We start from the raw sequence: 144,179 nt of genomic DNA, 5'->3' as shown, positions 1-144,179 counted from the left end.
AGGGAACCACATCCCACAAAGAGGCAAAGGAAACTTATCATATCTGAGGGAATTTAGAGAGGGGGACAAACATTGTGTGACTCATACTCTCATCAGAGTTGGCTCAAAGAGAAAATAATTGACATCTGTTTTAGAGAAAATTCTCTCTCACCTCATTAAAAAGGGGAGAGGAAAAGGAAAAGAAAGAGTAATAAGGGAAGGAAGGGGGAAAGACTCAAAGGGGGGGAGGGAGGGATTATAAAGAGGATAAGTATCGTGATACAAGAGGGGTACATAAGTTTAAAAGGGGGAAAGAGGGTTGGGGGAGGCAAGAATAAGTAAAGCACAATCTGGGTTATTAGGATGGCAGGAAATACAGATTTAGTAATTCTAACCGTAAATGTAAATGGGATGAACTCCCCATAAAGAGGAGGCAGATAGCAGACTGGATCAAAAGTCAGAACCCTACAATATGTTGTTTACAAGAAACACATTTAAAGCAGGGGGATGCATATAGAGTAAAAGTAAAAGGCTGGAGCAAAATCTATTATGCTTCAGGTGAAGTCAAAAAGCAGGGTAGGTCATCCTTATCTCAGATCAAGCAAAAGTAAAAATTGATCTAATTAAAAGAGATAAGGAAGGTAACTACATCCTGCTAAAGGGTAGCATAAACAACGAAGCAATATCAATATTAAACATATATGCACCAAGTGGTATGGCACTCAACTTCCTAAAGAGAAGTTAAGAGAGTTGCAAGAAGAAATAGACAACAAAAACTGTAATAGTAGGAGATCTCAACCTTGCACCTCAGAATTAGACAACCAAACCACAAAACAAATAAGAAAGAAATTAAAGAAGTAAATAGAATATTAGAAAAATTAGGTATGTTGATCTTGGAGAAAATTGAATGGAGATAGAAGGGAATATACTTTCTTCTCAGCAGTTCATGGAACCTATTCAAAATTGACCATATATTAGGACATAAAGACCTCAAATTAAATGCAAGAAAGCAGAAATAGTAAATGCTTTCTTTTCAGATCATGATGCAATAAAAACTACATTCAACAAAAAGTTAGGGAAATAGACCAAAAAGTAATTGGAAACTAAACAATCTCATCTTAAAGAATGATTGAGAAGCAGCAAATTATAGATACAATTAATAATTTCACTCAAGATAATGACAATGATGAGACATCATACCAAAATTTGTGGGATGCAGCCAAAGCGGTAATAAGAGGGAATTTTATATCCTTAGAGGCTTACTTGAATAAAAAGAGAAAGAAAAGATTAATGAATTGGGCTTGCAACTAAAAAACTAAAAAGACCAAATTAAAACCCCAATCAAATACTAAATTGAAATTCTAAAATTAAAAGGAGAAATTAAAAATATTGAAAGTAAAAAACTATTGAACTAATTAATAAAACTAAGAGTTGGTTCTATGAAAAAGCCAATAAAATAGATAAGCCTTTAAATCTGATTAGAAAAGAGGAGGAAAATGAAATTAGTAGTCTTAAAAATGAAAAGGAGAACTTTCCACCAATGAAGAGGAAATTAGAGAAATAATAAGGAGTTATTTTGCTCAACTTTATGCCAATAAATTTGATAACCAATGAAATGGATGACTACTCCAAAATACAGACTTCCCAGACTAACAGAGGAAGAAGTAATTGCTTGAATAGTCCCATTTCAGAAAAAAAAAGAACAGGAATTAAACAACTCCCTAAGAAAAACCCCAGGACCAGATGGATTTATCATGTGAATTTTACCAAACATTTAAAAACAATTGGCCCTAATGCTATATAAATTATTTGATAAAATAGGGAATGAAGGATCCACCAAATTCCTTCTATGACACAGACATGTATGATACCTAAACCAGGTAGGCTGAAAACAGAGAAAGAAAATTTAGACCAATCTCCCTATCGAATATTGATGCTAAAATCTTAAATAAGATATTAGCAAAGACTACAGAAAATCATCTCCAAGATAATACACTATGATCAAGTAGGATTTATACCAGAATGCAGGGCTGGTTCAATATTAGGAAAACTATCAATATAATTGGCCATGTCAATAACCAAATTAACAAAACCATATGATCATCCTCAATAGATGCAGAAAAAGCATTTGATAAATCCAACATCCATTCCTATTAAAAACACTTGAGAGTATAGGAATAAATGGACTTTTCCTTAAAATAATCAGCAGCATCTATTTAAAACCATCAGTAAGCATCATATGTAATGGAGACAAACTGCAAACCATTCCTAATAAGATCTGATGAAACAAGGTTGCCCACTATCATCGTTATATTTAATATTATTCAGAAACGCTAGCTATAGCAATAAGAGCTGAGAAAGAGATTAAAGGAATAAGAATAGGCAATGAGGAAGCCAAATTATCACTCTTTGCTGATGACATGATGGTATACTTAGAGAACCCTAGAGATTCTGCTAAAAGTTATTAGAAATAATCCACAACTTTAGCAAAGTTGCTATTATAAAATAAACCACATAAGTCATCAGCATTCTTATATATCACTAACAAAATCCAACAGTCAGAGTTACAAAGAGAAATTCCATTTAAAGTAACTACTGATAATATAAAAATTTAGGAATCCATCTGCAAGGGAAAATCAGAAACTTTATGAGCAAAATTACAGACCACTTTTCACACAAATTAAGTCTGATCTAACCAATTGAAAATATTAAATGCTCTGGATAGGCGATAGAATATATAAAGATGATAATATTACCTAAACTAATCTATTTATTTAGCCTATACCAATCAGACTCCCAAAAACTATTTTAATGACCTAGAAAAATAACAACATAAAGTTCATATGGAAAACAAAAGGTCAAGAATTTCAAGGAATTAATGAAAAAAATCAAAATGATGGTGAGTTAGCTGTACTTAGATCTAAAACTATACTATAGAGCAGCAGTTACCAAAACTATATTGTCATTGGCTAAGGAATAGATTAGTTGATCAGTGGAATAGATTAGGTTCAAGGGATAAAACAGTCAGCAAATATAGCAACCTAGTCTTGATAAACCCAAAGATCCCAGCTTTGGGATAAGAACTTACTGTTTGATAAAATTGCTGGGAAAATTGGAAACTATATGGCAGAAACTAGGCATTGATCCATATTAAGCCATAGACACCAAGATATAAGTCAAAATGGGTTCATGACCTAGGATAAAGAATGAAATTATTAATAAATTAGAGGAACATAGGATAGTTTACCTCTCAGACCTGTGGAAGGGGAAGGTTTTTATGACCAAAGCAGAACTAGAGATCATTACTGATCAAAAATAGAAAATTTTGATTACCAAACTGAAAAGTTTTTGTACAAACAAAACTAATGCAGACAAGATTAGAAGGAAGCTAATAAACTGGGAAAATATTTTAGTCAAAGGTTCTGATAAAGGCCTCATTTCCAAAATAATAGAGAATTAACTCTAATTTATAAAAAATCAAGCTCATTCTCCAATTGAAAATGGTCAAAGGATATGAACAGACAATTTCAGATGAAGAAATTGAAACTATTTCTAGTGCATATGAAAAGATGCTCCAAGTCATTATTAATCAGAGAAATGCAAATTAAGACAACTCTAAGATACTACCTACACTACCTGTCATTGGATTGGCTAAGATGACAGGAAAAATAATGATGATTGTTGAGGGGATGTGGGAAAACTGGGACATTGATCTCATTGTTGGTGGAGTTGTGAACGAATCCAACCATTTTGGAGAAGAGTTTGGAACTATGCTCAAAAGTTATCAAACCTGTGATACCTTTGATCCAGCAGTGTTACATACTGGGATTATATCCCAAAGAAGATAATAAAGAAGGAAAGGGACCTGTATTGCACGAATGTTTGTGGCAGCTCTTTTGTAAGTGGCTTAGAAACTGAAACTGAATGATGTCCATCAGTTGAGAATGGCTGAATAAATTGTGGTATATGAAAAATTATGGAATATTACATTGTTCTGTAAGAAATGACCACAGGATGATTCTCAGAAAGGCTCTGAGAGACTTATAGAACTGATGCTGAGTGAAATGAGCAGGACCAGGAGATCATTATATACTTCAACAACAATACTAGATGATGACTAGTCCTGATGGATCAGGCCATCCTCAGCAACAAGATCAACCAAATCATTTCTAATGGAGCAGTAATGAACTGAACTAACTATACTCAGAAAAAGAACTCTGGGGATGATGACTAAAACCATTACATTGAAATTCTAGATCCCTATTTTTATGCACACCTGCATCTTTGATTTCCTTCACAAGCTAATTGTACAATAATTCAGAGTCTGATTCTTTTTAACAGCAAAATAATGTTTTGGTCATGTATACTTATTTGTATCTAAGTTATATTTAATATATTTAATATCATACTGGATCATACCTGCCATTTAGGAGAGAGGATGGGGGGTAAGAGTGAAAAATTGGAACAAGAGGTTTGGCAATTGTTAATGCTGTAAAGTTACCCATGTATATATCCTGTAAATTAAAGGCTATTAAATAAAAAAAAAAAAAAAAAAAAAAGAAACTTTGTGACTTATTCAAATTGACATGTATACTAAGTGGCAGAATCAGTGTCTGATTAAAAGTTCTCTGTCTTTAAGTTTTTTTTTTTCAATTTACCTTCAGATTCCTTCAAATTCTAAATCTGTATACTTATGAATTTTGATAAACTTCAGTCCAAGTCTTGTAATTAAAAACAAACAAACAAACAAAACATTCTGCTTGGTTTTCTCAATCTTGGAGAGTTTTTGTGATTTTTGTGGCTTAATGTGTATTTATGCAGGTAAATTGGGTTATAAAGAAGAAAATATAATCTAACTAGAAATAGGAGAGAATAGGATAGCTGTGGGACAGAATTGTTGGTAATGAGATCAATGATTGTCTAATTCTCATGCAGAGAAGGTCACCATTTTCTAGATCTAAGACAAGTTTTGTTCCAAATTTTCTGTGAATGACTGATGCACCCTTTCTCTACTATCTTGGTTAAGTGGATTGGCTAATTGGCAGCCTGAAAATAGCAAGACCCTGGGGGCATGATCTTTTTATCTTTTGGAAATGGTAGTAAGATTATTTAAGATTCGATTAAATCCTTTGATTTTGCCTATTTATTATTTAACATATTTACTCTGAATTCATAGGCTTATAGGATCCTGGATCCTTATAGGAAGGGCAATCCTCTCTTCATGCTTATCTGGTTTGATCTAGTAAAAGAAGCATTGATTAGAATATATATACAATATTTTACAAATCTTGAAATGCTATCTACATGCTAGTTATTGTCATTTGAATAAATAATTATTCCAAAAATATCATGTACCCAGATGTAATCGAGGGGTGGAGTACTGCCAGGAGCCTCCAGCTACTACATCAATAAATAAGATAACAGTGAACAGAGAGAGAAGTTAGAAGTTGAAAAAAATTAAGGAAGGAGAAAAATAAATTCAGGGCATGAAAAGGAAGCCAACAAAGGGTGAAATAAATAATAGTGATCTGAAAATAGATGAAACCACTGTGCAAGGTTTTATACTCAATTAGAAATGTCATAAAAGTCTCACATTGTACTCTTGCTATAGTGTGCTGTCTGTTCTGATGCCCTGATGCTTCTTCTACATTTCAAAGTTGCTTCTGGCAGTACAGCATACATTGACAAGCTAGTAAAATGTATAGAGGACCTGGCAACTTGTTGGGGATAAATAAACCTGAATTAGTAGAAAGTAAAATCCTACCTGAAAAATTTCCACCTTGGAAATGTGTTCTTGGCAAACCTTTAGCAGATATACCAATTCAGAAAGGGCTGAGTGAGTGACATAATAGTGGTTATACCAGAGTATATTGCTGGTTTTTCATAAAAGACCAAAAGTGGACATGGGGATGAGGCAGAGGATTAGAGTGGATAAAATGCTGCATTAAGAATCAACGAACATTGGTTTAAATCTATTTGACCCCTCTGTTGGTTTCCTTTTCATGCCCTGAATTTATTGTTCTCCATCCTTAATTTTTTCAACTTCTAACTTCTCCCCCAGCTCACTCTTACCTCCCTCTTGCTTTTGGCAAGTTACTCATATGGAAAAAGAGAAGCTTAGATTATGTGACCTCTAAAGCCTCTTCTAGTATTAAATCTATGTGTTATGAAACAGGCACTACAGAAGAGTTAACACATATAGCATTTATAGGGTGCAGTGGATAGAGTACCAGCCCTGAAGCCAGGAGGACCTGAATTCAAATCTGGCCTCAGACACTTAACACTTCCTAAACTGTGTGACCCTGGGCAAATCATTTAATTCCAATTGCCTCAGGGGAAAAACACATATAGCATTTATAAATATTATTTTTAGAAATGCATTTTACATTTGTAAATTTCACAACAGCCTTGTGAAGTAGGTGCTACCATTGTTCCTATGTAACAGATAGGGAAACTGAGGCTGGGAGAAGTCCACCTACCCATAGTTACATAGTTTTAAGTGTCTCATTTGACACTTTGATGTCAGGTCTTCTTGACTCTAGATCGAGTCCCCTATTCAATATGTCATTTAGTTGCCTCTGATTCTATTATCCAAGTCCAATACCTCCTGTGAAGTTTCTTTTGCACATTGATTACTCTGGGAAGTCTTCCCTCATATTTCAGTCTTTGTTGACTTCTTCACACTCCAAATTTCAAATGAACTGTCTGTATTGCTCTGACATTAATAGTCAGTTCCAGGATAGAGAAGCTGCTCAAAAATGTTGGTAGATAATGACAGTATATAGAAGTTCTACACAAAAATTGTATGGGGCTTTTTAATTGCTATACATCATGGTGGGGGTAGATAAAATGGATTGACAAATGACTTCTGAGTTCTAATGCTTGCAATCAGACAATCCACTCTTCCATATGTTTTTTCCCCACAAATTCTTTTTTTTATTTTTATTTATTTATTTATTTATTTTTGCTGAGGCAATTGGGGTTAAGTGACTTGCCCAGGATCACACAGCTAGGAAGTGTCAAGTGACTGAGACTAGATTTGAACTCAGGTCCTTCTGACTTCAGGGCTGGTGTTATATCCATTAGGCTACCTACAGCTCCTCCCAACAAAAGAGTTATAGTAGGGACAATGGCTATGAATTTGGTACTTTAAATTATGGATGTTCTTGGTATTTCTACATATCATTTCTACCCAGGTGACTTCCTGAACCTAGTGTGAGAAAATTTTGATGAGAAACTCAGTTTATTAGTATCTTCATTTTGGTTATAAGATGAAGGCACTGATAACTTTAGAGTAGTGAACCTATATGTTATTTTACCACAGCCTAGGCAGGCTGTGAAAGGCATGAAAGACTTTCTTAGCCAAGTGAGAAATAGAGAGTGAAGGAAGGAAATGAAGGAGAGAAATGTAAAACTGCAGGAGGAAAAGAGGATGAGAAAGGGTGGAGAGGATGACTATGTGAATTTGATCCCTATGTCAACCAGGTTCACAAAAGGCCATTCAGCTGCAGGATGGTGCATGCAAGGGGGAAAGGGTTGGGTTTTAGTTGTCACACAAAATACCTTGTTAGGCAGGGAAACGAGAAAGAGTCAGACCTTAGCAAGATGATCCTGAACTTGTTAGACTTGCTTCATTAGCTTGGTTAACTCTTCCTACTGCTTAAAGTTCATCTGGTATTGTTGAGTCATTCAGTCATGTCCAACTCTTCATGATCCCATAGACTTTTTTCCCATGGAGTTTTTTGGCAAGGATCATGGAATGGCCTTATGTTTCCCTTCCTTGTCAGAGCTCTTCACTATGACCTATCCATCTTGGATAATCCTGCATGGCAAGTGTCTCCAAGACCCTAAAATAACAAAATAATTAATACTCACCAAAAGCAGAAGACCAGGAAGGATACAAGCTCATCCAAGATATTCCTTCCAGAAGCTTATATAGCTTAGTCCTAACATAAAGTCTGAAGTTGAGAAGTGGATTAGAAAAATAAGCAAAGAGGAAAAACAATCCCACCATAAAGAACTAGTATGATCAGAAGGACACTTAAAACATAGTCCCAGAAAAAAAAATTAATTGATTCCAAAGCATCTACAAGTAAAATTTCAAAGAAAAACATATCTTGGCTATAGTTCAACTATAATTCCTGGAAGAAGTAAAACAAGAGTTACAATATCAAGTTCAAAATCAATAAAATGTGCAACCACCACAACTACCAACAACAAAGAACTTGGCCATAAAAAGTTACTGTGGTGGCAGAAAGACCAAGACATAAACTCAGAAGAAAACAGCAATCTGAAAAAACATTACTATCAAAATCTGAAAGAAAAATGTTAATTGTACACAAGCCCAATAAGAATTTCTGGATGAATTAAGAAAAGAGCTAAGAAAGGTAAATGAAGAGTGGGGGGTGGGGTGGGGGAGAGGGGAATGAGAGTGATACAAGAAAATACAAAAAGAGGTAAGAGGTAAAAAAAAAATAGTAAAGAAAATAACACCTTAAAAACTAGAATTGGCTTTATGGACAAAATCAAATGATTTTAAAAACTAAAACAAGAACATTCAAAGGAGAAAATGAGAAAAGAAATGAGTTATGAAATAATTCAAATGGAAAGAGAATCAAGAATTCAGAACAAGAGGTATAAAACTTTATACAAGATCTTATTTAAAAGCACTTTTATTCAAGTTGTATTTATAAGCAATGGTAGAGTGTTTGGAGTGTAAAGTATCTTATTCCACCCAAACTAAAAGCTTCAAAATGTATCTATTAATTTGCTAAAAAAAATTAGTGTGAGAATACAACAAAAGTTTAATTTTTATTCCAAGTGATGACATGAGCACAATTGCAAAGATTCTTTTTTGCTTGTAGTTCTGTGTCTTAGAAACCTCTTTATACCTTAGCCAAAGCTCAACAAAGCTAAACAGCTAACTAGTGAAATGAATAGTGTCAGGCCTGAAATCAAGAATACTCACCTTCCTGAATTTAAATCTGGTCTCAGATATTTACTGACTGTGTATCCCTGGACAAGTCACTTAACCTTGTTTGCCTCAGTTTCCTCATTTGTAGAGCGCACTGGAGACACTTTAGTGTCTCTGCCAAGAGAGTTGGATACAAATGAAAAATGACTGAACAACAAAATAATAATATCCAAAGTGAATGGAACTACAATGAAAACTGGGTATCAAGAACTCTATTATTGACTTAATAACATCAAATTGCCTCCACAACAAAATGGTACAAGATCCCTGAAAATTAAAAATATTATAAAATTAAAAGCTAATGACTCAACATGATGACAAGAAATATTAATAAGAAGCACTGCAAATATTTGTATACATATTTGTAATGTTTACATTATTTGTATAATGTATGCAATATATTTGTAACACAATACAGCACAAATGCACTAGGAAAAAAATACATTACTCCTATTCAATTCTGGGATAAAGTTATTCTTTACATTCAGTGCCTATTCCAGCTATATTTTTTAAAATGTTGATTCAATCAACTAGCCATTCCACTGCCTTTCATAATCTGAACAGTAGTCATTTTTCTACCATTTACCTTTCCCTCTGTAAATTATTGTGTTGATCTTTGTAGTTATCTTTGAATATATTTCTTGCCTATTTTTCTATAGTAGAATGTAAGCCTCCTCAAATCAGTGACTCCTTTATTTTTGTCTCTGTATTGACAGCAATGAACTGGTATGTGTGTGGCAAAATCTGTGATTACCATATAATTGTTAAATTAAGTGGAACCCTTTTTGACCTCTAATTAGGTAACTTACTTAGGAGGCTTTGCTTTGTTCTAGAGCTTAAGTTAATCAGCCCACTGTCTTCTTCATACAGGAGGATATGGAAGACTACTTTTCCCTTCTGAACTTTACAAAGACACTTTTCCATAAGAATAACAAACACCTTTGTGAAAGATACAACTGATTGTTGATTAGTCATTAATAATCTATGGGTTAGAGGCAGAAACAAGATATTGGATTAAAGGCAGCCACCTAGCCAAGTTCTCAGAGTATTTACATCCAAATAATTTTAGAATAATTCCTCAAATTTAATTTTGAGAGTGACAGAGGCAACAAAACCTTAGAGTGAAACATAAGAAGATCCATAAGGGAGGTCTGTGATGCTGTAGTGGGTATTGGCCCAAAACATGTGATGATAGCACCAGAAGAAGATTTTGGGGGTAGCTGTGATAGTGGGAACACCAACAGTGTAGCAGCCTTTGGATGCTTTCTACCCAGAGATGGTAAGGGGGTCAGTCACCACTACTCTTTCTTACAGTAGATTCATTTCTGGTATTGTATAGTTGATGCTGATTGGTAACTCTAATGCTCATTAAACAGTTCTGGATTGTAGTTCTAGGCTAAAGGAAAGTGTTTGTGGTTGGTCGCAAGAGAGCGAGGACTCTGGACACAGTTCTAAGGCAGAGAAGAACAATGTGACTAAAGGAGAATGGGGGACCTGGCCACAATTCCAGAAGAGGAGCTTGAGATTTTAGAAGAGCAGTGGCCCTTTCTGGGTAAAGACCAAAGCACAGACCAAGAGAGCAATGACTATACTTTCCCTGTATCATAACATCTTGGAAGCACTTAAATGTTGCAGACTTCCAGAACTTATTCTAAAAATGAAAGCATGAAATAGTCTGAAGCTCAAGACAGTGCTTTACCATCTCCACAGAATTCACTTTAACATTAAATTCAAAGTCAATAAAATGTGCAACCACCACCACAACCACCAACAACAAAGAACTTGGCCATAAAAAGCTACTTTGGTGGCAGAGAGACCAAGACAAAAATTCAGAAGAAGACAGCAATCTGAAAAACAAATTACAATCAAAATCTCAAAGAAAAATGTTAATTGTACACAAGCCCAATAAGAATTTCTGCATGAATTAAGAAAAGAGCCCAGAAAGGTAAAAGAAAAGTTGGGGGGGAAATGAGAGTGATACAAGAAAATATAAAAAGAAGCAAGAGGTAAAAAATTAGTAAAGAAAATAACACCTTAAAATTGGCTTTATGGGAAAAAGGGGTTCAAAAATTCACTGCAAAAAAACTCCTTAAAAAGCAGAACAGGTCAAATGGAAAGTGATCTAAAAATTCCCTGAAGAAAATAATCCCTTAAAAATAAAATTTTGGGCAAGTAGAAACAAATGACTCCATGAGACAACAAGAAATAATAAAACAAAGTCAAAATAATGAAAAAATAGAAGAAAACATGAAACATTTTAAAGGAAAAACAACTGATCCAGAAAACAGATCAAGGAGAAGTAATTTAATAACAGTTGAACTACATGAAATCCATGATTTTAATAAAGATCCTAGGCCTACATCATACCTCAAGAAATTATTTTAAAAAAACTGCCCCAATATCTTAGATCTAGTGAGTAAAATAGAAATTGAAAAAAATCTATCACTTCCCAAAAGAAATCCCCAAATGAAAACTCCCATAAATATTATATCCAATTTCCAGAACTTTTATATCAAAAAGAAAATATTGCAAGCAGCTAAAAAGAAGCAATTCAAATATTGTGGAATATAATATTCCAAAAGGGAAAGAAACTAAAATTACAACCAAGAATTACCCACCCAATAAAACTAATTTTAATTCTTTAAGGGAAAAAGGGATATTTAATGAAATCAAAGTCTTTCCAGCATCCCTGGTGAAAAGACTGAGCTGAATAGAAAATCTGACATTGAAGCTCAAGGATCAAGAAAAGCAAAAACATGAAAGAGAAAACAATAGACTCAAGGTTAATCTGCTTGCATTCCTTTATGGGAAGATAATACATGTAACTCTTAAGAACTTCGTCATTAGGCAGTTAGAAGCATGCTACATAGACAGTTTGGGAAAAGATCAATTTAATCCTTAAGAAAGCCAATGCCAAAGAATGTTCAAATTACCAAACAATTGCATTCATTTCACATGTCAGCAAGATTATACTTAAGATTCTGCCAGCTAGCCTTCAGCATAGCAAAAAGATCAGGCTGGTATTCAAAGAAGCAGAGAAACTAGATGCTAAATTGCTAGAATTTGCTGAATTATGGAGAAAGCAAGCAAAATTTCAGAAAAAAGGAAATGTCTACTTCTGCTTCACTTACTACATTAAAGCTTTCAATTGTGTGGATCATTACAAAATATGGCAAGTCCTCAAAGAGATGAGATTAATAGATCATTTTAGAAGTCTCCTAAAGAACCTGTATGAAGTTCAAGAAGCAATAGTTAGAATTGAACATAGACGGCTAATTGGGTTAAGATTGGAAAAGTACTACAAGGTTGTATATTGTCATATTATTTATTTAATATCAATTTCTGGCAAATAGAAGGGAAGAAATGGAAGCAGTGTCAGATTTTTATTGTTGGATTCAAAGATCCCTGCAGATGGTAATTTCAGTTATGAAATTTAAAGATGCTTCTTCCTTGGAAGGAGAGCTATGGCAAATGTGGACAGCATGCTGAAAATTAGAAACATCACCTTGCTAACAAAGAACTGTATGGCTGTCAGAGTTGGACTATAAAGAAAGCTAAGTCTCATTGAATTAATACTTTTGAATTGGAGATGCTGGAGCAGACTTTTGAGAGTCCCTTGGATATCAAGGAGATCAAATCAGTCAACAAACTAGTTAGGCCATTCATTGGAAGATTAAATATTGAAGATGGAGAATAAATACTTTGGTCCTATAGTAAGAATACAGAACTCATTGGAAAAGTCTATGATTTCGGAAAAGATTGAAGGAAAAGGGTTGACAGGGGACGAAGGAGATACATTATATCATGGAAACAATGAACATGAACTTGGGCAGACTTTTGAAAATATGTAGGATAGAAGGGAAAATAGACATGATTGAATGGCAGAACAATAAAAATAGAGGGCACAGATATGAGTTGATTATACTAGAATGATCTAAAAAACTGAAAGGGTAAGAAAGAGGTAGAATGGGGAAAACTTTCTCAGATCAAAGAGAATACAAAGATCTTTTACAGTGGAGGGGATAATGGGAGGAAGTGACAGGCAATATTTGAACCTGATTTTCATCAGAATCAAATTCAAAGAGGAAAATCTACTTTACCCAACAAAGAAAAAGAAGGGAAAGGAAATAAGAGGAAAATATGGATGATAAAAGTGAGACAGTTTAAAGAAGGCAGGGTTCAGAAGCAAAACAGAATTTTGAGGAGGGGTGGATAAAAAGAAAAAGAAGAATAAACAGAAGAAAATAGGATGAAAGGAAATTCATAGTTGATAATCATAAGTATGAATATGAATGGGATGAGCTCATCTACAAAATGGAAAAAGATGGCAGAATGGATTAGAAACCATTATCTAACAACATGATATTTAGAAGACACATACTTGAAACAGAAAGACACATATAGAAGTAAAATAAGGAGAATCTTATATGTTTCAGAATCTAATATGTTTCAGCTAAAATAGAAAAGGCAGGGATAGTATATATCATCTTAAGCAAAAGTAAAGTAAAAATAGACCCAATTAAAGAGATTATCAGGGAAATTGGTGCCAGGAGGCATACAGGAATTCTGATGGTACAGAGAAGGTCATACATCAGGCACCTAATTCCAAGGCTAAGCTAAATCTTTACTCTTCTCTATCCTTTTCTCTCCTCAGGGGATGCTTAAAGCAAAGAAGATGACAGCATGATATAGTAAAAAAAAAAAAGTCTTAGCCTGGGAATCAGATTATTTGCTTGACTCTTGGTTCTGCCTACTACTGTCTAATTTGGGACAAGAATAGAAAATGCATTAGACAAAATTCTGATCTAGGAATCAAAGAAAAAGTCATAGTTTTCAGTCTGAGTTTCCCCCTATATCGTCCCCAGATGGCAAGTAATCCAATATATGTTAAATGTGTGCAATTCTTCTAGACATATTTTCACAAATATCATATTGCACAAGAAAAATCAGATCAAAAAGGAAAAAGATAAGAAAGAAAACAAAATGCAAACAACAACAAAAAGAGTGAAAATGCTCTGTTGTGATCTACAGTTTCCACAATCCTTTGTCTGGTTATGGATGGCTTTTTCTATCACAAGACCATTGGAACTAGCCTGAAACATCTCATTGTTGAAGGAGCTATGTCAATCAGCACTGATCATCCTATAATCTTCATGTTGCCATGTAGAATGATCTCCTGCTTCTACTCACTTCACTAAGCATCAGTTCATGTAAGTCTCTCAAGGCCTCTCTGAAATCATCCTGCTGATCATAACTTATAGAATAATAATATTCCCTAACATTCATATACCACAATTTACTCAGTCATTCTCCAATTGATGGGCATCCATTCATTTTCCAGTTTCTAGCCACTACAAACAGGGCTGCCACAAACATTTTGGTACATACAGGTCCCTTTCCCTTCTTTAGTATCTCTTTGGGATATAAGCTCAGTAGAAACACTGCTGGATCAAAGATTATCTACAACTTGATAGCCCTTTGGAACCTGAATTCTTTTAAGATGACATTGTGAAAAATGCTTGATATATCAACATCTTGGCAATACATATGGGGACAGGTGTTTGGCTCTGTCCCACTCCAACTTGAAATAAGCTTATTCCCTTTTTGCTGGCACCCTAGCAGCTGGATAGATAAATTGGGCGCAAGTTTTGGGTCCCTGTTCCCTGATCTATGAGTTTTTTTCCTAGCTAGGGGATGCTTCCTTTGAGAATCTTATGTTTCCTCCTTCCCCAAGGAACACCATATGTGGAGATAATTGGCTTAAGGGAGAGTCTGGTCCTTCTGGGCTTATAATAGGACTGTTCCCTTCCCTACCATGGAACTCAATGCTAAACTGCCTTTTGCAAAATTGGAAAATTTGGCCTCCAGGACCTAAAAAAAGGCAAAATTATAATGGTTGGGGATTTAGCAGAGAAAATGGAATCTCTGACTTGCCAGATAGTCCAAGTGAAGGCAAGGAAGCATGTAAAAAGGAAGGTAATAAGACAAGAGATAGCATGGGAAGAATGGAATCCTCAACCCTAGGCTTCCAAGGAAAAGGAGGGTAATGGATAAGAGTCTTTGTCTTTTACTCTTTCTCCTCCTCCCACCTTCCCTGGTTTTAGCAGCCTATAGTGGAGTGGTTGGATAGGAGAAAGAGAAAAAGAAAATACACTCAGTGGAGTGAATATTATTTGAGATATCATAAAAGCAAGCAGAAGGTAGAAATATCAAAGCAGAATAGGAAAGAAACAAGATACAATAGTTTTAAAGAGGCTTTAATCAAACTCCACTAGAAGGATAGGTTTATAGAAAGGAAAGTAAGAAAGTTTAAGTATGTAGGAATGAGAGAAGCATGGGCAGAAAGTTGTAATCTGTTTTTATTGACAGGAGGATTTGAGAGTTTGAAACTTTTGGAAACAAACAAGCTTATTGTCACTTTAAAAATATGAAATTAATGCCATGCATTTGGATGATAATCAAGAGATAGGTTTGGGGGCTATATCAGTGAAATTTCCAAAGTGAAAAGTCCTACACTTTGGGACAGAACTGGCATTTATCTCTTTTCTGGCTCACAAAAAGAGAACATGTTAGTGTGAATTGGGAAACAACCAAAAAGTAATTGAGTTTGACTGGAACACTTAGAATTTAGGAAGTCTGAAAAACTAAAGTTAAAAGTACTAGTCAGTTTTTAAATAACTTTTTAAACTGGTGTATGTGTGTGTGTGTGTGTGTGTGTGTGTGTGTTAAAATTGGAAACTTGATTGTAAATTATGAGACTCCTTTCCATTTTTGACAGATTATATTCTAACTGAATTTTAAGAATTTTCTTCTTTCCTCCCTAAAAAAAGGTAATTTATTTAAAGGAACAGGCAGGGGAAGCCCAAGTCCTCCTAAGAATTCCCTAAGTTGCAATAGCTTGGAAAAAGGAATAAAAGTCCTCAGCTGGGTCCTCTACTGAGTGATGGGACTCAGTAAATACTGGATGAATTATGGGAAAAGGAGAAACAACCATTAATTGATTAGTGTATGTGAAAAGGAGAAGTTGAGGTAAAAATTTTACCTGGATTGCTTCTGCTTATTCCACTTTGTGCATCAAAATAGGGAGAGACAACCCACATCAGCTTTAAAAGTAGATGGCATGGAAGGATAGGGGCAAGAGTCTTAGACCCTTCTCTTGGGTCTCTGTTGACTCTCCTTGACTTTTAATTTACCAGGATTCTTGAAATCATCTGGATGAGTAAGGTCATCAGCCCTGGGAAATGAGATAGTTTGGGTTATGGAGTTTCCAAATAAGGAATGGCTTTGCTGAGAATCTACAAGTTTGTTTATTATATAGAAGTGATTTCTAGCGATTGATCTTTATACCAGGATAAGTTTAAATTCAAAAGAAGAAAACAAGTGAATCTTTTGCATGCATGAGTCTTGGTAAACTTTTATTGCTTATTGAAACTTTATAAGAGTAAAGATAACTGCATCTGGTCCTAGACTATGATTAGCAAAACTTGCTATTTGTGATAAAATCTCTTGGGACTGTAATCAATATTGTTTTGAGTTTTGAATTCAGGTATAATTTGGTGTCAGTAATCCACTATTTAAGAGAAATGCCACAAACTACTCAGAGGTACTGTGAACCTGAACAGTTTACATGTGGAAGTTTGTATGTGGGCAAAACCTTTGGCATAGCCCAACGTGAGATCCTTCCAGCTCAGTTTCCCTTTTGCATTACTTCAAACAGGAGTGTTTCCCTCTGATTATTCCTGATTTGAGTATGAGATGGAATTGTTATTGCATGTTTGGTTCTCAACTATGACTGTTACCTGAAGTCAAATGAGCTTAGAACACTTTATCTTGTCATTGATATGCCCTTGAGATTGAGCTTGAGGCCAATTTGATGTTGTTATAATTATGTCCCTACTTTTTTTCTCTTATAGCAAATTTATATAATCTGAGCAAGTGACCAGTAAGAGATATATAAAATTTTATTGTTCTCAATCTTAATGTGGAATCCTTAAGGGGTGAATATTTAACTTAGTCATCTGCCTGTTACTAGATGTATATGTCTGTATGAAAGAAGATACTTAAATGTTTCAAAATGATGTAAAATAATTGGACACCAATACAATTCTTTGTGGGGAATCTGGCTGTTATTCAATTAATTATTGAAATTGAATTGAAATCGAAATCAGAAACATCTTCGCTGTGGTCTGGAAAAGAGAATTTTAGTGTAGTTTTCTTAGAGAAATGTAACTTATAGTATATTTATTTATATCAGTGGAATAGTAAATTTTGAGGATTGTATCAACCTAACCTCATATCCCAATGAATTCCTTAAATGCCTGCTTGTCCTCACTTCCCCCAGTGCTTTACTCCCTACATCTGATACAGGAGATGTATCCTAAGAACACTTGGCTCCTCTGTTGAAATCTTTAATACATTTTTCCCAAATCATATTCACAATATCAAAGGATTCTCTGGGATCACACAGTCAGGGGGATTCAGAAGGCTGTAGGGGTCGTTATTCCTATGGTTGGCTACATAAAACATCTGGCAATTTTAACTAACCTGTGGCTATCCAAAAATTAGCCAATAACACCATCTTCTCACCCTGAAATTACAGGAGTCTCTAAACTCCTTTGAAATATTACTCTAGACAATTGGATCACTCTCAGCTAGCTTCTCACCTCTGAGGGTGGAGTCTGTACTCATACTGTGTTTATATCAATAACTCTAAGCAGGTCCAAACACGGCACTAATATCCCGAAAAAGGCCCAATGCATGAAGGAAGTCGACAGTCAGATGCTCTCCTGTGGATCATCACTCTGGGGATCATGGTTCCTTTTCCTGTCATCCCTATTGACATCTTTATTAATTGTCCTTCTATGGCTAATGTTTGACCCTTGCCTCTTAAACCCTTTAATCAAATCTGTGTCCTCCAGGATGGCCTCCATCAAACTTCATGTGGCCTTACAATCCTTCCCTGCTTTGAACACTCCCTCCTTTGGATGCTGCTTACACTCAGTTCTGGTCAGCTACTCTCTCCTCTGTGAGATGGGATAGCTCCACGCCGCTTGTTAGTAGCTTCAGAAGAGATCACCACCTCAGCTTCCAGATAAATCTGGATTTCTTCTCTTGAGGAGAGACAACAAATGTCCTTGGCTGTGTCCAAGGCTCCTCAGATAAGGACACAGTTAATCTATCACATTCCAGCCCCCAGCTAATAACAAACCCAAACCACAAAGGGATCTGTCTTATTTAGCACCTATGCAATACTAACTCTTCCTTACTTTTGAGTCACTTTAGAGCCAATTAGCATACAATTTGCATTGCCATTTGGTCTCCTTTCTTGGTAGGCAGTCCAAGTGCTTTCTGGGAAATTACCTGCACAACTCTTTTTTTGTCGCTTTCTGCCCTTGTAGCTTACCACCTTTAAAACAGCCAATCACAAAGCACTCTTTGTCCTGGCTGGGCTGCAACCTCCCTTAAGGAACAGAGCCCTCTGGGTGCATTACCCTAAATAAATGTCTTGGCTTGGCTTGAAGTCAGTCTGAGCCCGAATTCTTTCAAGAAGATCCCACAACATACTTCATACCTTTATATACCTGAGGGAACTATGGTCAGACCACTCATTTCTTGTTCATAACTCCAACAGATCCATAGATTATAACTTCATATATGTCTGATATGATTTGGTTTCTCTCTGTGTGTGATCTCATGCTCTATAACTTCCCTACTCTACTCTCAGACCATTTTTTTTTATTTAATAGACTTTTATTTACAGGATATATATATATATATATATACATGGGTAACTTTACAGCATTAACAATTGCCAAACCTCTTGTTCCAATTTTTCACCTCTTACCCCCCCCACCCCCTCCCCTAGATGGCAGGATGACTAGTAGATGTTAAATATATTAAAATATAACTTAGATACACAATAAGTATACATGACCAAAACATTATTTTGCTGTACAAAAAGAATCAGACTCTGAAATATTGTACAATTAGCTTGTGAAGGAGATCAAAAATGCAGGTGGGCATAAATATAGGGATTGGGAATTCAATGTAATGGTTTTTAGTCATCTCCCAGAGTTCTTTTTCTGGGCATAGCTAGTTCAGTTCATTACTGCTCCATTAGAAATGATTTGGTTGATCTCGTTGCTGAGGATGGCCTGGTCCATCAGAACTGGTCATCATATAGTATTGTTGTTGAAGTATATAATGATCTCCTGGTCCTGCTCATTTCACTCAGCATCAGTTCGTGTAAGTCTCTCCAGGCCTTTCTCTCAGACCATTTTGAATCATATCTTTGGTAAACCATTATTTGCATTATGACTGCAATATATAATCTACTGTGTGATCAACTGTGAAAGACTTAGCTACTCTAATTAATAATATAATTCATAACAATTTCAAAGGAACCATGAAGAAAAATGCTATCCACTTTGAGAAAAAGAAATGATTAATTTTGAATGCAGATTGAAACATATTCTTTTCACTTTAATTTTTTTTATTCTTTCCCTCCCTTTCTCTCTCCATTCCTTTGATATTCTCCTCCTTCCTTCCCCTCCCTCTGACTTTGGAGTCAGAAAATCCTGAAGACAAGTCTCATTTTTATAATAAAAATGCTATGTGACACTAGATAAATTATATAACTTCTCATGTTCAAGGAATTTCTCTAGAACTATAACTTATGGAAAAGCTATAGGAATTCCCTAAGCCAAAGAACCCCACAGATGTAGTGAATACAAACATACATAGTCACATACATATACAAATTATAAATGCAAATACATTCCTATATAGACCCAAATTAAGGGCATAATGATCAATAAATTTTTCATCTACTTCCCAACCTTGTCTGTGGGATTTAGAATTCTAAAATACTTTCTTTTTTTGTAACTAAAACTAGAATTATGAATAGAGAAGGTATTAATATATAATGGTAATGGATATTCCCTCACCTGGAAGTTCCCTATGTTAATGAAATTACAAGTTCATTTCTTTCACTTCTCTTTATTACAGAGTGTGGAAGAATGGATATATTTCTTAAAAATCTCAGTTCTTCATTTGGGAAAGCATAACCAATTGCCTAATAATGGGCTGATATTTTAAAAAGTTAAATTAAATGAAATTAAAATGTATATTATATAGAATGTAAGAACACAAATTCTGAACTTTGTTACTATGGACATAGGACTGATATAACATTTCATTTTGTTTTTAAGTACATGTGAAAAAGGTATTGAAGGCAGCTTTTCTTAAACAAAGAGAGAAAATGATCTTCTTTTTCTCAGTGTAATTCTAGCCCAAGAAAAAATGGCAATTTATAAAGTGTTTTTAAAAAACCATTATTATATATGCTGCTATTTTCAGGGAGCAAATTTTGAAAGTCAAATACTTGTGGGAGTTCTATGTTATGACTGGGTCTAGATTATATAAATAATTTGTGATTTCATCAGCTTCTTCCACTGAAGCAAGTCAAAACAACCCATTTATAATTTAGTACACTGATACTAGGAAAAGTTGAGTACAAGTCTTCTTGGCTCCAAATCCAGCATTCTATTCAGCATGTTGTTATTCTCTCTCCATGCTTAGATATCTTTACCTGATCTCAGAATTGGAAGGGACCTTGGTGGTCTTCTAGTCCAATTTATACGTATCTTGACTTTTTAAAATTCCCAAAGAAGTGATAAAAAATATGAGAAAAAACAGCCATTTTCTTCTAAAAGAAAAGGGCTGTCTACTTCCTGCTACTCTTTGGATTAGTTGGCTCTTATTGATGTATCACTAAACTTGATGATTCACTGCAAATATTAAAACACTCAAGCTTTCTTTACTCCCCCATGAAACTTATCCACAGCATCTGGAGTAAATTTCTATTTTTTATAGTCATAATTGATATTGAGTCCTGGCCTAATGACTTACAATCTAAATGATCACAGACACCAATAAGGAAATTTGAGCCTTAAACCCTTGGATAGAAAGCCTGAAAGAAATGAGACAGTGGATTTCCAGATGTGGAATGCTAATAAGGATTAACAGCAATTGTCAGGGTGGCATTGAATGCATTCAGACAATACTGCTAGTTTCCAAATTATGCTTCAATTCAATAAATATATTGGATTATGAATAGGAAGCCAGATTGCAAGGGGATTAAATAGTGAATACAGAGAAATAAGGAGAAAGGAATGAAAGCAATTTTTTAAAAAATTTGGTTGTGAAAGGGAAGAGTGACATAGGATGATTGATAGATTAAGGGGTTTTTAAGCAAGTTTTTAAAGCATGAATGAGACCTGGGTATGTTTGTAGGCAAGTCAGTAGAAAAGGAAATTTCATATGAGGGGAAGGCAATTATTGTATCACCAATCTAAAAAAGAAATAGGAGAGGAAAGGGCCAAGAGGAGTTTTTGACCTTGGTAAAAAAGAACTAGAAGAGTCTCTGGAAGATGAGAGAAAAGAAAAGAATGGAACATGATACAAGGAGTTTAAAACTATAGATATGAGAAATAGGGAAGTATATAGTTCATGGTGAAGGGCCTTCATTTTATAGTAAAACACAAAATGAGGGCTTCTAGTCAGAGGTTTGGGAAGTCTGAGACAGCAGAGATTTAGAACATCTACTGAGTTTCCACTCATATGTGGATATAGGGTCATGTGATAAAGGGTCAACTAAGGAAAAGAAAAAAAACTTGTAGAAATGAGGTCACAGCTGAATGTGAACACCATAAATTTGTAATAGATCCAATTAGCACAATTATATGTCTTTCTCCAGTCTGTTCAGTACTATGTTAGTACAATAAGAGTCAAACCAGATGATGGGGATAATAGACAATGGGGATTTAATAAGGCAGAAATGAAGATGGGTAAAAAAAAATGAGGAATTTGAATGTATAAGACAGTGCAAAGTTGAATTAAATAACTATTGGGTTATTATTGGAATGAGAGAAAAAGAAAGTCCATGTTGATGGGAGGCTTCCTGGTAGAAAAGATTACCATGCCTTCATTTTGCTTTTTTCCTAGGCCTTCCTTTTGTCCTTTCTGATCCCATCCATCCATACTAAGATGGACAAGTAGGAAGATACAACATAGCTATCCATGGGAGAGCTAGAGTTACCAATTAAATCAGTCTTTTGGTAAAATACTAGTTTGGCAAATTATTAGTTTTTAATCATCTGCCTTGCCTTTGCAGTCTAGATTCCTCTAGACTTTAACCTACTCCTTTGTCTCTGTGCCCTTTAGAACCTGGTGCTAGCAGCAGCCTTGAAGCTGTTAATATATCACTTAAAGAGTTAACAAAATGTATCCCAAATGTAGGAGGAAACGAAACAAGGATACAGTTATACTTGATTTTTATAGATATTGCCCATCTCCCTTGTCTCTCTACAAAAACAAGTCTGTTCAGAAGGGCAGAGTGTGTTGATCTGCATGGTCTTCAGATAATGTCCCATCTCCCAAGTTGGAGGAAGCCTGACTTCATGTAGGAGTCCCTTTGTGATTAAGGGAAGCAGGAGCCAATCAGCTCTGGGGGACAGCTTTAAGGAGAAGTAATCCCTGTTTTGGGGAATAAGAACCTAGGTATATGATGGTTTTATTACACTGTGGGTACCATCACCTGATCTCCTGAAGCATCCCATAGACTGTTGGAGCTCTTCAACTGAATTCATTAATATATGTTGACTCTTCTAATTAAAGCATTTTTTCAATTTGTTTTTGTAGCACTTAGCTGTTGTACTGAGTGCTTTTCTTATTTAAAAAATTATTCTTGTTAGGTTGGTCTTTTTAGAATGGGCAAGGGGGAGTGATACAAGGAGAGGATATGTGAAAACAAAAGGCATTGACATGAAGTTTTTAAAAATTATCCAAACAGAATGTACTGCTATAACAATATTTTTTCAAATGATCCAGCCTCCCAAGACTTCAAGGAAAAAAAAAGGTATAGCATCTTCTTATCTTTTGCCCAGAACTAAGACTGGTCATTATAATTACAGTGATTTCATTCATTTCTTGCTCTCTTTGTTTACATTTTGTAGTCTTTGTGCATACTGTTTTCCCCTACTTCCTTTTGCTTACTTCACTGGGTAATAGATCATAATAAAGCTTCCCAAGGTATTATACCATTCCATTATATCCATTGACTGTAATTTTGCCATTCCCCAAGTAATGGGCACTCACATTGAGCAGGAGGGAGATCTCTGGGTCAAAAAATATGAACAAATATGTCCCTTTTCTTACAAAATTATGACCCCTTTTCTAGTGATGGGTCAAGCCATTGAAATTTGTGGGAATACTGTTCTCTGAGACCATAACATCTCCAGAAGATACCTAGATTACCAGAACCCTAAAACTATAGATAAGTTACCTGCAAATCTGATTTATGACTATCTTTGTGTGTTTTCTTATTCCCTAAAATAGCCTGAAGATATATAGAGCATCTTTCCCCTGTGAACTTTGGTATGTTTATCTTCTGAAAAATACTTTGCACAGAGTGAGTATTTAGTAAATATTTTTGATTGCCTGATGAGTACAATCTGTACTTTTCCTGGAGTATGGGAACACAGCTGCTGCCATTGATAGAACTCCAGCACTATATCTCAACTTCAGGATGTCCCTTTGTCATAAAAAATAAATCATTGTTTTTATGTCTTTATATCCTCCCTCACCTCTCACATTCTCATGCCATATCTCATCCTTGGCAGTCCTGGAAGCTTACCTTGCAGAATGACATCATGAGAAATTTACCCAACTTAATAGAAACAATTTGATGCTGATGTAATCATGCCCTCTAGGAAGAGATAGAGGTAGTCTAATGGGCACAATCCTTTTTTCCTGAATTTCTGACAAAGTATTTGAATTATGATCAAAGTATTTGATTATAGATCAAAAATGGAATAAGCAAAAACAATATAGCATTACTATCTAGTCCAAGGCTACCTGATTGATATTTTGTAGAAGGCACTGATGAACATTTTGAACAATGCTCTCCATTTGCCTACCTCCCACTCACCTCAAATTTAGTCTAATTTGGACTAAAACTGTTTAGTCCAAAGATACTTTCTCTACAATAACATTCAATATATCCAAAGATCTTTTCTCTGAATTCTTTCTTTTGACCTTTCTGAAACTTCTGACATTGTTGAACTCTGGCTTTCTCCTTGGCAGTCTCTTAATTAAGGACATTTCCTTGTTTCTGTCATATCACTCTCAGTTGGTTCACTCCCTATTGGTATGGTACCTTTGTGAAACTATAATTCTTTTTAAAATCTGAGCATCTTAAATGTGTGCTGGAATCAGGTCAAACCCTCTCCAATTTTTATATTTTCAGGATGAGCATTTATACCTTGGAATTTGGTAAATGCTATAAATCAGGGCTTGTTTATTTTGTTGATTTTCTAGATTTAAGAAAGAGATGGAGAAAATCAATAATGCAGATTTAATAATTATAAAGCAGATTAATACAGGTGTCATTTCCTTTTCCTTTCCTTATACCTACAGTTAGTAGCTCTCTCTTTTTTTAAATTACTTTTTATGTGCTTTACATTTACTTGTGTACCTGTTACATGTCCCTTCTTCTGACCCTTCCAAAAAGGAACGGGAGCTCTTTGAGGATACTGATTATTCTGTTTTTGTCTTTGTATCCTTAACAAAAAGTTTTAAACTTTTTTGTGTTTTTAAAAATATTCAAAATTCAAAATATTGAAAAATATTCAAAATGTACTCAATAAAGATTGAGTACATAATATTACAAAGAAAAATGAAATAGAGTTATCAAAATATATTTTTTAAAAAGTTCACAGACCTGAGGTTAAGAACCTCAACCTGAAAGTCCACTATAGGACTTCACACATAGTAGGCATCAGTGACTTGAATTAATTCTAATCTAGGATTTTGAGGGCTCCTTTCAGCTCTAAAATTTGTTACATCAAGATCAAAGATCCTTGCTTTTTAGCAAGGAAAACTGAGGTCCATAAAGATTATGTACCTTGTTCACTTGGGATCATATCTTATTTGCACCATTTATTTTCTGATTAATGGTGGATGGATCAATTCTTGACCTTCCTAGCTTCAAATTCTTCATTTGTAAAATGGAGGTGGATTTAATTTTGAAAGGTATGCAATACTTGTATAACATACCTCACAAGATTATCGGGATGCTCAAAAGAGGAGGCATCTAAGAAAGTGCATTGACAAGAAGTCCTTGGCCAATCAGATTTTCTTATTCAGCCGGATATAAAATCTACAATTGCCCCATGTTGATACATTTGACTTGTAGACGAGGAAGGCTGCTTTAGAGTTGCCTTGGAAGCTCCAACCAGACCTGTTCCCTGAGGGGAGTTTTTGATTGCTAATTGCAGGGTATTTTAGTGGTTCTCATGAATTGTCATTAAGGCAGAAGCTAGGGCAGCCACAGGCACCAGAGTCTCAGACAAGTGCCACCCACTCTTTCCAGCTGTCACCCACTCTTTCCAGCTGTCTCTCAAATTGATCCTTCAGCTGTTCCCAAACTCAGCCATCATGAGGCAGCTTGGCTGGATGGTTGTGGATGATCTGAGATTTATCCAATTGATTTTTGTTGAAGTTTCTTTCTATCCTGACTCCATCCCCTGATGCAGTAATTTTAGAAAGCTGCCCCTTCCTAAACCATAAAAGACAGCCAAAGGCCTCAAGAAGCTGCATAATTTTAGTGGGCACTATGTTGGACTTTGGGGGCAGAAAAGAACTAGGTTTAAATATCCTCTGAAGACACTAAAGAAATCTCACCATCCTCTTCAACTCCTCATTCTTGCTTATCCCAGTGGTTGTCAAATTTTCTACCTTCACAGCATGTAGGACATACATGCTTTTTTTCTCTCTAATCTCTACATGTGCTGGCACTCTAATTCAGGCACTCATTACCTCTCTTAAACTACTGCAAAAGCCCAACATGTCTCTGTGTTGTAATATGGGAACCACCTGCCAGTGATTGCTGAAGATCTAACTCAAATGGATCTCTTCATGTGAGAGGATGATGATGATGATGATGATGATGATGATCATACAAGGAGACTGAGAGGCAGTTGCATTGTCTGACCTCTCTCCTCTTCCCTCTGCCTCCAATTTATTTCATTCCCCAACCACAAGGAACATATCTGTGTTAGCAAAGGTGTCTTGCAACTCCTTCAGATGTTATGATTCACAGCTTTGAAGGCTCTAGGAGAATTAACCTGCCCTTTCACCTAAACATGGTCCTTAACATCTCTCCTTTAAACTTCTCCTCGAGTTGGTACATCCTCTATATACCTGTGAAAGTAGTGTTTCTAAAGTGTAATTGTGATTAGTTATTGTTAGGATTCTTACAATGTGATAAGTTGATTGTCTAATTTAGCATGGTACTTAACAAGTTCTCTAGCTCACTAATGTATTTAGCATTCATTGGAGTTCTACAAGATTCACAAGTCTAGGAGATTCACAAGTCCAGGAGATTCACAAGTTCAGTGGAGGAGATTCACAAGTCACAGCTCCCACAATCCCACTCTAGGAGGAGGAGTCAACCTTTGAGTTCACACTTCACAAGCACTAGAGACTTCGGGGAGATGGAGAGACCAGGATTCAGTTGGGCAGAACAAAGGATTTGGAAGAAGAGAGACTGAAGCTGGAAGAGGCAAAAGACTAACGGCAAGAACTCTTGGAGCCAAGGAGAGAGATAGGCTTCTAATAAAACTAACCAGGCTATTTTAGAAGAGACAATAAAGGACTGGATTTTAACTCCTGGCTGAATTTGAGGTGATTATTACTCGGAACTGAAACTAAGGCTACCTCCAGAAAACCTCCCCAAGAAACCTGCTCCCAGAGAATGATTATATATTAGAAAAGAAGAGCACTACAAGCCATAATCTCCCAACACACACACACACACACACACACTCGCATACACACACACGCACACTCAATAAACTCTAGTAGTTTCCTGGTACTTTAAGGATTAAATATAAAATCTTCTGTGGGTCATATGAAGCTCGTTACAATCTCTCCATTTTTTTTCTATGGTTTCATTCTTTTCATATATTATTTCCCTTTACCTATTCTGCAGTCCTATTTTATTGGACTGTTTGTTTCATCACCCATGGCACTTCATTTCCCTTCTTCTTATTCTTGAAAAGTCCATCTTCCATGCTTTTTCTCCTCACTTCTTTCTCCTGACATCTTTCTTCTTTTTCCTCCTCCTCTTCTTCTTCCTCTTCCTTCTTCTTCTTCTCCTCCCTCTTCTTCTCATACTGGAGTACAAAAAGCCAATTCCATAAATAAAAGATGAGAGAAGTGTGGCTAAACAGTGGTTTGCCTAAAAAAGGTTTGAATAGTGTAGAGGGAGACAGCCTCAAAAGGATTCTTCAATTTGATGTTAGCCAAGAAAGCTTATTTTTTCATTCAGAGGGACATAGGACCGTCTTAAAGGCTGTGGATAACTAAGACATTTAATATTCTCAAGGTATTCACATTCAAATGGGAGAGACAATACCAATGGAAGGTTTCAGTTGTAAGTCAAATGGAAAGTTCTTATGATTCTTAGGCCAGTGTATCAAAGTAAATGCTAATGCTTATTCTTTATGTCATTTCACTTGATATTTCTTTTCTGATCATATTGTTTTCTGATATTGAACCATTTGACAAGATCAAAGACTTACTAACAAGAACTATCTGTTTTGGGTCTTCAACAAATGCAAGACTCCCATACTCCTGTGATTTTCTCCGAAGAAGAAATGAGGCAGGGAATGGGGAAGAGGAATTTTTCTTACTATACCTGGGAGAGGTTAGTAGGGAGAGGATGAATCAAAACTATTTGGGAAGAAGACAGACCCTCTTCTTAGAAGGCTTAAACTTAGCATTAAGATGACAGATCCTTTTGATTGTGATTATTAACAGCCATCAACAAATAAACATGACAAAGATAAAGAAGAATCAAAAAATTATATATGAAACCATGAATTTCTATCATACTATATGTAGTTTGAAAAAGTAAAACTTTCATTTAGTAAGATAGTGAAATATTTTCCTGTTTTCTGATCCTTTTTGAAACACTTTTTCTGTTTTTCTGTCATGATATATAGTCATACAAAAGAAATCAAACATACTGACCATATCTGAAAATGTATGTTTTATTCTGCACCTCTGCATTCTATCACTTTTCTGCCAAGATGTAGGAGGCATGTTTTTTTTATCAGTTTTCTGATTTCACTATTAGTCACTGCATTAATCAAAGTTCTGAAGTCAATTCAATTTTTTTTTGGTTATCATTATCATGAAAATTTATCTCCTACTTAATGGTTAGTTATGTCTTCATCAATTCACAAAAGTCTTGCCAAGATTAGTTGAATTCCTCACATTCATTAGTTATTACTGAACAATAACATTCCTTAACATTCATACTTGTTGGAATACATGAGAGCCATCTGACAGTGGCTGCTGGAGATCCAACCCAGACCTACAGAATGGATCTCCTCTTGTGAGAGGATGATACAAGGAGACTGAGAAGCAGCTGCTGTTCTTTCACCTGTCTGAGAGGCCATTGTATTGTCTGCTCTCTCTCCTCTTCCCTCTGCCTTCAATTTATCTCATTCCTAGTCCTCAACACCTGTGTCAGTAAAGGCTGCCCTGCAACTCTTTCAAATACTATGATCCACAGCTGTGGAGGCTCTCGGAGAACTGACCTGTCCTTTAACAATACTTTGTATACAGTTATTTATTATCACAAAAACTTCTACTATTAACAATTTTATAATTTTCTTTGGACTTTGATCTTGCTGAGGTATATTCTTAGTAATGGTGCCATTGAGTTAAGAAGATTATTATTAAAATTCTGTATTTCAAATAGGGAAGACCTGAGTTTGAGTCACGTGCTAGGCATCTTGCCTTCCAAATCCACGAAAATGCATGGAAAGATATGTTAGTTGCTTTCCTTTATTTCTTTTCTGCTTAGATTTTTTTCCCTTTATGTTCTGCACAAACCTGCTTTCTGATAGCATTTGTTTTCCTTCCTTTTCTTCCTTTCTTGCAACTTACTACCCATTTTTTTCCATTTCATTTCAACAGGACCTTCCAAATTTGCACCTACTAAACCAAGCCCTTTTTAAAACTCTTCAAAAATATTATAAAATGTCATGTCTTATGAGTTTTCTAGTAATAGCATACTGCTGTGAGAGTTGTCTAGAGGAAATTTTTATCTTTTGGTAGTCTTTTCCAAAATTCACTTCTGCTGGGAGGAAGTACTCTGAAATCTTAAAGTGATTTGCAAACTTTTCATCTCTTTTAATATTTATGATCATTAGAATCCATTATTATTTTTTTTTGAAAAGAGCAACTAAGTAGCATAGTGGATAGAGCACTGGAATTGGAAGATTTGTTTATCTTCATGAGTTCAAATCTGATTTCAGACACTTAATCATTATATGACCCTTGGCAAGTCACTAAACTCTCTTTCCCTCAGTTTCCTCACCTTAAAATGAGATAAGTAAGGAAATGACAAACCACTCTAGTATCTTTGCCAAGAAAACCCCAAACAGGATCATCAAGAGACAGGTATGACTGGAAAATGATTGAATAAAGAACAAGATTATTTCAGAGGATATCTGTAGATTTACAACTAGAACTGCTTAGAAACTGTCTAGTTCAACCACATAATTTTACAACTAAAGAAATTGAGGTCCTGAGATATTTAATTACTTGTACAAAGCCCACATTGATAGTAAGAAAATGTCTGCATTCAATCCCAATTTTTCTGATTCCAAATCTAATACTTTTTCCATATACACCACATTGCATCATTGGTGACATCAATATTATTTTGAAGGGAGTAACTGTTATGTTTTTTCCTGGTTTCTTAGTGATAATTTTTCTTGGGTAAATATTGATTGTAAATTTTTTAAAATTTATTTTATTGAAAAACAGAAAAGGAAACAAAACAAAATGACATAAAACAAAAGAGAACATTGTCATGTGCTCAGAAGAACATCAGGGAGGATTCAAAATATATAACAACAAATTACCAGATCAAGAAAATATAATATTAGTAGAAGAAATTATATTTGAGTGTTCATCTGTACTTTACTTCCTTGTAAATTGTTTTTAGTTCTCTGCTTTTACCTTTTTTACTTTATTCTTCATTTCTCCCCTTTATCTTCCCCCAATCTCCAAGCAGCTATAATTAAAAAGGATATATATATATATATATATATATATATATATATAAAGGATGTATACATTTATAGATATATACATACATAGACACATGCACACACCACCTCCATACACACGTCTTTCCTAGCTCTTTTGGTAGATAAGATTCCAGGACCTGCAGCTTTTATTGTGATTGCTGATAGATCCTGTACAATTTTAATTATAGTTCCAGCGTATTTGAATTGTTTTTTTTCTTCTTTCTTGTAAAATTTTTCTCTTTGATCTGGGTTTTTTGAAATTTGACAATATTATTCCTATGTGTTTTCCACAAAGGATCTTGATGAGGTAGTGATTGGTGAATTTTTTTTATTTCTACTTTCCCCTTATGTTCCATCACTCCAGGACAAATTTCTTGGATTATTTCTTGTATTATTGTGTCAAGATCCTTTTTTTTGGTCACGACTTTCAGGTGATTCTATTATTTTATATTTTCTTTTTTTAATCTGATCTCCAGATCTGTTGTTTCTCTTACAAGATGTTTTACATTCAGTTCTATTTTTCCATTCTTAATAATCTGTTTTGTTATATCTTGTTCTCTTATAGAGAATAAATGAAGACTAACTTCCCCATGCCTAATTTTAATTTCCAAAGAGTATTTTCATCTTTGAGACTCTATCTCCTTTTCTAGTTAATTTTTTTTCATAATCTTGTTTTTCTTAGATGGTTTTTATTTTAATTTGTTTTTTACTTTTTCCTCAATATCTCTCATTTGATTTTTAAATTCTTTTTTGAGTTCTTCTATAAATTCTCTCTGGGAAAGGAGCCATTTTAAGTTAGTCTTGGGGTAGAAACTTTTTTTTTACTTCAGCCCTGAAGTATGAACCCTGGTCTTCTCTGTTCACGTAGTATGTTTCTATGGTGGGGTTCTTTCTTCTTTTCCAATTCATTTTTTAAAAATAAGAGGTGTTTTATTTAAGAGGTGTTTATTTAAAAATAAGAGTGAAGTATCCCCAACCGTGAGTCTTTTACTGGATCTTCTGGGGCTGTATCAGGAGGATTCCTGTTCTGTCCCAATTCTTGATTTTTCACCAATCTATGTCTGCCCTGAGGCACAAATTTGATCTATTTTTTGGGGAAATCTGGAAATTGCTTTCCTTGCCTATAGGAATGGGAATAAAGTGGAGAACTGAGAGAAATAAAAAATAGGAATTGATCTCTCATGAAAATCTCCCTGAACTCCACTTTGATGAAGTAGACAGATTAGTAGACTTGGATCAGACAACTTTGATTGTTTGTTGTTATTCTTCAATTTTCAGTTGTGATCAACATTTTGTGAACCCATTTGGAGTTTTCTTGGTAAAGATACTGGAGTTTTTGGTCATTTCCTTCTCCAACTCATTTTACATGAGAAAATTGAATAAATAGAGTTTAAGTGATTTGCCCAAGGCGCAAGCTAATAAATGTCCGAGGTCAGATTTGAACTTATGAAGATGCATCTTCTTGATTCCATGACTGCACCACCCAGTTGCCTCGAGGTTGTTATTAGTAGTGAGAATGAAAGTTCTTTAATCTCTGGGTGCCCTGTTTTTAAATTTGTAAGATAAGGAAGTTGCACTATATGACTTCTGAGGTTCTCCCAGTTATGAAGTGATGATTCAGTGACTCTATGATTTCCTCCTTAGATGAGGCAAATGTTTCAGTAATCAGAAAGGTTGTTTTACATTTGTATTTCTCCCAGGGCCAAGTGATAACTATATTTACTTAATAAAGGTTGTTCTTCATGCTAGAGGAAAAAGGGAAAGGGTCGAAGAAATCCTCTCTAATGTATATTTTATTGTAAAGAAAATAAAAAGAAGAAATTACTTAAAAGAGAAAAAAAAAGAATCCTAGGATTCAGAGGTATTGTAAGTATGTGTCATAAGGTTAATAGGTAGAAAACTGCAGCCAAGAGAAGAGGAGAGGGATCACTGAATCATACAGGAAAGAGTTTCCCCTATATTATACACTGAAGATATGATGGCCACAGAAAGACAGAACATTTAATAGAGATCCCAAGAAGAAAAGGAAAGTTGGGGGAGTTGGCAACTCATTGCTAAAGGGGTTGGTAGTGAGGTGGCCATTTTTTGACCCAATATGGATAACTGAGAAGTGTACTATTTTCTCTTGGTTGTCCATATTTGCCCTGACAGAGAAGCTTTTAAGACTTTTCTTTATGATAAATAGCAAACTCTGGTGAGTCATGTGTGGACAAGTGCTCTCCTCTGGGAGGTAGAAAACATTAAGGATTTTGAAGCTAGAATTAGGATATAGGAATTATGATGTGCTAGGTAGAAAACAAGATGGCACCATAAATAGATTTCCAGGCCCCGATTCAGGAAGACCTGAGTTCAGATCTGTTCTCAGACACTTAAAAAATGTGTGTGACTTTGGGCAAATTACTTAAACTCTATCTCAGTTTCTTTTTCTGTAAAATGAACTGGAGAAGGAATGGGGTCACAAAGAGTCAGACACAACTGAAAATTACTGAACTGATGCATAGTGGAATGAGGTAAGGATTTGGGGGCAGGAACAATATTGTTTATTTAGACAGATGCTGGAGTGGATAGAGTGCTAGACCTGGAGTCAGGAAAACTTAAGTTAAAATCTGGCCTCAGATATTTACCAGCTGTGTAACCCTGGGGCAAGTCACTTGACCTCTATCTACTTCAATTTTCTCATCTGTAAGAAAGGCATAATAATGGCTCTTACCCCCTGGGATTGTTGTGACAATCAAATTAGATAATGTTTATAAGCACTTAGCACCTTGCCTGACACATAATAAGTGCTACATAAATGTTAATTTATTATTAGTATATTCATATAAAAATCCAGGAACAAATTAAAGGAATTATGGTGGAGAGTTTCTGAATGAAAGTCAATTTTGGGAGAAATAGAGTGATTCTGCCATCAGAATATACAATAAACCACTTATACAGAAACAAGAAATAGATGTATTCAGGGAATAGATATCAAACCTTACATGTGATTTGACAGTATCACCTACATTTTAGATGGGCTACAATAGTAACAGAGAACATCAATTATTTGGATGCCTACTAGATTTTTGTCTTTGCCAAAGACAGAGTAACTAATAATTACTTGACTTGCCTTAATGATAATTTCATCCTTCTATAGATGAAGATCTGATAGAAAATATTACTTTGTATCTAATTTGAACTGATTCAGGAAGAAACTAATTATTGGGGTGGAAATAATGGCAATTTTTGGTGGAAGTGACCATTTCCTTTCAGAGTTTGTGGTAGAGTATGGGAAGTTGGGAAGTCAGGCTTAATTTGAAATGTACCCTAGATTTTTGGAAGCACAGATTTCAAAGGATTCACCAAAAGGATGGATAATATTCCATGAGCAAAATTCTATTAGTGAAGTTAATCCAGGAAGGATGAAAATCTGAAGACTCAAAAAGAAATAATCCTTCTAAAATGGAAAAACAAGAGTTGCCTGAAGAGTGATACAGATGCATAGGGGACTCATAAATGGGTTTATTTTAAATGTTTCAAACACATGCACAGGAGATGGAAACAGGGCAGAGAACAAGATGAATACAAAAGCATTGCTTAGTCCTGCAAGAATTAGAACTGCTAAAGCTCAGAATGAGTTTAGTCTGGTGAGAAACTCAGAATTATAACAAGATCAAAAAAAAACTTTATTTTTTTTTATTTTTTTTTTATTTAATAGCCTTTTATTTACAGGATATATACATGGGTAACTTTACAGCATTAACAATTGCCAAACCTCTTGTTCCAATTTTTCACCTCTTACCCCCCCACCCCCTCCCCTAAATGTCAGGATGACCAGTAGATGTTAAATATATTAAAATATAACTTAGATACACAATAAGTATACATGACCAAAACATTATTTTGCTGTACAAAAAGAATCAGACTCTGAATTATTGTACAATTAGCTTGTGAAGGAAATCAAAAATGCAGGTGTGCATAAATATAGGGATTGGGAATTCAATGTAATGGTTTTTAGTCATCTCCCAGAGTTTCTTTTTCTGGGTATAGCTAGTTCAGTTCATTACTGCTCCATTAGAAATGATTTGGTTGATCTCGTTGCTGAGGATGGCCTGATCCATCAGAACTGGTCATCATCTAGTATTGTTGTTGAAGTATATAATGATCTCCTGGTCCTGCTCATTTCACTCAGCATCAGTTCGTGTAAGTCTCTCCAGGCCTTTCTGAAATCATCCTGTTGGTCATTTCTTACAGAACAGTAATATTCCATAATTTTCATATACCACAATTTATTCAGCCATTCTCCAACTGATGGACATCCATTCAGTTTCCAGTTTCTAGCCACTACAAAAAGGGCTGCCACAAACATTCGTGCACATACAGGTCCCTTTCCCTTCTTTATAATCTCTTTGGGATATAATCCCAGTAGTAACACTGCTGGATCAAAGGGTATGCACAGTTTGATAACTTTTTGAGCATAGTTCCAAACTACTCTCCAAAATGGTTGGATTCGTTCACAACTCCACCAACAATGCATCAATGTCCCAGTTTTCCCGCATCCCCTCCAACAATCATCATTATTTTTTCCTGTCATCTTAGCCAATCTGACAGGTGTGTAGTGGTATCTTAGAGTTGTCTTAATTTGCATTTCTCTGATTAATAATGACTTGGAGCATCTTTTCATATGACTAGAAATAGTTTCAATTTCTTCATCTGAGAATTGTCTGTTCATATCCTTTGACCATTTTTCAATTGGAGAATGGCTTGATTTTTTATAAATTAGAGTTAATTCTCTATATATTTTGGAAATGAGGCCTTTATCAGAACCTTTGACTGTAAAAATATTTTCCCAGTTTATTGCTTCCCTTCTAATCTTGTCTGCATTAGTTTTGTTTGTACAAAAACTTTTCAGTTTGGTATAATCGAAATTTTCTATTTTGTGATCAGTAATGATCTCTAGTTCTGCTTTGGTCATAAAGACCTTCCCCTTCCACAGGTCTGAGAGGTAAACTATCCTATGTTCCTCTAATTTATTAATAATTTCATTCTTTATGCCTAGGTCATGAACCCATTTTGACCTTATCTTGGTGTACGGCGTTAAGTATGGATCAATGCCTAGTTTCTGCCATATTAGTTTCCAATTTTCCCAGCAATTTTTATCAAACAGTAAGTTCTTATCCCAAAAGCTGGGATCTTTGGGTTTGTCAAAGACTAGGTTGCTATATTTGTTGACTGTTTTATCCCTTGAACCTAATCTATTCCACTGATCAACTAATCTATTCCTTAGCCAATACCAAATAGTTTTGGTAACTGCTGCTCTATAATATAATTTTAGATCTGGTACAGCTAAGCCACCATCATTTGATTTTTTTTTCATTAATTCCCTTGAAATTCTTGACCTTTTGTTTTTCCATATGAACTTTGTTGTTATTTTTTCTAGGTCATTAAAATAGTTTTTTGGGAGTCTGATTGGTATAGCGCTAAATAAATAGATTAGTTTAGGTAATATTGTCATCTTTATTATATTTGCTCGCCCTATCCAAGAGCATTTAATATTTTTCCAATTGGTTAGATCAGACTTAATTTGTGTGAAAAGTGGTCTGTAATTTTGCTCATAAAGTTTCTGATTTTCCCTTGGCAGATAGATTCCTAAATATTTTATATTATCAGTAGTTACTTTAAATGGAATTTCTCTTTGTAACTCTGACTGTTGGATTTTGTTAGTGATATATAAGAATGCTGATGACTTATGTGGGTTTATTTTATAACCAGCAACTTTGCTAAAGTTGTGGATTATTTCTAATAACTTTTTAGCAGAATCTCTGGGGTTCTCTAAGTATACCATCATGTCATCGGCAAAGAGTGATAATTTGGCTTCCTCATTGCCTATTCTTATTCCTTTAATCTCTTTCTCAGCTCTTATTGCTATAGCTAGCGTTTCTAATACAATATTAAATAGTAACGGTGATAGTGGGCAACCTTGTTTCACTCCAGATCTTATTGGGAATGGTTGCAGTTTGTCTCCATTACATATGATGCTTACTGATGGTTTTAAATAGATGCTGCTGATTATTTTAAGGAAAAGTCCATTTATTCCTATACTCTCAAGTGTTTTTAATAGGAATGGATGTTGGATTTTATCAAATGCTTTTTCTGCATCTATTGAGATGATCATATGGTTTTTGTTAATTTGGTTATTAACATGGCCAATTATATTGATAGTTTTCCTAATATTGAACCAGCCCTGCATTCCTGGTATAAATCCTACTTGATCATAGTGTATTATCTTGGAGATGATTTTCTGTAGTCTTTTTGCTAATATCTTATTTAAGATTTTAGCATCAATATTCATTAGGGAGATTGGTCTATAATTTTCTTTCTCTGTTTTCAGCCTACCTGGTTTAGGTATCAGTACCATGTCTGTGTCATAGAAGGAATTTGGTAGGACTCCTTCATTCCCTATTTTATCAAATAATTTATATAGCATTGGGGCCAATTGTTCTTTAAATGTTTGGTAAAATTCACATGTAAATCCATCTGGTCCTGGGGATTTTTTCTTAGGGAGTTGTTTAATTGCCTGTTCTATTTCTTTTTCTGAAATGGGACTATTCAAGCAATTTACTTCCTCCTCTGTTAGTCTGGGAAGTCTATATTTTTGGAGGTAGTCATCCATTTCACTTAGGTTATCAAATTTATTGGCATAAAGTTGAGCAAAATAATTCCTTATTATTTCTCTAATTTCCTCTTCATTGGTGGAAAGTTCTCCCTTTTCATTTTTAAGACTACTAATTTCAAAAAAAAACTTTATTGAGGAAAAAAGAAATAGAAAAAAAAAGGAAAAGTTGTGTAAGTACTCATCAATTTATTTGGATTTCAAAAAGACAGCTACATAGGATAGGAGCAAGAGAAAGTAACTGAGAGGAATGTAAAAGAGTGACAGTCTTGTAAAAATGTTAGGAACATTGAAGCCCAGAATGAGCTAAAACTTAGCTGGAACATTATCATTCCACAGGGGAAAAAAGAGAAGAATAAAATTACTTTTTTGATTACATAAAGCAATGACAGTAGATGAGAGAAGGCAGAATGACTCAACCTTCATTCAGTATATTTTCTCTACCAAGCAGAATCATCCTCAGATCATAAAATATAGAACAAAAATGGTTAACAGGAATTAACACTCAAGATAAATGAGGAGACAGTAAAAGAACACTTAGCTGTTCTTAATGAGTTTAAGTCATGAGGCTTGATTAAAAAACATTTCAGGATGCCAATGAATTTGCTGAATGATTGCAGCTGTTAGAAATCTTTGGAAAGTCGGGGAAAATGGGAAGGGTGTCATCCGGCTGCAAATGGGCATGTTCTGTTCCAATTTTCAAAAAAAAGTGGAGTCTTAATATCCAACCTGGAAAGTTTGAATTTTGTTTCTGGCAGATTGCTAAAACCCTATTTTCAAAATGATGATTTGTGGGCAATTAGAAAGGGATAGAGTGGTTGCTGTGAGCACCATGGGGTAATCCAGAGTAATTACATCAGGTGATGTGAAATTTTGGGGGGAGGAGGGAACAGAATTAGTAATTAGTAATTAGACTGGTTGGACAAGGAACTATTGGAGATGCAATTTGCCTGGATTTCAGCCAAGCATTTTACATAATCTTTCATGGCATCCTTATGGATGATGTAAAGAAATGCAAACTATATGACAATAAGGTTAATCACTGATTGAACTAACAGGCTTAAAGCACTGATCAATATTAACCCAGATAGATATCAAGAGGAGGGCTGTACCATTCTGGAGAGCAATCTCGAATTATGCCCAAAAAGTTATCAAACTGTGCATACCCTTTGATCCAGCAGTGCTACTACTGGGCTTATACCCCAAAGAGATACTAAAGAAGGGAAAGGGACCTGTATGTGCCAAAATGTTTGTGGCAGCCCTGTGGCCAGAAACTGGAAAATGAATGGATGCCCATCAATTGGAGAATGGTTGGGTAAATTGTGGTATATGAATGTTATGGAATATTATTGTTCTGTAAGAAACGACCAACAGGATGAATACAGAGAGGATTAGCGAGACTTACATGAACTGATACTGAGTGAAATGAGCAGGACCAGGAGATCATTATATACCTCAACAACGATACTGTATGAGGATGTATTCTGATGGAAGTGGATTTCTTCGACAAAGAGAAGATTTAACTCAGTTTCAATTGATCAACAATGGACAGAAGCAGCTACACCCAAAGAAAGAACACTGGGAAATGAATGTAAACTGTTTGCATTTTTGTTTTTCTTCCTGAGTTGTTTCTATCTTCTGAATCCAAATCTTCCTGTACAACAAGAGAACTCTTCGGTTCTACACACATATATTGTATCTAGGAAATACTGTGACATATTTAACATGTATAGGACTGCTTGCCATCTGGGGGAGGGGGTGAAGGGAGGGAGGGGAAAAGTTGGAACAGAAGTGAGTGTAAGGGATAATGTAAAAAATCACCTAGGCATGGGTTCTGTCAATAAAAAGTTATAATTATTAAAAATAAAAAAGAGGAGAGTTGTAGAGTTATATCTCTGCCCATCATAATAACAATAGCTAGCATATATATATATATATATATATATATATATATATATATATATATCCTATCTTCATTTTACAGATGAACCAAAGCAAAGAGAAGTTTAATGACTTCTCTAGCATCACACATCTGGTGTTTGAAATCTGATCCTGGATTATGAACTCAGGTTTTCCTAACTCTAGTCCAGCAACGTATCCACTGAACTATCTATTCAATATAGGATCAAGAGAGGGATGGATTCTTGAATTCGGGTAGTCCTGTAGAATTTGCAGACATGTAAAGCGAGGCTGGGAAAGCTAGGTGGTGCAGTGTATGGAGTGCCAGGCTGGAAATCAAGAAATCCTGAATTCAAATTTGACCTCAGACATTTAGCAACTGTGTGACTCTGAACAAGTCCCTTAATTCTGCCTGTTTGCCTCAGTTTCCTCATCTGCAAAATGAGCTGGAGAAGGAAACGTCAAACTTCTCTAATATCTTTGCCAAGAAAACTCCAAATGGGGGTCACAAAAAGTCAGACATAAATGAAAACAACTGAACAACAACAAGAGAGAAGCTGAGGATGGAGAAATCACTTTTCTCCATACAACTCTTTGTAGCAGAGGCAGAATTAAAACCTAGATTATTATAAATTCAGCCATCATTTTACTGCAACACATTGCCTTAGTAAAGATCTTTATCAGTGATTTAACCAAAGGTACAAATGTCATACTGATCCTATTCTGAGGAAGACACAGACCTCAGCACTTTAGTTAAATGTGTAAAATGATAGAAGTGAACTCCAAAGAGATCTTAGATTGGAACATTGGGATGAATTTAATCAGATGAAATTTGGCAGTGATAAATGCAAAGAACTACATTTGGATTAAAAAAATAATACTATTGGTATAAGCATAAACTAGGTGGTGGTGTGACTAGACAATGACTCTTGTGAAATTACACCTTGCAGAGTTGGAAGACTTCAAAGTCCATGGTGAAGCAGCTGTATGGGATAGCAGGTAGAAAGCTGGATGGGGAGCCAGGAAAACTTGGGTTTGCATCCTGTCATCATACAATCGTAGATTTAAAGCTGGAAGTAACATTGCAAGCTATATAGTTTAGCCTCTCATTTTTCTTCTAATTTATTTATTTAATATTTTCCCTAGTTATATTTAAATTTTTTTACATTTATTTTTAAAACTTTTGAGTTCAGGATTTATTTTCCTTATTCCCAACCCTAGCCCCCATTAAGAAATCATATGTGAAGTTATGGAAACCATTTTTATAAAAGTCATGTTGTGAAAGAAAACATAGATCTGCCACTCTAAAAAAAAGACCCTCAAGAAAAATAAAATAAAAAAGAGAGAGAGAGTATGCTTCAATCTGTGTTCAGACACAATATATATGCAGAAGGATAGAAGGCTCCTGATGATGCATACTCCTGATGATATTTTCATTTGGATTTCCATTTCTTTGACAGAATAGTTCTCTAACAGCTAGAAGCTGATGTAGCTATTTTCATCCCAAGTCTTCTTTTCTCACTTTTCTCATCTGTAAAAATGAGCTCCAAAGCTTTTGGGATAAGCAAATAAGGACCATTGGAGAATCTGGGGGTATTTAACTAAAAGAAAACTTGAGGTATCTGGGTGGTATGTGTATGTGTGTCTGTGGTGGGGTAATAGTGTACTGGGTCTAGAGTTAGGAGAGATTTGAATTCAAATCCAGCTTTAGATATTTCTGAATATCTGGCTGTTGTTATTTAATCTCTATCTGTAATTGGAATTCAAATGTAAAATAGGAATAAAAGTAGTACCTACCTTCCATTTTTGTTGTGAGGATCAAATGAGATATTATTTTTAAATTACTTAGTGCAGTCACTGGCACATAGTAGGTGCTTAATAAATCCTTATTTCTTTCCCTTCCTCTTCAAATATTTGAAGGACTATCCATCAGGAGGGAGGTTCAATTTACTTTGTTTGGTCCCATAGGCAGAATGAGTGGGAAGTTACTGAAAGTCAGCTTTTGGCACTATTATGAAAATTAGAGCTGCTCCCATTCTAGGAACAGTCAGAAAAATCTGAAGAAACAGAAATTTTTTCTCTTCTCTGGATATAGAAACCTTTCTTCATTTGTGATAAACAGTTTTGTCCTCAGTGAAGGAAACAATGACTTGCTTAAATCTTTGCAATACCAAAAATAGATGATGAAATAATATGATGAAAAATATGTGATGAAAAAAGCAGTAGAATTGCTTAAAAAAGGAGTTTCTTCACAGAAAGCATTGGCTAATAAGTGCACAGGTTCGACAGATAAAGAATAAATGGGGCATACCTGAAAGAATCCCCTCCAAAGCACATTATGAATGATGCTAATGGTAAATTAGCTGCTTGGAGTAGTTTTAGCTTTTCAAATGATTTCATTGAATTATCTTATTTTTAAAAACACTAAAGCTTTGGGGGCAGCTAGGTGGCATAGTATTTAGAGCACCAGCCCTGAAGTTCACCTAAGTTCAGGTGATCTGAGTTCAAATTTGGTGTCAGACACTTGACATTTCCTAGCTGTGTGACCCTGGACAAGTCACTTAATTGCCTCAGGAGGGGAGGGAAACATGCCTTTTGCTTTTATAAGTGCTATTTGTCACATTTACTCTTATTTCAGAAGTCTTCCAACAATAAAATATAGTTAAGTAAATTTTGTTATTAATAATGTGCTATATTTAATTTAAGGATAAAGCGTTTACCTATGATTTCATTAATATAGAGAATTCCTAAATGATAAAATCCCTTCTATTGATACTAATTGATACCTTCTCTGCAAGTTAGAAGCTTAGAGACTTGCTTGGAGCTCTGAGAGATTATGGGCCCTGAGTCACATGGTTGACATATGTCAGTGGTAGGACTTCCATCCAAGGCTCTCTCAGCCCTAGGACTGCTCTACTATGCTACACTTCTTTTCTATATTTATTAAATTCACTATAAACTTTTTTTAAAAAAACAACTGTATCTAAAAAAGTTTACAATTTCCTTACAAGCAATATTTTTTTTTGTATATTGAAATGTTGATGTTTATTGGTAACTGAACTTAGGATAAAAAGTAATCAAAAAACAAACAAAAACAACCAGCATCTCAGCCATGTCTGTCATTATCCACAATATTCTCTCTCTATAGTACTTCGCTCACTCCATCAATTGAGAAGGAATTGCTTCTCATCAGCTGTTCTCTGAGATAACTGATGATTCAATGTAATGATTTCTGTTGCCTTTATTTTATTTTCACTTTCTTATTTTAGTCATTATATATTTTGATTTCCTGATTCATTGCTATGACTCTGCTCATTCAAATTTTCTCACATTCCTTTGAACTCTTCTTATTTATTTTTTTCAAGCATTGTAACATTACATTGGGCAGCTAAATGGCATAGTGGATAGAGCTCCAGGTCAGGGTTAGGAAGACCTGAGTACAAATGTAACCTCAGGTACTAGCTATGTGATCCTGGGCAAGTCACTTAACCCTATTTGCCTCACTTTTCTCATCTGTAAAAATGAGCTCCAAAAGGAAATGGCAAACTACTCCTGCATCTTAGCCAAGAAAATCCCAAATAGGGTTATACTACTGAAATGACAAAATATTTCACTGCATTTGCATACTGTATCTCATGCACTTATTTGATGATGCCTTTTTCTCTGGTTCTCTTTTTTTGGAATGTATTGCAAGCTACCCTTCCTTCCTCTCTTGCTGTCTCCCTTGCCTTCAAGAATGATAATCTTTATTTTGTCAGTGCACACAATGTTCTTTTATTTATAGCCACACAAAAGTATTGATTGGTCATGTAAAAGGTTCTTTGGTTTAGAGTCACTAAAAAACTTTGTAATTTTCCAAAATTAGTTTGTCAGAATACATTTATTTAGCAATTACTGTGTGTTAGGCACTATGTTAAGTACCAGGGAAAAAAGGCAAAAATACAGTTCATGCTCTTAAGGAGCTCACATTATATTGGATTAAATAGCATTGGATTTAATAACATTATATTGGATTAAATTAGGTCCAAACAAATATAAGGACAAGATAAATAGGAGGTAATGTCAAGAGAAGACACTAGTAGTAGTTGAGGGAGAGGCCTCTTGCAGAAAAGAATCTAGAAAAAAAGTATAAAAAGAGTGAGCATATTACAGACCAACGACATACCCAATGATGTGGGAGATGGAGTGTCTTCTGCAAAGGGACAGAAAGAAGTCCAGTTTTTGGATGACAGAATGGAGGGGACTGTTATAAGACTGGAAAGAGAGATCTGCATCCAGAAAGAAGACTATAGGAATTGAATGTGGATCACAACACAGTATTTTCACCTTTTTGCTGCTGTTGATGTTTGCTAGCTTTTTAAAAAATTTCTCATTTTTTTCCTTTTTAATTTGGTTTTTCTTGTGCAGCATGATAAATGAGGAAATGAGTGTAAACCACAAACTAGCATTTCCACTCTTTCTGTTCTTGTTTGCTTGCGTTTTTGTTTTCCTACTCAGGTTTGTTTTTTTTTACCTTCTTTCTAGATCTGATCTTTCTTGTGCAGCAAGATAACTGTATAAATATGTATACATATATTGTATTTAACATACTTAAACATATATTAGACTATCTGTCATCTGGGGAGGGGGGAGGGGAGAAAGAGGGGAAAAGTTGGAAAAGAAGAATAGTAGGGTCAGTGTTGAAAAATTACTCATGCATATGTTCTGTAAATGAAAAGCTATAATATTTTTTTAAAAAAGAAAAAAGTTATTAAAAATTTAAAGAAAAAATTGGAAAGGTAAGAATGGACCAGGATATAAAAAATTTATGGGTATACTTGCATGAAATAAGAACAAAATGAGCAGAACCAAGAGAACAATGTATATAGTAATAGCAATATTGTTTTAAGAATAACTTTGGGCAAATAAGTCATTTTGATTATAGATATCCAAATTAATTACAAAGGACATATGAAGGAAGCTACTATTTGCATCCAGGAAAAGGATTGATAAATAGAGTTATATATGGAATGATTTTACACATATATACATAAATACATATCTGTGTCTAATGGTAGCCATCTCTAGGGTAGGGAAGTGGAAAGAGGGAAAAAGGGGGGGCATTTACAAGATAATTTTTTATATATTTAAAAGGAATAACAAATAATACATAATAGATTTGAAATTTCATGTTCAATTGTATTTTTAAAATTATGCTATATTATGGAAAGATCTATTCCATATGTTAAAAATTAAATAAACAAAAATATTTAAAACACAGAAGATTTTATACTTTCTCCTACAGGTAATAGGGAACTATGTGAGTTTATTGAGGGGGAAGATGAGATGATCAAACCTATGAATTAGGAAGATCACTTTGACAGCTGAGAAGAGAAGGGCCTGGAGTGGGTAAGACTTGAGACAATGAAACCAACATCAGACTCTTGCAGTAGTCCAGATATGAGGTGATAAAGGCCTATTGTTCCTCTGCAAAATGCTTGTTCTCACTACCTACCTCTCAGAGATGTAGTGAAGCTCAAATAAGAAACTGTGTGTAAAGCCTTGTATATATTCTAAGATGATGAATAATCATAATATATTATTATAATGATGTTATAACAATTAATAACTTTATAGATTGTAATGAAATAGTGAGACAATAAAAATAACAATGAGAAGCAATGTTTTGTTCTTTTGTTCTTTTCTTTTTTCTTTATTTTCTTTTTTTATTGAAGCTTTTTATTTTCAAAACATATGCATGGATAATTTTTCAACATTAACCCTTGCAAAACCTTGTGTTCCAATTTCCCCCTCTTCCCTCCACCCACCCCCACTGGTGGCAAGTAATCAAATATATGCTAAACATGGTAAAAATATGTTAAATCCAATATATGCATACATATTTATACAATTATGTTGCTGCACAAGAAAAATCAAATCAAAAAGGGAAAAAATGAGAAAGAAAACAAAATGCAAGCAAACAACAACAAAAAGAGTGAAAATGCTGTGTTGTGATCTACATTCACTTCCCATAGTGTATGTGTATGGTGTGCTTTGTAAGATAGGTTTAGATCTGGCACAGCTGGGCCACCTTCATTTGAAGTTTGTTTCATGAATTCCTTTGAAGTTCTTGACCTTTTGTTCTTCCAAATGAACTTTGTTATTATTTTTTCTAGATCTGTAAAATAATTTCTTGGGAGTTTCATTGGCATGTAAGTAGATTAATTTAAACAGTATTGCCATTTTTATTATATTAGATCAGTCTACCCGTGAGCAATTAATATTTTTCCAACTGATTAGATCTGATTTTATTTGTGTTGAAAAGTGTTTTGTTGTTGTGTTCCTATAGGTCCTGACTTTGCCTTGGCAAGTAGACTCCCAAATATTTATATTATTGACAGTTATTTTAAATGGAATTTCTCACTGTTGTACTTTGTTGGTAATATATAAAAATGCTGATGATTTCTGCGGAATTATTTTGTATCCTGCAACTTTGCTAAAGTTGTGAATTGTTTCTAATAGCTTTTTAGTTGATTCTCTAGGATTCTCTAAGTATACTATCATATCATCTGAACAGAGTAATAATTTGGTTTCCTCATTATCTCCTCTAATTCCTTTAATCTCTTGTTTTCTCTTATTGCCAAAACTAACATTTCTAATACAATATTGAATAGGAATGGTGATATTGGGTAACCTTGTTTCACCCTGATCTTATTGGGAATGGTTCTAGTTTGTTCCCATTCCATATGATGCTTGCTGATGGTATTAAATAGATGCTACTGATTATTTAATCCTATACTCTCTAGTGCTTTTAATAGGAATGGGTGTTGGATTTTGACAAATGCTTTTTCTGCATATATTGAGATAATCATATGATTTTGTTAGTTTCTCTATTGATGTAGTCGATTATGCTAATATTTTTCCTAATATTGAACCAAACCTGCATTTCTGGTATAAATCCTATTTGGTCATAGTATATTATCCTGGGAATGACTATCTGTAATCTCTTTGGTCATATTTTATTTAAGATTTTTGCATCAATATTCATTAGGGAAATTGGTCTATAATTTTCTTTCTCTGTTTTCACCCTACCTGGTTTAGGTATCAACACCATATCTGTGTCATGAAAGGAATTAGGATTCCTTCTTTACCTATTTTTCCAATTGTTTACATAGTATTGAAATTGATTGTTCTTTAAATGTTTGGTAGAATTCACATGTAATCCACCTGGCCCTGAAGAATTTTTCTTAGGGAGTTGATTAATAGCTTGTTCTATTTCTTTTTCTAAAATGGGACTATTTAAGTAATTTATTTCCTCTTCTGTAAATCTGGGCAATCTATATTTTTGTAGGTATTCTTCCATTTCACTTAGACCAGTGGTTCTCAAAATATGGTCTAGAGAATCCTGGGGATCTCTGAAACCCTTTTAGAGGGTCTACAAATTCAAAAATAGTTTTTATTTCCAATATGGTAAATGTCTATAAATATAATCCAGATAAACAAAAACGCTTTGGGATAGATCCTCAATATTTTTTAATAGGATAAAGATACTGAAAACAAAAGTTTGAGAACCAGTGACTTAGACTATCAAATTTATTGACATATAATTGAGCAAAATAACTCCTAATTATTACTCTAATCTCTTCACTGGTGGAAAGTTCTCCCTTTTCATTTTTGAGACTAACAATTTGATTTTCTTCTTTCCTTTTTCTGATCAAATTAACTAAATTTTTATCTATTTGTTGGGTTTTTTTCATAAAACAATTCTTGGTTTTATTTATTCATTCAATAGTTTTCTTACTTTAATTTTATTAATTTCTCGTTTTATTTTCAAAATTTCAAATTTGATATTTAATTGGGGTTTTTAATTTGTCCTTTTTTTTAGCTTTTTTGATTCATTGATTTAATTCATTGATAAAAGAAGCAATCTTTTATACTGGATAAAGAGCTGGCTTCAGAGCCTTGATGATTTAGGTTCAAGTCCAACCTTAGAGGCACGTTGTGTGACTCTGGATGAAACTTCTTAAACTCTCAGTGCCCTAGGCCTCTATCTAACACAATGTCTTTTCATTCAGTAATAATGATACCAATATTACTAATGTTCTATTGTGAAGCTTGGGGCTTGAAGTGCTCAAAACCTATGGTAGTGGATAGTCTCCTGTTCACCCAAAATGGAAAGATTTCTGTTGCTGGGATTCAGGGTGTCATGGACAGACTCTTGGGCTAGGAGTCAAGAAACAGCGCAGTTATGTCCCTGACTATTTGCCTTAGGTCTTTTTTTTCTCTCTCTCTCTCATTCTTTGAATAGAACACTGGAACTAGAGGCAAAAAAGGCCTAAAATCCACTCCAGCTTCAGACATTTACCAGCTGTGTGACTTTGAGGAAGTTACTGCCTTTCCTCCCAGAGTTGTTGTGAGAATCAAATGAGAAAATATTTGTAAAGGCTTTACAAACCTTAAAGCACCATAAATACTAGCTATTATTATCATTAATATATTGTTATTTTTTTATTCAATTTAACAAGAATTTTTAAGCACCTACTATTTGCTAAGCATCAGGTATTAAGAAAAAAAGAAATTCTTTGCTCTGAAGGAGCTAACTTCTTATTCAAAGGAAACAACATGCACACATGAAAATAAATAAAGCATATGTGAGTATTTTGGAATGGAATGTGTAGTTCAAATATCAATGGTATTTCCTTTAACATAGGCCTAATAATAATCATAATCATACTTCAAGAATACATCCAAACCAATATGCTAATTTTTGGACCTGTATCATTGCTGTCTTCAGTCAATCAATCAATAAGTGTTTAATAATTACTTACTACATATAAACCAAGTACTATGAAGGCAAATATGAAGAATGAAATAATCCAATTTTCAAGGACTTCCATTCTAATGCAGGAAATGGCAGGTTCATGTATAAGTATACACAATAAATATAAAGAGAATCAATACAAATAAATACAAACTAGTAAAACATAAGATATTTTATAAGAGAGGCCTTTAGTCCTTCCATCGAGGGGAAAATGATCCTGCAGCAAACAGAAGTTGGGGACATCTCTGCTATAAACTTACTTTTAACCAAAGGCTTTGGTTATTTTCTGTTCTACCCAAAAATTGACAAAAGGAGTTCACACCATTTAAAAGCAAAATAATAATTTATATTGTCAGAGTCCCATTTCTAGAGTACTTGGAATGGGTTTCTTGGGGACCTAGTCTGGTTTGAGAATGAAACGAGAAATGAACAGGATCCATTCCCAGCTGCCCCCACAGGAGGGTGCAGGAGATCAGGAGGAGGAGGGAGTGAAGCTGTGACCAGACTTCCCAAATGGGTTTGAGCTGCTGGATTAGAGTCCTGCCAAAAATGCCCTCCAGCTCCTGTAGTTTTTATGATGTGTTTTCATAAAGCAAAATAGTTGCTAAGGGAGGGGAAAGGGAGGGAAAAGGGGAATCACTGGTCCCAGGTGATATCTCCAGATTGGGACACATTTTGTCCTTGATGCTTATTTTACAGATGAAGAAACTGAGAGAGGCAGAGATTAATAGACTTGTCCAGAATCGAATCACACAGCTAGTAAGTATCTGAGGCCAGATTGGAACTCACCTTCCTGATTCCAGACCCAGCAAACTATACTCTGTGCCATCTTATTTTCTACTTAGACACTCCACAAGGCTACCAAGGGACGCTGGGCTATGGGCAAGCTACCTTATCTGAAACTGGAAAGATTATTTTCCTCCTTATACTTTTCCTGCAGAACTATTATTGAAAGATTCCTATTTAGCCACTGGGCAGAAAGCCTTAGGAAGGCACTGGGGAAACTGCTTCTTTGAAGCCCCTGATGTCACCATTAGGCTATCTGACTCACCTACCTGAGGCTGTGTCCAGATTCTTGTCAGTCCTGTATCCTACTTCCATGTTATTTTCTCAGAATGATTGTGATGATAAGCTGGAAAAGATGAATAAGGGCAGGTGACCGCAAACTCTTGGAATGATAGCAATCAAACCTAGAAAATTACAGAGTCCATGTTGTCAATGATGACTATTATTCTAGTCTGGTTCAAGAGGTGGAAAATAATAACTTAAGTTTCTATAGCATGCTGATATTTGTAGAATGCTCTCCCCTCAATACCTCTCCTGTGCACAAGTAAGTAGGATACTAACAGAAGCAGAGACTTGCTCATGTGTTACAGAGCTGTTAGGACTGGAATACAAATTCAGGTTTTCTAGCTCTAGGGTCCTCACTAGATCATGGATGGGAGCCCAAAGACTCAGTGCCATTAAGAGGTTCTTTTAAAATTCCATTGCTGTTGCTTTTTACTATTTGTGTCTTTCCCTCCAGTTTTCCCATCTATAAAAATGGATAATAATAGCAAATACTTCCCAGGATTGTTGTGAGCATCAAACATGATCATATTTGTAAAGCACTTAGCACAGTGCCTGGCAGATACTAGATGTGTGATAAATGCACTTTCCTTTCCCTCCTTTCTCTTTTTTCCATGATTCTCATCTTAGATTGCTTTTATCCCCTCCTGTTTCTTTGTTTCCTTCCTCAACCTTAAGCCTGTCGCCACTAATTGTCACAAGTGACACAGCTGAAGTAGTTGCCCATCCTTAGCATTGTAATGGAGAAAGTGCTGGTCTTGGAGTTAGGATAACTTGGGTTCAAATCATACCAGTAAAACTTACTAGTTGTATAACTGTAAGTAAGATGGTTACTCTCTCTGGATCTCAGGTTCCAAATCTGTGAAATGGGCACAGTAACAGTAATAGTTCTTACCTCTTAGAGTAGCTGTAAGAAATCAATGATATTGACTAATGAATCAATTGTGAGTACTTATTAAATGCCTACTAAATGTTAGACAGCAAATTCATTGCTGGGAGTACAAAATGAAAAATGAAACAGTCCCTGACCTGAAGGAATTAGCATTCAGTAATAGTAGCTTATATTTACAAATATATAGCAAGTAAATATAAGGTAATTTTGGCAGAGAGGCAATCAGGAAGGGTCTAATGTTGGAGATGAGATTTCAAGGAAGGCAGATGCTAGGTGCTTTACAACTTAAAAAAATTTTTTTTCAATATGTTCACTCTTTAGTTAGACAATATTGTGGAAGTTATTCAAATACTTCCAGAGCAACTTTCAGAGTGTCCATCCATTCATCTCGCAAACATTTTTAAAATGCTTACTGTGTACAGACAAACTGTGTTAGACTCTGGAGAAAATGTTAAGTTTAAATAAGACAAAGTCCCTAGGTAATCATCATATAGGTAATAAGATACAACAGTTGCAAACAAAGTTGAAAAATAATCCAACCATTCTAGAGAGCAATCTGAAACTATGTCCAAAGGGCTATAAAACTGGACATACCCTTTGCCATTACTGGGTCAGTATCCTAAGGAAATCATAAAGAAGAGGAAAGGACCCACATGTGTGAAAATGTTTGTTGCAGCTCTTTTTGTGGTAGCAAAGAATTGGAAAATGAGTAGACACCCATCAGTTGGGGAATGGCTGAACAAGTTGTGGTACATGAAGAAAATGGAATATTATTGTTATATAAAAAATGATGAACAAGCTGATTTTAGAAAGACCTGGAAAGATTTACATGAACTGATGCTGAATGAAATAAGCAGAACCAGGAATACATTATGTACAATAACAGCAAGAATATGCAATGATCAACTATGAAAAACTTGTTTCTTCTCAGTGGTTTAGTGATCCAAAGCAATCCAATAGACTTTGGACAGAAAATGCCATCTGCATCCAGAAAAAGAACTATGGAGATTGAATGGTAAATCAACACATGTTCTGTAAAGTTCTTTTTTCTGTTTTTTTTTCTCTTCCGTGGTTTTTCTCTTTTGCTCTGATTTTTCTTTCCCAATTTATATAGCAATGTGTATTAAAAATAAATAACTGAAAAATAAATAAATGAAAAAAATGAACCTCTTCCCCCAAATAGCATCTATTTCCCAAGGATGTTGTTAGGATCATATGAGATAATAATTACCAAGTATTTATTTAGCACAATACTTGGCATACATTGTCCCCTAGCATACCCTCCTATTTATTGTGTACTCTTGTGTTTATTTCTTGAATTTTTTTTTCTGTTTCTTGCCTATGGCTCTGCTGTTCCTCCTGCCCTCCCCTGACCTTTCATTCCCTACCTTGAAAATATTTTGAGGCCTACAAAAATAGTAGTTCCTCTGTACTCTGGAAAGAGAGCAGCTAGGTGGTTCATTGGACAGAGTTCTGGATCTGAAATCAGAAGACTCATTTTCTTGAACTAAAATCTGGCTTAAGAATTTCTAGATGTTTGCCTCAGTTTCCTCATCTGTAAAATGAAAGGGTTGGACTAGATAGTCTTTAAGATTCCTTCCAGCACTAGTTCTATGATCCAATATATCACTCCTCAACTGATGGCCACACCCTTTGTTCTCAATAACCACAAAAGAAATGCTTTAAAAGTTTTTATTTATGTAGGATCTTTTCCTTGGTCTTTGACTCTTGGGGTATATACCTAACAGTGGTGTCACTGGATCAAAAAGTGTTTATAGTTTATATATACTATTTCCAGAATAGTTGGGCTACTTCACAACTCTTCTAATAACACATTAGTGAATATGTCTTCCTCTATAAAAGGCTGTTGTTAACAGGTATAAGGCTGGGTTTGGAGCTGGAAAATCTAGATCAAAATCCAACTTCAGAAACTTACTTTCTCTGTGACCACGGGCAGTGACTTAACCTCTCTGAGCTTCAGTCCCCTCATCTTTCAAGTGCAGATAATAATACACTATCTGACACAAGGTTGTCACTAACTGACACCATATTTTTGCTACACTGCATGAAATAAACCCTCAAAGTGCTTTTCTCACACAATACACAGTAAACCTGACAGAAGGTAGCTTAGGTTTCATTTTTAAGAAAAATATATAAAGATTAAAAAAAAAAAACTACCATCTCAAAAGTGTATTTAATTTGCATCCCACACAATATTCCTGTGAGCTAATCTGATATGTACTTTCCTGTCTTTTTCTCCCAATTTCTGCTTCTCATTGTCCTCAGAAATGCTTGAGTTATAGCCCACAAATTAACATTGTGTATTTTTCCAGGACACTGCCTCTTCACAAACAAATATCGTGTGATATAAGATGTCTGCTCAGGTCCTTCTTTGTCTTCAGTTCCCTTAGGAGGGAAAAATAAAAATAAAGTAATAAAAAGGGGGAAAGTTAGGAAAGAATTTTACAAAATATGTGTTACATTTTGTAAAGAGTGACTATACTTATCTAGTAAGTTCATAATAATCAATTATGGGATTTAATTATAATAAAGAAATGTTATTAAATTAGATTTGCTTGGTCCTGGGGGGGGGGAAGAATTAAAAGAATTGGAGAGGGGCAAATTTAGCCTTGGTAGAGATCACATTTTCTGTTTGTTTTGCCAAGGCTAGATTTCACTATCAATCAATTCTCTGACTCTACATTGAAAGAATTTTAAAATTTTTTAGTGCTTTCCTTTACATTGCTGTAGTCATTATAGAATTTGTTCTGCTTGAGTTTACTTCTCCAGAATGAAAATTCTGAATTTCACTATAGCCTCTGAGGATCTTAACTCAGGACATGAGTTGGGGGGTTCTGTTTAGGGAAGGAGCTTGAGGTAATTAGTATAACCACCCATAATTTAGGTATTTTTCTACATACAAACACCAATATAATAAATTCCCGAGGAGAAGATGATTATGATAATTGGAAAGATAGTGAGTGTGTGCCTCCCCCACTCCTTTCCCCACTCTTCCTCACTCCTCCCCCTGTTCTAAGTAGGAAAATATCAATGCAGGCAAAAGACTTTTCACTTGAGCCCTGGGCAAGAAAGGACTGAAAGTGTAATCAACAATCCTGAGCCAATGGGAAATTGGCTAGAAAGTCATGCTTAAATGGGCAAAGATAAATGGTTCCTTCCCTGTTGCCTTAGGGAGATATCTTTTCTGTAGTGCCCGGGGCATTGGCAATCAACTTATAATGAAGATGCCTGTATCTACAGAGAATTTTCTACTTTTTAAAAATTGTAAATGTATTTTGACAAAACAAAACTGTTAAGAGTATTCTGCTTGAGGCTAAGGAGCATTATCCTGGGAAAAACTACTAGGGACTAGATTATAATGGAGAACAATCTGATCTTTCCTTTCTAGAGGTTGGGGAAAACTATACAGAGAAAGACAGCTGGAAAGGAGAGGAGGTTAAAAATTGTACAGAGAGACTCTAGAGTTTTGCAGAATTTAATCAGAGAAAATTTATGAGAGATAAATATGAATATACTTGGCTTCAAGAAATCAACTGGGTTCAATATAAATATAATATATTTGGGGTTCAAGAGATCAATTTCCTAAATGCAAGATTGGAAGATATGGTTAGAATATAGTTTCTTTGAAAAATTTTTTGGAGATTTTAGTGGCCTTCAGGATATATGAGAATCAAAAGTCAAAGGACTGAGATTAAATGTTTGTTTTGTCTGATTACTACTTGTACGACAATGGGCAAATCATATAAATTCCCTGGGTCTGTTTCTCATTTGTAAAATAGGTTGGACTAGCTGAGCTCGGAGGTCCTTTCCAACACTAAATCTATGTACCTATGAATAATACCAAAAAAACAAACAACAACAAAAAAAAACCCCTAAACTATTAGAATCTTGGGCTGTATTAAGATTGGTGATAGCTTCTAGGAATAAAGAGGTGATAGATCTTGTATATTCTAGATTTATCATTCTTTATCAGTTTCATCTGTGTGTCAGAAAATATATTGTGTCCAGTTATGGGAATAAATTTAGAAAGGATGTTGATGAGTTGTAAAATGTTGTAAAGGCTTCACCAAGAATGGTGAAGGGCCTCCAGTCTATGACATATGAACATGTATGGAAGGAAATAGAATTGATCAGTTTGTCCTCTGCTAGGTGAACAGTCAGAATAGACTTGATTTCAAATCTAGCCATTATGACTTTCTAGCTGTATGTCCTTAGGCAAGTCGTTTAACTAGTGTATGCCTCAGTTTTCTTAACTATGAACAAAAATAACAATCCCTACCTTTAAGAGTTATCCATGACTGTCAAATGAGATATTTGATTTTTTAAATAATAACTTTTTTATTTTTCAAAAGACATGCAATGCAAAAATGGTTTTCAATATATACCCTTGCAAAACCTCACGTTTCAAAATTTTCTCCCTCCTTCCCCTCACCCCCACCTTCCCGTAGACAGTAAGTAATCCAATAATAGGTCAAACATGTACAATATGAAATATTTGTAAAGTACTTAGCATGACAACTGATTAATTATAGGTACTTAATAATTGCTTGTTTCCTTTTTTCCTTCCTCTAGGTATCACAATGGAGAACATTTAGGCTTAGAAGAACTTTCTCTGTCCCACAGCTCTGGGAGTGAGAGGACTAAATCCTTTCAGACCATATCTATCTTTCCTCACTGTGTTTGGCTTAGGATGGAGGCTTCTATTTGGGTACTTCCTGCTCCCTGATTACTCTAATACCTTTGGGAAGAAATAGAGAATTTTTATTTCAGTGACTTTTTTCATTTTCTTCTCCCTCTCTCAGGCTAGAGTTAGGGTTGGAGATTTTTACTAGAATCAACAATCAATAAGCTATTATGTGCATAGGTAATAGGCTCAGATTCATATGGGATAATTTCTTTGGTCTTTTGAAGAATTTACAGTTACTAATTTTAAAAAAATAAAAAATACCAGTCTTGGTCACCAAGCCTCCAATTAAAAATCCTTTTACAATTGACTAGAAACTGATTTCTTCTCTGAGCAAGAAAGGGAACTTCCTAGCCAATTATGTTCTGTAGCATCAAGCACCAAAGCCACAACACTCCTTGTAATTCCTGACTGCAATTAAAGTTTACTTGGGGGAATGCTCATTTCTGGATTAACCAGAGATGCGTTTATGCAGAGAAACAGGATATAACAAAGGGACAAATCCCAACAGATGCCTATAAACCAATAAGTAAGTGGCAGGAGAAAGGGAGTTGGAAAAGCTTTCTCATAGTTCTCAAATAGGCATGGCTGTGCCTCCCAATAGACATAGTCAGCATTCTTTATTGTCAGGTTGGAGGTTGGGACACACTGCCATCACCTTCTACCTTCAGTCCACAATCCCACCTGCCATTGCTGCCTCCTTTGACCTCTTGCCCAGTTGCCAGAGGAGATGATGAATTAGTGGCCACTATTCAAACATGATAATATTGGTAAAAGCTCTTTGCAAACTTTAAAGCTATATACATGTATCTATATAAACATACATATATACATGGGTTTATATGTAAATATATAACATACATATATATGCACACATATACATATATTTCTCTCTGTATGTATAATATATGCATACACACACACACATATATATATATATATATATATATATATTATTACATATATGTATATGTGTCTATATCTATCTAGTTACCGGTCTATGTCTTCTCATTGGATGCCTTCTAGAAAAGGCTGGATGACTACTTGTTCAGGCTTCCTAAAGAGATAATTCATTGCATAATTCATAGAATTCTAGTTCTAAGATTTTGTGAAAAGACAGTGTTGCTCAGAAGGCTCTGAAAATGGAGATCCAATCTTGGGAGGTCCTCAGAGTACAAGTAAAAGTGAAAGTGAAAATTTATCTTATATTTATTTTGTATATACATGGTATCCCAAAAATCTTAATACTTTGAAGGCTTAAAACCAATGAGATTTTTGGAACAGCCTGTATTTTATGCATGCTTTTTATTTACTTGTTGTTACTCCTAATAGAATATAAGCTCCTCAAGGATAAGGACTATTTCATTTTTATCTTTTGAGTCCCCAGAACCTAGCACTGTAGCTGGCCCAAAGCAGAGCTTCATTAATGTCTAGTTGATTAATTTATTGTTTGAGATTGCACAATCTTCTGGAGTAAGGACTGCTTATTTATTTTCTGCCCACTTGGATATCAATTCTTTTAAAACTTTCACCTTATCTTGTAATTAAAACAGTTTGTGTTTTTGAACCTTAAAGTTGAGATTGGAGATTGGAGAATCTCAAATCCTTCAATAATCTACTTGAGGTCAAAGATCAAAAGGAGGAGAGGTCTTCAAAAGTGACTTGTCAGGAAGTAACCTCTGACCCAAGGGTTATATAAAATATTCTGCCTTTGGCTGAAGACTTTGCAGATTGCATCAGCTTTTCTCAACTATAGTTCCTTCTTGGAAATGATCTGAATAAATTTACAACTTTCAATTTTCACTACTTCCTAAATGTTTCTGATTTCTAAACTTTGTCTTAAGGCTTGAAAATTTTTGAATTTCTTTACAAAAACAACAAACCAGCAACAATCTTATTTTTACTTTTATCTTATTTTTATATCATCTTTACTGTTAAATATTTCTCAATATGTATTTCCCCCATACCAGAGATTTGTGTCTCATAGCAAAGATTTAAAAGGAAGAAAATTCAGGAAAAAAATTAATGCATTAATAAAATCTCATAGCACATGTAATATTCCACACTTATATTCTCCACCTTCACCTTTTCTCATTTTTTTCTCTAGGGCTAAGGTTGGTTGTTATAATTACAGTTCTGTTGCTTTTCATTGTTTTACTGATTTTGCTTAACTTTACTCTGAATCAGTTTGTAGAAAGCTCATGTTTCTCTGAATTCTTTTTTATGGCACCATAATATTACTTTAGTGTACCACAATTTATTTAGTCACTCCCTAATTCATTTGTTTTTGTTTCCAGTTCTTTGCTACCACAAAAAGTGCTGCTAGGAATATCTTGGTGTGTTTATTCCCTTAATTTTCTTGATCCCTGCACCTGTTTCACTTCCTAGACACAGAAGTTCTGTTCTTTATTCCTATATTCCTTTTCCTCTGTTTTTGTCCATTATTATCAAATTATTTTGTGTTATGAAAGCCACCTTCTAGTGGCTATTGGGGATCTAATTCTGACCAGCAGAATAGATCCTTTCATGTGAGAGGATGATAATGATACAAGGAGACTGAGAGGCAGTTGCATTCTCTGACCTCTCTTCTCTTCTCTCTTGCCTCGGATTTATTTCATTCCCAATCCACAAGCAACATCTGTGTCAGTAAAGACTGATTTGCAATTCCTTCAAGTGTGTTATGATTTATAGCTATGGGGGCTTTTGGAGAACTGACCCACCCCTTCACACTTAGGCATGGTCCTTAACAATTTAGGTGCTTGATTCTAACACCCAATTTTTCTGTCTCACTGTTGCTACTATGCACTACAGACTTTACACAAGAATCTTTTGTGGTTTATATGGTCATCTGGAGAATTCCTTGACTATGTTCTTTCCTCTATGCCCCACTGTAGTGGTCAAGTGACCCTGAATTTTCAGGGGCTTTACTTATAGAATACAAACTCTAGTTGACTCTTTCAAGTTAGAGAGGTTTTGAGTACAGACTGGATTATGAGCTGAAAACCAGCATTCATTATCTAATTAGAGGAGGCTTATCTCTAATTTGGCTAGAAAATGGTGAATTTTTCAGGCATAGCAGCTCACAAAGAACATTTCCTAAAGGTGCTACAGAACTGATATCTGTACAAGAGAAACAGGACCTATACCAAGGAAATGAGATTCTGGAGGTATTGAAATAACTCCAAAAAGAAAAGATATGTGCAGAAACCACAAGAATATGGTTGTATAAAGCAATAGAAGATTATATAATGATCAATTCTGTTGGTCATGGCTCTTTTCTATGATGAGATAATCTAGTTCCTATGATCTTGTGATGAAGAGAACCATCTGCACCCAGAGAGAGGACTTTGGGGTACTGAGTGTGGATCACAACTAAGTAATTTCACTTTTTAAAAACTGTTATTTGCTTGCATTTTGTTTTCTTTCTCATTTTTTTCCTTTTTGATCTCATTTTTCTTATGCAGCATGATGAATATGGAAATATGTATAGAAGAATTGCACATATTTAATATATATTGGATTGCTTGGGGAAGAGATGGGGGAAGGGAGAAAAAAAATTGGAATCAAAGATTTTGCGAGAGTGAATGTTGAAAATTACCTGCATTTTGAAAATAAAAAGCTTTTATTAAAAAAAAAGAAAAGAAAAGAATGTGGTTGTATAACTATATACACAGGTTTCTACACAGATTAGCACAAGTCTTAGTTTATGTGTCAGTTAACCTTTAACCAAAGTTCATTAAATGTAGATGATAATCTGAAGGAACCTCCTCATTTTATGGGTGAAGAAAATGAGACATGGCTAAAATAGGTGATTTGTTCAAGGTTATGTGTTTAATAAATTATATTGTGAGTTTCTTGAAAACAAGGCTTGTTTTTATCTATCTTTTTGTATCCCCAGTGCTTAGCACAGTGCTTGATACATAATAGGAACTTGATAAATACTGACTGACAAAATATAAGAGAAAGGATTCAAACCTAGATTTTCCTGGATCCAATTATGACATCCTATATAATACATCTTTCTGTCACTCAGAAATAGTTTTCCAAGCTTAATCCATGATTTTACATGATTTGCCTTATACCATGGCACCTGGCTCCCTTGTGGTCCCCAAATGCCAATCACTCGCCAGATTTAATAATAGCTAGCATTTATATGGTGTATACTATGTGCCAGGCACTGGGCTAACCACTTTACAAATATTACCTCATTCAATTCTTAATACAATCATGGCAGGTAGATGCAATTATTTTCCCCATTTTATAATTGAGGAAACTGAGGTTACTATTACACAGATAGTAAGAGACTAAGGCAGGCTTGGAACTCAGATTATCCTAACTCCCAGTCCAAATGACGTGGGGGATCATGAAACTGTCCTCCTTGAAACTGTCCTTCTTGATTTTGGGGGTGACCCCTGAAACTCTCCTCTGACAGGGACCCACCCTTTGAGGCAGTTAAGTGGTTTCATTATGATTAGCCCAAGGCCAGTCCCTACTTAGCTCAAACTTAAGTGGTCTCAGTTAGCTGGAGATCTGGACCTGATATTTCTATTGACTAGCTGCACCCTCTATTGAGTTAAAAATTAGTTCGGGACCATTCCTACTTAGCTTGAATTTAAGTGGTCTCATTCTACTGGAAATCTGGGCCTGGGGACAGTAATTTCGTTCAATTGAAACTTCAGTCTCAGATTTCCTGTTTAAATGGGATTTTGGGGGCTTATTTATTGCAGATGTCTGAAAGCAGGAATCATGCCATGCTAAGGAAACTCTCTTTAGCATAGCTGCCTGCCAGGACCCCTGCCTGCTGTGAAGACATTCTCTTCTCAGAGTTAACCCTCTTTATCTCTCTGCCAGGATTTCTCTGCTAAGACCTTTATCTCTCTGTCAGGACCCTGCCACTGAAGAAGTCAGATTCCTAGAAAAAGCTGATTTCTCAGTGCCAATAAACTTCCTTTTGACAGTCTAATATTTTGGGTTTGTGAATTATTTCATGTTGGACCTGCGCCTATCAAAGAGGGGTTCCCACAACTCTCTGCACTGCCACTAACCTAATCATTTGGTTCACTAATCACATCACAAAGCACTATTCTTTTGTATCACCTAACTGCTGATGGTCTTTTCTCAGTCGTTAAGCTTCTCTATTTATTATATTTGACATTCTCTTCCTGAATATTCTCTTCTCTGAGTTTTCATGGCACTGCTTGCTCCTGATTTTCTTATCTGTCTGATTGCATTTTCTCATTATCATTTTTTGGCTCATCATCTAGTTCATGTCCCTTAATTGTAGATATAGATTCTAATCTGGGGCCTCTTCTCTTTTCTTTACATACACTCTCTTGGTGACTTCATTAAATAGGTGCCCATTAAAGACAACACCATTCTTTCAATCTCTCAGGCTCATAACTTTAGTCTTGTTCTTTCCTCCTTGTTATTACCTGCCCCACATATCTCATCAGTTGCCAAATCTTGTAATTCCTAACTCTAATATTCCTCAAATTGATTCCTTCTCTCTATGTACAGCTACCATTTTAGTATAGACTCTTATCACCTCTCACCTCTCACCCCTCACCAAAATTATTAAAATGACTTTCCAGTTGGTCTTCTTGTCTCAAGTCTCTCTCCATATTATTGCCAAAATGATTTTACTAAAGTAATTGATCAACCAGATCATTCAAAAAAAATTTAAAACTCAATAATCCATATCACTAGTCAATAAGCTTCAATGGTTTCCTATGACCACTAGAATAAAATAATTTTTAAAATTCCTCTTGAGCTTTGAAAACTCTTAACCACCTTGACCCAATTCATTTTTCCATCTTTATTATAGGTTATCCCCCTTGTCACAAACTATATTCTGGCTAAATTGGCTGTCTCCTTGTTCTTCATAGGACTCTCCATCACTGTCTTCATGTTTTTTCACTAGTCAAACCCCAGCTTGGAATGCATTTGCTCCTTATCTTTGCTTTATAGAATCTCTCATCTTTCAAAATGTAATTTCCCTGATCCCTCCAACTACCAATGCCCTCCCTCTCAAACTACTTTGAATGTAGTTAACCATCTTTTAAAAATTAAATCTCCTTATATTTATCTTAATCTACTTAGATATATACTTGTCTCCCTTGTTAGAAGGCAAGGTCTTCAAGAATATGAATTATTTCATTTTTTGTACTTCTATCCCCAGTATCTAGGCCCTTAATAAATGCCTGTTACTTGATTATTTTAAAATATAAAATAGTAAGCAACAGAGGCAAGGTTTGAAACTAGTCCTCTGATTCCAAATTAGTGCTCATTTACTATTTTAAAGAGTTGAAGCTGAGTAGAATATGTGATGTGGGATGGGTGAAGGAATGGAAAATTAAGGGTCAGTACAGTGGATACTGTTGGTATTGGTTTCAGGAAGGCTCATCTCCCTAAGTTCAGATCTGACCTCAGATACTGTCTAGGTGTATGACCCTGGATAAGTCACTTAACTCTGTTAGCTTCAGGTTCCTTCACTTACCCCTGTTAGCCTCAGGTTCCTTATCTCTAAAATGAGCTGGAAAAGGGAATGGCAAACCACTACAATATCTCTTCTAGGAAAATCCCAAGTAGAGTCAGTCACAAAGAGTAGTAAATGACTGTACAATAGCAACAACAACCTAGTCATATAACTCATCAAAGAAAGGAAAGAGATGCATTTTCTCAATTTTTTTCTGGGGCCAGACATCTTAATCATTATATTTATAAAACATTCAGTTTTATATTTTTATTTTTCCCTCTTCATTATTGTAATATATTCAGTGGTAATATATAATGTATTATTGGTTATATTTACTTCCTTTTGTATCAGCTTATTTAAGACTTCCCATGTTTCTGTGAATCCTTCGTATTTATTATATCTAATAGTGCAGTCAAATTCAGGTCCTTATATGGACTACAAATTTTTTTATAATAGCTTTTAATTTTATTTTTCAAAATACATGCAAAGGTGGTTTTTAACATTCACCCTTGCAAAACCTTGTCTCCCATATTTTTCTCCTCCCTTCCCCTTCTCCCCTCTTTCCTACATAGTAAGTAATCCAATATAGATTAAACATATGCAATTCTTCTATATATTTCTACATTTATCAATCAGATCAAAAGGGGAAAAAATGAGAGAAAAATAAGAAAGCAAACAACAATCACAACAACAAAGATGGAAATACTGTGTTGTGATCCACATGCAGTCTCCATAGTCCTCTCTCTGGATGCAGATGGCTCTCTCCATCACAAGTCTATTGAAATTGGTCTGAATCACCTCATTGTTGAAAAGAGCCAAGATATGAATTATAATTTGACTAGTCATTCTTCAATAGATGGGCATTTATTTACACTGTTTATCATTCTTTGGGAATTATTGCTACTGTTACTTTGAAATACTGACGTAAGGAGGTAGCTAGATGGTGAAGTGGATGTAGCCCTGGCCCTGAAGTCAGGAGGATCTGAGTTCAAATCTTAACACTTTCTAACTGTGTGACCCTGGTCAAGTCACTTAACCCCAGTTGCCTCACCAAAAAAAAAGTTGAAGTAAGAAGATGTGTGTATAAATAGATAAATCATTTACTAAGCACTTGCTATAGCAGGGTACTATGCTAAGTACTAGAGATACAAATACAAGTAAGGCAGACCCCTACCCTTAAGGAGTTTATATTCTAGTGGGGGGAGATAACACATGAAGTGAAGCTGGAAGAGGGTGAGAGTTAGGTAAGAAAAGGTACCTGTAAGGTCAGATATGATAAGTTAGAGTGGAGTCTAGAGAGAAAGTCCAGATATCAGGCTTGAATCATGGCTGGGACCTTTCTAAAATAATGGTTCCAGAGAGTTATGAATCAGAATAGAGGTAGAAGTTTTTCCAAGGCAGTAATAACAGAGGAGAGAAGTAGAGGAAATCTGAAGAAAGAATCTAGATTCAAGTGAAATGAAGACTAGTTGGAGAATTTCCTAAAATACATATATGTACAAGTATGTATTGTGCATGTATAAATATTGATGCACAAAGCACATGTGCATACCATGTACATGCATATATTTGTGTGTGTGTTTATATATCTGCTTATAGAAATATCCACACACATCCAGATATGCAGACATGCACATATTTGTAAAATGTAAATTAAAATATTAATGATTATTTAAGTCCCTATATAAATAAGGTAGATAGTTGAAAACTTTCGAAAAGTGAAATTTTAAGTTTGGGAAGTGATGGGATACAAAGAGGTCATGCTGCCTTTTTCTTAAATGTTGTTCCTTTTTTTGCGTGCTGCTAGGTTCCTAGTTGAAGGCTATGCATAAACAGTAAGCACATAGTGAATAACTTGGCCGGCTTGGTATGTGAGTGTCTCCCTTCAGGGCTCTTTTGCCTGTTGTTAGTGGGGCACAAGGGAGTGGCACCTTTCCACCCAAGTAGTGGCAGACAAGAATGAGTCCGGGAAAATGTCCAATTTCCTGCTGGGTGTGGGACTCGAATTTCTAGCTGTTGCTTCTGTTGATATCTTTCAGCCCAAGAACATTAAGCTTGGGCTGCTGCACTAACAGAGTCATACTGTATCAAGATTGCTGACTAGGGTATAGTAAACTTGTTTCTCTTTTCTTTTTCTGTGAATCATCTGAGACAAGCATTTTAGAGTCTGGATCAACACCAGGCTTTATTTTTTTTCCATCAGGAGTGGGAAAGGGGAGAGGACAGTCTTGTTAGGATATCCAGGTTTCTGAGAAACAAATTATTAATTCACTCGGCAAACATTTTTAAAGTACCTACGTTGTGCTAGGTACTGCTCTATAAATTAGGGGAAAATGATTGCTAACTGTTGTCTAGGAACTTATACACTGTTTTGGGAAAATAACACGTACACAAAAAATTCAATGTAAGATATATTTAAAATAGAAAGTATTTCCCATGGGAAGGGCAATAACAAATGGGAAGATAAAGACAGACTTCCCATAGGAAGCACAATTTAAGCTGAGTTTTACAGAAAGCTTGGGATTCTATAAGCCAGAGATGAGTAGAGCTTTTACCTTAAATCTGTCCAAAGGCCTAGAGACTGGAGAATGAACTTGAAGATAGGGAAAGCAGCAAGAAAGTCATCATGGGAGGACAACAATGTGCAGTGAGCTTAGGAGAAGAAGCCAGAGTTAAACCGTGAAAGACTCTAAAAGTCAAAATGAAGAGTTTTCCTTTTATCCCAGAGATGAAAGGAGTCATAGCAGAAATTTTGAGGAGAATGAGAGCCTACCCTCACAATGAAGGTGGAGAGTCTGCTGGATACCCTCTACTAACAATCATCATCAATTACCAGGGATCCAATTTCATGTTGGAACCAACTTCTACTTTTTTGGCCTATTTATTTTGTTTTTGTGTTCTTGATTTTTAAGGAAGTGATGGTGTCAGCCCTTGTGAATATAAACTTAGATGTAGAGAAAATTGTTGAGTTAATATTGGATTTCTAATCACATTGGATCCTGAAATAGGAAATTTTCCACCCACCTGGTAAAATGCCTAATCCTAGAAGGTGTGGTGCTTTCATTGTTCTTGTTAGTAGCAAAATTTAGTATTCTGAAATCCAGGAAATTCTAGTAACCAAGTTTTTGCTATAGATACTTTCAATCCCATTCTATCTCCCCTGTTGTACTTCTCATTGCAAATTGTTCTGGTTTCTCTTCACTTGAGAATCACAATTTAGGATATTAAACTATGGAGGAGAGATAGGATATGGAGGAATAAGGAAAGAACCTGTCTTTCCTGTTCACAGTCTTCAGAAGATGGGAAAGAACTCCCTAAACTTATTACTAAGGGCCCTAATGTACCCTAAAATATTTTCTATGTCTGAACACGTTTCTCCCACTCACCAGTTTAGACTCTTATACTTTCATATTTGGGAGAATTTTTTTGGTCTAGGTCTGAAAAGTAGGTCCTGAACCCATTTCTTAAGCTGGACTTTTCCCCCCTTCTCCTTTTCTAGGTAATCTATTAAGCCTTCCAATATGCCTTTACAGTAATTCAGGAGATCTGCAAGCTTTCTGCAAAGAATTTCAGATTCTCCTCAGAATTCCTCTAATTCTTGTTTTTATCAGCCTCTTCCAGCACTTCCAGAAGTTCATTGATCTGTGTCCATTTGGTAAATTTTGTAACTTTGAGGTTTTTATAGCTCATCTTTTCTTTCTTTCGTTCTTTCTTTTTCTCTCTCTCTCTTTCTTTTTTCTTTTTTTCTCTCTTTTTTCTTTCTCTCTTTCTCTCTCTTTCTTTCTTAAAAAACAGAAAAAAGAAATAAATGTGGCATGTGTTGATTTACATTCTGTCTCCATAGTTCTTTTTCTGTAAGCAGATGACATTTTCTGTCCAAAGTCTATTGGGATTGCCTTGGATCACTGAACCACTGAGAAGAACCAAGTCTTTCATAATTGATCATTGCACATTCCTGCTCTTATTTTGAACAATGTACTCCTGGTTCTGTTCATTTCAGTCAGCATCAGTTCATATAAGTCTTTCCAGGTCTTAATAAAATCAGCTTGTTCATCATTTGTTATAGAACAATAATGTTCCATTACCTTTATATACCATAGCTTATTCAGCCATTCCCCAATTGATAGGCAGGTACTCATTTTCCAGTTCTTTGTTACCACAAAAAGAGTTGCTACAAATATTTTTGCATATGTGAGTCCTTTCCCTTCCTTTAAGATTTCCTTGGGATACAGATCCAATAGTCATTCATGATTCTTTCTTGAACATTGTAAAGTATTTCTTAACTCATACACTTCCTTATTATAGTCTTCATATGTTCCCCAAACCATCTCAAATTATTTTTTTAAAGTTTTCTCATCCAGTTGGTCTCGGACATATCAAGCAGGTAAGAAGGGAGAAATGGAAAAGAACTTGGTTTAAGACTGAGAAGATCTGATTAGATCTTAATGAGTTACTAATTAGGTGAGTTATTTTATTTTTCTGGGACAGTTCTCTTATTAATAAATTAAGAGGATGTGACTAAATGACCCCTACAATTCATAATAACTCAATGAATTTCCATGATTCTTCAATAAATGTCAAATTTAGCACTAGCAAAAATCTCAACATCAAAGTGACCTTTTAATTCTGAAGATAGATGTTTTTCATTTTTTGTAATTTGTTTATTAAAATAAAAATTCTTTGAGATAGGAACTATTTTACTTTTATCTTTGTATCCCCAGCACTAAACAAATTGCCTAACACATAGTAGGTGCTTAATAAATACTTGATTTAGTCATTGGAGTCATATTACTCATTATTCAGGCAGTTATATAGTACAATAGGTAGAGTACTGGGTTTGGAGTCAGGAAGATGAGTCAAAATATGTGCTCAGAGCAGAACCAAGAAAACATGGTACACAGCAATAACAAGATTATATGATGATATGATGATCAACTGTGATGGACTTGGATCTTTTCAATAATGAAGTAAATCAAGGCAATTTCAATAGATTTGAGGTGGAAAGTGACATTGACATCCAGAGAGAGAACTATAAAGACTGAATGTAAATCAAAACATAATATTTTTACCAGTTTGTGTTGTTATTTATTTGCTTGTTTTTTTCCTTTCTCATTTTTTCTTTTGTTCTGATTTTTTTACTCAGAGTTACAAACACATTTAGAAGAATTGCACATGTTTAACCTATATCAACTTGCTTGCTCACTTGAGGAGGAAGGAGGAAGCAGAAAGAGAGGGAGAAAATTTTGAAATAAAATGTTCTGTAAAGGTGAATGTTGAAAATTATTTTTACATGTATTTGGAAAAATAAAATATATGCTCAGACACTCACTAGTTAGTTGTGTGATACCAGACAAATCATTTGCCCTCTGTTTGCCTCAGTTTCCTCATCTACAAAACTGGCATGCTAATAGCATCTATCTGCTGGGTCAGGTTGGCAGGATCAAATGAGATAATAATTGCAAAGCACTTAGCACAGTGTGTGGCACATAGTGAGTAATATATAAATGTTAGCTATCATTATTATTATTATTATTGTTATTATTACATTTAGTATAAATTTATACTGGTAAAACAGTAGGGGTGCTTTATAAGAGCCTCTGTTTCTTATTTGTAAACTAAGGATAATTAGATCAGTAATATATCCTTTGTAGGATTATTAGGAGTCTCAAATGAGATATTATATGCAAACCACTTTGTAAATGCTAATGATGTACATGTAAATATGTACATACACACATACAAATATAAATGTGTGTTTGTCAGTTAACCATAGCTACAGCTATTTTTAAAATTTTAAAACATTTTTATGTAAAGTTTTACATTTGAAATTTTCTCTCTCCCCTCCCCTTTCCCTGAAATGATGAATAATCCAATATAGATTATACATGTACAATTATGTAAAATACTTCCATTTAAGTGTTTTTGTACAAGAAGACTTGAATAAAAGGAAAAAATGAAAGAAAGAAAGCAAAAAAATATCAGGCTTCAGTCTGTATTCAATTAATATCATCAGTTCTTTCTCTATATTTCATCATTAGTTCTTTGTGACTGTCTTGGATCATTGTATTGTGAAGAATAGCTAAATCATTCACAATTCATTATACAATATTGCTGCTACTGTGTACAATGTTTTCCTGATTCTGCTTGCTTCATCATGAATCAGTTCATGTAATTCTTTCCAGATTTTTCTGAAAGCATTCTGTTTGTCATTTCTTATAGAACAATAATATTCCATTGCAATCATATACCACAAATTGTTTAACTATTCCCCAGTTATTAAACATCCCTTTGATTTCTAATTCTTAGCTACCATAAAAAGAGTTGCTATAAATATTTTAAACAAATAGGTCCTTTTCCCCTTTTTGCTTGTGTTTGGAATACCACATACCAGTAGTATTATCAAATCAAAGGATATTCACAGTTTTACAGCCATTTGGGCATAGTTCCAAATTGCTCTCCAGAATGGCTGGATCTATTCACAACTCCATCAATACTACATTAGTGTCCCAATTTTCCCACATGCCCTCAACATATAATATTTTCCTTTTTTGTCATATTAGCCATTCTGATATGTGTGAGGTGGTACGTCAAAGCTATTTTAATTTCCATTTTTCTGGATCAATAAGTGATCAGTGTATTTTTAATGTAACTACACCACACACTCTTTTTTTGTTTTTATTATAATTTCGGTTGACTTGGTTTTGTTTATGCAAAAACTTTTAAATTTTATATAATCAAATTATTTACTTTACATTTTGTAATACTCTCTATGTCTTCTTTGGTTACATATCCCTTCTTTGCCCATAGATTGGCCAGATAAACTATTCCATTATCTTTTAATTTGCTTTTTGTATTACCCTTTAGGTATAAATCATATATCCATTTTGACCTTACCTTGGTATACAGTGTGAGATGTTGACCTGGACCTAATTTGTGCCATTCTGTTTTCCATTTTCCCAGAAATGGTTTTTTTAATCAAATAATGAGTTTTTGTTCCAAAAGCTTGGATTTTTGGATTTATTATCTACTTGGTTATTATGATCATTTACTATAATGTAATTTGTACTTAATTTATACCACTGATTTATCACTATGCCTTAACCAGTACCAGATTGTATTTATAATTATTGCTTTATAATACAATTTGAGATCTAGTAAGTCTAGACTACCTTCTTTTTCATTTTTACAACTATTAATGTTGAAAAACCATGCACATCCTCAAGGTAACTTGCAATGTAGGTTGTTCACAATATGATAGGCAGAGTTATGACCAGAAGTTTTTATTCCTTGAGAAAGTACCACAAGCCATTTCTGGGACCAGTTGGGTGAAGTACACTTTAATTTGAATGTGAAGGAGACACATAGATGATGAGATATATGACAGTGAAAAGAAGGGTTGATGGAAGTAGGATGAAGTGCCTGTAAAAAGAAACATTGGGCAATTATCTGATAGCTTCCTATTTTAGTGAATTCTTCTCTCTAACTTGAGGTTAAACATAGTTTTTTCTACTGATGCTATAGGAGTACAAATACTGTATTAGTACAGATACAAATCTCTCGTGATTTAGTACCTTGGAGAAAAGTCCTAGTAATCCCATGCTTCTTCAGCTTTGAAAATGTATTTTATTTTTATGTAACTTTCATTATCAATTTACTTTTTAAAAAAACAAAAAAGCATTAATTTTCTCATCTTTTCATGTTTCCCAATTCCATATTGGGGCAAAAAGAAAAAACAAATAAAACTCTTGTAATAAATATGCATCACCAAGAAAAACAAATTCAATAATTGGCTTTGTCCAAAAATGCATATCATATACTGCATACTGAGTACATCACTTCTCAGACAGAATGTGAGTATCATGCTTCAACTTTAGTCTTCTGGAAACAGGGTTGGTTATTGCATTGATGAGAGATCTTAGTCTTTCAAAATTGTTTGTCTTTAAAATACTGTTGTTATCATCTGATAATATATTTTATCAGAAGGTCCTTATAAATTTTTTGGAAAAATAGAGCACAATCAAGTCATTGGTTGAGATACGGTGTGGAGTCTATGAGCTCCAAGTTTATCTTTCCTTTAGCTTCCTTTTGTTCTTTCTGACTTTCAGTGTACGTCAAGGTCTGTGCATCAGTGCACTTGAAATATTCCATTCTTGTCTTGAAGATTTTGTTGCTCTGGTCAGTGAAAAAACACACATAAAAAGGAAACACACTTTCATTTCTCAATCCTTGCTTGCTATGAGTTGGACTCACTAAGCAGAGTTGTCCCTGTGAAGAGATTAGCAAAGAAAAGAACGTAATCTTAAAAAAAATTTAAAAAGCCAAATATTTATCAGATACTTTATTTCCCATTTCTTCCATTAGGTGAAGGGTTAACAAAAGGGATCTAAAGATTTTAAATGAAGGATCTATTTGTTCAAAAATATTTTGTGTCCCTTGTCCAGATATCTATGAAACATTATACTGGCAACATTATTGTAGATAAATTGTAGACAAAAGGTGAGGAAAGGAAAGATACAAAGGACTGTGTCAGATGTTGAAAGATAGTGGAGGATTAAAATTTCTTCCATTCAATTCACCAACCAATCAATCAATAAGCATTAAATAAGCACCTACTACATAATAACTACTAGAGAGGGAAAGGAAATAAATCTTACCCTCTAGGATCATACATTCTAATAGGTGATATAATATGTATGTGTAATTTATTCATTTATTCAATAAACATTTATTAAGTGCCAACTAAAAACCAGACACTTAGACACTTAATTAAACACTGGGAAACAGAAAGAAGCAAAAGATAGTCCCGGTCCTTATGGAGATTACAATCTAATGATGGAGACAATGTACAAGCTATATATAGTATAAATAGATTAAAAAGGAAAAGCACTGGAATTAAGGGATTAGGGAAAGCCTCCAGTAAAAGGTGGAATTTTAGTTGACACTTATAGGAAGTCAGCAAGATCAGTAATCAGCGTGGGAAGAAGAGCATTCTAACCATGGGGGAAAGCTACAAAATACCTGAACAGATGGAGTATCTTGTTTGTGGGACACCAAGGAGACCAGTGTCACTGGATTGAAGAGTACTAATCCAGTAGTGAGTTGTAAAAAGATTGTTGGAAAGGTAGGAGAGAAGGCTGGATTATAAAGATCTTTAAATGCCAAATAGAGCATTTTGTATTTGCTCCTTGGAAGCAATAGGAAGCCGCTTAAATTTGTTGAGTAATGAGAGAGTGCTATGACCAGACTTGTATTTTAGGAAAATCACTTTAGTGGGTGAATGGAGAATGAACTGGAGTAGGGAGAGACAGGTGTGTGTGTGTGTGTGTGTGTGTGTGTGTGTGTGTGTGTGTGTATGTGTGTGTTAAGGGATAAGGCATCCCCAAAGCATTTGGGGTCCCCAAGTTGGTGGTGCAGGTATGGTTAAGAAATTCACAGACCCATTCTCTAAGTTAAGGGGGCAAAAAGTTTATTATGCTGCTAACAGTGGGCTAGATTCCAAAAGGGAGTTTAGAAAGTATTTGAGAGAAGGGGAATAGATTTATACAAAGTTTGGATAAGAACTTCATGTTACTTATTTGCTAATTTTATGGTTTACAAGTAGGTTTTTGAGGGGTGGTCTATTCCAGGAGCTTGGTCATTACTGATCAACAGATTATATTGGCTAATTTTATGGATTAACTATTGTCTCAGGAACTTGGTACTGACCAACAGATCATATTTGATGGTCAGTAATATTTATAGGACTGTTCTAAGGCCAGAAGACTTTGAAATCATTGACAGATTGTTAGTATATCTAAGGGAAGAAACACTACTATATATAATACATATGTACGTATTTGGAACATATACAAGAAAATACATGGTAATGAAGAAAACCATGTAGTATTCAACAAATAATTACTAAAAAACCTATTGTACAGTTTTGCTGGGTATTGTGGGTACAAAGACAAAATGAAAAGCAGTTTTCTGCTTTGACCATAGGAAGTCAAATTCTCATCACTGTTGTTGTTGTTTGTCCTTCATGCAGAGTCATGCACAAATATATTCTAAACAATTCAGATGGATAAATTTCATTTCAACCAACTTTTATTTTCAATTTAATTTAAAAGCTTTTGTTATATGAGAATCTTCTATGACTGAAGCACTGATGATGCAAACATTGAAACAAAACCATTCATATCCTCAAGGACTTTACATTCTACTGGTTACATTATTATATTGTTTTGCTTAATAACACAACATAGTTGTCTCATCTATTACAAGTTATTGATTATATGTAAATTAATATGAGTGAATCTTAACTGGAATCAATTATCCCAATCATAAAGGTATGTCAAAAAAATGGCCTTTTTTCTCCACTGCCATATTTTTGTGATCCTTAATTAGGGAGAGGGTAAGCATCAGTAGAAAGCTTAGGAAATTTGAATGAAAGCGACCTGAACTACATCAGGTTAGGTCTCTTACTCTTTAATTTTCCCTTCTGGTAAAGGGAGCTAATAATAACTCCCTTCCCTAACCTCACAAGTGTTTTTGAGAAAATCACATGAAATAATATATGTAGATGTGTTTAGGAAACCATAAAGTTCTATGCAAATGAAAGTCACTAATTTTTTTATTATATAATGATGATGGTATTGATAAAATTCTAATTCTATTCATGTTCTATTCTCATGCTTCATCCTGGAATGGAATTGAGCTTAAATTCTTAAAAGCTAGGTCAATGGAATACAAGTTTGGGGAGGTTGTAAAAAATTGGAAAGTTTTCAGATATAGGCCAGGTAATGGATGATCCCTGTCTATCAGAGAAAGTCAGGCCTAGCTAAGTACGGGAAAGCTCATTATCAGAAGATTAGCCACTAATAAATTATTGGTGAATTATTAGTCATAATAATTTAGTGAAATCTGATAGGGACCATTTGGTGGATAATCGTTCTCCATCCTCCTCCTTATATGGTTCCTATATGCATCTATAATATATAAATATTTGTATATATTAATAATTGTTATATATAATATTAACAATTAACAAAACAATAATAGTAATACCAGCTAATATGATCTATTGTCCAGATATGTTATATAATTTTTTTCCTCTTTCCTCAATTTGACATTTATAGCTTTTCATAACCTATCTCCAGCCTACCTTGTTCAGACTGATTTCACAATAATCTCTTTCATATATTTTTTGTTCCATTCAAACTGGTCTATTTGATATTCCCCAAGTAGATAGAGTAGATGTCAGTCTGCACTGGGAGTTCCCTACGCAAATAAAATCATAGGTTTGAACATAATAAAAAGAAGAATAACAACAGCAATAATGAAGATCATAAATTATATAATGTGATTTTATTTGCATAGGGAGAGCTCAGTAAGAAAACTCATCTTGCCAATGCAGATTAACACTTACTTTGAGACTAGTTCTCTATGCCCTATTGGGTGTTCCTTCTATACATGTATGTATCTATGTGTGTACATACACACATACATGTATATATGTAAATATATGTATACATGAATATAAACATAAGTTAATATGTGTAAATATAAATGTATGTACATATAAATATAAATATATATGGTGTGCGTGTGTGTATCCCAAGTAGAGCAGAGGAAGGAGGGCCTTTTGTTTCATATAGCAGAGATGTGATGCCTATTTGGGTGAATATCTTCTCCTATGTGGCATAGGTAACATGATACACAGGATAGTGAGTTAACCTTCCAGTCAGGAAAAACTGGATTCAAATCCTGCCTCTGCCACACTTATTAGACAAGATGTTCCAATTCCCTGTGCCACATGATAAATTACTAACAGTTGCTATTCAATATTGGCAAAAGTAACTTCCACACGAAAGAATTCCCCACTTAGAATTCAGATGAGGGGAGGAAAAAAAGATAGCATGTCAGTATCCGTAGCTGTTGAGGTTTAGTTTGACTATTTTTTTTTTTTGAGGGTTTTGCTATTGTTTTTAAACTACTGTATCACCTTGTGAAAAAAAAAATCATGGAAACAATATTTCACGTGTATAAGTTAAAAGTACTTCATGTATCTCATTTGATCGTTATATTTCTATGAGGTTTTTACTGGAAGTATTTTTATCATTCCCTTTTTATAGAAAGAGCAACAAAGTGAGATTAAGGTATTTGCTTCAGACTCGGGGACGGTGTGGGGGCGGAGGGGAGACTTTTTTCTTTTTTCTGCTCCCCTCACAATCCCTTTCAAGTTTCAGAGGAACAACTCATTTAAAAATGTTTAGATTTCCCAGTATCATCTCTTTAATTGGACAACCTTTTAATAAACATCTACTCCACGCCTGAAAAGGGAAAGAACTCGTTCGGGTTGACACTGGGGTGGAGTCTGTGCTTTCGAAGGAGCCGGCAAGAGTGGGCAATCACATGTTGGAATGAGGCTCGTCCGTCCGGGAGACCTCTTTGGCCCCACCTTCAGTCCCGCCCCACAATAGAAAGAGATGAAGAAGGAGGAAGGATAAAGCGGGGTGGGTGTGTGCAGAAAGTGAGAAATCCGCCTAGTGCTGGGGGCTTGCTCTGGCAATATCTGCATGTGGTTTCCCAGAAACTCTTCCGACACACGGACGGATCTGTCATTGGCTGTGTAAGATTGGTGGAGATTATGCAGACTGGAGAGGCTTTTGCCAAGGACTTTTTGTGCCTGTTCGTCGCTGGTTGTTTTTTCCGTTTTTTAAATTAAATTATATCTGGACACAAGGTATCTCTGCTGCGACCCAACAGAGACAGCTGTGAGGGGTAACTTGAGGGTGCTAGCAGCACAGGAACCTCAGTCCATGATCATGGCACCCAGTGAGTTGGTTTTCTTTGTCAACGGCAAAAAGGTAAGCAACGCTCTGACCTTTGGCTCTGTTTTTCATCAGGAAAGTGTGTGTGTGCGCGCGAGTGAACCAGCTCAGTCGAACGTTTTTTCTCTCTCCTTTTATGCTTACAGAACTGGTGTTAAGTTTTTATAAGAAGTCTAACTTTTTCTGGGTTGCATTACAGGGGAAAACATTGGGAGAGGTTGGGGAGGGGAAAAATAAGATAAAAACAGGAAGTTGGTTTGGTAGGAAAGAACATGTGGTAAACAAATCTGTTGTGCAGTCAGGATAGTGGAAAAGGATGTTGCGTCCCATGAGACTGGGAGGATCCTGATTCAAATCCTTACTTTACCCCTTATTGCTGACTTAACTTTGAACAAATCTCCTCAGCAATGGGGCTTTTGTATTTCCACCTGTAAGGAGAGATTTGAACAAAATGATTCTTTAGAATCCTTCTAGTTCTAAATCCTAAAGGTTCCTAAGAGGTCCTAGACTTGTGAGGCGGGTGGCTTGAACAGATTATGGGTGTGTATGCCTGTGAATGTATATGTGTGTGTATTAGATTTCTATGGGTGCATAAAATGAAGGGGGAGCTGAGAGAGTTCTTAGAGAACTTGGGTTTGAGAACATTGTCCTTGTTTTCAAAAAATGAAAGCAAAAGAACTAGGAAGCCTGACCCTCTATGGAACATTTAGAGTGGAGTCCTAGCCAGCCATTAGACAAAGCTTACTGCAGGGCAGTGCAGGTCTGTTTAACTAAGAACTTTTCCCTTTTGGAGAATCACCATCAACTACAAGCTTCTTGCTACTTGCCCACTTATACAACCAATCAGAGAACTGGAGATGTACCCATCTCCTCTCTCCTTTGGTCTCTACTTATTTTGGAGAGAGAGGAAAGGACAAGTTTTCTCTGTCTCCTCCCCATCTCATTTCTCCTTGCTCCAAAGGGAGTCCCTACCTGCCTACAACATGCCATCAACTTCAAAGATTGATTCTTCTGCAGCTTTAGAGAACATGAGCTTCTTGACTGGCAGAAAAAATTGGGATGGGCCCAAGATCAGAACTAGACCATGACTTAGGAAAACTCAGGATGGAGTTAGACTGAGAGATCATAGAGTTGAAAGACCATGAGTCCTTTGCCTGAAATCTAATCTCCTCTCTTTGAGGAGTGAGGGATGGGGAAAAAAAGATCATAGGATTTGGACATAGGAGATTTCATCTTATCTCAAATTCTTATTTTTACAAAAATGACTTGCTCAAAGTCATCCAGTTAATCAGTGACAGAGTTATAAATGAAACCAGTTCTTCTGACTCCAAATCCTGTGTTCCTTCCATAACTTAACATTACTTTTCATAGAGTATATTCCTCATTTTGTTTCTTTGAACAGATGAGAATATGTCAGAAAATGAGGATTTTGTTAAAATAGTTCCCTATTTACATTTATTTATATAGTTATAAATACAGGAGTGTTACATATATAAAACCTTTGGGAACAGTCTATGTTTTAGTGTTTATTTGAAAATATTCAAATATTGAAAGGGAAATAACTGTCTATATAACTGTGCAAATCATAACCTCTGTCTGCCTCAGTTTCCTTAACTGTAAAATGGGGATCATAATAGCACCCATATACCTAGGGTTGTGAGTATTGTTTTACAGCAATCAAATATTTGTCATAGTACTTATTATGTATTAGAAATACAAAGAAAAGAATGTAATAGTCCTTATACTTAAGGGTCTTATATTCCTATTAGAAGAGTTATCACGTACATATGAAGAATATAAAGAATTATTACAAGTTAAATACCAAGTTTAGGAGGAAGGAGAAACTTTTCAGGTAGAAGGTAGTTCTTCTACTGATTTGAGAAGGAAATGTAGGATTTAAAGGAGAGGGAATGTTTTGGGTTATTCCAAGCAAGGGAGACTTAGCTGCCTTTGCTGTTTCCAAGAAAAGAAATGTACTGTCGTGTGTGTGTGTGTGTGTGTGTGTGTGTATAAAATGTTATATATAAACTGTCTTGTATATACACATATTCACACATGTGAATATGTATATATAGGCATGCACATGCATATTTATACATATGTATGTACATATACATGTGTAAATAATAAATTATGTGACAATATGTATTATATTATAAATGCATTGCAATATATTAGCCATAGATAATAGCTAATATAGAGAAATCTTTCAAGAAATGAATTGTCTTGCATAATACAAACATACACATGTATGTTTTATTTTATTTTATTTTATTTTTTTTACAAAATAAAATTTTATTTTATTTTATTTTTTTTACAAAAATAAAAGCTTTTTACAAAAGCTGTCTACAGCAGCTTTGTTTGTAATCACACGGGCAAAGGAGTCCTGCCTTTTAAATGTGGAGGTGTGCTGCCTCACTATAGTGAATGATATAATATTCAGTATAATAAATGAGAATGCTTCTCTGAGGATACATAGCTTCCTGGTTTCCTCCATTCATCCCAAATGAAGAAAGATTGCAAGCATGTCTAGATATCACAGAGGTTGAAGGGACCTGTCAGATCATCTAGTCAATTTAAATTCTGCTTGCCTCAGTTTCCTCAACTATCAAATGGGAATAAAAATAGCATTTACTTCCCTGGGTTGTCATCAAAATCTTAACACAATATCTTAATAAAATGTTTGTTTTCTTCCCTTTACATATTGTCTTTTCCAGGACCAATTTTCAAATACTTGAAGACAGTTATCATTTCTTCCCTTAAGTATTCTTTTTTTCTGGGTCTTAATTCAAAGATTTAGTCAATCCTTCCATGGCACAGTGTCCTTTCCTTGAAAACACCCTGATTATTCTCATCTGAGCATCTTTTATGGTTGCCATTATTAAAATGAGACATACAGAGATGAACACAATATTCCAGGTGTTGTCTGACCAGGGAAATTACTTTAAAATTTCTTTTTTTAACTTAAAAATTTTTTAAATGCTGAATGTAACAAGCATCAAATGAACTGAATATTTCTAGTGTGAAATGGAATTGCATAGTTTGTTTTTCCTTTTAAATATATAATAAGTTTAATGAGTAATTTTAAAAACTGTTCTATTTTTGTTTCCTTTTAGCCTTCCTTTTGTTTTCTTTTACACATTAAAAAATAAAGAATAATTTGTAAAATTCTGTACTTAATGAACATCAAAGAAGAAAACATTTCTATGGCAAATAGAACAGAAAAAATATGAAGCTATGACTCTATTAAACACAGTTTATTATTATTATACTTTAATTTATACTTTATTTATATATATATATAATTTAATTTATACTTTAAAAAGTGTATAATAATTTTAACAGGTTAGTTTCAAAGCTATCCTAGTCGTCTGTCAATAAATATCTTAAGAATCAGCTTCTGCTTTAATTCCTCAACCAAAGTCCCACTCTGTGACCTCATGATGGCATGCAGGTTATCCTGTGACTGTGCTCTAGGTACAAAGGGACTCCATGGCAGCCTAGTGAACTCTTTTCAGGAGGATGGCTTTAAGCATGTGAAACAAAATGCATAGGAATACAAAGAAAATTAATTATATTGAAATAATTATTTATCCATCTATTTTTAAATAAATGCCTTCCCAAAATTCTTTGAGGCATACAATATGTCTAGTCCAATAAAACTGTAAATATTTCAAGGTCAGAATGGGTGATAGACAGTCACTTTTCATATTGCCTAATTAAATTCAGAGAAGTAATATCCAGGAATCTGCTGATAAGAGGATGAGATTTTTTTGGCCACAGCAACTTTCAATAATTGTCTGCTAAGTAAAAGTGAGGTGATGATTTGAAGATGAGGGGGTACTTACAGTGACAAAATTACAAATTCTGCAATTTCAGGACAAATATGATTCTTATTAGTCAATATTTCTCCTTAATGGAGTTTTAGATACTTGGAAGGAGTTGTGGAACTAGAAATCTTTTTTTTTCAGTTATAGTGCACTGGGGTTAGATTGGTTAAGGTTCCTAAAACAAGTCCAAGGATTTTCCCATAGCTAGTGTCTGAGGCTGGAGCTGAATTCAGATTCTTCCTTCATTAATTTGCTATCTGAGTTTTTATTGTTTGTGTAGCTCTGTGCTAGTGAAATCTAGAAAAGTCTAAAAGATACAGTTTCCAATCTTGTTGACTATATAATTGAACACACAGATCTCCATGGTAAAAGCAATATGTGATAAATACTACAGAATGGCACAGAGTTTTTCAGAGAAGAGAGAAAATATTTTTTAGCAGGATAAATTATTCAGGAAAGCTATAAAGGAAGAGGGATAGTTTGAATTGGACATTGAACAATGAATAGGAATTTCCTAGGTGGGAAAGGTATCTCATATAGCGGAACCACATTAATAAAGGCTTGTAGTTGGAAAAGTATGAATTTTGCTCAGAGAATGTTAGACCTTGGTTTTGGAGTATAGCTTTCATGTAATCACCTAATAGGAAATTAGATCAGAAGAGGTAACCTGGAGAGCCAATGTAGACAGCCTTGAATGTCAGGCTAAAGAATTTGGATTTGAATGGTAAAATGGAAAGCAATTAAAGGTTTTTGAGCAGGGCATTATGATCAAAATGGTGCTTTAGGAAGATTAATCTGAAATGGTGAGGAAGATGAATAAGAGGACCTAGAAATTGGATCACTATTCAAGAGGGTATTGATGTAGGCTAGAAGTGAGCTGATAAGGGACTATGCATTGGACTTCCTGAGTTCAAACACAGGACAAACCAAGTTGTTTCCCTAGAATGAGCTTATTAAGCATTTCTACCACATGCCTTCCCAAAATGCTAGACTTAAACTTCCTTTCCTCAAATCTAGTGAATTTTGCTGCCTGATTGTGATGTCTAATCATTAATAAAGCTGTAGTTCTGTAGGCCAGAAGCCTGACCATTTCCTACAGAGCTAGAGATTTATTAAAGTCAATGTATGAAGATATAATTCTAGGTGACCTCTAAGATCTCTTTCAACTCTAAACTCATGATCTTATAATTGTGCTAGTTTGGCGTCCTTCCCAGTGCTACTATCTGACACCCCTGCAATTTGTAGGTGTGGCCTAGCAGGAATTTGGACTTTAAACAAAGTAGCAAGTCTAGAGCAGAATATCATAATTTTAAATGCTGCAGAAAGCTCAGCATCATGAGTCAATTTGGCATTAAGAATTGAAGGTTTATTTAATATGTTAACTTTTCTATGACCCTTTAGAGACATTCTAGCTTTAACTTGACTTCTTGTGCCCCAATGATCTTTGCAAACTCTTATGAGAGACAGCGACTCTTTCCCTTACCCCCACTTGCCCCATATCCAGTCATGCCAAATCTTGTAAATCTCTTACATCATTTCCCCTTCTTGCTCTTATAGACTTGCCACTATAATTCAGCTCCAATTACCTCTCACTTACACTATTGCAATTGAATTGGTTTCTCTGCATCCAGCCTCTCACCTCTGCAATTTACCCTTTTCCCATACATTCTCCACAGAGGTGTGATAGTAAATCTTTAACAACGGGCTCTCCTATGTACTTTAAAGTTTATTCTGGATTATTAATACTTTATTTATCCGTTTCTTAAATCTAGACAATCAAATAAACAATAATTCAAGCACTGAATTGTAGTTGACATTCCTACACTAAAAACTTAATGATTAGCATGAACTATTCTGTCTGGCTCCTGCAAATCCCTGAATGCTAGCCCTGTAATTTCCTATAGGTCCTTCCCTTGACTAAAAACTTTCAAATGCTCCCCATATTCTATAGGCTTAAAATAGTCTCAGTGTGACATTTAAGATCTTCCACATTCTGACTCCTACCCACATTTTCAGCCTTAATTCACACTAATTCATTTTGCAAACTTTGCTTTATTATAATCAAGCTAGACTACCAGAAGCTCCCCCAAATCAGTACTTATCTCATGCCTCCATGCCTCAAGCCCCTTGCCTGGAATGATTTCTTTGTCTTGCCCCTCAAAGTTCTTGTCTTCTTTCAAGGCTTTATTCTCTTTGCACCTCCTCCTTGAAGCCTTCCCAATTCTCTCTCCTTCCTCTCCCACTAGTGTTGCTTGTACACTCACTCACTTTAATTTTTTTCTTAGTTAGATCTGCATATTATATCCTATCAATAGAACATAGGTTTCTTGGAAACAAGTACTATTTCATTTTTGCCATTCTATCTCTAGTGATTAGCACAGTTCTTTATACAAAATAGGAGATTAATACATATTTAATTGCTGTTGAATAAAAAAAAATAAGCTTCCTAAGTGCTTAATGGGATACATTTTTCTTTCCCTCTGTTTTAGGTGGTGGAAAAGAATGCAGATCCAGAGACAACACTCTTGGTTTATCTGAGAAGAAAATGTATCCTCAAAGCTTGAAGAAGAGACAGCCTTCAGAGGGTGGTAGCAGACTTCTGAGGGGAGACAGGATAGGGCAGAGGTGACACCTGAGCTCTAGTCCCAGCTTTTGGTTAGTTATGTGTCCTTGAGCAAGTGATAACCTTTCGGTTTTTGTTCTGAATAATGGCCAGATGTGGAGGTAGAGGACAGTGGGGTTTGGGAATAATTAGCTTAGGCTAGATAACCTCTAAAATCTCATTTTAACTCCAATTGTTCATGATTCTATGGGTATAAAGGATTAAATTTGATGGCTTTAAGTTAATAGATCAGAAAGGGTGCCTCCTTTAGCCTACTACTAAAATGATTCCATTCTAGCTCTTAATCTATTATCCTATGATGATTTTTTGGGACCATCCAGACTTCATGTGGAGAGGAGCTACAGAACTGCCTACATCTGGTAATAGATCTGGAGAGATTGTACCAGTGAACTACAGAACTGGCTGAGGACACTTTCTCTTTCAGTTTCCTTTATGAAATGGGGATGGCCCTTTTCCTGTTATGTTCCAGAAATACTGAGTCATGCCTGATTAATAGCAGGAATATTAATGAGGATGTTTGGCTCTTTTACTTGCATATATTAGAAAAGATAGGACACTTATAAATGTAGTGTTCTAGCTTTGCTACCTGAGTGGGTGACTCCTCAAGGGACTATTCTGTTCCAGCATGTCCAGGGGCTGAATCACAGAAAGGATTCCTTTGTATTGGGGACTCCTTTTCCTTAACTCTTGTATTCCCAGTGGGGTTAAGTGGGACCAAACTTGGCTGTGGAGAAGGTGGCTGTGGGGCCTGCACCGTAATGCTGTCCAAGTACGATCGGCTCAAGAATAAAATTGTGTATCCTTTACTTATTGATGGGACTGCCAGGGCTCAGATATGATTTCATATATGAGTGTGTCCACAACAGAAAAGGACAACAAGGATGATGAAGGGTCTCACTATTGTGGTATTATACATGCATGAGGACTGATTGAAGGAACTTGGGATATTTAGCCTGGAAATGACAATTTGGGGTGAGTGTGTGTGTGTGTGTGTGTGTTTGTGTGTTGGGAATGGGATCAGACATGAAAGCTATTTTAAACATATGAAGAACAGTCATAAGAAAGAAGGATTAGGGTTATTCAGTTTGGCCCTGAAAATGAAACTAAGACCAATCAACAAAAGTTACAAATGAACAGATTCTTTGCTGTTCATTTGTTTTAGTCACATCTTACTCTTTGTGATCCCATCTGGGGTTTTCTTGGCAGATATAATGGAGTGATTTGTCCTTTCTTTCTCCAGCTCATTTTACAGATGAGGAAATGGAAGCAAACAGGGTTAAGTGATTTCCCTAGGGTTATACAGCTGGTATGTATCTGAGGCACTTAAGACAAAGCTTCCTAATAATTAGAGCCAAACCAAAGTGAAAGATGTTGTCTTTGGAGATATTGGGTTCCCCTCTACTAGGTGTTTGCTGAGGCCCTTTCCAACTTTAAGATACTGTAACAGCTATGGGCTATTTTAGGATTACCTCTGATCTTTGGAAGGAAGCAAAGAAGGAAGGGAAAAAAGGGAGGGAGAAGGAAAAGGAAGGAAGAGAGAAAAGGAAGAAGGCAAATACTGGAGGGGCTAGTAGAAAGGAAAGATTGAGAAAGAAGGAGAGAGAAAAACAGATAGAGAGGGAAAGGAGAAAACATGGGGGGGGAGAGAGAGAGAGAGAGAGAGAGAGAGAGAGAGAGAGAGAGAGAGAGAGAGAGAGAGAGAGAGGAGAGGGAGAGAGAGAGAGAGAGAGAGAGAGAGAGAGAGAGAAGAAAGGGAGAGAAAGAGGAAGAGAGAGAGAGAGAAAAAGAAAGAGACAGGAAGGAGAATATGAAAGAATGTGATGTGATGCCATGAAAAGAAGGGGACCTACATTTTGTGTTCACATCCTACCTCAGACTCTTAATTTGTGTGATCTTGGGTAAGTCATATAATGTTTCTACTCTGATTCCTCGTTTGTACAATGAGAGAGTTGAGGTATGTGGACTTTGAGGTCTGTTCCAGGTCTAGTTCTACCATCCTTTACTTGGATTTCCAGCCACTTTTCTGTCAATGCCTGTTTGGCCCCTATCTGCTCCCTACACCATGTTGCTGTGACAACTGTGGAAGGAATAGGAAGTACCAAGACCAGGCTGCATCCTGTCCAGGTAAGCTGGGCTGGTGCTGAGGGTGGTAAACCAGAGAAGAAAAAGCAGACTTTTTGGCAATAGGAAATTTGCAGAGAATTATACCTTGGACTCATGATTTGACAGATTCTCAGAGTTGGAAAACAACTCAGAGGTCTTTAGCTCACTCCATATCTCTGTAAGGGAAGTGCTCCTTGATGACATCAGGTTTAAGTACATTACAAACATTGGGCTTTGTATTTAATCCTGCTTTTTGATGTACATACCACTGGGCTGAATTTATAAAATAGAGAAAGTACTCTTCTCTGCTTCTTGTGGGTACTAGGAGGCTGAAGGAAGTCATACTTGAGTCTACTTTTCCCTATGGAACAAAAATCTTGAGACCCCAACATTTTAGTAGGAGGAAGAAAAGGTAAAGAAAAGGAGGAAATGAATTAATCAATATTTATTAAGTATCTACTGTGTATTGGTACTATGCTAGGTGCTAGAAATGATACCTTTTTTCTCTTTTGGTGCTTATGGTAATTATGGGCAACAAGGCTTCCCATGATATTGACCTTATCTTCTGAACCAAAAAGGAAGGCCCATGATCTGGGAAAGGATATTACTTTTACAAAATATTGTTTATTCAATCAACAAACATTTTAAAGACTGAGCTAGGCAATGGGACAAGCTGCAAAGTTTAGAGAAGCCACCATTTATCCTTGTCCTTATGGACTATTATGCACATCCAAATAAATGTGGTACACAGGACAATTAAGTGGAAAACTCTATGCATTTTGGAAATAGAAGCTGTGAGCAGCTCAGTCCCTGCTTCTGCCACTTACTAATCTGTGCCACCTTGGACAAGTCCCTTTAACTCTCTGGGCCTCAGCTTTTATATCTGTAAAAATGACAGATGTGGAAAAATCAAATGAATTCTAATATCATTTCTTTCTCCAAATCTATAATTCTTACGTGCTCAATGTCAGATTCTGCTTACACTAGAAATATAAAGAAAGACCAGAGCAGTCCTCAAAGAACATGGAAGACATATATGGAGGATAGAACTGGTTAATAATTAAGTGCATTCAAATATTGTGAATATATGGATATACGTGTGTATAAATGTATATATATATATGTATATACATGTATATATGCACATATATGTTTATATGTAATATACCTCTGTCTCTGTCTTTCTCTTGTCTCTCTTTCTCTCTCTGTCTTTATCTCTGCCTTTCTCTCTTTGCATATGTGTGTGTATATGCTTTTGTCTGTCTCTTTCTCCTTATCTCTGTCTGTCTCTGTCTCTGTGTATGTTTTTCTGTCTCTGTCTCTCTGTCTCTGTCTCTGTGCTATCTTTATCTTTGTCTCTCTTTTTTTTCTCTGTCTCTTTCTTTCATATGCATCTAGTTATTTATATGTTATTTCCTAGAGTTCCAAAGAATTCTAGCTCTTTGAGCTCAGAGACCTGTTTTGCCTTTTTTTTTTTCTTTTGTAAAACGAAGTTTACTCCCAATGGAGAGGGATGCAAAGGGCGTAATGTTGTAGCTTGTGGGGAAGTCTTTCTTTAACCAAAGGAAAGCAACAAGTAGGGTAACATAAATAAATTCCTATTTGAAATAAGGTAGCACCAAAAACTGTTCTCACTATTTCTGAGGCACAGAATTGTTAAGTGATTATTTTCCAATATCACAGGAAATGTCAGGTTCATATCTAGAATCTAGGTGCTAGGATTCCCTCTGCCCCCACCCTTTACCTCCAGACTTTCATAACTCTTTGATCCAAAACTTTAATATGCCTCATTTTACCTTTAATCCTCCATTTTCCCATTAAAAAGCCCCAAACCTCTTTTTCTGTGGCCAACATCCTTTCAGGAGCCTCTATTCCTTGGGCCAGCCACTGACTTACAGAATGCCTATGAGGATGTTGCTTCACTTCCTGAAATATTAATTTCTTTAACAGTAAAAACAGCATGTCATTCATTTACGTAATTCATAGGAATGATATAAGAACTAATGAATACTTCTGCTTATTTTGAAATAGTAGATGAAAGATAGAATGAAAAATTTTATCCTGATAATCTGATACAGGGAAAAAGGTTCTTATTCCTAACTTCTTCAAAAGGCAAGGTAGTCCAATCTTATCACAAAACCTGTTAACAAAAATCCCATTTCTCACCTTTCTTCCAGTCTTTCTGGAATCACTATAATTAAGAGGACAGTGGCATTGGTATTAAGGTTAAACAATCTAATGATATAGTTCCTTAATACCTACTGATTGGACATAAGGTAGGAAAGCTTTAGTTTCCTCATCTGCAAAATGAAATAGAGAAGGATATAGCAAATCACTCCATTATCTTTGCCAAGAAAAACCCAAATAAAATCATAAAGAGTTCGATAATTGAAAACCAATTGAACAAATACAAGAATAACTGGGTATAACCATATTTTGAGGGGGAAATAAATTAAGAAAAGTCTTCTAAGAAAATTTCTTTTTAAAAAAGTATATTTAAAATATATTTTTTCTTTTAATCAATACTGTCCAGCTAGTCTAGAATATGTGGTCACTTTATGTGGAACAGTCTTCCTAAAGTTCACTGGCACTTTTTCCTTATGTCTCAAACAGCATTGACTTTCCCATTTGGACAGAATCAAAATTAGAAGAGACCTAAGTGGGCAACTAATCCAATCATTCTTGGAAAAAAAAATTTTCAATATACTATACCTGATGAGGGGCTATTGAGTTTTCACTTAAAGATCCTTAGAGATGGAATCCAATCATTCTGAGACAATCCATCCAGCTTTTGAACTTTACATAGCATATTGCTTTGAATTTCTCATGCATTTATGATGTGCCATTTTGTATCATAGTGGTCTACATTTGTTTTATATTCCCCTAATGGAATTCTGTGAAGGCAGAAATTCCACCTTATCTAAACTTTGTATCTCCTCCAGTTCCCTGAATTTACCATGAACATAATAAATTGTAATGGCTGAATGAATGACTTTGTTTGAGCCCTGGTCAAAGCCTTGGGGTAGGGTAGCTGGTTCAACAATTTTTTATTTTTGTTTTTTCTTCTTTTTCTTTTATTGGTTCAACAATTTGAACTTTCTTTTTTTAGGAGAGAATCTCCAAAAGTCATGGCTCTCAGTGTGGCTTTTGCACCCCTGGCATTGTCATGAGCATGTATACTCTGCTCCGGAACAACCCTGAGCCCACAGTGGAAGAAATTGAGAATGCTTTCCAAGGTTTGTCCCCCATCCCCACCCTGACTTCCAAAGTAATCCAGGGAGGTATCAACGAGGAGTACTTGGAATTGGAGATCTTGCAGGGAAACAAAAGGCCAGGGAATGTATTTAAGACATATAAGGTTGATCTCTTAAAATGAGCAGTGCTGAGAGAAGTAGAACAAGAGATGCCACTGTTTAGAAGAAGGAGAATATCTAGACAGGACATAGAGCTATCTTCAATAATTTGAAAGTCTACCATGATGGAGGAGGATTAGCCTCGTTCTTGAACAAGGAACAGTGAATGGAAGCCACAAAAGAAGAAATTTTAGGCTTAATATAGTGTAGTGGGGGACACTTAGTAAGAATCAGAATTATCTCAAACTGGAATGGATAGCCTCAGGAAGTAGTAGGTTTCCCCTAACTTGGAAATCCCCCACAATGACTGAAGGACTTGTTTCTTAGTCTTTATGATTTCCAGCATTTGTTGGAGTTGTCATGGAAGGCATTCTTGTTCAGCTATAGGTTGGACTAGTTGTCCTGTGAGATCCCTTCCATTTCTGAGAGTCTGTGATTCCAATAAAAAAGGGAATTTCTTTAACCTAAAGAATCAGAATTAACATTTGGCAGAATGTCTTTCCTATTGGAAGGACTTTTTTGTTTTTGTGAGGCAATTGGTTAAGTGACTTGTCCAGGGTCACACAACTAGGAAGTGTTAAGTGTCTGAGATTGGATTTCAATTCAGGTCCTTGGGAAGACTTTTTATGCTGTTGGAGATAGGCAGTTAGGAAGCATGGTAATAGAATAAGTTGCCCAAGCTAAAATCCTATCTCAGAGACTCATTAACTGTGTGACTTTGGGCAAGTCACTTAACTCCAATTGCCTCACCCCCCCAAAAAAAATTAGGAATAATAATGGTGTCTTTCTCCCAGGGTTCTGATAGAATAAAATAAAATTGTATTTGAAAAGTGTTTTGCAAATCTTAAAGTGTTATATAAATATTAACCATTGTTATGATTACGTTCTATCCTTATATTCACCCCAGTTAGTCAACAAGCACTTATTATGTATCAGACATTGTGATAAATTATTGGGGTATAGAGAAAGATGGAAACATGGCGCCTAATCTCAAGAGCTTACATTTTAATAGGGGTAGACAGCAGGGAAAAAATTATACTATAGGCAAAGCACATACAGTGTGAAGGGAAGTTCATCTCACAAGACAAGGTCTAGCATCTGGGACTTCTCTTTAAGTCTCTTATTGGCGCCATCATAGTTGATGAGCAGCTGCAGTGGACCTAGCTCACAGAATGGGAGTTGAAGGGAAGTAGAGGGCCCATGAAGAGCTAGTTTGAGAAACTCTATAGCAGCCAGTGTATGAATATTCAAATGTCTACTCTTTTCCTCCACTATATTGTGTAAGTGGGGGGTGGCAGGGCAGAGGGAGATTTGTTACTTAAGGAAAGTAATTAAGCTAGAGATCAATATTAAGTTGTGAGGGAAAAGATTTATGTTTCTTAGCAGACAGAAGAAACAGGTATTTTGGATTGTCCTTACAAATGGGGACAAGTACCTGAATAATATTAATAGCTAACATTTATGTTCCAAGCTCTGTGCTAAGTACTTTTCAGTTATTATCTAGTTTGATTTTCATTACAACACTAGTAGGTTGGTGCTATATTTATCCACAGAGGCAGATGAGTATTTAGTAGGATCTGACAGGCTCACATAGCTACTAAGTGTCTGAGGCTGGATTTGAACTCTGGAGTTCCCATCTCTAGACCCAACATTCTATCTATTAGGATACCTAGCTGCCCCAATACAGTAGCCATCATCCTGGGTTGGGGGTACTATCTGTCCCTGTGAACTTTCCAAATGGTGTAGCTGAGGCTACAGTAGATAGATACATCCTGCCCAGATATTTATGAACCCTGGAACACAACTTAACCTCTTTTAGCCTCAGTTTCTCCACATATAAATGAGAGGATGGACTTGATGTTTTCTAAGGTCTCTTGTAGCTCTAGATCTATGATCCCATGACACTCCAGATACACCAGCCTAACCCTCAAATCCACTCTCTTTATAATTCTTTGCTCTGTTGAACATCACCACTAATAGGCAAGTCTGCTTTTTTTTTTCTTCTTGCTTTTTACCCCACAGGGAACTTGTGCCGTTGTACGGGCTACAGACCTATCCTTCAGGGCTATAGGACATTTGCCAAGGTAAGTGTCATTGGTCAGCTTCTATCCTAGCTCTTGTCAGGTGAAGAAAGGCCTGATAAATTCAAAGTAGCAACAAGATTGTCTAGTTCTAGTAAGTGGCCATTTTCCAGGCCTGCCGGGAATGGTCTTAATTTCTACTTTTTGGAAACCCTTATTTTCCTTCTAGATTCAGTTCAAGGGCCACCTTTGACAAGAAACCTTTTTCCTGATTCTCTGTTATGGGTCTTCTTCCCCCAAAATTCCTTTTTATTATAAATATATATATATTATAAATATATATATATATATATGTTTGCATATTATTTACTTGACTGTTTTCATATTGTCCATTTTCCTTTTGTCCTTTCAAGTAGAGAACTTCTTTAAGGGCAGGGACTGTTTAATTTGTGTTTTTCTGTCTCTAGGGAAAGTTATTAAAGTTATTGACCTGGGAAAGTTATTAAAACTTATGTAAGTCTCAGTTTTTTATCTGTAAAACTGAGATTAATAATACTTATGTTTTTAATGCCTTCAAGTTGTTATAAGGAAAATACTTTATGAAAATTGCATCCCAATAGAAAGGAGTTATTGATAATTATGATAAACACCTACATCTGCTTAATACAGTATAACTAAGAATTCTGGTCTTGGGGCAAGTTCAGTTGAGTGAGGTAAAGTAAGTGGGTAGGGAGAGGAAGCTTTGGAAGCACTTCTGATAAAGGCTCAGATAGAATAGAGGAAGAGGCAAGGCCATGCTATAACCACATTGTACTGACTCCTGAAAGCCTATTGTTAAATTTTCAATGTGAACATTTATACCTTAGAAATCTGCAAAAACTACACAATGGGGCTTGACTGATTGTTATATTGATTATCTAGGCTTAAGTAATGAAGAAAATATTAATAATGTTGATTTAACTTAAATGTGAACCTATTTTCAGAGAGTCAATTGTTACATTTACCAGCTGTCATCATGGGAGTTAAGGAAATTGAAAAACAGGGAGGTCAGAATGTATGGAGGAATAAGGAATTGTGATGGAGAAGACTATAAGTCAGGTAGTGAATTTATTAGAGAGAAGAGAGAGTGAGTGATCTGGAGGTCCACAAGGGGAAGGAACAAGGACAAGATGGCATGAACTCTATCTATTTTTGCATGAGCCTTGATGGCCATTGCTTTTATTTTTAAATAATATTTTATTTTCTCCCAATTTCATGTTAAAACAATATTTTTTTAAAGTTTTAATTTCAAATTCAACACCTGCCTCTCCTCTCCCTTTCCTGAGATTCTGAGCAATCTGATATAGATTATACATATGCAATCATGCAAAAAATTTCTACATTATTCATTTTGTATAAGAAAACAAGAATAAAAGAAAGAATGAATGAATTAAAGAAAAAAGAAAAGAGGAAGGGAGGGAAGAAAAGAAGAAAGAAGTAAAAAAAAAAACAGAAAGAAAGGAAAAGAAAGAGTAAAATACAGTATGCTTCAGTCTATATCCAGACTATCAGTTCTTGGACATGAACTTTAAGGAAGGAATCATTACTGAATAATGGTGGCAGAAAGAGAGAGTCTGGAAGGGCTGTGGGAAGCAAGGAGTGTTCCAGCTTCTCTAATTTCTTCTCCTGAACCAGTATTTTAGGGGGTGCAAGAGCACTAAGCTGTGGAGAGGATTCTAAGAGAAATGGTGTCTTCAAGAAGAAACTAGTGTTTGAGGAGATGGAAGGAATGTGCAATGAAGAGGTGATTTAGGTTGGAAGAGGATTTGTTAACTTTAAAGTTTCCCAAGTGATAGAGTATCAGTCCTGAAGTCAGGAGGACCTGAGTTCAAATCTGGCCTCACTCACTTAATACTTCCTGGCTGTGTGACCCTGGGCATGTCACTTAACCCCAATTGTCTCAGCAAAATAAATAAATAAATAAGTTTCCCAAGGGATTATTGAAAAATTGTCATAGATCTATAGCTTAAAAAGAACTTTAGAAGTCATGTAATTCAACCCTCTCATTTTATGGATGAGAAAACCGAATAACAGAGAGTTTAAATGAGTTGACTGAAAGTACTAAGTGTTACAGAGGCCATATTGAACTGCAGCCATCCAAACTGAGGAGCTTTTCCCATCATACCACAATGGCAAAGAAGGACAGGGTCCAGGGAGAGTTAGGGTTATTTACTACTAGGGAGAGTTAAAGCTGTTTACTATATGGGATAACCTCTGCCTTTGTGACTGATCTTCCTATTCCTCCCATCCACATCTCTCTTTCACTGAATTTGGAAATCATCAAGGGCCATTCCCAGGTCAGACACTATATGAGGACAGCTCAACTTCTAACAAAACAACCTATGAGAAAAATTAGGGGGTATAGCCATGGGGAGGGTGGAATACATACTCTTGGGTTAGGGTGAGGAATTACTCTTAAATCTACTCAAATTAGTTCCTTTTTAATTTAGACACTATGGAGGTAACAGATCAGATTTTGTACCCCTCATGAAATGTTTCCTTATTTTTATAAATAGCTTATTTCTCTTACATGTATTTATAATCTGTCCCTTCCACTGCTCCACCCCCTTCCTTGAACTACTTTATCAACAATTAAATAAAAAATAAAATCCTCATCATAAACATGCATAATTTAGTAAAAACAAATTTGCATACTGACCAGGCCTCCAAAATCTATATCTCATTCTCATTTTAAAGTTCATACACTCTCTGATAGGGGATGAGTAGAATGTTTTATTATTGGTCCTCTGTAATACTGGTTTATCATTGCGTTGATTTATCTTTCTGAGTTGTTTTTCTTTATAATGTCATGTATAAATTATTCTCTCACATTAGCTCACTCAGAAAGTGTTTTCCAGTTCTACCTGAGTTTTCAGTGAGTCCAAGATCTTAAAATTAGGACTGAAAGAGGCTATCATCTAATATACTCTCTCCAGCTTGCAGATAAGGAAACTAAAACTCTCAGTATTAGCATAAGTTCTCCAAGGTCACAACTGTGGCAAGTAACAGAGGTGAGATTGAAACTAGTCTCTTGGGACTCCAAAAGCCCAGGGCAGTTTTTAGTACATCACACTGTGCTGCTCTATTGTCAACCCGATTCAGAGAAGTGTTCGAGAATAGTGGGATTTTTCCATTCCTGTGGACCAATTATGGCACATCTTGAGCTGGTTCCTGGAAAAGGCAAAATGTCTAAGAAGTTAATTCTTTAAAGAAATGCAGGAACTAGCTTTTCTTAGAACTCAGCAACACCAGCCAGGCATGCAGGTGCTATAAATGATACTGATTACCATTCCACTGAACTCAGCACGAGTATGTAATTGTCCCAGTGTGGGATTTATAAGACTGGTTATTAAGACATCCTTCCTCTAAGGCAGTGGTTCTTGAATCCCTGTGGCTGTATATACTATGTCAGGAAATACAAAGCATATGAATACATTCATACAAATTCCACCCCCATAAAACAAAACAAAAACAAAGCCTATAGTGTAGCAAAGATGGAGCTGAGCTGTGCCTAGGAATTCCAGCAGCCAAGATAAATTGTAGGTTGGGTGAGGGAGAGAAAACATATAGATATTCATTGGCTCTGGTCTGATGCAAGTAGCACTGGTAAACAGGTTTTTCCCTCAGAAAATCCAGCCACACACCACCAGTGGGGTGGCTAGCAGCACCAGGCAGGTGTGTGGGGACAGTGGGAGAAGTTGGCCTTGAACATGGGGTATGAGCATGGGGTGTGACCTTAAATAGAACTAGGTTTTTTCTCTACCTGCCAATATTCTGAGAAGAAGCCCCCAGTTCCTCATTCTAGTAATAGCTCTAGGAGTAGGGTTAAACAGGATTTTCTTATCTTAATTTCCCAGAGACTTCACCCATTTTCCATGATTTTTGTGTGCATGAGATGATTCTGATTCTAAATCAAAGAATGATATCAGTTTCAGGAATGGATATGTTGAATTTGCAGGGAGGCAATAATTTAAATCATGGAATGTCAGAACTAGAAGGATCTTCAGTCCCTTAGGCTCCCTTTGCTCCCACCCCACAACCTTTAAAATAAAATATAAAGAAGTGGACTCAGAGAGGTGAAGAGACTGGGAGAAGGGGAAGTCACACAACAGATTAAGATTGGAGTCCTGGTCTTTATATTCTAAGACTAGATAGGATTTCGTGTTCCCTCTCCCTTGCTTCTACCCCATTGGCTGCTGTTGAGATGTTTCAGTTCCTGATCTCAGGCATCTTGTTTAGTTTCTGATCAGGAGTAAGTTTTAACCATTTTTGTTTCTCAATATAAACTTAGGGCTAATTGTCACATTCCTGAGCTTTTTGACTACTCTCTTTCTAAGGAAGAGCAGTTAGATTTTTTTTCCTCCTATAGTTTGCCCCTGTCCTAGAAGATAGAAGTAGGTAGTGGAGATGGAATGAAATTCTGCTTCTGCTACATACTAGCTCTGTGACCAACATTAAGCTACTTGACCACTCTGAGCCTATCTTTTCATCTGGAAAATAGAGATGAGGATACTGCATGGGGTCTTCTATTTGGAGTTTTCCAGAGGAAATTATTCAACAGCTCAGTGGTCAGGTGTCAACATTTTATCTGGAGAGCACAGGGCAGGACTCTGAATGAATAGCACCTGATATCCTTGGCAAGAAATCCCCCTCCTTAAAATTCTCATAGTATTTTCTCCTCTCTTTATCCTTATTTTCCTTTCTCTTGAATCATAGCTATTTGTGTAAGTATTTTTCCTCCATCAGACTGATGTTCCTTGAGAGCAGGTCTATAACATTCATTTTTATATCTACTCTCCAATATGCCTCGTCCATTACATGTAATTACTAAATATTTATGAATGTATTGATTCCTTTAAATAGACTAGATTGGGGCAGTTAGGTGGTGCAGTGGATAGAGCACCAGCCCTGAAGTCAGAAGGACCTGAGTTCAAATGTGACTTCAGACATTTAATACTTCCTAGCTGTGTGACCTTGGGCAAGTCACTTAGCCTCAATTGCCTCAGCAACTAAATAAATAAATAAACTAGACCAGACCAAGAGGCAGCTAGGTGGTACAGTGAATAGAAGCCTAGGCCTGTAGTCAGGAAGTCCTGAATTCAAATGTGACCTCAGATATTTATTAGCTGTGTGCCTCTGGGAAAATCACTTAATATCTGTCTGCCTCAGTTTCCACAGTTGTAAAATGGGGATAATAACAACCCCTACTTCCTCAGATTGTTGTAAAAACTAAATGAGATAGTAATTGTAAAACATTTAGCACAGTGCTTGACACAGAGTGGGTCCTACATATAGGATAGCTATTGTTAGTACTGTTGTACTTGAATATCAATCAATAATCAACTGATAAGGTCCTGCTGTGGGCTAGGCACAGGGCATACAAAGACAAAAATGAAAGTTCCTGCCCTCAAGGAGGTTATATTCTTTGGGGGAAGATAACATGTGTATACATGAGTATATACCAAAAAACATGTATATATGTATGAGCAGATACAAAATATACAAAACATACATAAGTAATACAAAATACAAACTGAGTATATACAAAGTATAACAAAAATGAGTATATTCAAAAAGGCAATTTGTTGGGAGAGGGGCTATACTAACAGTTGAGGGGATGAAGGGAGATTCAATGTCAAAGGTACATTTGAACTGAGCTTTAAAAAAGGGAACAAGGCATTCTAAGTTATGTTGGTGAGAAAAAAATTACACTATGGACATGAGATGTGAGATGCGATGTCTGAGGAATAGCAAAGTCAGGTTGGCTATTCTATAGCACAAGGCAAGTTAGAACCAGGTTGTGAAGGGTTTTAAATAACACAAAAAAAAAAAGAAAATTTTTTATTTGAGACTAGCACTAACAAGGGAAGGAATTTCTTGAGCACAGGAGTAGTATTGTTTTAGGAAAATCACAATGGTAATCTTATGGAAAATAAGTTGAAGTAGGGAAATGAATCCTGAGGTTCTATTAGTCTTCCAGGCATGAGTTGACTTTTTCTATCATCTCTACTTAGTGCCTATTACAAGGAAGCTCATACATATTGATTTAGGAATGTCTTGTAATTAGATTAGAACAAGCAACAGACAATCTAATCCAGCCACGGGTTGTATTGGATGAGATGGGAGGTCTCCCTTAAACTCATTTACTCCAGGAAGAGGAAACAGAACCTGCAGTTCTCTGAAAGGGAATCTATTTTCTTCAGCCTTGAAAGAGTTTCTGAGTAAAAGCAAATATACCTTATTCTTTTAGGATGGGGGATGCTGTGGAGGAAAGGGAGAGAATCCAAACTGCTGCATGAATCAAAAAGAAAATAGCACGGTAAGCCCTTTACCCTCAGTCCCAGTCCCTCCCGTGACCAGAGTTTGTGCAACTGAAAGCTGACAAAAGATTGCCAGCTGGGCAAGAAAGGGATAGGGCACTGAAAAGTTTGGGAGCATCTGCTTGGTGCTTCTCACTGCCCTTATATCCTGGGTTTACTTCAAAACTGACTGCAAAGTCATTTCTCATCCCAACTCCTCTGTTTCTCTGTCAGTAGGTGAAGGAATGGAATCTTACAAGTTTTCTTATTAAATATTTTAAAGGGAGGCAGAGAATGCATATCACATTTCTTCTTCTCTTACTCCTTTTTCTTCTTCTTTCTTCCATATGTTCCTTGCTTCCTTCTTTTCCTCCTTCTTTCTCTTCCTTCTTCAGTCTCCTTCTTTTCCAATCCTCCTCTACCTCCTTCTTTACTTCCTCCTCTTCCCTTCTCTTCTCCCTCATTCTTCTTTTTCTTCTTCCTCTTCTTTCTCCTCCTCCTCTTTCCTTTCTTCTTCTTCTACTTTTTTCTAGTAAATTTATTTATTTTCTAATACACATTGATTTGTGAATCATGTTGGGAGAGAAAAATCAGAGCAAAAAGGAAAAACTATGGAAGAGATTAAAAAAGAAATAGAAAAAAGAAGTGAATATAGCATGTGTTAATTATATTCAGTTTCCCTGCAGATGCAGATGGCATTTTCTGTCTAAACTGTATTGGAATTGCTTTGGAACACTGAACCGCTGAGAAGAAATAAATCTTTCATAACTGATCTTCATACATTCTTGTAGTTATTGTGTATAGTGTATTCCTGGTTCTGCATGTTTCACTCAGGATCAGTTCAGTAAATCTTTCCAGGTCTTTATAAAATTAGTCTGTTCATTGTTTTTATAGAACAATAGAATATAGTAATGAATATTTCATTACTTTCATATACCACAACTTGTTCAGCCATTCCCTAAGTGATGGGCATATACTCATTTTCCAATTCTTCACTATCACAAAAAGAGCTGCTAAAAACATTTTTGTACATATGGGTCCCTTTCCCTTCTTTATGTCTCTTCTTCCTCCTCCTCCTCTTTCTTCTTTTTTTTCCTATTCTTAATCATCTTCATCATCTTTTTTTCTTCCTCTCCTTCCTTCTTTTCTTCTTCTTCTTCCTCTTCTTCCTCTTTCTTTTCCTCTTTTTTCCCCTCCTCTTATCTTATCCTCTTGTGTTTTTTTGCAGTTATATCTCTCATCATCTTTGTTTAATCCAGAGGAATTCCTGCCATTAGATCCTACCCAAGAGCCTATCTTCCCACCAGAGTTAATGGTAGGTGATGCCTCAGAGGGGGAAATGAGCTTTTTAACTTGATTTTTGTACTATCTCTACTAGAGACAAGCTGTGAGGTAATTGTCAGAGACCCAATAGTCCTGGATTTGAATGCTATTCTTGAAATTTACTCAGTGTGCAATAGCCATACCTAAAACACAGAGCTCAAGGCTGTTCTGGGGTAATATATGCAAAGCACTTTATAAATGTTAGCTCTTATTAGTTAAGTAATAGCATGGTGTAGTGTCAGGAAGTAGTTGATTTCTTTTAAAATTCAATTTCCTAGTTCAATAAAAGTACTTTGACCTTCAAAATTTAATTCATTCCCAGCTTTCCATGAATATTATTATAGAATAAAAAAAGATTTGCCTGTATGCTATTTGAAGGTTGCTTTTTAGTCTTTAATGTCTTTTTTCTTCATATAAAATATAGTGTGCTTTCCTCTGTTCATAGTACCTTGGAAATCTCTCAATTTTGCTATCAGATCCCATATTAAAATCATTTATCTATGGATTGTTTATTTCACTTCAGTTCATAGAGCCACAGAAGAGTTGGAAAGGAACTTAGAATATGGAGCATAAAATACCAGAGCTAGAAAAGACTTTAGAATATAGAACCATAGAATTCCAGGGTTGAGAGTTTTAAAGTTGGGAAGGACCTTAAAACGACTGAATTGTAAAATGTCAGAGCTTAAAAGGATCTCAAGTAGAACATCATAGCTAAAAGGAACCTTAGAACATAGAATGACCCTGGAATGTGAAATTTGAGAGGAACATAATAAGCATGTTGAACTGTAGATTTCAGAACTGGAAGGAAGCTAATAACACAGAACCATAGAATGCCAGAGCTAGAAGGGACTTCAGAATATAGAAAAAACAATATCATAGCTCGATTTCATTAGCTTAGAACATAGATCTGTGGAATGACTAAGCTGGAAAAAACCTTAGAACACTGAATCATAGTTTCATGAATGGAAGGGAAGTAGCATTGGTCCAGAAAGAGCCGACACATAGTGGTTTTAAGTTACTTAACTCTTGGTTCTCTGGGTAGACTACTTGCCAAAACAGAGAAGGGGCATTGGTACCTGTTGCGATAGAGGAGATTATCTCATCTAGGTGAGAACTAGGTTCCTTTCACCAGAGAAATTAAGGGTCTAGTTCCTATCCCTAAAAAAGCATAGAGTAATCAGCTAATTCCTCCAGTGCATTTAAGAATACTTTTGTCAGGAAAATAGGAATAAGGAAGAGGTAATGTGGCAATAAGGTTTTTTCCCAATCCAGAAAGAAACAATTGAAACTTATATTCTTAGAGACTGAAAGATGAGCCCCAGAAGCAACTGTGTTTCCAAGGAGAGCGAGTAAAATGGATCCAGGTTGCCACCCTGAAGGAACTGGTGGAACTGAAGTCCCAGCATCCAGATGCCAAGCTGGTGGTGGGGAACACTGAGATTGGTAAAAGGGAATGCTATGGAAGGGGGTATCACAGGATCAGGTGCATGTTGTATTGTTTTTAGCACAGTCCAAAGCTGGCATTTTTTTATTCCTTTTGGTCCTTCTACAAGGATTTATCTGTTGGATGCCTCAGAAGAGCTTCTGGCAACCTCCATTCTATCAGGTTATTTCCTCACCATGTCAAAAGCCATAGGTTGAGAGGGGCAGGTGCTCTCTAATGTCTTTTATCTGGGGAAGTACTTTGATAGGAAGGAAAGGAGGTGCTCAAGTGAGACTCTAGTTTGCCTTACTGTTCAGAACTTTGTGACCCTAGAAATACACTGCATAAGAGTTGGGAGGCAATGCTTAGATTTAGGGTCAGGGGAACTGGGTTCAACCCCCCCTTCCAAACTTAGAGCTTATAAAGTCTATGTAAGTAACAACACCTATAGAGTACCAGTTACTTCATCTATAAAAATAAAAGATTTTGACTAGATGAATTCTAAGGATACTTCTCACTCACACCTCATGATCCCTCAGGTTCCTGGCATCTCAGGCTCTTCACTTGGTTTTGACAGTGTCTGTTCAGATGCTCACACAAGGCATGAAGATTGATATTGATCATGGATGGCCAGTTTTTAAAATCTAAATTTAAAATCTAAGATTTTAAAAATATAGAATCTGGTTTGTAGAAATAAGTGACAACTTGCTTCAGGCAGTAACATTCTGGAGAGGAAAATTATCTGATGTTCCTTTTCACCAAAACCATTTCACCCATTGATGAAATAGTACATTGGAGAGTGACTAGAGATTTGTGCCCTAGCAAAAACTACATTCTAGGTTTGGAAGAGCTAGCCTTGATTGGTCACTGGTAATTGATACCTTTTTCCTGATGTATAGTTGCTAAAGAGGATTCCTGTTTGTAACCACCTCTTCCCTCCCCATCCAGGCTTCCAATGGAAATTGTTTTACATTTAGTTGAATTCAAACTTGCCAAGAGCAGTAATATCTTACCTTTCCATATAGAACATAATCTTCCCTAAGGAGAGGAACAGCATCGTTTTTATAATTGTGTCCCTAGCCCTTTGTATGGGGCTTGGCACATAATAGTTGTTAATTTTTGTTGAGTAGTGAAGTATTATTTAGAGGAAGCATTTTGTGGTGAGCAGAGAGATGACCTCAGTACTAGTACTTAGAATCAAGTGTTATCTTTGAAACATGCTGACAAATCTGAATTTTGTTCTAGTCAACGTCCTAATATTATAAATGGCAGCTGCAATGATAGAGGAACTTTCCTCACAGAATATTCTCTAGACCAGTGAAAGCACAGGTCTTTATCCTTATTATTATGGTAGATACTTAATAATATTTATTGTGAAGAGTTAGTCTGGGTTCTGTCACATCATGTCAGTGATAAGTAAAGCATTTATTAAGAAGCTACTATGTGCCAAGCACTTGCCTACACATTGAGAAAAACAAAGACAAAAATGAAGGAGTATCTGTCTTCAAGGAGTTTAAATTTTAAAAGTAGGATCCAAAGCCTATCAAAAAATGTTAGTCAGAAAAGGGAGTTTTAGCCTAGTTAGCCACAGGAGTTGTCAGTAAAATGATAGGGTGATTGAGGTTGTTTCTGACTTTTCTAGTAGTGACAATGATGGTTATGAGGACAATGATAACTGGATATTTGACTCTAACTTTTTTTTTAAAGGTATTGAGATGAAATTTAAGAACAAGCTATTCCCTCTAATAGTCTGCCCGACTTGGATTCCTGAATTGAATTTTGTGGAGCGTGGCCCAGAAGGTAAGTGGAAGATGCTTACTGAATATGGAGGAGCTACACACCTTATTCTTTCAAAATAAAATTTAAGAAGACAAAATAGAAGGGATCACCTTGTAACGATCTTTAAATGCTCAACAGAGAATTTTGCATTTGTTTCTGAAGGTGATAAAGAACTACTGGAGTTTATTGAATTGGGGACAGGAATAGATGACATGATCACACAAAATCACTTTGGCAGCTGAACAGAGGATGGATTTGAATGGGGAGAGATCTGAGGCAGGGAAATCAATTAGGAGGCTATCTCATTAGACTAGGTAATAGTCTAGGATGGTGGCTGTGTGAGTGGAGAGAAGGGATCATATAGAGATAGAAAAATCAATTTACTAACTACTATTTACTGTCCAAAAATGGAAGGAATTGAAAGGTAATGAGTGTCTCCTCCTAGGTCTTCAGGCAAAGACAAGGAGTCCCCCATTGGGTATGCGTGTTTTGAGGGATGTTTCTATCCAAGGATTATCCATAGATCTGCGTGTCTTTGAGCTGTTCCATCATTTAAAAATAACTAAAAACTGGGCAGAATATAGGTGCTATTAAAATATATATTAGAATAATTTTTAATCATTGAATGTAGAAAGTGTATTTGATTGAGAAAAATAGAAATTATTTTGTGAAGTAGTAGCATTTCAGCTAAACCTTGAAAAATAGGCAAGATTTTGACAAAGAAGGGGGAGAATATTCCAGGGGAAGAAAGAACAAGTGCAGAGACAGAAATGTTGAAAACGGTAGGAATAGTAGAAAGATAGTTCAGTTTAGCTACCAAAAAAGTAGTAGAATATAAGGTTGAAAGAGTAAGCTCAAGAAAAGTCATGGAGGACCCCCAGTGCTAGCATAAGGAATTCGACAGCCAGTTGGAAATTGACTAGGAAAATTTTTTTAGTTTTGAGCAGGGATATGACAAGATCAATGCAGTGTTTTCTGTCAATAGTAGGGAAGGAGGAGAGACTAGAGGTGGGCAAACCATTTAGGGGGTTATTAACTGAGTGCCAGAACCAGATTTGTAACAATGAGAATTGAAAGAAGGGGCATCATGAGTAACAGGTACCTGATATTCTGAATGAATAACTATATAGAATGGGGCGGGGGGCGGTATTTACAAGACTTGACCATAGTCTGTGGCCAATGAATCTATAGATGGATAGATGGATAGATAGATAGATATCTTGGAGGGGTATGTGGTTGTCAAAGTTGATAGGAAGGATGACAGTGGCTTCTTTCCTAGGCATTTCCTTTGGGGCAGCCTGCCCTCTGACTGAAGTGGAGAAAGCCTTAGTTGCTGCCATAGCTGAGCTCCCATCCTACCAGACAGAAGTGTTCAAAGGGGTCCTGGAGCAGCTGCGTTGGTTTGCTGGAAAACAGGTCAAGTCTGTGGCGGTGAGTCACTTTGTCAGAGATTCATTGGGTAAAGCAGAAAGGGCTGGTCAAGTAGGAGAAGTTACTATATGAAATATTATAATAATTGTATTTTGGTTTCTGCAGCTGATGTGCACTGCATCCTCCAGACAACTGCATCTCCTTCCCTTTGAGTCTTGGTTTTCTTGAAATTGAAAAAAAAATACTGCATCTTGGCTATATCTTCTAATTCCACTTAATAAAACAGGTTCAAATTGTAGCTCTGCTTCTTGCTACCTGTGTAATTTTGTTAGTTACTTATCCTCTCTTGGGCTTCAGTTTCCTTATTTACAAAATTAGGAGTTGAATTGATCTGCATGGTCCTTTCTAGCTTGAAATCTATGATCTATGGTTTTGAATAAGACAAATGATATTTTCCCATTCCTCCCCTGACATGAACGTAGAAAAAATAACCAAGAAAGCTAAGAATTCCACAAGCAGACCCATAAAGAATGTTGTTGGATAGAATACTGGGATGAATTTAGTAATATTAAATATGAGAGATAAACGTGAATCTTACACTTATTAAAAAAAACCCCACAACTTCACAATTATGGCATTGGAGAAGCATGATTATAGAACAGTTTGAAAAAGTTCCAAGAGAATTTTGAAGACAAAAAGAGCTTTACAACATCTTAGATTCCATCAAGAAAGGCATTACTTCCAGGAATAAGGAAGTGAAACGTCTACTAAATTCCACCCTGATCAAAGCACATCTGAAATTCTCTGTCCAATTCTGAGTGCCATGTTTTTGGAAAAGCATTGATAAACGGAGAGTGTCCAGAAGAAGACCACCAGTATGATCAAAAAGCCTTGAGTTTATGTTACATGAAGATGGTTGAAAGAACTTAGGATATATAGATTGCAGAAGAGAAAATGCCTGGAAGATAAGATAACTATGCTCAGGTGTTTGAAGAGTTATGCAGAAAAGATATGAAGCCTGTTTTATTCAGCAGAATTAGAAGCCATGGAGGGAAGTCACAAAGAAGTAAATTTAGGCTTGATATCAAGAAAAGCTTCTTTAAAAATTAGAGCTATCCATAAGTAGAAAGGTCCGTTTCAGGATTTCTTTCCCATTCCTACTGGAGGTCTTTGAGCAGAATAATTTATCAGATATGATATAGTGGGGATTCTTTTGGAGGTATGGGTTGGGTCAGATGGTCATTGGTCTAGTTCGCAAATTAGGTCATTCAGATTAGCCCTTTAGTGATTCAAAAAAAAAAAAAAAAACTGGCTGTCCTGTTTGGCCTTGCTCATTTTCAAAGTTAATGGAAGGATAGTCCAAGAAATTGGAAGGTGCATCTTTTGAGGATAGAAGTGGGGTGAGTCATCAGAATTCCTCATCTCTACCAGCTCTCTTTTCAAAGATCAAGAATTAGTGAGCAAAAGTTTCCTAAGAGTGGGCTAATTCTAACTACATGTTACATGTCTTTCTTTTCAGTCCATTGGGGGGAATGTCATCAATGCCAGCCCAATTTCTGACCTCAACCCCGTTTTCATGGCCAGCGGAGCCAGAGCAACTCTTGTGTCAAAAGGTGAGTTGGTGTAGTTGTATACATAAAATATAGAGGGCTGGACCTGAATCAGAAAGACCCAGAAATCATTAGCTGTCTGATATGGGCACTCATGTCAATTCTTTGGCCTCATTTCTTTATTGGTCTCTTTATTCTTATTATCCTAATAAGGATAGGGCAAACTGATACAGTTTCTTTGTCCAGAAAACACCAAATGGGGTTACAAAGAATCAGACGAGACTAAAATGATTGAACAGCAAGAAGTATTCATCTCACAGGATTATCCTGAGATTCAGAGATATGCCAAGGACCATGCAAATCTTAAGATATAAACTACCATTTCTATTATTCTGAGAAAGAAGGCATTTGAAAGGGATGTATTCCCAAAACGTTTATTCCCTAGGAAAACAGAACAGATGACTGATTGAGAGTCAGGGGCGGGGGCATTCAGAAACCATTATATCCAGCCTGGTTAATGTTTTAAGTCAAGGGGATTATTATGGTAAGGGAAAATTTTGGAATGGTATCCAGGGAATTTGCACTCTTCTCATTATAAAAAAGGAATGAAAAATAAATAAGATAAAAGATAAGTTGAGCAAATGAATTTTTCAAAGATGACATTATACAGTAGAAAGAATGCTACATCTAAAATCACAGGACTCAAATCCCAGTTCTACACTTACCAAATGTATCACAACTGTGATCTTTATTTGTAAAACGCAGTTGGACTGCATTATCTCTAAGGCTTCTTCTCTCTCTAAGTTCATGATCTGATTTAGGATTTCTTAGCAAATGAATATATATTTTAGATAAAGAATATGCTCCAAATTCTCTCTGAGTTTTATCCCTTTCTCCATGCCAAATCTTTCCTTTAGTTTCATAGTCTCATGATAATTATGACCTGATGAAGTGATCCAGTGCCCAGACGTTTCTGTGCTCAGCTGGTGATAGCTTCTGATATGGCCTTCTGAACTCAGTCTTCCTCCTTCTCTCCATACAGGGACCAGGAGGACTGTTAGGATGGACTACAATTTTTTTCCTAGTTACAGAAAGACACTTTTAAGTCCGGAAGAGATACTGCTTTCCATTGAGATTCCCTACAGCCGGAAGGTGAGACATTGGGGTTAATTTTGGGTCTAACTCCCATACTTAGAGGTACATGCTTCAGAGAAAAAAGTTCTAACTCTGGACTCAGATGACTTGGATTCATACCCTAACTCTGTGACCTCATGCAAATGACTTTACTTCCCTGGACATCAGTTTCTTCAACTGTAAAGTAAGGGGCTTGGACCAGAGATGTTCTCTGGAGTTCTTTCCCAATTCTAAATATAAAATCCTATGATCTCCATGAAAGCATAGCATACTTCATAAACCAAGACATCTGGAATTTTTCTTTCTTTCTCTCTCCCTTCCTTTTTTCCTTCCTTCCCTTTATTTTTTTCTTCCTTCCATCCTTCCCTTCCTTCCTTCATTTATTTCTATGTTCCTTTCTTCCTATCACACAAACCTCAAATCACTTCTGGACAGTTTGCAAGTATACATTGATTTACTGCAAAGCACATTTAAAGTTCATGTTCCAAATGACCATCTCATACTTCTATAGCTCTTCCACTCACTAACTTTCTGCCAAGACAGACTAACACAATCTGAGAGTTAGAAGGAACTTCAACAGCCTTTTAAGTCCAACATAAACTGGAAAGGAACCCCACTATGAGATACCCAACAAGTGGTTGTCCAACCCATGTTTTAAGATCTCCAATATAGGGATTCATGCTCTCCCACAAAGCATTCCATTCTGCCTTTGTATAGTTCTAATTGTTAGAAAGTTTGTTTCTTAATACCTTCCAGATTTAAATTTATGATCCTGTGAATTTATAAAGAATTCTTGCCTTTAGAAATGTTAGTATTTAAATAATGTTTGGAAGAACCATCATTTCTTCTTCCTCCTTTACCTCTGATGCAATAATTGAATGCTATGACCTGGAGCCAAGAAGCCTTGAGTTCAAATTCAGCCTCTTATACTTACTAGCTGTATGAATCTTGAGTGAGTCAATAATTCTGTTTACCTCAGTTTTCTCATCTATAAAATGAGCTGGAGAAGAAAAATGGTAAACTGCTATAGGATCTTACCAAGAAAACCCCAAACAGGATCACAAAGAGGGAGACATAAGTGAAATGACTGAACAATAATATGGTTAAGAGAGAGAGTTCATGTTCATATGGCATTAACTATATATATATATATATATACACATATATATGTATATACATACATATAAACACATTCACATACATTTACACATATATGTATACACCTGTATGTGTGCATTATTTTCTGACACCTTTTAGATCCTATAAAAGAATTAAATTAGAAACTTAGACTTGCTGTTTCCATGTGGTTTTAATATATGGTGATCTAAACACTGAAATCTAGCAATATTTCCAAGAATAAATTCAAATCATTTCTAAGATAGAAGGAGAATCAGCAGAAGAAGACCTCATTGCTACTTCATTCCAGTGTTGGTTTAGTCCTGGCTTCCTTAATCCTAGTGTTTTGTTGTTTTTACTCAGTATCTGTCTTTCATTAGGTGCCAGCATCAGTCCAAGGCTGCAATAGTTCTGCAATATAGCATGAGGTTGAAGTGAGGAGTATTATTCTTGGAAAGCACCCTATATTGTATTGTGTAATGGCCTCTGGGCTTGGTTGCCTAAAAGAAAAGCACTTTCAATTTATAAAAGCAGCTACTGTTTCAAAAAGGGACCAACTTCCTTTTTTGAAAGTTGGCATTAAAGTAGACTTAGCAAATGAATTTTTTGACTTAGGAACTCATTTCCTTGATGATTGGAGCAATTTGTTCTGTTCCCATATAGAGCAGAGAACAGGATGAGTATTCTTTGAAATGATGGACAGCTTTTCTCTATTAGTTTTTTTAATATGTTATTGATTATTTTTGTTGTTCGTTTAATTGTTTTTATTGTTTCCAATTTTTTGAGACCTCATTTGGGGTTAATTTGGTAAAGATACTGGATACTTGGCAAAGATATTCTTTGTCATTTCCTTCTCAAAGGAATTAATTTTAATATATAAATTTTAAATTAACTGATTAATTTTTACATTGTATTCAGAAATCAAGGTATCCTCTCCATGCTTCTCCTTCCTAGAAAATCATCCCTTGTAATAAAAATTTAAATGGAAAATAGGGCAAAGCAGATCAATAAAAGTATCCAACATATCAACTTAATTTGACAGAATATGCAAGACTACATCCTCTGAAAAGAAGGAAGGGAGGGTAATGCCATTTGATGCATTGTTTTAGATGGAAGGAACCTTCATTTCATCATTCAGTATTGAATGTCTGTAATATATTCTCTTTCTCCCTCTACATCTCTCACTACTTAGCTTGTTTCTAGGGCCAATTCAGATTTCACTTCCTATAGGAAGCTTTCTTTGATGGTTCTGGTTATTAGTATTCTCTCCTTTTTCTAAGCATATTGTATTCATTTTGCTTTATTCTCTCCCTCCCCATTTTTGTTCTTCCATTCTCATTTCGCATCTCAGACCCTATGGCAGGGAGATATTTTGTTTTGCATACCTATTGACAGCAAATTTTAAATATTGACTATGATTGAAGGAGAGGGAAAATGACCTTATACGTTTTTGTTGTTAAACAATTATTTCTTCTATAATCAAAATCTATTTGGTCTACAGGAATTCTGTAAGCTTATTTAGGGTCTGTGCTACATTCTATGCTTTTAGGGGGAATATTTCTCAGCCTTCAAACAAGCCTCTAGAAGGGAAGACGACATTGCTAAAGTAACCTGCGGAATGAGGGTTTTATTCCAACCAGAAAGCTTCCAAGTCCAGGAGCTGGATATCAGTTTTGGAGGCATGGCTGATAAAACCATCCCAGCCCTGAAAACCACGAGGAAGCAGGAAGGGAGGTGAGAGAATAAGGATAGAAAGGCCGCAGTAGATTGGCTTGGCTTGGGGGGAGAAGGGGTGAGAAGGGGCAGAGGATACTTTCTTTCCAGGGTCTCAAGTTGGCTCTTCCTCTCTGACCAGAGCATGGAATGAGGAACTGCTTCAGGATGTTTTAACCAGCCTCGCTGAGGAGCTGAGCTTGGCACCTGATGCCCCCGGTGGAATGGTTGAGTTCCGACGCACACTCACTCTCAGCTTCTTCTTTAAATTCTACTTGACGGTGCTTCAGAAACTGGGGGAAGAAAATGCAGAGGTGAGTGTGGGCGAGTTGAGTTGGGCAGGGCTACTATAGGAAGGCTTCGTATTGGTTTTGGTTAATGTGCCCCCAAAAATAGTGATCTGGGACAATGGCATCAAAAAATAGAATCAGTGTCCACTAAACTCTGCATAAGGATCCCTGCCAGTCGTATATTGACCTAGAAACCCATATATTAACATTGTCTGTGTTCTATTGTAGTGTTGTTTATTTTGTTAAATATTTCCCAATTCTATTTTAAACTGGTTCTGCACCGGGGAATGTTGCGGGAGCTTTGTTTGACACCTCTGGTCTGGGAGACAGATTGTATGTCTTCCTCTCTTTGTCTCACACTATTCCTATATAGCATATTAGGGAATATAAAATGAGATGACCCCTTTCCTAGTTAGAAAAAATTTCCCCTGGGGACTGGTTAAGATCAACAATGAGTATCCACCAATATATCTCAACTAAATTCTATCCTGTGTGCAAGAAATTTTTCTCAACCCCTGTTCTTTGTCCTATTTACACATTGTTTGTATGTGTTTCTTTCTTGTCCCCCTAATTCTAGTGTAAATTTCTTGAGGGTGAGTAATATCTTTTGCCTCTTTTTTGTATTCACAGTGCTTAGTATATTGTCTGGCTGACTGGAATATTGTAAACATGTACAGTCAGGCTTATTTCTATTTTTTTTCTCTTTCACAGAAATGTGATAAACTGGATCCAACTTGTGTCAGTGCCACTTCACTTTTTCAAAAAGAGCCTCCCACCAATGTTCAGCTCTTCCAAGTAAGTGGAAAAGCACCTGGAGTTCCCTGGAGGATCTCTCCTAACTTTATCTTAATGAACTGATGTGGGTTAGAAATAGGAATCCCATTGGATGTCTTTAGGACAATGATCCTTTGAGAATAAAAAGTCAGAGAATTATTCCAGAATTTTTCTCCAGGTAAAGAAACCCAGAATCATATTTAGATCAATATTTCATTTTTTTCTTTTTATTCCTACTAATCTTATTCCTGGAGCTTCAATTTCTACTTTTTATCTATTCCTTAAATAATGGTCAAATCCTCTCTACTCTTCTTTCTCTTCTGTCCCTCTCCAGGACTGGTAAACATAACTGGGATTAATCATGCTCATCTTTGCTTTCCCTACTCATCAAAATCTGCTCCTTCTACCTCCTTTTGCACTCAATCTTGAAGCCTCCCTGTCTTCTCCAGTCTTACTAGCAGGCTGTATTATAAAGTGGGATCAAACCTGAATTCAAAGCCTTCCTCTGGTACCTTCTACCTGTGTGACTGGGGTGAGTCATGTAACCTGCTTAGACCTCAGTTTTCTCATGTAGAATGAGGGGATTGGATTAAATAGCTTTTGCACTTCCCTTTACGTCTCTGATTCTATGCCTTCTAAGCTTTTTTTGCCTCCTTGTATCTCCCAGTCTTATTTCTCCAGCCTCCTTTACCACCCTAGCTCAAACTTTTCTCCTCTTTCCCTGAGTAGTTGGAAAGACATCCCCAGAAGAAGCTCAGCCTGACCAGCCACTTTTGTTGTTCTAGGAAGTTCCTAAGGGACAGGATAAAGATGACATGGTGGGCCGGCCCATTCCCCACCTCTCTGCTGCCATGCAGGCCTCAGGGGAGGCTGTGTACTGTGATGACATCCCCCTCTATTCCAACGAACTTTGCCTTCGATTAGTCACCAGCACCAAGGCTCATGCCAAAATCAAGTGAGTTATAGCAACGGATGTAATAGAATGAAGTGACCCTTGGCCCGAAATTAGGAATTAGATGAATTCTTCCTAGGACTGACCCCCGAAGATCTTATTATTATAATATGTACCCAATTATAGATGTACAATTACTGGCCTTTTGAAGTCTCAAATCATATTTGTGTGTTCACAAAGAAGCAACCTATTGTTTCCTGCACAATCTAAAAGGCATCGAATATTTGTTGATTGATTGATCTCCATTTCTAACCATTCAGTTACCTTTCCAAACTTAGGGAAAACTAAAAAAAAAAAAAACAAAACAAAACTTGGCAAGCACTTTCAGGATGATGACACAAAGTTATGTGATGCCTTATTTGTGTTGGATCCAGAAGCCTAGACTAATCGGCTGAAATTATTTAAACAATATAGGAGACTATGGGGGCACTTTGTCAATGCCATCTCAGGCATTTTTCTCTTTAGTCAAATAACATCTAAATGGAGGTGCGGATGAAAGAACAGAAACACTTTTTACATCTTCTCATTTCTCTATGTAGGAGATGGTCAGAAGGACCAGTGAATTTCTGTAGCTTGGTGGGATCTGGCTCCCCTCCCATAGTATTCTGGACCGTTTGAGATCCAAACACAGTAACTTTCTCTTTGGTATAGTGATATTAGAGAAAAACACAAGTGCAATAGAAAATGGATAAGCAATTTTTTCCCCTGACACAGGATTGTGTCAGGAGTTCAATGTCTAGCAAAGTCTTCTGCATGTTTGGGGAAACAATAATAGTAACTTAATTTTATGTAGCATTTCTTAAAGCATTTTCCAAAGCATAGGGATTATGATGATGCTTCAAGAAGGCAGTGAAGGCAAGCTAATTGTACAATATTTCAGAGTCTGATTCGTTTTCTACAGCAAAACGTTTTGGTCAGGTATACTTATTGTGTATCTAATTTATATTTTAATATATTTAACATCTACTGGTCATCCTGCCATCTAGGGGAGGGGGTGAGGGGGGTAAGAGGTGAAAAATTGGAACAAGAGGTTTGGCAATTGTTAATGCTGTAAAGTTACCCATGTATATATCCTGTAAATAAAAGGCTATTAAATTAAAAAAAAAAAAAAAAGAAGGCAGTGAAGGTATTGTTATCTCAGTTTTATGGATGATCTGATTGAGCCTTATAGAGGGAATGGAATAGGTCACATAAGTGACAGAGATAAATCTTCCAATTCCAACTCTTTTTACTACCCTCTGTTGTGTCTGTGATTTTCTATTCCCTTGATATCTGGGTAGAGGTGAGGAGAACAGAGCAAAGGATTTTAGACAAAAGCAGGTCTTGAAATGAAAGAAAACAGGGACTAAATTCACTGCATAATATTTCCCCTTTTTATTTTGTCTGTAGAGATGAGACCCAGCCTGAGTAACAAAGCTTTCTCTAACTTCCTTACCTTCTCACTCATTCTTTTAGATCCATAGATACTTCAGAAGCTCAGAAAGTCCCTGGATTTGTTTGTTTTCTCTCAGCTGATGATATTCCTGGGAGTAATGAAACTGGATTAGCTAATGATGAAACTGTCTTTGCTAAGCATACGGTATGACTTGTTCCCCATGAAGTAAATAGAGACTGGTTTTATATCTTTAGCCTTTGTTATATCTTCTCAAATGTTCATATTTCCATATTTTTCATTACTGGATGGATAGGCAACATTCATTTGATTGATATGCCACCAGAAAGCAGGAATTAGTTATGTGTAGGGCTACCTTAATTAGACTTCTACTCTCATTCTACTATTGGTTTAATTAATGAATTACTGATGTCCTCAGTAGGTGAAAATGATGTCTATATCAAAATGAATTTGACACACTGATTATGCTTATAATTATACTTTAGTTTCTAGAGACAGCAATGGTGTTTAAAAATTTCATCTTTACTGTTTTGAGTTTCTTTTTTTTTGGAATAGGAGCCATCATCTAAGTGCTAATAATGATGGTGTAAATGTTCATATGGACTATTTGTATCCAACCTGTGGCAGAGCATCTGAGCTCGTATTAATCTCATGACCAGCCACAGTCAGACACACTGTAACTTGACTCTAACATAGTGATATTATTTTGGTTCTCTTTGAAAACAAAGGACAACAACCAATAAGGATGACGATAAAGCTATTAAGACATTTATGTAGTGCATTAAGACTTGTAAAGTGCTTTACAAATATGATAATTTTATCTTCTTTTCACAAATACACTAATTACTTGGATATTATTAGAATTGTAAGTCAACATTAACACAATTTATGGAAATATATATTCTAGTGATTTCAGCTATGCAGTTTCAACTTTGTAGAAAGTAAAAAAATCTATTTGAATAGTCAAATTAAAAATCGCTCAGACCACTCACAAAGATGTGTGTATACATATATACACACATACATATACATATGTATACTCTATCAATTTAATATGCAATAAACATTAATTATTCATTCCATATAAAATGTAGTATTAATAGAAAGTAGATTTTTAGAGGAAGAGAAGGAACAAGCATTTATTAAGCTAGACTACTATGTGCCAGATACTGTGTTAAGTGTTTTTCATTATTATCTCATTTGATCATCATAACCCTGAGATATAGGTGCTATTACTAAAACCATTTTACAGATGGGGAATCAGGCAGACAACAATTAAATGATTTACTTGGGGTCAAGCAGTAAGTGTCTGAGATCAGATTTGAACTGTGTTCTATAAAACTGAGCCACCTAACTGCCTCTGGTATCAGGGACACAAAGATAACTCTAACAATAATCTTTGGCATTTATATAGTGCTTTAAAGGCTAATAAGACCCAATTATCTGGAAATTTCAGTTCTGTAGAACACCTTTTCCCTCAATGATACTCACTAAACAAAACATTACTGTATTATAATGGAATATCATAGTAATACTATTAGTGCACGATATAATAATATTAGATTAGAGAGACAAACTCATCACAAATTGAGTAAACGTTTTCAAAGAGGGTCAAAATGACATCACTATGTTAGAGTCGAGTTACAGTGTGTCTGACTGTGGCTGATCTTACCAAAATGAGCTTGGAGTGCTTTCCCACAGACTGGACACATATGAACATTTGCATCATCATTGTTATCACATAGATGATGGATCCTGCTCTATTTGTTCTTTGATCTAATGAGACAATATTTAGAAAGGCCAAGGTCACCCACTCCATTCCAGGCTATCACCAGTAGTCTTGCCAATGGATTTTGATGACTGGATGAGAGAGTCAGATTGACAATTTTGTGCAGCTCTGCCTCTCTTTAATTTAATTCATTCTTGAGTCAAGACCTCATCCTTGAGATGCCATTGGTTTTCTTCAAGAATAAAGGATAAACACAACAATTTGTAAATAACTGAATCAAAGTGTGTAAAATAGGCACTATGTATGCTTATTCTTTCTCTTCTCTTTCCCTCTGAGTCATAGGGACTAACTAGAGATGTGATTTCATTGATATAGGGACCTCCCAGGTGATAAAACTCCTAAGAATACATGTCAGGACTTTCTCTGCTATAGTCTCAAAGAGCTGTCTAAAGTACTGAAAGCTTGGATATTTAGGTTCCTAGCTTCTCAGCTTGGGAGAGGGGACTCTCTCTTCTCTGTGCTGCTCAGCCCCTCTGTCTTTGACAGAGACAGGTGGCTTAGGGAAAGCATCAAGAGCACTGAAAGTTCAACTAATGGCTGAGTAGGGTTGTTGATTCACTGAGATCATCTAGATTAAACAGCACTGTTCTTTGTTCCCAGGTCACTTGTGTGGGACACATCATTGGGGCTGTGGTCACAGATACCCCAGAACATGCACAGAGAGCAGCTCAAGCTGTTAAAATTACCTATGAGGAACTGCCAGCCATTATCACAATTGAGGTGACTGCCGCTAGACCATGGTCTTCTTATCTCTACCCTGGCACTCTCCCTCCCCCTGCCTAAACCCTCCTTAATCACAAACTACTCTCAGCTCTGACTGTATTCTTGTAGGGTTATTCTTTGTCCTTGAAATACAGATATTAAACACAGTCCTTCCAACATGTTGTATAGCTTGCTTAGAAGAAGACAGTTCTTGAATTTTCTTCTGATTTTTATGGTTATATACCTCCCCACTCCACCTATCTACTGAATGCATCCAAATGAACTTGGGAAAGAAAACCAACCATCAATTCCAAGTCAGAAATACCCCCTCTTCTTTCTTCTCTGTCTTTTGTTAACTCCCTGAAGATTTAGGTATTATGCCTTACTTTTTGTCATTCAGGATGCAATAAAAAACAATTCCTTCTATGGTGCAGAGATCAAGATTGAGAAAGGAGACCTCAAAAAAGGTTTTGCTGAAGCTGATAATATTGTTTCAGGTACAGTCATCTAATTTTTCCCTTCATGGTGCTTAGTGAGGGTTGGGTGACCACTTTCATTTGGGAAGAAAGTAAATGACACTTTGGCATAAAGAACACAGTATTTTCTTTTATTTCTAAATATCACAGGAGTTTATAGTTAGAATGGAGATTGTCACTTATTCTAATCCCCTCATTACAAAACTCTATAAAGATGAAGAAACCAAAGGAGAGTTTGGGGAGGGAAGGGAATTAAACATTTATGAAGTGCCTCATATGGACTAGGAACTTTGCTAAACATTTTGTATCATTTCTTTTTTCCCTTAAAGCAACTCTCTGAGGTATTTGCTTCTGTTATCCCCATTTTACAATTGAGAAAACTGAAGCAGGCAAAGATTAAGTGGTATTTTCAGGGTCACATAGATATTAAATCTTTGAGGCTAGATTTGGACTCAGTTTTTCCTGACTTCAGATCCAGTACTTTTTTCCTGACTTCAGGTCTTTCTTATGCATTCACTAGCCATATGTTTAGTGACTTATTCTAGAATCTCTCTTCCTCTTAAAGCCTTATACATGCTGTGGGTTAATTTGATATTCATTATCCTATTTTGGCATATATTACAGTAAGTTACTGTTTTTAGAATGAGGAAGATTTTCATCGTGTCAAAATCTAAATCTCTCCTAATACAATTGGAGCCTATTTTTTCCAACTAATAGCCAATAAATTTTATAACATTTTTGACTTCTTTGAAGAGCAGTTCACATAATCTTGTTGGATCTTCCCAATAGGCATATAGTATAAGTAGAAGATTATTACACTCATTCCACAGATTTGCTTAAGTTCACACATTGGGTTTATAGTAATCCTGAAAATAGAATATAAGATTCTTTATACTTGGTCAATGCTGCTTACTTTTCATAGTCTCGTGGCATCATGGTATAGTGGGAAGAACACAAGTTCAGGACAACTGGATTCAAATTCTACTTATGATAGTTTTTCAAATCATTTTACTTTTCTGGGTCCCAATTTTTTATATGTAAGATGAAGGAATTGAATTAGGTGGACTCTGAGGTCCCTTGTTACTATAGACTTATGTTCCTACTGTTTTTTAGATCTGTTATACATTACCAAGTATGCATTAGTTTTCTCTTTTTTTAAAGCTCTATAATTTCCTCATTAAAAAAAAGAAAGAAAAGAAAAGTCACCTTCTTTGTATATTATAGAATTGCTGGATCTTACGATTAAAGAGAATTTTCCTTCTTTGTTAAGGATAAGGAAAAAAATAAAAGATTTAGAAAGGGGAACTGTTCGAGCCAATTATTATCAGACCAAGGAGTAGAATTCAGGTCATTTGACTAATAGCATTTAATCATTTTTGTTGATTTCCTTTTGTCTTTTTCCAGAATTGTACAATAATCTTACAACAGCAAAGACCTCATTTGTCATTACTGATTGCAGTATACACATTCCTCTTAATTTATTAAAATATCATTTAAATTAGTCCATTTTCCACCAAACTGTAAAACTGATTTTCCTAAAGAGAAAAAAGCCTGACCATGTTACGTCCATATTCAGTCAACTCCAGTGACTTGTGCAGTGTGCTGGTACATATTTAAAAATCATCTTTTTTGGAAAAAAAAATCTATGTACACCAATACACTTTTAAATTTAATCTTCATTATTAATAGTTTTTCCATCACTTTATTAAGTCTGTGCAAGAAATAATATAATAAATCAAGTCCTGACTTGTAGCATTTGCTGGTTTCTAAAGTGTAAATGCTCAGAGTGAAAATTTAATAATTGCTCTTTAGATTAGACTGTGAGATCCTTGAAAGGAGGAACTACTTTTAACCTCTTTATATTCCTTAACCCTGTGCCTGGAACATATTAGATGCTTAATAATTCTGGTTGACTTGCCTTACCTTGACTTTATCACTGCTTCATTTTTTAATTCATGGTCTACTATGAACCTGAGATCTTTTTCTGATTTCCTGGTTTGTACATAGTCATCTTCCAATAGGAATCTGTGAATCTCCTTACATAGGATTTTATTCTCCCTTGCACTACTAACATTGGCTTTCTGTGACCTTTCCAGGAGAGCTGTATATTGGTGGGCAGGAACACTTCTACTTAGAGACTCACTGCACCATTGCTGTCCCAAAAGGTGAAGCAGGAGAGATGGAGCTCTTTGTGTCTACCCAGAACACAATGAAGACTCAGGTAATCAATTAAGGAGTTAATGGATACAGAAAGGGAATTTGACAAATATGCAAAGTGCTAAGATTCCTATTTGCAGAGAAATTATTGAGAGGCAACACTAAATTAAAAATAGAGAAACATCAATTTAGATCTGAAAAAGAGGGGGCCATCAAGTCCCCTCCTCTTCATTTTACAGAAGAGGAAAGTAAAACAGGGACAAGTGGTAAAAACAACTTGCCATGGGTCACACAACTGGTAAGTGTCTGTTTGCTATGGGACTTGGATGTGTGATGGTGAGGCAAATAATTTGGAGAAGAGATTATTGTTCAAGGTCAAAGTCAAGGTTAAGTATTGGTCAGAGTAAATACCCTCTAAAGTCCTCATACAGTCTGATATTTTGTGATCTGCTTTGTTCTGGTGAATGATAACCTGATGAGGCTAGATGGGATGGTGAATGCCCAGGGTTATGCTGACAAATGTTTAACTGTCTCCCCCCATCCTCAGGAAAAAAATGTATATACAACACACTTTTAAGTTTAATTTGAATTTTTAATATTTTCTTTATCACTTTCTTCAGTGGTGACAATCAACAAAACAATATGCCAAGCCCTGATGTGTAGCTTTTGAGAATTTCTATGGTGTAAATGTTACTGAGAATTGAACAGCTGCTAAGAACTAGTTTCAATATAGCCTTGTCTTCCCTGTAGTTTCTGTCTATAGTTCTTGCCAACAGGAGAGGCAAAGACTAATAATAGATCATTTGAGTTAGGGAGTTCTGAGCAGCTTGCTCAGGTATTGGCTCAGAGTTCAGTACCAATATAGGAGTGAAGGGAGGGGAACTAGACTGCGTTGGGAGAAGTGAACCAGTGAGGAGTATAAATAGAATAGTTCAGAGTTTCCACACCGATTAGCAAATGGGGTTAGGTTCATAAGTGACCGTTGCACTTTCAGCCTGAGCAAGATCAGGATATTCAGTCAGAAAGAGAGACACAGAGACACCAAAAGGAAGGAAAGAAAGGAAGAAGAAAGGAAAAAAGGAAGAAAGGAAGAAAGGAGGGAAAGAAGAAAACTATTATACTGGACATAAAATGAGTAGGATGTGATTTTGGGACAATAGGGAACACTATAGCAATGAAAGCCATGATGTAATAGCAAAAACAGTTTTATTAAAGTCATAGAAAACATAAATGAGGCATAAAGATTTATTCTTCTAATAGCAGGGAGGTACCCTCCTTCCTTTCTCTCTCCCATTAACACTGCTGAGGAACAGACAGGCTGAGGGTGCTCCCAGCATCATGAGTTGGTTAATCTGGTAGAAGTCTCCCTGAGTCAGGCCAGAATAATACTTTCTAAATGAAATTATATTCTTTTTCTGAAATGGAGCTTAACAACTGGGTCTTATACAATAGATGTCACTCAAAGGTTTAATCTTGGCTGTTACACAACGATGATGTTTCAGCTGTATTTCAGTTGTATTCAACTCTTCACTTAGGTTTTTCTTGGCAAAGATACTGGAGCAGTTTGCCATTTCCTTATCCAGTTTATTTTACAGATGAGGAAACTGAGGCAATTATGGTAAAGGACTTGCCAAGAGTCATGCAACTAGGAAGTGTATGGGACCATATTTGAACTCGGGAAGAAAGGCTTCTTGATCCCAGCCCCAGAACTTTATCGATTGTATCACCTAGTTTCCCAGTGAGTTGTACAATATATAAGGAGAAATAAAGAGATTCTAGGTGTCTGAATTCAGTCAGAGGTCACTACTTGTCTGAAAACACTATCCATCTTTTTTTGGACTTGTTTTTACATAAATAAACTCTTCTGCAGAATTCCTCATCTGCTCTAGTAGGATTATTGTGTGTCATATTAATATGGAATTAGTTTTTCCCTGTGCCTTGCTGGAATCTACTGACAGCCCATTAGACACAAAACAGCTTGAGTTTGGTCTATTGCACTAAAGCCAGGTACAGTGCAAGATGTGATCTAGTTGAACTAGACTTCAGTTATAGATATTTCATGGCTTTTTCCTTGCAAATTAATAGGTTGTTGTCACCAGAACTGGCTACATGTGGGATCTGAGTCTATTAGAACTGATTTAAACCTAAACAAAATGCTCTATGATACCGAAGCACACTCTCATTTTCCTTCTAGAGTTTTGTTGCCAAAGTTTTGGGTGTCCCAACAAATCGCATTGTAGTTCGAGTAAAGAGAATGGGAGGAGGTTTTGGAGGGAAGGAGACCCGGAGCACAGTATTGTCTACAGCAGTTGCTTTGGCTGCATACAAGTAAGTTCCAAAGCCAGAGGGTTAGATGTTGTGTTGGGGATGGGAGGGAGGATGCTTCCTGTTGCTGAAGCTAGTTTCCTTGGAAGAGGTTGTTACATCGGTAAAGGTAATGGTCTCTCTCCCAGGACTGGCCGCCCTGTACGTTGCATGCTGGATCGAGATGAAGACATGTTGATAACTGGTGGGAGACACCCATTTATGGCCAGATATCAGGTATCAAATTTAAAGGGAAAAAGTCAGGTATGGTTATGCTGTCTAGTGATATATTTGGAAGACAGAAGTTCATATATGGGCCACATTGTATGAATGGGATCAGATTTCCTCAGTTTTCCCTATATGTATGAGGAAACATGGCATACCATAAATCAGAACTGTAACTGGATTTCAGAGTTTAGAAAAAACATCACAAAACATATCCATGGTGAGCCACAAGAAATACGTCTTCACTTTAACTTTTTAAGAAAAATTCACTTGGTGGGAAGAGATCTCTGGATAGTGTTGTTTGGTTGAAAGGGACAGAGATGAAGCCTCCTTGATATAGTTGTATTGACAGGGAGTTAATAAAGACACAATAGAAAGGACAATGCTATTTAGTAGTTTCCTATTCTAATTTATTATTGTTGCTGATTAATTGCTAAGCTGAATTGTTTCTATGCTGCTAAAATAAGTGCTAGTAGACTTTCTAAATTTTAGTGTCCTAGTTATACTTAGTTATACTTATAGTTATACTTATAACCCTGCCCTGGTTCCGTTCTGGTAGATACAACATTGGATTAGCAATCAAGTGATCTTATTTTCAATCCTTCCTCTTTCACTATTTACTTTAATCCAATTCAGTAAACTTTATTAAAAGCCTATTATTATGTGGCATTTCACATGCCAAATTCTGAGAATACAAAAGCAAAAATGAGTCAGTCTCTGCTATAAAGAGGTTTATATGCTAAGCATATACCATACTTTCATGTAATAACTACCTCAGAGATAATAACTACCTCAGAGAAATATTGTGAGGATCAAATCCTAAAATTGGTATGAATGTGCTTTAAAAAGGATAGAACATTGCATGAAGGAGAAGTTTAGTTGTGACTACTTGATGACTGAATACCATGAAGATGTGGTATTACATCAATTCCAATGTATCCTGCCATTGCCATCCCTGTTTAATCCATGTTTATATGCTTAGAAAAGCATTTGTCCTTACATTTAGACATTTTCTGGATGTTTCGGATCGACAGAATTGAGTTAGTAGTATGTATTTTTCACTTTTTAGTAAATTGAATTTCACATCCTCACTTCTGGTGTAGCAAAGCCTTTTGCTGTAATGGGCTGAGGTTTGAGTTGATGCACTGAGGTCCCAAGTACGTGAGGCTAAATAGTAATTGGGCTATACTCTATTAATATACATGATTGGATAAAGAATGGTCCCTGCCCACTCTCCGTGCAAGTCCTGATGTGTTGTATAGGAAATGACGATTTTGGTGGGTGGAGGCAGAGAGAGAGACAGGAAGAGAAGCTGGGAGAGATTGGGCCTCGGTTCGAGACTCCGAGCTGCTGGTTGTGTGGCTGCTGGTCGAGCTAGCTTCTTGACTCAGCTGTACACATTGCTATCGCCGATTCTCTTCCACCTCCGATCCTTCTTCACTGAGAATAAAGACTGACGGTTTTCCCCTAACCTGAATTCCTGACTCCTGTTGATTTAAAAATACATGATCATCACATTTTGTGAAGCACTAAGTCAGTGGTTCTCAAAGTCTGGTCCAGAGCATCCTGGGAATCTCTGAAATCCTTTCAGAAAGTCTACAAATTCATAATTAGTTTTTATTTTTAATGTGATCAATATCTATAACTATTAACCACATAAACAAAAACTCTTTGGACAGATCCTCAATTATTTTTAATAGGATAAAAATATTGAGAACAAAAGTTTGAGGACCACTGCACTAAGTCATACCTTGCCTTCCTTCCCTTCTCCTTCCTTATCTCTTCTTCTCTCCTCTTTCATTATACTTCTTTCTTTTTTGATTCAACATCTTTCTGCTCTGTCACTTCTCCTTTTTTACCCCTTCCATGAAAACCAGAAAATTATTCATTTACATCCAATAAGCATTTGATTAAATACCTACTCTAACTGTGCTAGGTGTTGAAAATTAAAAAAAAAAAAAGACAAAATCAAAAACAGTCTTGAAGTGATGAATTATGAAATCAAGGTTAGTCTCCTCCCAAACTCTGGTTGTCCTTTAAAAAAAAATAAGGAAATATATGCTATTAGCTTCCTTCTATTATATCCTTGGTATATTGTTTCCTCTGTTTTTCTCCTGTAAGACTGAAGAGAGAAGAAATATTGGAAAAATACCCTGGCTTAAGAAATTTGTTTTGTGATTAGGTTGGCTTCATGAAGACTGGGAAGATTGTGGCCCTAGAAGTTGAACACTACAGCAATGCAGGAAATACTTTAGACCTCTCTGAGAGTGTAAGTAAGATCCAGCCTCAGAGGCCACCATCTTCTCCAAACCCCTTTCTCCTTTCCTCCTACCTTAACGTTTAATAGTGACCATTGCTTAGCAGAATGTTCCTGAGCATAAGAAGTATAGAGGTGGATTTCCCATGCTACACAACTTGAATTTTCTTTATCTTTGACCTGAAATAAATTATTTGGGTATGACCATATAAGAAAATGGTATCAACTGTTAAATGAACTCAGCTTCTCAGAGGAAAGCTACCCTGAGGGAAATCACCTACTTTTATTGATTTGATTTAATTTGGGGGCTCATTTGAAGCTGTTCTTAACACAGCCTGAATTATACCATGAATAGATCATGAGTAAGCAGAGAAACTATAGATTTGGCAGGAGAATTCAAGAATTAAGTCAAAAGTCCTTAGGTCAATGGGTGAATGGATAAGCAAAGGAAGCAGAGTTGGGGCAGGAATAACGAAATGAGCATTATTATTAAACATTTGTTTTGGACTCATTGAGATCAAAAATATTGGGCAATTTTTAAAAGATGTAGTATGAGCATAAATAAGATGACATAACTCTCAGTTCAGGTTCCACTACAATGTCCCCATTCTAAAATGTAAATGATTTCGAAGACTATCTCAGGACACAAGCTCTAACGAGTCTTCAGGAGCTGGAAAGATTTTAGGTATGAATCTGTTGACAAATTGCATACCTATTTGTTTGGAGACTAGCCTAGTTAAGTTCAATTTACCAGGCTGCCAACAGGCCGATTTTTTTTTTAAGCCATACTTCTCATATGTCATCTACTAAGTTTGGTGGTGAAGTGGTCAGGAAATACAAAATTCAAATCCTGCCCCAGGCAGGCACTTACTAACTGTATAACCTGGGTAAGTCACCTCAGTTTTCTCATCTGTAAAATGGGGAGATTGGATTTGACAGCCTCTGAGATTGCTTTGAGTTCTAAATATGTGGTCTTATAATCCCATGACCAGAAGAAATTCGAGATTCTTGAAGAAGTTAGGACTCCCTATATTGAAATCTGGGACATTTTTTACAGGATAAATCTTTGGAAACAGCCAGTGGAAGTGATGGATTATGTCTTTCTTTTTGCATCTTTTCCTCAGATCATGGAGAGGGCTTTATTTCATATGGACAACTGCTATAAGATTCCCAACATCCGGGGTACTGGCCGATTATGCAAGACCAACTTGCCTTCCAATACAGCCTTCAGGGGCTTTGGGGGGCCCCAAGGGATGCTCATTGCTGAGTACTGGATGAGTGAAGTTGCCCTCACCTGTAAACTTCCAGCAGAGGAAGTAAGAATCAAGATTATTGTTGCTAGTTAAAATATTGCATTGCCCTGCTCAGGATCCATTAATTATCTTCAGGAGCAGTGTTAGAGTTAGATGGAAATCTCTGAATATATAACCACCCACAAGCTCTCTATCTCTGTTTGGGTAGGTTCGAAGGATGAACATGTACAAGGAAGGAGACCTGACTCACTTTAACCAGAAGCTGGAAGGGTTCACTGTGCCCAGGTGCTGGGATGAATGCATGGCAAGTTCACAGTACCATGCAAGAAGGAAAGAGGTTGAGAAATTTAACAAGTAAGACCTGGGAAGGAAAGGATAGGAAACTAAGAACTTTCCACATAGAGAAGCTGGGATGGGGGAAAGGGCAGTGACTGATAAACCCTCATTTCTTTCTTCATCATCTTTTAATATGAATTTTTAAACTATAACAGATATTTATTAAGCATACTATAGTCATGTCAATATACCAAAAACCTGGAAGGAGATAAAATGACTAAATGAATCCATGTGGTGGCCCAGAAAATATATAGTCCCAATCCTTAAGGAATTTACAGTCTAAAAAAGGAGTTAAGACATATATACAAAGAAGTTCAAGATTCACATGGGTGTGGGGCAACTAGATGATGATGATGGTGATAGAGCACCAGTCAGACACTTAACACTTCCTAGCTGTGTAACCCTGGGCAAGTCATTTAACCCCAATTGCATCAGCCAAAAAAATTAAAAAAAAAAAAAAAAGAAAGATTCACATGGGTGAGTGAGGTCTTAGAAAAAATGTCATTCTCTTTTTCCAGGGAAAATTGTTGGAAGAAGAGAGGTTTGAGTATAATTCCTACCAAATTTGGAATCAGCTTCACACTTTCCTTTCTGAATCAGGTAATTAAGTACTTGTCTCTTTAATTTCCACTTGACTGTGACCCCTGCATTTTTATTGAATTCACTGGAGTGAATAGCCAGGGATTGCTTAGGTTTTTATATTTCATATATATATATATATATATATATATATATATATATATATAGTTGATTAGCTGAGTTTTAGCACTTCTTTCTCAGCTAGGTTTGCCATGACCATTCATCAAGTATCTGTCATGGCTATGGCATTATGTGAGGTACTGATGATACCTTGATGAACATTGTAAGTAAGGAATAAGAAGAAATATAACAAGGACAAATGAAAGATCCAGACTGAGGATTCTAAGAAATATAAGGAAGCAGAGTTCTGTTTTATCTGATGGGAAAAGAGATGACTTCCCAAATTATGGAGCCCCTGAATTGAAGCTTGAAGGCATAGAATATTTTCAACAGGTATAAATATGAAGGAAGTAGTAAGATAATATGATTAAATAGGCAACACAAATGTTTAAAGGCAAAAGGGACAAAATTGGGAAAAGCTTAATGGCTTACCTTGGTGGAAAGTTAGATGATATGAAAGGAAAAAGAGTGAAGTAAGGCTGGAAAGGTAGGTTAAAAGCCAGATTTTCAAGGTGAGGAGTTTATCCCATACCTGAAGGGGAGCAAGTAAATATTTTTGAGATGGAGAATGAATAGGTCTTTCCTGTGCATTAAGGAAGATTATTTTGATAGTTGTGTGAAAGAGTTGAGAGGGCAAAGACTGGAAGGAGGGAGATCAGATAAGAATTTGTCACATAGTTCAACAGAAAGTTGATGAGATCCCCACCTAGGATGATAGCAGTGTAAGTGGAAGGGAAGGGATACATGTGAGATGTTGGGGGAAAATGCCAAGATTTGGAAATTTATTGGATGTAGAGACTGAAGATTAAATTTTGAATTTGAGGGATTTGGAGAATATTGACAATAGTTGGGAAGTTTGAAGGCAGGGAAGCTTGAGGCAGGGATGAGAAGAATAGATGAATTCAATCTGGGATTTTCTGATTTTGAGGTTCCAGCAGGATTTCAAGGTAGAAATGTCTGGTAGGATGTTGGAGATGCTGAAATGGAGCCCAGCTTGGATATGTGGAAATCTGTAGTAACTGAAGCTGTTGAGGAAAAATGAGACTATTAAGAGAGAGAATATAAACAGAGAAGAAAAGAAGGTCCAGGATAAAGTATTTAACCTTCTGTTGCTTATGGTGGTCTCCAGAAAGTCCTTTGTTGGGCACTGCTACCCAGTCTAAGACTAAAGAAACCTTGAATCTGAAGAGGTCCCATGTGGTGGTCCTGATGTGATCTCAATTTCCTCCCACAGGCTGGAGCTTTGATACATGTGTACACAGATGGTTCCGTTCTTCTTACCCATGGTGGTACTGAGATGGGGCAAGGCCTTCACACCAAGATGATCCAAGTAAGCAGCCTAAATGAGCACAACAATAACAGGAAAATACTTTGTGGGAAAAATCCTCTCAGCACAAGGAGTTTCCTCTAGAAAGGCAATATGGCGTGATGGATAGTCTGCCTCAGTTAGCATCTAGAAGACCTGGTTTCAAAATCCTCCACTGAGGTTAAGTAGCTGTATGACCCTGAAAAAGTCATTTCAAATCTTTGAATCTCAGTTTTCTCATCTGTAAAATGGGGAATCATATAAATATTGAGAGATAACATGGATTAAATGATGCTCAAGTTCCTTTCTAGTTCTTAACCTATGATAATCTGTGATGAAGTCTATCCCTTGTACATCCATTGAATATCCAAATTCTTACTCGGGTAAACCTTGTAGTTATAATAACATATTTTATATGGCATAAAAGTGTCACAAAGTGCTTTTCCTCCCATTTGAACTCATAACAACCTTGTGTGGGATAGGTGCTACATATTTTGTGTACAGAGGGGAAACGAGGGGATTATGTCTGGACGTGTGATTACATCAATATAGAAAAACACCAGGAAGAATACCGTCTATGTAAAAATGTAATCTGCAAGTTCTGGTGTTGAAGAATAAGGGTTCCAAAAGTTACACAGCAATGGAGTTTATCTAGCATGTCTGTAACATCATTTAATCCATCTTGTTAATTTTACAGATGAGTAAATGAGGGTCCAGTGACCTTGAACAAATTATCTTAATTTTCTGGTCCTCAATTTCATCATCTGAATAAATAAAGAGATTGGATTAAATAATTTCTAAGGACTTTTGAGAATCATCAAGGTTTAAATGGATAGAGAACTGGTGTCAGGAAGACATTGTCATTCCTGTAGTCTCTCACCTATCAGCTGTGTGACAATGATCAAATCACTTAAACTATCAGTGTCTGCAGATGATTCTCTAAAACTCTGAGATGTAGTGGAGGCAGGTGCCTCATTGTATTTGTAGAAGATTCTTCCTCATCTCATATTCCCTATACCATTGAAGTAATGGATCCAGTCTAAAAAAAAGTCCTTTTTTAATATCTAATGACCTTTCCACAAGAGTTGATTATATTGACTGTAGGACAGATTTACAGGGAGGGAGAAGTCCCAAGGAGGTAACATAGTTGAATTGGACCCCAGAAGTGTTATCAAAGTTTCCTGCATAGAATAGGAGATTGGACTAGATGGACTCTAAATTCTTTCCCAGTGCCATTAGGATTCAGTGATTCTAAGTATTGCTAGCAATGGACTATTGTCATTTTTTTTTTACATTTTACAGGTGGCCAGCAAAACATTGAAGATCCCTACCTCCAAGATTTACATCAGTGAAACAAGCACCGCTACAGTGCCCAACACTTCTCCTACAGCTGCTTCTGTCAGTGCTGACATCAATGGACAGGCTATCTATGTAAGGTTCCTGTGGGACTCTATAGGTCTCTGAGGTGGTCTGTTAACCAAATCAGTCTCTTTGGGATGTCTATGGCAATTTTCTACTCAGGCTATTTGATCATGAACTCTTCTTATTTCCCTGGTGCTGTGATTAAGGAGGACCCTTTTCCTCCAGGCTCAAGGGCACAGGAAAAGCCACAAGACTCATAACTGCTTTCATTAACAACTTTGCATTTAGCTGGAACATCTGAAGCTGGGTAATGAGACAGTGGAGACAAAGTGAGATGGTCAAGCCACAAGATGTAATGTCTGTTTGGGATCCTCGTCATAAGAGACCTAACCTAAATGAGGAGCAAATCATCTCAGACACAGCTTTAATGATCCCCTTAAATATATAGCAATGAAATAAGTGTTTCTTAGGTCATGCTAAAAAATTTACAGTGGAAGTGAACAAGGAATCAATATAGCACCTTTCTGAGTATTATCTAATCTCTGAGCCCATCTTCTATATAGTAATCGCTTCAGCTAGCATCCTTGGATTGTTAGTGTCCCCTCATAGAGAAAAGCAGTATTTGTCCCTATTCTTCAGGCAACTCCAGTCTACAGCCCAGGATTTGGGGGCATTTTTGTAGTTTCTAGGAAATGCTGAAAGGGGAGAGACAGAATAATAAAAATGTATATACTATTATAGGTGTACTTAAGGAATAGCTGGACTTGAAGTCAGGAAGATCTGAATTCAAATCTACTCTAAGACTCTTCCTAGCTATGTGGCTCTGGGCAAATCATTTTACCTCTGTTTGCCTCACTTTTAAGTTAGTGACCATCAGGATCCTTTTTAGCTCTATCTCTTACCTTATGACCAATGACCAATATGTTGGAGGGGGCATTTCCTTTTTTTTTTTCCTTTAGGAAGCATGTAAAACCATCTTACAAAGACTGGAACCCTTCAAAAAGGAAAATCCCAATGGTTCCTGGGAAGACTGGGTAAGTCTACACTCATTAAAGATAAACATGGCGAAACTTAGGACTTGCCAATATTTGTAGTACAAAATGCTCAGGATCTTTGATTTCCTGGGTCTGGGAGCTCCATTCACTGGTACTTTTTTCATCCCCCTTTATGTTTTTGTAGATATAGTTTGTAAATTTTCTTGGTTCCCCAAAACCTACCCCTGCCAGAGCTTTTCTCTTACTAGCATGGCTTTCTTGAGAACTTTGGTCATTTGTACACAATAAAAGTAGAGAGACCTTGCATAGTAATAGATATTTACTAGCGGTCTGCTAAGTGGTATTATATAATGCATAGAGTACCAGGCCTTGAGTCAGAAAGATTAAACTAACCTACTGATCTGGTCTCAGACACTTACTATCTGGGTGATCCTGAGCAAGTCATTTAACCCTATTTGCCTCAGTTTCCTCATCTGTAAAATAAGCTGGAGAGAAGGCAGTGGCAAACTGCTCCAATATCTTTGCTAAGAAAACCCCAAATGGGGTTATGATGAGTTGGATAGGACTGAAACTACTGAATAATAATAGAGGGGTCTGTATGAATTTATTCAGGCCATTTAATCCTTAACCCTTAGTAAGTGCCTCTTGCTGTGCAAGGTCTCTACTTTCATGGTATGCAGGTGACTGAGAAAAAGAAAGCCATGCCAGTGGGGAATAAGCCCTGGCAGGTCCTACCAAGCTAGAAAGCCACTGGGCATAGCCCCAGTTGATGAGGTATATGTATCTATTTTGAGAATGGGCTAGTCTGGGTCAAAGCATCAAAGCTCTTCACTGGAGAATTATTCTAGGGGCAGATTTTGGGGCATCAACAAAATTCACACAACTCATCATCTTCTCCTTTGTCAAATGTCAAATGACGAGTTTGGACTAGATGGCCTTTGATATCTCTTTCTAGCTGTGATAAATGCTCTGATAAAATGATAAGTAGGTTATTGGAATTGAACTGAATTTTATCAATAAATAGGAACTAATAGGGATAACAATAATTAGGGAACAGAAAGATTTCCTTCCCTTATTCTTGATATTTTTCCAATGAAGAATGGTACAAGGGAAATTTTGTATCTTGGGTTTGTTCTCGTTTTAGTCAATTTCCATTAAAATTTATGGCAATACTCTCACCATTCTCAAGACCTTTAGGCTTTCCCTGAAAAATCGAAAGAAAACAAGCTTTTCTTTGCCTCCCATATGTCATTCCTTAAGTCCTCTTTTACCCTTGCAGTTACCTCCTACCCTACAAGGCCCTATTTTTGTCCCTGATGGCTATCAACCTATTCTCATGAGGTGTTAATTTATTAACTAATAATGTCCTCTTACGAGTGTCTTCATTACAAGGGAAGCTATTGGAAGATGTAAATAAAGTGATTTGTAAATCTAGAAAGGTCGTGTCAATGTCAGCTATTGTAATCATTATTGTTAACTGATATTTCTCTTTCTGACTTAGATTAGGGACATTTTGTAGAGGAGTGAATGAGTGAAGAATTTATGGCTGGTGAATAGAGAGTTGTTGGTCCTCAGAATTAGGAAGACCTGGTTTAAATCTTAGTTTTGATGACCTATGCTGGCTATGTGATCCTGAGCAAGGATCTTTCACTTTCACTTCACTTTCAGTGTCCTGGGAAACTTTCTAAGACTAAACATATCAGAGCAGTTTTGGATCTGGTATTAAGGGTTTCCTCACTTGGAGTTCTCTACCTCAGTGGCTGCACCCCAATGCCACCCCAACAACAACAATAATAACAAATACAAAAATTAATGACCAGAATTGTATAAAGGGATTGAGGATTGTGCCATATTAAAAGAACTGAGGGTTTTTTGTTGAGAAAAGAAAAGTCTTAGAGTTGGGGTTGGCGGAGGGGAGACATGATGAATTTTTTTCAAGTATTAGAAACACTGTCACATGGAAGAAAAAATGGTCATGTTCTGCTTGAGCCTAGGGGGCAGAAATAGAAGCAATGGATGGCATTTTTAAGTAGGCCGATTTAGGTCTGAAGTAATGATATCCTGAAAGAGAATTTCATTGAGACTGAAAAGAATAATTGTAGAAACATTATAAAGGAAAATTCAGAAAGATTTGGTGACAGGCAAAAAGAAGAGGCAATGATGGATTGTCGAGGTTTGAAACTTGAATGAATGGGAAAATGGCCCCCCTTGGTAGCCTAGAATAGCATATTTAGCTATTTCTTAATGATTCAAAGATTCAAAATTGGAAATATAACCTCCTCATATATCTCATAATATTTTCTCTCCCTCAGGTTAAGGCTGCCTACGTGGCACCAGTGAGTTTGTCTGCCACAGGATTTTATAGGTAACTGTTCATCCTTTTCTAATTCATCATATTTGATTACAAAGGCACTGTTGGAAAAATTTCACCATCATGAATTCTTTAAACTTTGCAAAGGTCTTTAGAAAATAGTATCTTACTTGTGTCCTCAAACCATTCTGTGAAGTAGATACAATAAACCTTATTATTCCCATTTTCCAGATGAGGAAACTGAGGCTTAGAGATATTGAGTGACTTGCCCACACAGCTGAGAGTGACAGAAACCAGATTTTCTTGATCCTTATATCTAGAATCCTACTCATTGTACTACACTGCCTCTTTGAAATATATTAGCAATCAGGCAGAGTGGTTAGAACACCAACCCTGGAGTCAGGAAGACCTGAGTTCGAATCTGGCCTCAGACACTTAACACTTCCTAGCTATGTGACCCTAGGCAAGTTACTTAACCCTAGTTGTCTCAGCAAAAACAAATAAATAAAAATTTTTTAAAAAAGAAATATATTAGCAACAAAAGATTCCCATAGACAGGAGTCATTAGATTCAGAAGCTCAGAAATTGATGACTATACAATAATCATCAGATTCATTTTGTTAAAACTTCTCCCTGTGAATTTTAAATTTTAAATTAATTTAATTAAATTTTAACTTAGCATTAATTAATTTTAAACTAGCAAAACCTCAGTTTCTAATTCATAGAGATTTAGGGTATGAAACTGTGGGTGTCTATGTACGTGTATATGTATATACTTTTTCAAAAATATTTTTGCCAGGTATTTCATAATATATTATCTCTGCTTCTTGCTATTATAATCATGTATTTTATGAGTATATTACTATTAATAAATGAAAATTAATGAGTCAAGTCATTATGTAAATCAAGGGCTCCATCCTTATTTTCTAGATAGGGAGAGAAAGGCCCAGAAGGGTCACAGACATATATAGACTCATGTCATTGAAGCAAAACTGTGGTTACATTTAAATCCATAGTCTTCTCTATTAGAACATATACTCCATGCTGGCAGAAATAATATATTATGAAATACCTAGGTTTCCTTGCCAGGCTAAAATGTCCAACTTGAACTTTGTTGGTGAATAGTTGGAAAATGAAAATGAAAACCTTTGTGTACTCGGAGAAAAGTAAGATTTCTTTGGAAAGTAGTGTGATGCAAATGGGAGGTCATGAATTTGATTTCAAAGAACTTAGGTTTCCATTCAACCTTTATTAATTACTCTCTGAGTGACTGTGGGAAAGACTCTTTACCTCCCTTGGATTATCAGTTTTGTTACATCTATAAATTTCCTAATCTGTAAAAAAAAAAAAAAAAAAAAAAAAAAAAAAAAAAAAAGTTTTCTGGATGGCTGACAATAAGATTCCTTCTAGTTCTCTGTCTGTGGAGTTATGACCTTTCCTAAATTCAGCTTCTTCATCTGTAAAATGGGAACAATAAAAATACTTAATGCTATCTCATGAGGTCATTGAGAAAAAAGTGTTTTGTGAACAATGCTTTAGACATTGATTCCTATTGGAGGGAAGGCCTGTTGTTTTTTTTTTTTCTGCTATTCATTTTGAAATGCATATTTTTTCTTCACAGAACACCCAATCTGGGTTATAACTTTGAAACCAATTCTGGAAATCCCTTCCACTACTTCTCCTATGGTGTAGCTTGCTCTGAGGTTGAGATAGACTGTTTAACAGGTGATCATAAGGTAAGAAGTCTGGAACTCTCTTATTCCAAAATCAAACACTACATGCTATGAAAAGGAAAAATCCTTGGTTTAAGAAAATTATTGCATCCTAGGATTGAGAGATTTAAAATCCATAAACATGATGAAACACAGAATTGAATACCTAGAAATGAAAAGGACCTTAGAGAGAATCTAATTCAACTATACCTCTTCCCTCTTTTATAGTTGAAGAAACTGAGTCCCAGAGATGATGAATAATTTGTCTGAGGTCACAGAAAAGTCACAGATTCAAATCCAAATCTTCTGATTCAAAATCTGGTAGTTTTACATGATCCTGGCACACTCAAAAAGTGTGAGCTATACCATGGGACACTAGATAATTAATATTGATGGATGAATAAATGTACTTAGTGACCCTTAAGTTCATAGGATCGTGGAAGGAACACTTGATCTGGAATCAGAAGATCTGGGTTTGTAAGTGGGCTCTGCTCCTTCCTACCTATTGGCCTTGAACAAATTACTTCTATGGCTTCTATTTTTGTCATTTGTAAAATGAAGAGGTTGGATTAGTTAATTTTCAAGACTCCTTTTGTATGACCTAAAAAATGCAATTTAGTAATCACAGATGTACTATTAATTTTTTAATACTAAGTTTTCTATCTTCTAAAAACTTCATTACTTGATATATGCAGGGCAAAAATCATCAATCAATTAATTAACTAATTAATTATTTGGTACCTACTTTGGGCTGGCTAAGCATCATGTAGTCATTAGAAATACAAAGGTAGCTTGGATAAAATGGTAGGTTTAGAGTACTAAAGATGTGGGTTCAAATCCTATCTCTGAGTAGCCAAATGCTGGTTCAAGGAGGCAAATCAAGATCAAGTTGTTATGACTGATTTTTCAGCCACATTTTTTTTGCCCTCTCTGTTCATTTGCTTTTTAGTGAATATGTTCATTTGTCTACATATTGTGCCTGAAATTTTAAACTATCCAGAAAAATGGATTTGTTGGTTCAATCAACTAAGTGCTGACATAGTTTGGAAATTTAATGGTGGTTTCCAAAGCCTCGTCCCATAGATCTGAATGATAATCCCACATACATTATTTGCACATCAATTTGGTAATTGTCAGGTTCAGATGATAGAAAACCACTTCTTTGATATGTTTTTTTAATCAATTACCTTGGTTCCCTATCACATAATTCTAATGGTATCAATTCTGTAAGATCATATATACTTATTTTTGGGAAATGTTTTTTGAGTACTTCAATAAATTTGGTGGTTGCAACATAAGACAAGCTAGAATAAGAATTCAGAGATCAATTACCCTTGTGGATCAAATTGTTGTAAGATATCATGTGTATAATAGTGCAATTGTAGCAAGATAGTGTTCAAAGTGGGATTCCCAGAGCCTGACTTAACTAGATCCTGACTGCTATTTTTGATAGTGATCTGTGTTCACGCTTCTTCAATTTTTCCTTCCTTTGTAGAACATCCGCACAGACATTGTCATGGACGTTGGCTCCAGCCTGAATCCAGCTATAGATATTGGACAGGTAAGGATCTTATGGAAAACAATTGAATATTGGTTACTCCATTTTGATTTTCTGGTTCAATTGCCATGGCCTTCATTGTCATTACCTTCAAACTGCCCCAGCTAAACAAGTAGATGGAGTCAGTATAGAATTAGCTAATGTAGGGATTTCTTTTATTGGACTATGCATATTTGTTGCAAAGGTTTTGTATTTTCTTTCTTCTTTGGAAATATGGGAGGGAGGGGGAAAAGTTTATTGTCAATTAAAAAAATAAATAAAAATGCCTATTTATTAATTATATTTATCCATAGCATAGTGTAAGGCATTGTACATTGTGGTTTTAGCTCAATATGGTCCCTGCTGAGTGGGCATTTATAAGTGAAGACAAATAACACTAATATGAACTACCTTTAAAAAGTGACACAAACAACCAAATAAAGTCAGGATAATAAAAAGCATTAGATGAGAAATCTAAAGGTCTAATGAATAGAGAGCTAGCCTCAGGGTTAGGAAGACATAGATTTAAATATTCCTTCTAGCATATATTGGGTGGGTGACTCTAGATAAGCTACTTAAAATGTCTCAGGCAATTCTTTAAGAGGGTAAATTGGAGAATTGTGGACCTGAATTGATAGAGGGTTTTTTTTTTCCCCAAGAAGTTTTCTACTAGTAGTCTGGTCTGGATTAACATCCATCCCCCTGCCACCAATAAAGCATGTTGTTTATATATAAACATATCAAGAGTAAAGTCTTTTTGGAGTAGATAGTGTAGACAGAGTGGAAGCCATCAGATCCATTCCCAGAGAATATTTAGAAGTTATATAGCTTCCTCCTTCCCTCAAGAAGTACTAAAAGATTTTATTCTAGAGATTAGATATGAAGAATTGAAAGTTGTCTCAGAGATCTTTGAGAGAGCTGGTGGTGGAGAGTGGGAGGGGATCGTGGAAAGGAAAATTCCACATTGCTAACAAAACTTAGGATATGCCTATTCAGAATTAAAAGGATAAACTAATGATGTACCCAACATATGTAAAAGGGATAAATTTAGGATTTAGGGAAAGACAAAAGGAAGTGACCAGATGGAAATATTAAGCAAGCAAGCTAGAAGTGAAATCATATTTCTTAGAACATTCGCAATGGTGACAAAACATGCAGAAATCCAGCAATCTAAGAAGCAGGTCATTTCTCCTTAGGATATTGTGGATTTATAGAATCCATAGGGACTCTTTGTGTATTAATAGGACACTAGTGCTAAAGGTTCCTTGGAGGACATCTAGATTAATCTCCTGTTTGTGATGTCACAGCTGGGGAACAGAAACTCCCCACATGGGAGAAAACTTGTTTTTCCCTATGTAGTAGGGAACTGCAAGCTGAGAGAGCTATTTCTCTCCCTTCCATCTCCACTTCTTAGATAAAAAGGAGGTCCCTTTTCTTCTTCCCTTCAGGCCTTTTTTGTGAAGAATAACCTAAATGCAGCATATAGTGCAACTTTGTCAAACTCAAATAGAAACGCCAATTACCAATCCTACAAAACCATACAAAAAGAGCCATCCATCTATTTAGAAAATCAACTAGTAACATTATCTGTATATATTTGTTTTTTTGTTTATTTTGTTGAATATTTTCCATTTATATTTTAATCTGGTCTGCAGCAATTCAGTAGTATTTGGGTCCATGGAACTACAGAGCTACATATATGATATTTCTAATATAGCTGATAGAGAACGGGTTTCAGAATCAGTAAGACCTAAGTTCAAATCTCATCTCTAATGAAGTGAGCTCACCCACTGGCTGCATTAACCCTGGACAAATCATTTAAATTCTGAGTTTCCCAAGCAACTCTCTAAAACTAAAAGATGGACAGAGATATTACAGATCTATAGTGGTAGGGAAATTTTTCTCATAGAGCATTGACCTGTACCAATGAAAGCAAAACTCTGATTCCCATTTAAAATGTTGATCAATGCATGAAATTCCTTCCCTTTCAAAGCTTTTATGAGTAACTACATAATTGTAATAACTGGGGATCTTCTATACCATTTTTCTGGATCAAACTCTTAGTGGAAGTGCCAACAACTGATACTCACCATAAGGACTGGAAGTGGGAAGTAAATGAAGAATGATGTGATAACATAGATCCACCATTGTTTAAACTCTGAATACTTTAGATAAGCTAACATATATGTATGCATGTATGTATGTATGTATTAACTTACCTCATCATCCATTCATTCATCTTTTAGACATTTCTCATGTCTCATTAGATTTGGGTTCTCTGGTTATGGGAAGAAGAGCATTTTTTGAAAAAAATCTAATTCTTGGTGTTGAAAACCAGGGAAATGAGTGGATCTTTATTTGTCTTACAGGTGGAAGGGGCATTTGTTCAAGGCCTTGGCCTTTTTACTCTGGAGGAACTGCATTATTCTCCTGAGGGGAGCCTTCATACTCGGGGACCCAGCACCTACAAGATCCCTGCTTTTGGCAACATTCCTATTGAGTTTAGGGTTTCTCTTTTACGGGATTGTCCTAACAAGAGAGCCATCTATGCTTCTAAGGTATGGGATCTGTATATTTAGGTTTCATAAATATATATTTCAGAGTCAGTGTAAAAGATAGAGTGGTCTTTTCAGCTATCCATTGCTTGAGTATAAAATTATCCTGTTCTCTTGGAAATAAGTAATTCTTGGTGCTGGTCCTGTGATGTCCTGCCCAAGGTTTTTAGTTGAGTTTGAGTTTGAAGGAATGTCTTGAAAGGATATGAATCCACTTTAAGAAGCGTTTCCAGATTAGTCTAGTTGAGTTAGTCTGGCTCCATAAGTGCCAAACACAAAGGTAGACTCAACTTTGCCAGTTTTTGGTCTTAGGCAAGCCTCAGTCTACATATTTATTAATGATGTGGCTAATAATCCATGGCAACTTTCTCCTAGTGGTATTGTAAGGATTGGCTAAGATATAAGAGAAGAGTCAGCACAGTGTTATGGATAGAGTGCTGATATTTCCAGGCAGCTTCAAATGCCTGCTCTGACCATGGCCGTGTCCCTCACTCTTTTTGAGTTTTGCTTTTCACATCTTTGAAATGCAGATATTAATAGCACTTCTCTCACAAGATTATTGTGAGGATAAAACGAGATAATGTCTATAAGGTGATTAATAAGTATGAATTATTATTATTTTAAGTAGACACCTTTTGTTATTTTATAGTTACAATTTGCCCTGTAGCCTTTCTTCATCCTCTCTTATGACAAAGATTTTTTAAGAAGAAAAATAGGAAGAAAAGAAATTCAGCAAAACCAATCAATGCATTGAAAAAAATCTGACAATATATTTAATGTTTAACACTTGTGGACAACCCTCTCCCTTTGCAGAAAAGTTATCTTCTCATATCTTATCTTTAATATCAAGCTTTGTTCTTAATAATTTTGCAGAAATTTTTGCTTTTTATTGCTTTGAGGTTGTTCTTTCTATTTCTATTGTTATAGTCATTGTGTGTATTGTTTTCCTGATTCTGCCAATTTCATTATACAGCAATTTATATCTTTCTGTGCTTAATTCTTCTCAACATATCCATTGTTTCTTTTAGCACAATAATATTCCATTACATTCTTATATCAAAATTTATTTAGCCATTTCCCAAATTTATTATCTGTCATACAGTTTGACATTCATTTAGGTGTCTCCACACACAAGGAAATGGGAATGTTTTCTATGACACATAAACCTTTCAAGGGGAGGACATTGACTAAAAAATCTATCAGGAAGAGGAAACAGATAAATGAGGAATTGGATCAATGGAACTCTAAAGGCAAATAACAATCCACTTCATTCTTTACCCATTCTTCTTATGGTAGTCAAGATCGAAGTTCCAGGTCTCACCTCTCCACCCTCATGGGATCCAGGTTCCTGCACAATAAATAAAGCATGACTCCTTTCCCCTTCTTTCTGTTTGCAGGCAGTAGGAGAGCCCCCTCTCTTCCTGGCCTCCTCCATCTTCTTTGCCATCAAGGATGCCATCTCTGCAGCCCGTGTTCAGCATGCAGATAATAAAATGAATGAGCTCTTCCGGCTGGACAGCCCTGCTACCCCAGAAAAAATCCGTAATGCTTGTGTGGACAAATTCACCACTCTGGTATGATTTCCACAGCATTAATAGCAATACTTCTAAAATGGAAAGGATTTGGAATGAAGTCTTGTCTGTGAATTATTATGAAAATTAAGGTTGAGAAACCAAGGAGAGAGCTTTATGAGGCTCCTTCTCTGTTGGACAACATAGATTCAATGATTAACCATTAGCAACATAATGGAATACAACCAATTGTGAAGCCATAGAAAGTCAGAAATTGATTTGACACATGGAAGAATTTGATGTGAATGAGAGTTGTCTTAACTGTAGAATGAATTGGCTCATTGGATGGGAAGTTTTCTACACTGGGGGTTTAAGAGACTAGATGACACTTGGGAAGGCAATAAAAGGTATTCCTCTATTGAGCTAAGATCCTTTACACTTCTAAATTTTTTTGTTTATAGAGTATTATATATGTATGTATATATTTATTTTATATAGAGAGATTATTTATAGTTATATTATATTATATAATATTATATAGTAGTAAAAAGAGCCATAACTGGTGATATTTTCACCTGGGCTAAAATTAGGGGTAAATCATTTGATTTCCCTAGGCTTTATTTTTACTTCTCTCCAAAATAAGGAAGTTAAAAAAAATAACCTGTGAATCCCCTTCCAACTTTAAAACTATTAGCTAGTATGGGGGAATGGCCTTACATATCACTATTAAAGGTTGAGTCTTTCAGAGGAGGAAATACTCTCTTACAGGGTTTATTGGCATTCTCCCAATTTCCTACTCTGAAGCAAAGTCCCATATTTCCCACTCTAGTTATATCTCTGATGGCTCAGACTTTCTGAAAAAAATGATAAAATGATGATATAATGCTCAAAACAGCAGTTTTGTAGCAAGACCACATATTAGGTAGCCTTCTTAGAACTAAGAAAAAAAAAGTCCCAATGCATGGATGCAATCTGTGCTTTTCATAGATATACATAAAGGAGGCATATAATAGATTCACAGAAAAGTCATGTTTTTAGAGTTAATCACTAACATTTATAGAAACCATAATATGTCATGGTTCTGTGAAGTGAGACAAATGACACATAGAGTATTCTTTTTATTGACATTGCTTTGGGAAATGCCGATTTGATTCTATTTATGTGCTGGTGCACTTGAAAGAGAACTTGTAAAAGATGATTGTGAAGGGCTTCTATTTTGGCCTAAACTTCAGCACTCAGGTCTTACCTCAGAGTTTGTCTAGAGTTGCATGTAGGTAGAGCCCTCTGATTGCCATAGGCAAATCTAAGTACACTTTATGTTAGAAAATATGCTTATATTTTGATAGTTTTATTTAAAAACAAAACACAACCAGGCTACATAATAGTCCTTAATACATGTAGAAGAATAACAAGACTATATTAATAAATGCCAGAATCTTTTCTGAAATCCATCAAAAAGATAGGGAAATGATGATGATGATGATGATGATGATCATAATGACAGCAACAATCCCTTTACTGATAAAGATTGTAAGATCTCTCTAATTTCTCATATTTTTCATCTGTAGTCTTCCATAAATTCTCTATAAAGGATCCAATTTAATTTGATTTATTTATTTAATATTTTCCCCAGTTACACTCAAAACACTTTTTTTATATTTGTTTTAAAAATTTGTTGAGTTCTAAATTCTCTCCCTTATCCCCATCCACAATTAAGAAACCGCATGTGAAGTTTTGCAAAACATTTCCATAAATGTCAAGTTGTGAAAGAAAACATAGATCTCCCTCCCTAATGAAATAAAAACCTTCAAGAAAAACTAAGTTAAAAAAAGAGAGAAAGAGAAAAGGAGAGTGCTTTAATCTGTGTTAAGACACAATCATTCTTTCTCTTGTTATTTATTAATATAATTTATGGATAGGATTTTTTATCATAAGTCCTTCAGAGTAGTCATGGATGATTGTACTACTGAGAGTAATAAAATCATTTACAACTAGTCATCCCAGAACATTGTTATTAGTTTGTAATAGTACATTTCAGTATATTTCATTTTGTTTGAGTTCATGGAGGACTTTGCAGGGTTTTTTTCTTTTTTGAGAGCATTCTGCTCATCATTTCCCAGAGAGCAACAATATTCCATCACAAACACATACTACAGTTTATTGAGCCATTCCTCAATTAATGGGCATCTTCTCAATTTCCAAATTTTGCCCTGAGAAGAGAACTGCTATGAATATTTTTTGTACATATAGGTCATTTTCTAAAGAATCCATTTTAATCTAGTTATTTTAACATATCCAGGGAGGTAGCCATACAATAGAATATAGATTTTCCAATCCTGATTCAGATGAATAGCTGATGATATTAAACATCCAGATATTTTTAAAAAGCTGGTGATAGGAAGAGCACACTGTTCTAGAAGCAATGATCTGTGGCCTGTGTGAACAGTGTTCCAAAGGACAGGACAGAAGAGATGTATTTAATTGTGAAGGGAGTGAGGATAAGTGGAAGGAGGCATACCAAGGACCCTGCTAATCAACAGCTGTTTTCTTTCCTCTGCAGTGTGTTACGAAAGTGCCAGCAAATTGCAAGCCATGGTCTATGAGAGTCTGAAAAGAAAGTCTACAAAGTCCTTGTTGAGCCGGAAATGCCTCCAAGAGAAGGAAAACATTTATCATGGGATCCAAGATTCTAAATGCATAACATACAATACACCTGGGTCATCATACCTCTGGATTAAGGAAATTGAACATTTAGAAGAATTTTAATCTACTATATGATTTACAACAGATGTGATGAGAAAATTCAGAACTTAAAGATCTCAATAGTAGTAACTAAATAGTGATGTTTATTTATGTCAGATTTAATATAAAATCCATAGCTTCCTTTACCAAAAAAAAAATGTGTAAATTTAGCACTATTGCTTAGAATATCACCAGTGCCAAAATCAAAATCTCTCTAGAGAACCTTCACAAGTTGGGGTTTGCCTCCTTGGATTTTTCAATCAAGACTTACAACCTCCAGCAGCTTAGACTAGAGTTATCTGAAATCTACTTGCCTTCCTTTAAGAGATTCTCTTTCTAATACCAGAACTTGAAATTCTGAGCTATCCCCCTTTGTTTAAGGGTAATCGAGAATTGATGTTCTAAATTCTGCAAGAGCAAAAAAAGTGGCACTCCCAGCCTTTTGTTTGCTTATAAAAAAGAAAAAAATAAACTTCATGTTGATCTGACTTCATTTTGTAGAGCTACATGGATCAAGAAAAGAAACATGCTGTAGTGGATAAAATATTGGGCTTGGGGGTAGGAAAACAATTTTAAATCCTACCTCTGACACTTACTAGCTGTGGATTTCCTGGTAGATCATTTAATGTCTTAGTATTTCAGTAACTCCTGGGTCTTCTTTACTACGTTATAGATGGTTAGTAGAGAAAGCTTTTAAACCTGAGAGAAGGGGCAGCTGGATGATGCAGTGGATAAAGCACCGGTCCTGAATTCAGGAGGACCTGAGTTCAGATCTGGTCTCAGATACTTAACACTTCCTAGTTGTGTGACCCTGGGCAAGTATCTTAACCCCAATTGTCTCAAGGAAAAAAAAACCTTGAGAAGCTGAGAAAAAGCAAAGATGCTTTGCATAAAGCACAGATTAATCACCCAAAAAACCAAGCAGCAAATCTTTATTGAGTCCCTACTAGGTCCTACCAAGCTGAAAAGGCTATGGAGTAGAGACCCATGCAGGGAGGTATGTATGGAGTCCCTAGGGAGGAACTATATTTAAAGAGATTTCTCAAGGCTCCCCAAAGGGTGATACACATCTTAGCCATAACAGCTCCCAAAAACCTGTCACTAAGTTGTAGAGTGTATATGATACATGTTGATAGAGTGAATAACCAACTACATAGATCTTTTAACATCCTCAGAGTAACCTTAGTATCAGTGATAACCTACTAAGTAATTGCCCTCAATCATTAATTAGCTAATCAACTGTTATTCAATTCAGCCCTTTTTAAAATAGGAAGTGTTCAGTGGATTTGGAAGTCTCTAGGTTATATTTATCAATGTTGGAAAAGTCATAAATTAAGTGCTATGATGACCGAGAACCAAAACTAAGGTTTATAATTCTCAGTTCTGTGGTCCAGAGTGAGAATGTAGGAAGGGCATCTTGTCCAAGGTTTTTTTAGGTGTGATGACAGAGGGAAAAGCCCTGCCCTGGATTTTGAACATGGAACTTCAGTACTTTGGGTTGCTTAGGCAGAAAGGGAGAAGTAGCAAGGTTCCTAGTGGAGGAGTGGTCAGTGAAAATATTGACTAATAAGAGTTGTCCTTCAGATTTCATAATGAATGGAAACTCATAATGCTTTAACCTTTTCTTGTATAAATGATTTAAAAATGCCAAGTGCTATATAAATGTAAGATGTTATTGTTAATGAAAATAATTTCATGCATCTTTTTTCCAATGAAACTATGTTAAGTTACCCCAAATTGACTACGCTTAGAATGTAATTTCCTTATGGGGTAGGGACAACTTCATTTTTATTTTTCATCCCTAGCTTTTAGGACAGGTCCTAGCACATAGTAGACTTTTAATAAATTCTTATTGATTCAAAAGGAGCAAGAAGAGACGAAAGAAAGCTGCAAAATCCTATAGTTAGAACTCCAGAGAACATGCAGCCCAATCTGTACTTGAATAGGAATATTCTTTACAACATTTCCAAATGATCATTCAGGTGTTTCCACTCAAATATCTTCAGTGAAGGGGAACCTACCATCTCCCACGGCATCTTATACCACTTTTGGACAACTCTGATTGTAAAAAGTTTTTCTTTATATTGAGCTTAAATTTATCCCTCTAAAATCTTCATTCATCACTCCTAGCTTTGTTCTGTGAGGATAAAACATATTGCATCTAGTGCCTCTTCCATATTACAGTTCTTCTAAGATGCATGGGATCCTGCTTCTTGTCTTGTTTTTTTGACTACTTACCTATCCAAGCAATCCATTTCATCACCTCTCTTTAGACCTCAGTTTCCTTATCTGCACAGTAAGGTGATTGGATGAACGCTAAAGTCCTTTTTTGGTTATAAAAATTCGGTCATTCTATTATTTCCAAATGCAGATTTGCTATACTTATAGAAATGGATCAGTTATTATTATGGGCTAATAAGATGTAAAGACATCTCTCTGCTTCCTGTTCCCTAATATTCCCTTCATCCAAGGGGCAGATAAAGAGAGCAAGAGAAAAGAATGTATTCTCCACTCTGGCAGCTATGAGATAAAGAATGCTGCCATCTCCTTGAACTCCTACTTTTGATAAAAGATTTCCCCTTTCTGAGTAGCTGATTACTATTAAGCATGCTCTCACACATACTGGAAGTTCTTGAGAAGCAGCTTGGATGATTAGAATGTTTAATGAGAGAAATAAATGAAGCTGTCAGCTATTCCAGGGAAGGAGTATCAGAAGGGTCAAACCTACCATTGGCACATGTTATGTGCTAATAAATGATCATACTTACCCTTAATGATAATGAAGGTGCCTTTTTTTTTTTGCTTTCTTTTCTGATACATGAAGAAAAAACAATTAGTAATAGTAGTATACAAATACACAAGTATAAAAAGTATATACAAATATATAAGTATACAAAGTATACGAGTATACAAAGAGGAAAGTAACATAGACCTTGGCTCTCAAGGAGCTTACATTCTAATTGGGGAGAGAATATATACAGAAGATTTTAGCTGCAATCAAATGGAAAGATCCCACACTCCTTAAAGTATGGAAGCAAAGCAGATGGTAATACATTATCTTTAAAGACATTTTTGTTGACAAAATCCCAGCACTTATACAATTTTGCCTTTTTTATACAATTTTCTTTTCATTTACAGTGGGCTTAAGACTGGGAATCATCAAAACTTATGTTTGATTTTACCTGGAGATCCACATGGGAAAATTATAGCTTTGGGGGGCAACTTTCTTTGAAAATTGCAAGTTAAAATTTTTGATTGCCAAACAAGCAATGGCTTAGACTTTCCCTTACTTAATTTATGTTTTAGGACTACTACTAAACAGATCCTACATTGTAAAGGTGATACAAAAACAGAAGGAAGAGTATTTTTCCACTGGAGTTTAAAAGGCTAGGAGGTCTACTTAAGGTTATCTATTGAAGTGTAATCTTGCAATAAAAAATGAGAGGGGCATACCTTCAGAAAGAATTTTTGTTTTGTTTTGTTTTGTTTGCTTAAATCAAAATTAATCATACTTTTTACTATCATTTCAAATAGGCTGGGTAAATAAGTCCAGGATGAAGTATAACATCTTGGTCTATGAAGTAACTGCCTTTCCTAGATCTATGATCTGATGAACACAATGGCAGAAATATTTCAGAAATAAACCTCAGTTTGACTTCCTCACTTTTGTGCTCAGACCTGTTTGATGCCTTTTATTTCTCAACTTAATCAGAGCTGAACATGATTTTCATTCATACTGACAAGGAAAGACAATATATGCCTGAATTGTTGGTTGATTTGATTAATTCAGATAAAATTTATGTATCTTTTTTTTTTCCTTTTGGTAGGAAAGATGATTTAATATAAAGATTTCTGATCATTTCATACTGTTATCAAGAAAAATTCTAGATCTTTGGGCACAGAAATCAAAATTAAAATGCTCATTTATTAATCTTGTGTTGTCACACACACAAAAAAACCCTTTTGCTGAAGCAAACAATTCTGCCACCTGTTTCTCCTTTTACCTGATCTCCCCCTCCCTGTTTTAATGAGGGAGTAAGAATTGATTGTGTAACCTAATGCTCCTCTGTTCCAAATGGGGTTTATGTGTTGGTGGGGGGGAGTGTCTCTCACAGGCAGTATGCAGAATCAGACATCACAATGCTGTACTAGCTCTACTAAAGAAATAATTATTACTCAATAACTAAACTGTTGGCTACAGCTTAAATAAAATGTGAGTTCCACAAATGGGGTCAGTATAATTTTGTCTGATTTTCCCTTTTGTGAAGGGCTAAAGAAGAGGCCCTATGCTAATTTTGCAATGGATGATGAGAAACTTAATTTTTTTAAATTTTGAAGCTTTTTATTTTCAAAACATATGCACAAATAATTTGTCAACACTGATCCTTGCATAACCTTGTGATTCAGATTTTTCCTTCCTAAGGATGATGAGAAACTTGAAAAGATGTATTTTGGAAAGTATGGAGGAAAGACAGTGGCAGAAAAAAATTATAAGGTATCTATTAGCCTAATATTGAGGCTGGAACTACTATGGGCTTGGCTATAGCCCCAAGGCAAACAGGCATCCTTCAGCCAATAGACTTCCATAGGTTTTAGCACAGCTCTGGGCAAACAGGTATCCTTCAATGGTCAGACCTCCATGTGTTTCAGCATAGCTCCAGGTAGCCTCAAAGGCCAGACCACCACATACGTCAGGGTAGCACTGGACAAATCCAGAAATACCTCACCAAACCTCAGCCCATGTCAGACAGCACAACTAGGACCCTAGTTCATCACCAGGTAAACTGCCAAAGCCTTACAACATCCAGCAGCAGCAGCCATCTCCCATCCCACCTCTTTAACACAGCAGCAGACAGAAGGGCCTTTGTGGTCTTCAGGACAACATCAAGGCAGCACTATGTAAACAGCCAGGGCTGCTTAAACCATAAGCTTAAGAAACCTGAGACAGTGTTCCTTCCACCCTGGAAGCACAGCTCAAATTTAAAAGAAAGGAAAAAAGCCCCTCCCCTGCCAAAAAAGAAAGAAAGAAAAGTTGAGCAAAAAGCAACAACAAAATCTGTCCATAGAAAGTTATTATGGTGACAGAGAAGACCAACACACAAACTCAGAAGAAGACAACAATGTCAAAATACCTGTGGACAAAACGTGATCTTAAGCCCAGATATAACTCATGGAAGACCTCAAAAAGGAGCTTATAAACCTCATAAGAGAAGTAGAAGTAAAATTGGAAAAAGGAATGTAAGTGACACAAGAGAATTATGAAAAAAAGAGTCAACAGATTAGAAAGTTGCTTAAAAAGGACAAATGGCCAAATGGAAAACAGAGTACAAAATTTAACATGAGGAACAAAATTAAGAATTGAGCAAGTGGAAGCTAATTATTTAATGAGCCATCAGGAATCAAATAGATTTTTAAAAAATGAAAAAAAAATGGAAGAAAATATAACATACCCCATAGAAAAAACAATTGACCTGGAAAATAGATCCAGGAGAGATGATATCAGAATCACTGGACTATCTGAAAGCCTTGATTAAAAAGAGAACCTGTACAGCATCTTTGAAGAAATTATTAAGGAGAACTGCTATGATGTCTTGGATCCAGAGGGCAAAATAGGCATTAAAAGAATCTATCCATCTTCTAGGAAAGAGATCCCCAAATAAAAACTTCCAGTTACATTATAGCCAAATTTCAGAGGAATCATGTCCAGAAAAAAAGTAATATAAGTGACCAGAAAGAAACAATTCAAATGTTGGTGAGTGAAAATCAGGATTACACAGATCTTGGGAGTCGTAGTATTAAAGGAGTGGAGGTCATAGACTATGATATTCCAAAAAGCAAAGAATTTCAACCAAGAATCACTTACTGGCAAAATTAAGCATAGGGGGGGAAAAATGATCTTTGAATGAAATAGAAGGATTTCAAGCTTTCATAAGAGGACCAAACTCCCTCACTTCTTTTATTTAATCTTCTCAGCTTTTAATTTTCATTCAGCAGGTGGTAGAAGGAAGGGAGGGAGTTGGGATTGAGAGAAGGTAGAGCAGACCAAGGGAGGTGATAGATAAAAGTAAAACACTGGTGAGGAGGAAAAGGCTGAAAAGAGAGGAGGAAGAATAGAATGGAGGAAAACACAGGGTTAGCAATTATAACAGTGAATGTAAATGCATAAAACAGAAGCAAATAACAATGTATCAAAAAAAAATAGAATCCTGCAATATTCTGTTTACAAGAAATATACTTGAAGCAGAGAGATACACATTGAATAAAGGTAAGAGGGATGGATCTGAATCTGTTATGTTTGTGCTAAAGTTAAAAAAAAAACCACATGATTTCAGACAAAACAAAAGCAAAAATAGACTTATAATTAAAAGAGATAAAGAAGGAAACTACATCTTGCTAAAAAGGTATCATAGACAATGAAGCAATATAAACATTAAACATACATGTATGTACCATGGGGTATAACATTGAAATTCTTAAAGGAGAAATTAAGTGAATTACAGGGAGAAAAAACCCCAACAAAACTATGCTAGTGGAAGATCTCAATTAGCCCCTCTCAGAACTCAACAATTCAAACCAACAACAAACAAGAAAAAAAAAACTAAGTAGGTAAATAGAATATTAGAAAAGTTCAATATGACAGACTTTTAGAGGAAAGTGAATGGAAACAGAAAGAAATATACCTTTTTTTTTTTCAGGCACAATCAATAATTCAATTAAAAAGAATTATAATAATGAGACAACATACTAAAATTTACAAAATGCAGCCAAAGCAGTACTGTTTCATGTTTCTTATCTCCTAAGCAGAGGAAGCATTTCTCTAAATTCTGATATTAACAAAATGGAAAAATGGACAGTTTTCAGATAAAGGAATCAAAGCTTACTATAGGCATATGAGGAAGTGCTCTCAACCATTTTTGATCAGAGAAATACAAATTAAAACAACTATGAGACACTACCTTACATTTTTCAGTTTAACTAATATGATGAAAATGGAAAATTATAAATGTTGGAGAAGGTATGGGGAAAACTGGGACATTAATGAATCATTGGTGGAGTTGTGAACTTATCTAACCACTTTGAACAAAGGGCAAACAAACTGTATTTTTTGATCCAGCAATATCATGACTAGGTCTGTATAATAATATCGATATTATTGCTCCATCTACCTCCCAGGGTTGTTGCCAAGATTAAGTAAGATAATAATTATAAAGTGTTTAGCACATATTAGGTGCTATATAAATGTTTTTATTATTTTGTTATGTATTTATATTGACTTGGTTACTTTGCCCAAAGTAAGGGGTCTATTCTCTGGAAGGATTTAATATGTTGTTTAATAACACCCAATTCAAATTCAAAATACATGCTTCCTTACTGATAAAGCTATTGTCTGAGATTCAGCTTCATCACCCTAGGGTGTTTTGAAGAGACAATATTTAAC

The 144,179-nt window shown here is 35.7% G+C and overlaps 1 protein-coding gene across 1 annotated transcript; it reads left to right on the top strand.

The window, feature by feature from the left end:
- Window positions 1-73,066: 73,066 nt before the first annotated feature.
- XDH (xanthine dehydrogenase) lies at window positions 73,067-140,668 on the top strand. Its single transcript, XM_003757821.4, has 36 exons — window positions 73,067-73,462; window positions 79,746-79,803; window positions 80,579-80,675; window positions 81,895-82,003; window positions 85,092-85,218; window positions 87,358-87,419; window positions 93,646-93,714; window positions 94,923-95,009; window positions 96,319-96,460; window positions 98,148-98,240; window positions 99,499-99,650; window positions 101,110-101,203; window positions 102,183-102,292; window positions 104,940-105,124; window positions 105,246-105,417; window positions 106,105-106,188; window positions 106,953-107,122; window positions 108,575-108,698; window positions 110,902-111,021; window positions 111,404-111,500; window positions 113,576-113,700; window positions 115,831-115,964; window positions 116,090-116,177; window positions 118,348-118,434; window positions 119,547-119,738; window positions 119,884-120,029; window positions 120,530-120,611; window positions 121,945-122,040; window positions 123,319-123,447; window positions 124,338-124,412; window positions 126,686-126,738; window positions 128,306-128,420; window positions 129,892-129,957; window positions 132,303-132,491; window positions 133,886-134,062; window positions 136,560-140,668. The coding sequence occupies exons 1-36, from the start codon at window positions 73,415-73,417 to the stop codon at window positions 136,608-136,610; spliced, it is 4,005 nt and encodes a 1,334-aa protein (XP_003757869.2). The 5' UTR covers window positions 73,067-73,414; the 3' UTR covers window positions 136,611-140,668.
- The last annotated feature ends 3,511 nt before the right edge of the window (window positions 140,669-144,179 follow it).

The sequence above is a fragment of the Sarcophilus harrisii genome, chromosome 2, assembly GCF_902635505.1.
Source record: "Sarcophilus harrisii chromosome 2, mSarHar1.11, whole genome shotgun sequence".
In the NCBI taxonomy this organism is placed as follows: domain Eukaryota; kingdom Metazoa; phylum Chordata; class Mammalia; order Dasyuromorphia; family Dasyuridae; genus Sarcophilus; species Sarcophilus harrisii.
This window is presented reverse-complemented; position numbering and strand designations above follow the sequence as displayed.

Excerpts from the sequence above, each read along its gene's own strand:
- XDH (XM_003757821.4), top strand. The coding sequence starts at position 73,415 with ATGATCATGGCACCCAGTGAGTTGGTTTTCTTTGTCAACGGCAAAAAG. Across the intron at positions 113,701-115,830 it reads AGAACACAATGAAGACTCAG|AGTTTTGTTGCCAAAGTTTT; the intron begins GTAATCAATTAA and ends TTTTCCTTCTAG. Across the intron at positions 119,739-119,883 it reads GTAAACTTCCAGCAGAGGAA|GTTCGAAGGATGAACATGTA; the intron begins GTAAGAATCAAG and ends CTGTTTGGGTAG.